Genomic DNA, 144,179 nt, shown 5'->3' on the forward strand with positions numbered 1-144,179 from the left:
AATTTGTCTTTACAAGAAAAAACAGTGGAGCGTGCTTGTCCACAGGAATGGACATCCGTCGTATAGCCCTTGTCTTGTGTGAATTAGGCTTTACACCATCGGCTGTGAGTAAATGGCCCTCATAAGGCATCTGTTGATCTTGAATCTGCATTTTGCTTTCGTTGTATGGTCTTGATTCTGTCAAGGACAAGACAAAAACGTGGATCATTCTTTTGTATAGTAGACCCCAAACGAGGATGTCATCAGCAATGATGTCGCAAGGTTGGCCTGCAAAGAATTGCTCCATGCAATGTGGTTAGTTTTGAGGATTCCTCATCTAGTGGAGATGTACTATAACCCATATTACACACTGGGAATTTCGAACACCTTGGCACTTGGCTTGTCTGCAATTAGCTGTTCTACTGTCTTCATAGGCTTTGTTCGATGCACATCCTGACGATGCCATCTTTCTTTACTGCGGCCACCATTGCTGAAACCCATTCTGTGTCCTCGTCTATATGAGGTATGACACTCAGCACTGTCATCTGATGCAGCTCATCAATGACTTTCTGCTTCATGGCTACTGGTATTCTTCACGGAGCTCAGACCGTTGGTTATTACTGAATCATTTAATCTCATATGTTTACACCTGGTAGCTTACCAATGATGTCACAATTGAAGGGAACTCCATTCGTTGTCATACCTGGGGCTTGGAGTTGTAGAGCATGCACTTCTGGACCAGGTTGAATGAGGCTCAATGGGATGCTGTCCTGAAGTTCTGGTAGAAGCTGTACATTCTGGTCAATTATATGGAACTTGAGATTTCCCAGTGTGCAGTGAAGGGTTGCTACATCCTTTGTGTGGATAGTCTGTCCGCCGTACGCCACAAGGTGCACCTAAGTTCTGGAATTTTGTGCTGATTATGGGTCCACTTCCCGTAACTTTTGGCTGGATAGTATATTGTCCTTTGCTCCAGTGTCAATCCTGATGTTAAACTTAGCGATATTGTTAATTATGTTGAGAATGGTGAAGATATCACTTTTCGCTGTGCCGTTGTCAACACTCCCGCAATACAATGTTTTTGGAGGCTCGATAGCTTCACTGTTTTGGTTAAACTTGAAACCATTCACTTTACCGACGCTCCTATTGCTGGAGCATCAAACTGTGGTTTGCTGTGGTTTGGATCTGCAACATTTAGCAAAGTGATTCAATTTCCTGCATTTGTTGCATTTTTCCCATATGCAAAACAAGCTGTTCTGTTTGGTGGGTGCTGGCCGCTGGAGTTGGAACAGGCTCCACCTCCCCACCACCACCACCATAAAACAGCTTGAATTTTTCAATGTTCTTGGGCACGTGAGGATTAATAGGGTAAAAGCCTGTACCTTCTTTGGTTTGTCCCAGAGTGCAGCACCGCAGTCAATATACTATTCCTTCTGGTAGTTTACAAAACTATCCGCAATATTTTCATCAAAGACAAGTGAGTCAATGCGGCAAAGTCCTTGTGCCATACTGCCAGCACCTGATATCATGGTGAAAGTTGTGGATTCCTTAAGTCAAACTCACAGCTACAAACAGTAATTGTGTGCTCTCTCCGAGATCCTGGGGCAATGGCTTCCCGTGTTCCCCACCGCATTGCCTCTTACGTAGCTGCATCATCACATTTTCACGTGGCCGCTCGGTCTGCATTAACAGTTTTGACAATGAAACCAACAGGAGGAAAGGAGGGAATAATGCAGAAGATAACAGAGTTCGAGAAGGGGTTGGACTGTAAGGGAAGAAAAGAAAACAGGCAGGAAGATAGATGCACTCATTTTATAAGAAGTTATGCATTGTATTACCAATCACAGACGGCTGATAAATATTGAGAGCTGGAAGGGATGGTTATGCTGAACATGGACACCAGATGGAGCAATCACAAAGGAAAGATAGTAACCTGAGCCACAAGTTAACATGCAAGCAGCACTTGGCAACCATCAAGTGATATCTCTCTCACTAACGGAGGGAAATACTGTAGGCCTACAACCACAATCACTACTTTTTGTAATTCATTATTGTGAGTCATTGTTGAATCTTATTGATTTAGCTCAACGGGTGATATTGTTTTGATTATTGATCAATTACATAATCATTAATATTATTAAATGTATACTTGATCCTTTTCCCAAGTAGTTTTCTTTCACATAATATTCACTGCTGCTGTTTTGACTGAACATTGTTTATTTTCTAGCTGCCCCGGTGCAAAACAAAGTTGTTTATCTGTTGTTTAAAAAGAGGAACTGTTCTTATCCTGACGACCCCTGAACTACAAGCCAGGATAATGAATGGCCTTGCCCTCAGGGTGGTCAGTGAGATAAAAATTGTGCAGTTTAAACAGCCGACGGCTGAGAAATCTGCAAAAGTTGAAAAGTCTGTGAGACAGGCTGATAACGACTCATGGGTGTTTATATCTATATTCTGGGAAAGGCTGAACAAGATGTCGAATGACTGGAATGGTGCCAGAAATTTGGCATAAAGGACACAGCTTCCAGGAATCACTGCTGTAGCTAGAGTGAATTAATCAACCATTGAAGACTATGGAGGAACAGACATTGACACAACTGGCCAAAGAGTCCACCTTCCTTGTCTAAGGATAGTCAGACTTTCTATTGTATGCACCAAGGGGGAATTTTAGAAATTTAGAGTCCAGTTTTGCAACAAACTAATTTGGGCTTTTCCATTTCAAGGGGCCTCATACAACTAGATTGCCAATTATTCCTTTCTCAATACCCAGTCTAGGATGGCCTGTTCTGTATTTGGCTCCTGAACGTATTGGCTTAGAACACCATCCTACCCACACTCCAGGAATTCCTCTTCTGTTGTATTGTTACTAATTTGATTTGCCCAATCTATTTGCGGGTTAAAGTCACCCATAATTACAGATATCCCTTTCATGCATGCATCTCTATTTTCCTGTTTAATGCTATCCCCAACATTACAACTACAACTACAATTTGGGGGTCTATACCACACCCACTAATTTGTTTTTGCCCCTTGGTGTTTCTCAGTTCTACCCGTACAGATTTCACGGGGGCGATACTCCGCAAATGCTGAGAGTCGTAAAGGCTGCCGTGAAACCAGCCGTGTTTCACGGCAGCATCCGCGCCCCCTCCCGGGACCCGATTCACCCCCCCCGGTCGGGGCTAGCATCGCGGCCCCGGGAAGAATGGCAGCGCGGGCTTAGCGAACGTTCGCTAAGCCCGGCCGCCAAGACTCACGGCGGCTGACGCGCGCGGATGACGTCATCGCGCATATGCGTCAAACCCGCGCATGCGTGGTCCGTCATGCCCCTCAGCCGCCCCGCGGACTGATCCTGCGGGGCGGCAGAGGGACAAAGAGGGCGCGGGAATCGGACCCGCTGCCCGCGATCGATGCCCACCGATCACGGGCCCATGCCACCCTTGGCACGGCCGTGGTGCGGCCGTGCCAATCGGTGGCATGGTTGTGCAGAACGGCACTTTGTGGCCGTTTTCACGAACTGTGATAGCAGGTGTGTTTAAAATCATGAAAACGGCCGTAAAGGCCTGGGAAATCGGCCCATTGGATCGTAAAAAAACGGCGAGCAGCGATTCGTATCGTGGGGCGGCCGTGGTGGGGGGAGAATAGCGGGAGGTCGGGAAAAATGTCGGGAAGGCCCTCCCGCTATTCTCCGACCCGTCGTGGGGGGCGGAGAATCGCGCCCCACATCTTTGGAGCTAATATCCTTCCTCACTATTGCACTAATTTCCTCTTTAACCATCAATGCAACATCACCACCTTTTCCTTTTTAACTGTCCTTCCTAAATACTGAATACCCCTGGATGTTCAGTTCCCATTCCTGGTCACCCTGAAGCCATGTCTCTGTAATTCCAACTGTGTTATACCCGTTTACATCTATTTGCGCGATTAATTCAACCAATTTATTGCGAATGCGTTGCACATTAAAAGACAACGCCAGCTTAACTTTCTAACATGCCTTGTCCCGTTCCCATTATTTTTTACTATGGCCCAGTTTGATTCTATCCCTTGGTTTCTCTGCCAATGACTTTTCATACCCTCGAGCAAGATGTCTCTTATAAACGTACTAACCTTTTAAAATGTAATTCTATCGCTAATACTATCTCTAACCTTTCCTATGTATTTACGTTGTGTATTTATGTATGTCCCATGTTTATTTTCATGTATGGAGTGATCTGTCTGGACTGTATGCAGAACAATACTCTTCACTGTACCTCGGTACATGTGACAATAAAACAAGTCCAATCCAAGATTCCCCTTTCTGACTTTTGTTACTTATCCTTGTTTCCCACTCTTCTGCCTCCATGCATAGGTTTCCATCCCCCTGCCATTTTAGTTTTAACTCTTCCCAACCACTCTGGCAAATACTCTCTCTAGGACATCAGTCCAGGTCCTGACCAGGTTTAACCCATCCAATTTGTACTGGTTGCACCATGACAAACTGGTCCCAATGTCCCAGGAATCTGAAACTCTCCCCTTTTAACCATCTCTTCTGCTACTTATTCATCTGATATATTCTGCTATCTCTGCTTTGACAATCACGTGGCACTGGTAGTATTCCTGAGATCACTACCTTTGAGGTCCTACTTTTCAACTTAGTTCCTAACTCCTAATATTCTGCTTTTAGGACCCCATCCGTTTTTTAACATATTAAGTTTATAACAATGTGTACCACAACCACTAGCTGTTCACCCTCCCCCTTCAGAGTGCCCTGTAGCCACTCTGAGACATCCTTGAACCTAGAACCAGGGAGGCAATATAACATGCTGGAGTCTTGTTTGTGGCCACAGAAAGCCTATCTATTCTCCATACAATTGAATCCCCTCTGACTATTGCATTCCCACATTTTTTATTCCTCTCCCATGCAGCAGAGCCAACCGTGGTGCAATGAATTTGGCTCTTTCTGCTTTCCCCTGACAGGCTATTGCCCCCGCAAAACAGATATACCACTTTGGATACATTTGAGCTGAATGACTACAGGAGATTCCTGCACTGCTTGCCTTGTCCTGTTGTTCTGCCTGGTGGTCACCCTTTCCATCATGCCTGTGGAGCCTTAGCCTGTGGTGTGACCACCTCTCTATTGCTATCCACAACACTCTCTGCCTCGCGGATGCTCCACAATCTTCCTAGCCCCCACTAGAGCTCCAAAATCCGGGCTTCCTGGCGCTGCAGCCTGAGACTGTTCCTGCACACATGGTGGCCCCGGGCACTGGAAATTTCCCTGGCTTTCCACATAGAGCACACCATAGTTTGAGCTCTCCTGTCATAACTTACCCTTTAAATTAAACCTTTTGGAAGATACTTAAAAACAAACAATATGAATTACCCTGGGACACTTCTTCCCTGAGTTGTGTTGCTACAGAATATAGCCCTTACAAACTATAAATCATAAAATAAAGACCGTACAAACTATATGTGATAAATGTAGTAAATACTTACCCGACTGCATTCACCCAGTCAGCTGCTTCCATTTGCCCCGTATCACTTTTCAATCCTGAAGTCACCTCAGGGTCTCCAAGCTCCAAATGCGCTCTCACACTGTTTTCAATCTCCTCTCACACACTTCTCTAGGTGCTACTGACTGTCTGTCCTGGTTCCTCCTCTTGCACTCTCCTCTAGCTTCTGCTGCCTCAATTACTCTCAGTCTGATCAACAGAATGCAGCCCAAGGCCTATATCCAGGTCTGACTGGATCGACAGAGCAAGTGCAGCAGGTTCAAAGGACCTTTGAGAAAGTTGCGCCTTCTGCACCTGTTTGTGCTTCATCTGACATGGGCAATTGTCTTCAGTCGCCAAGCTATGGCTGTGAGCAGCAACTGTCCTCGACAAACCCACTACAGCCTGGCCATTAAGGAAAACCATTTGCAAATTGGGGTTCTTGGGTTTCCCCTGCCCTGATTGCCTCTCTCTCACCAATCTTCGATAAAGCTGTTCTTCTGATGACTGTTGAAAACCATCTCCTTAGGTCCCAGCTTCCTGCTGCTGCATTCCTACTCCTACTGCTTGACTGGATGTCAGTAAAGAGTTCTTTAATTGAAGACCTGTGCTTTAAAACTAATGATTATCTCGTAGAGCAAGGCATATTAAGGATGGGCTAACCCCTTTAATTAGAAATCCAGATGGGTCATGGAGAATAGTAATTGATTATTATTAATAATTGATTAATCAATTATTTGATTATAATAATAACTGCTCCACATGCAGAATTCTTATTTTTCATGTCAATAAAGTTAATTATTCAGAAAAGTTGAAGTCTCAGTTGATCCTATCTCGCAGTGTAGGGATAGATTAATGTAAACTCTACACTGTAATTACTGCTGCAATAGTAAGAGTTGCTGTTTCGAGTTTGGTCTTTACTATCTAGGTTATCATGTTCTGCGTGAAGTCAGAAAGGGTAGGGAGGATCATACATTCCACATGGAGCCTGCTGTGCTTTGCTTCTATTCATATCAACAGGGAAAACTTGGGGATTCTATTACAGGGAAGAAGATAAATATTTGAGACTGAAGAACACAAAAGGATGTTGTTTTTCTCTATCAGGGAGTTTGCATGTTCTCCCCCTGTCTTCCTCCGGGTGCTCTAGTTTCCTCCCGCAGTCCAAAGATGTACAGGTTAGGTACATTAGCCATGCTAAATTGACCCTTGGTGTTCAAAAATGTGCAGGCTAGGTTACGGGGATAGGGCAGGGGAGTAGGCCTCGGCAGGGTGTGCTTTCGGAGGGTCGGTGCAGACTGAATGGGCTGAATGACCTCCTTCTGCACTGCAGGGATTCTATGATATGGGATAACAAGCTGGGACTAGTTCCTGTTCAACAGCTGTAATCAGCTCAGTCTCCTTCTATTGTACCTCTATGCTGTAACTTCATGTCTCTGTGGCTGTGGCATATAGTGGAGGTGCCATTGTAAATCTCAATCAGCAACTTGAAACATGCAATTAACCACCTCACAGAACTCACCAATTTTTAAACTCAGTAGCTTAACCACTGAAGAATCACATACATACTAAAATAATTATGTGAGTTTTACAGATAAATAATAATCTCCACATTCCCATTTAGTACCTCATACAGAGCATTCCTACTCATCGATCCATGGCTAGCAAGTTAAAACAATGTTTAATGAAAAAGATTCCTGTTTAACCTGTCACATGAAGGCAGATACTTTTAGATGTAATGAAATACATATAATTAAGGTGTAATGAATAAAATGCATTACAAACAGAAATGTAGGTGAAAGTCATATGATGCAATTAATACATTGGAACATGAGAGATTAGCCCCCTGGATCGGTTGCTCTCCTCAATACCCTCAAAAATAGATTGTGTAAGGTAAGGTTCCACCACATTCTACTTTGCATCTGACCGTTTGCTGCAGTGTGTTAGATGGAGAAGAGAGTTAATATTCAGGAGGTAGACCCAGCCACAAGGTAAGTCAAAAAGGAAAATATGATTTGAACACTGATTATTCAATGATTCAAGTATGTACTCTATGCCATGAGGAAGGCCTGGCTTTTAGGTAGTTCCTATATGGCTTATTGAAAAGCTCTTCTGAAAATCAATAAGATTTGTTAAAGCTGTTGTTAAATCTACCGCTTTTACCATTGTCTGCTTTGCACATTGTTTAGATATTTATTCAACTATTCATCTATTTTTTTCTCATTCATTTAAGGGATGTGAGGTTGCTGGCTAGGCCAGCATTGATTGCCCATCCCGAATTGCCCTTAAGAAGGTTGTGAGGAGCTGACTTATTGAACCCCTGCGCCCCATGTGGTGCATGTACATCCAGAGTGCTGTTTGGGAGGGAGTTTAAGGATGTTGACCCAGTGACAGTGAAGGGACGGCAATATATTTTCAAGTCAGGATGGTGAGTGACTTGGAGGGGAAATTGCAGTTTTTGGCGTTCCAATGTGTCTGCTGCCCTTGTTATTCTAGATGGTAGCTGTCGTGGGTTTGAAAGGTGTTGCCTAAGGAGCCTTGATGAGTTCCTGCACTGCATCCTGTAGATGATGCAGTGCTGCTTCGGCGCATCAGCGTTGGAGGGAGTGGATGTTTGTGGAAGGGGTGCCAATTAAGCAGGCTGCTTAGTCTTGGATGGTGTCAAACTTTATGGGTGCTGTTGGAGCTGCACCCATCCAAGCAAGTGGAGGGAATTCCATCACACTCCTGACTCGTGCTTTGTAGATGGTGGGCTGGCTTTGGGGAGTCAGGAGGTGATTTACTCGCCGTAGGATTCCTAGCCTCTGACCCACTCTTGTAACCACAGCATTTGTATGGCTGGTCTAGTTTAGCTTCTGGTCAATGGGAACCCCCAGGATGTTGACAGAAGAATTTAAAATTGTAAATTCTATGCACAATGGTTGAGAACAAAATATGGCAGACTTTAAACAATCAATAAAAGCCAACAAAATCTGGTAGTTCTAATCATGAGGGGCTGGTTTAGCTCACTGGGCTAAATCGCTGGCTTTTAAAACAGACCAAACAGGCCAGCAGCACGGTTCGATTCCCGTACCAGCCTCCCCGGACAGGCGCCGGAATGTGGCGACTAGGGGCTTTCCACAGTAACTTCATTGAAGCCTACTCGTGACAATAAAGCGATTTTCATTTTCATGTTACTACAAGAAAATTAAAAGGGTGAAATGGCAAATATACCTATTTCAAAAATAACAACTTATTTTTGTCAATAAAATTAAGATTTGTTTTGGAATTATAAAAAGGAAGTCAGGAAAATTGAAACCAGTAAGCTTCTTAGGTTGCCTTTTTCGACCATGTCGGGCCACTAAATTCTTTACTTTTATAAGTTTAGAGTACCCAATTATTTTTTCCAATTAAGGGGCAATTTAGCATGGCCAATCCACCGAGCGTGCACGTTTGGGTGCGGGGGTGGAACCCACGCAAACATAGGGAAACACCACATGGACAGTGACCCAGAGCCGGGATCGAACCTGGGACCTCGGCGCCGTGAGGCAGCTGTGCTGACCACTGCGCCACCATGCTCAGGCTACTAAATTCTACACGGTACACTGTTAATCAAAGTCGTCATAGTTATCTGTCATGTAGTCTATCAGTTAAAAATGAGATTGAAATTAGTCAAAGTGATAATCGACTTTTAGAGATTTGCCAGTTCTGGCAGTTCTGAAAGTAAAAGAAAGAAATGAAATATCTGCATTTATATAGCACCTTGCATCACCCTCAGACATCCCAAAGTGCTTTGCAGCCAAAGAAGTATTTTTTGAAGAGTACGCATTGTGGTACCGATTGTCGTTGGATGACTGCTCTGGCGTTACTTTTCACCCTCTCATCACAAGTAAATCTTACATTTCATTGTGATCAAACTAGAACAGTCAATAGAACATTTTACTCTTGCGTGCCAATTTTAAATGTCAGTTTTCTTTCTCTTCTCCTGGCTGTGTATCTCCTTGTTGATCACCCTCAGGTACTTCACCTAAATGGTCATTCTACATTTTGAGAAATTTCATCCCACTCTGCGGGGCAAATCCTATTCTGCAATTGGAGCATCACAATTAAGTCTGACGTCCACAGGTGCGCATTGAACTGTTTAACAATCAGGACCATTTTTACGTTGACGTTCATTTACTTTGATCTGTAGTTGGTGCTGTACGTGAAGTGCCTTTCTGTGGTCGTCACTGTGGAGAAAATGCCACAAGAGTAGATTGTGCCATCAGGATAACTAGGAGTTGGTTCCTCGCTGTGCGGGGAGCTGACCCAAGGATACCTCTGCCACATTCTGAACCTAACATGTTTATACTTATTTAGGAGGGTTACATTGTTCTCATTATTGTCAATTAGGAACCAAAAACTACTGTTTATGTCACTTCTCTCCACAAAAGCTGCACTCTTACCTCCATTTCCATCTCCCATCCTGGGTGAATGTTCAAGCTGAACTTAACCACGTTTAACTGCTAAGATCCAACTCTTAAGAAACTAGCCAATTCAAAATGTTGAATTGTTGATTACAGAGAAGTACTTACTAACATACTACAGCCTACTATTGTAAACTATAAGGTAGGTCACACTAAATGAGGGTGTTATGTATCTGGGAATACATTCTTGCTGGTCATGCATCAGTCACGTGATGTGTAGTGACATCAGCAGAGTGTTTGCACAGGCTTTGAGCAGATCACCATTTTGATTGTATGCGCAACACTCTTCATAAACCTCTCATCATGTTTTACAAGAATTCAGATTGTGGGCACTTCCACTTTCCTCTTTGCTGCAACAACGAAATATAACAGGAGAGAAAACCAGCTATCAGGATCTGGGCCCGGAAACTGGTGGCATGGATTGGAGCCTGAAAGAAGAAAACTTGTGACGAGCATGAGGGGGGGGGGGGGGGGGGGTTCCAGAGATGATACCTCTTAAAACTGAATAGTTAGCATGCCACTAGAGTAGTTTTACATAAATTATTTTATGAAGGATTGAGATGAATTATAGGACTGAGTCATCATTATTAACATTAAACATGTATTTTTAGGACATAGTAGTAATAAGTAATCAAATGGGATTTAGGATAGCTAACTTGACCAAAAGGACATTACTTCTGACAGTTTGGGCAGGATTCTCCGACCCCCCGCCGAGTCGAAGAATCGGCGAGGGCCGGCGTGAATCCCGCCCCCACCGTCTCACGAAGTCTCCGGCACCAGAGATTTGGTGGGGGCGGGAACCGCACCGTGCCTGTCAGCGGGCCCCCCCCCGCCGATTCTCCGCCCCGCGATGGGCCGAAGTCCCGCCGCTGTCATGCAGGTCCTGCCGGCGTGAATCAAACCACCTACCTTACCGGTGGGACCAGGCAGCGCGGGCGGGCTCCGGGGGGGGCGTGGGGTGATCTGGCCCGGGGGGTGCCTCACGGTGACCTGGCCCGCGATCGGGGCCCACCGATTGGCGGGCGGGCCTGTGACTTTCACTATGGCGGAGGCGGAAGTGACCCCCTCCCCTGTGCATGCACGGACGTCCGCCGGCCGGTGAAGACCCTTCGGCCCCGGCTGGCATGGTGCCAAAGGCCGTTCCCGCTGGCCGGCGGGGTGCCAACCACTCCGGTGCAGGCCTAGACCCTCAATGTTAGGGCTTGGCCCCTAAAGGTTCACACCACTCCATCCCGCCGGGACCCTTGCCTCGCCGGGTAGGGGAGAATCCCGCCCTTGTCTTTGTGAAACAATTCAGGGCGCTGGTTCTGTTGTTCTGTTTCTCACAAACAGTCAGCACAGGCTGCTGGGATTGTACACAGCTGTCAGGGTGAAGATCAATAATGCGCTGCTTGCAATTCTATTGGGTGAAGTTTAAACACTGCTTGCAATTCTATTGGATAAGTTTAAAAGTAGCAGCTTCAGGGATTGGATCACGTCCAACTGGGGTGGGCTATTGATTTTTGAACGTTGTATAAGTACTGTGTTCTGGTCTTTGTTCGGCAGAACAGGTCTTGGCAGATATCCTGTCTGTTCTCCGTGTACACGTATCAAGCTTGATTAAATAAGCCATCTTGTCCGGGTTGTCGTGCTTGTTCCTCTCTGTACTGAGCTGAGCCACAGGGAATAACCCCACGTGGAAGCTGATTCAATAAACAGGTCTGGAAACCGTTCCTACATCAGAGCATTGAGGCAGAAAAATCACTGGAAACAATATTTCTGTCAACTAATTTTGGGATGGCATTGGGAGCAATGGTAGATTTTTGGGACCAGACTCGCACACAGACATATATGTCAGTCAGGCAAAGCACTGCTGCCGATGTGAAGATTAAAAAAAAGAAGTTTCTACAACAACTGAGTAAGCCGACCGACAGTCAGGAAAAGACTTGCTTGCGTTGAAGTGAATGGGGTCTGGGCAGCAGGGACCGCACACGTGACAAAGTACACCAAAGCGGTCATACCATTAAAAAGATGCATTATGGTGAAAATAGAAGCAAATGGGCAGCCGGCTAAGTGTCCTGGTCACATTATCCGTGGAAATTTTCATGCTCTATTTGGCAGAACAAGGTTGGCTAAGATTAGACTGAATTGGGAAACAGTCAATCAACGAGTGGATTCAAAGGCCAACATACAACAACTTTTGAAGAAGTGGGAGAAGGTGTTCAAAGATTCACTAGGCTCTATGACTACAGTTCAGCTACGCCTAAAAATCAAGCCAGACAACACACCCAAAAGACTCAATTGTAGAACTGTAACATACGCCATCAGAACTAGACAGATTGGTAAGGACAAGAGTCATTGAACCTGTGGTACAAAGGATTAGTTGACACCAATTGTTTTTGTATTGAAGTGGAATTGCTCAGTGAGAATCAGTGGCAATTTAAAAATTACTATTAGCCCAGTTTTGTGCGCAGATAGTTATCCACTGTTGCTGATTGAAGACTTGTTTGCTGGACTTTTTGGGGGACATAAATTCAGTAAAATTGATCTTTCACAGGCATATCTGCAGATGAATATGACTGCCATTTCACAGCCAATACTCACCATCGTAATGCACAAAGGTCTGTTTCGTTACAGAGACTTCCTTTTGGAATAACATCTGCACCTGTTCTTTTTCAAAGATCCATGGATCAATCGCTAAGTGGGCTGAATGGAAAGCCATATTATTTAGCTGACAGCCTCATCACTGGTTTGAGTGAACAGGAGCCCTTGGAGAATTTGGAAGCTACATTGAAGCTGTTACAGAGCCACAACCTTAAGAGTTTGGATGGAAAGGCGTGACTTTTTCAAGTCATCCATAAATTATCTTGGTCATATCAACAACAAAAGTGGTTTACACAAAGAACCAAATAAAATGTCAGCAATCTGAGAAGCACCACATCCTAACAATGTGACACAATTATTGTCGTTTTTAGGATTGATCAATTATTCTGGTAAATTCTCACTAAATTTAGCAACATGATTGAAGCATTTACACACATTGCTATGTGTCAAACAGGCAAGGCACAGGTCAGAAAATGCAAAAATTATAACAACGAAGTGTAAGAAGCTTTACTGACGTCAGAACTGTTGGTTCATTATCATCCAAAAATGATGTTGTAATTAACTTGCGATGCCTCTCCCTATGGGACTGGTGCAGTCCTCTCGCAATTATGTCTCCAGAAGAGGAACAATCAATACCATTTGCTTCACGTATGCTTACTAGCGCAGAAACAAATTACTCTCAGCTAGAAAAAGAAGCTTTGAGCATCATTTTTGGTGAAGGAAGGTTCCACCATTACGTTTATGGGTGTAATTTTACCCTTTTGCCGGATCATCGACCCTTGACTGCAATCTTTGGGCCGTATAAAGGTATATCTTCTTTGGCAGCTAGTATGTTGCAAAGATGGACATTGATATTGTCGGCACACACTTGCGATATCCAGTTTCACAAGTCAGATCAGCATGTAAATGCTGTGCTTTATCACGATTGCCGTTCCAAGTCAAGCATGACCCAGAAGAAAATGTTGACAATATTGTATATTTCTCGCTCGTGGATCATGCACCTGCGACTTCATCTCTGGTTAAAAGATATAGAAGAACTGACCCAGCGATAGAAAGGTGATGGACTTGATCCAAAAAGGAATGTTGTCAGACATTCATTAGAAAAATCCAGACCGCAGGCCCTCCATCACACAAACACTTGAGTTGACAGTACAGAATGCAAGTTCGGGTGTGGGGGTTTATTTAATAAAATTTTACAGGAAAAAAATTCAGAACTTTGGACAGATGGAGACTCCATACTTTCCGACACCGGAAGGCTTCACCTTCATCCAACAGGTTCCATTGGAGGAGTGTGTACGAGGGCCAACGGGACCCAAAACCATTTCCTCTATTTTTGTCAGCAGCAAACAAGTTAAGAGAAAATGGTGTGGTCGCGCAGGTCGGCCGGCGTGGGTCACGCAGGTCGGCTGGCGTGGGTCGCGAAGGTCGGCCGTCGTGTGTCGCGAAGGTCGGCCGGGTTGGGTCCCGAAGGTTGGCCAGTTGGTAAAAATGGGTCCCCGGAAAAGAAGTTTGAAGAACACTGATCTAGGAGTTACACGACCAACCTGCTACGATCCTGATGAAGAGAGGCCCAATATACAGATGGATGATGAATGAGTTTGGTGATGTCATGCCGATCAGTTACTTGTTGCACAAAGTGAGTTTGCAGAAACTTCTCAAGCGGTTCTACCTTTAGAAGATCTCGAAAGCTACACTTTGGAATGGAGACCAGAGACAGTAACGAGTTGAGAATCTGTATCTGAGGACTTTACAATGCCCTTAGTGACAGACACCAAAGTGACTATTCAAAAGTATCATCTGCAGAAAAGAATGAGGACACTTCTGAGATTACAAGTAGCCGAGTTTATCGAATTCCACCAAAAAGCTCAGAGACTGTCTTATTGAATTGTATATGTGTATAGAGATAACATATTATATAAGTGCTAATGAAGCAAAAATGGAGGAATGTTATGCATCTAGAAATACATTTGTGCTGGTTAGCGTTACGTGACGTGTAGTGACGTCAGCAGAGTGTTTGTATGGGCTCTGATCAGATCACCATCTTGATTGTATGAGCAATTCTTAATAAACCTCTCATCATGTTTTACAAGAATCCAGAGTGTGGATACTTACATAGCTTTTATTTTTGCAGCAACAAAGAAATTTAACAGAGGATAATTAAAACTTTTAATCTTGGTCGTATTGGTTCAGCTGTCCATTATACATAGATACATACATAGAAGATAGGAGCAGGAGGAGACCTTTTGACCTTATGAGCCTGCTCCGCCATTCATCATGATCATGGCTGGTCATCCAACTTAATAACCTAATCCTGTTTTATCCCCATAGCCTTTGATCCCATTTTCCCCAAGTGCTATATCCAGCCGCCTCTTGAGTATATTCAAAGTTTGAGCATCAACTACTCCCTGTGGCAATGAATTCCACAGGCTCACTACTCTTTGTGTGAAGAAGTGTCTCCTTATCTCTGTCCGAAATGGTTTACCCTGAATCCTCAGGCTGTGACCCCTGGTTCTGGACACACCTATCATTGGTAACATTCTCCCTGCATCTACCCTGTCTAGTCATAGAATCATATCATAGAATTTACAGTGCAGAAGGAGGCCATTCAGCCCATCGAGTCTGCACCGTCTCTTGGAAAGAGCACCCTACCCAAGCCCACAGTTACACCATATCCCCATAAACCAGTAGCCCCACCCAACACTAAGGGCAATTTTCGACACTAAGGGGCAACTTATCATGGCCAATCCGCCTAACCTGCACATCTTTGGACTGTGGGAGGAAACCGGAGCACCCGGAGGAAACCCACGCACACACGGGGCGAACGTGCAGACTCCGCACAGACAGTGACCCAAGCCGGGAATCGAACCTGGGTCCCTGGAGCTGTGAAGCAATTGTGCTAACTACTATGCTACCGTGCTGCCCAAAAGTCCTGTTAGAATTTTATAAGTCTCTATGGTAGCCTCACGGTAGCATGGTGGTTAGCATCAATGCTTCACAGCTCCAGTGTCCCAGGTTCGATTCCCGGCTTGGGTCACTGTCTGTGTGGAGTCTGCACGTCCTCCCCGTGTGTGCGTGGGTTTCCTCCGGGTGCTCCGGTTTCCTCCCACAGTCCAAAGATGTGCAGGTTAGGTGGATTGGCCATGCTAAATTGCCCGTAGTGTAAGGTTAATGGGGGGATTGTTGGGATACGTGGGTTTGAGTGGGGTGATCATTGCTCGGCACAACATCGAGGGCCGGAGGGCCTGTTCTGTGCTGTACTGTTCTAAATCCCTCCTCATTCTTCTGAACTCCAGCGAGAACAATCCCAACCTAGTCAATCTCTCATCATATGACAGTCCCGCCATCCTTGGAATCAGTCTGGTAAATCTTCGCTGAACTCCCTCGAGAGCAAGAACATCCTTCCTCAGAGAAGGAGATCAAAACTGCACACAAAGAACAAAGAACAAAGAAACTTACAGCACAGGAACAGGCCCTTCGGCCCTCCCAGCCTGCGCCGATCCAGATCCTTTATCTAAACCTGTCGCCTATTTTCCAAGGATCTACTTCCCTCTGTTTCCCGCCCATTCATATATCTGTCCAGATGCATCTTAAGTGATGCTATCGTGCCCGCCTTTACCACCTCTGCTGGTAAAGCGTTCCAGGCACCCACCACCCTCTGCGTAAAAAACTTTCCGCGCACATCTCCCTTAAACTTTCCCCCTCTCACCTTGAAATCGTGACCCCTTGTAATTGACACCCCCACTCTTGGAAAAAGCTTGTTGCTATCCACCCTGTCCATACATCTCATAATTTTGTAGACCTCAATCAGGTCCCCCCTCAACCTCCATCTTTCCAACGGAAACAATCCTAATCTATTCAACCTTTCTTCATAGCTAGCACCCTCCATACCAGGCAACATCCTGGTGAACCTCCTCTGCACCCTCTCTAAAGCATCCACATCCTTCTGGTAATGTGGCGACCAGAACTGCACGCAGTATTCCAGATTTGGCCTAACCAAAGTCCTATACAACTATAACATGACCTGGCGACTCTTGTACTCAATACCCCGTCCGATGAAGGCAAGCATGCTGTATGCCTTCTTGACCACTCTATCGGCCTTCGTTGCCACCTTCAGGGTACAGTGGACCCAGGACTCTTCCATTGACCGTATAATCCGCTCTTGAATTAGATCTTCCAAAATGCATCACCTTGCATTTGCCTGGATTGAACTCCATCTGCCATTTCTTTGCCCAACTCTCCAATCTATCTATATTTTGCTGTATTCTCTGACAGTCCTCCTCGCTATCTGCAACTCCACCAATCTTAGTATCACAATACTCCAAGTGTGGTCTCACCAAGGCACTGTACAATTGCAGCAACACATCCCTGCTTCTATACTCAAAACCTCTTGTAATGAAGGCCAACATACCATTAGCCTTCTTTACCGCCTGCTGCACCTGCATGCTTACCTTCAGCGAATGGTGCACAAGGACACCCAGGTCCCGTTGCACACTCCCCTCTCCCAATTTACAACCATTCAGGTATAATCTGCCTTCCTGTTTTTGCTTCCAAAATGAATAACCTCACACTTATTCAAATTATACTGCATCTGCCATTGGTTTGCCCATTTGCCCAACCTGTCCAGATTTTGCTGTAGGATCTCTGCATCCTCGTCACAATTCACCCGCCCACCTAATTTGGTGTCATCTGCAAACTTTGAAATGTTACATTTGTTCCCTCATCATTAATATATATTGTGAATAGCTGGGGTCCCAGCACCCATCCCTGTGGTACCCCACAGGTTACTGCCTGCCAATTTGAAAAGGACCCATGAATCCCTACTCTTTGTTTCCTCTCTGCCAACCAGTTTTCTATCCACCTCAATGCATTTCTCCCAATCCCATGTGCTTTAATCTTGCAAAATAATCTCTTATGAGGGACTTTGTCAAACGACATTCATGTGACAATGTTGTTGATCCCAGTTGAAGTTGTAACTGGATGGGAAGATTCTAGAATGGAATTATGGCTCTGAAGACTGTAACTTTCACATTTTAAAAATAAAATGTGGAGGAACAGAGTAAATTTTTTTTTGTTTTTTTTATAGATTTAGATTACCCAATTCATTTTTTCCAATTAAGGGGCAATTTAGTGTGGTCAATCCACCTAGCCTGCACATCTTAGGGTTGTGGGGGGAAACCCACGCAAACACGGAGAGAATGTGCAAACTCCACACAGCCAGTGACCCAGAGCCGAGATCGAACCTGGGACCTCGGCACCGTGAGGCAGCAGTGCTACTCACTGCGCTACCATGCTGCCGGAACAGAGTAATATGACCGCTAATTATTTTAACAACAAGAAATTTTTTTAAAATTAAACATGAAAAAATTGGATAACAATACAGTATGCCTTTACCCCCCCCCCCCCCCCCCCCCCCCCCCACCTTGGCTTAATAAATACACACAGATTTAAATATTAACATAATCAAAAATTACGTCTTAAGCTACAATGCTTAAAAGTCCTAGTTAATCACTGAAGGTGAGTCTAGGAAAATACACAGTCCCCTCTGAACCCAAATTAGAGTCTGTTTGTTTTTCCTCGGAAACCCCCCCAGATGATGATCACATGCGAGTTTCAAAACTTCACTGCCAAAAACACATTTTAAAATTTTCTCTCTTAATAATACTTTTCCTCAGCGATTTGCATTCAGAAATCCAGTCCAGGTTTTACCCAAGCTTTCGTTCCACTTTTAACAGTGAATTCAATCCAGTATTTTACACCACCCCCTTTTAGGTTTCCTTTTTTCTTAACTGTTTTTACACAAACTCCGAGATCCAGCCACCGATTTCCATAGTTATTTCAACTCACGTTCCACAGGCTGTAGTAGAATCTCACAAGCCTGTAAATCACTTCATATATACTGAAGCATCTCGGCCTTCTTCTCGGCTCTGTCTGTCTTTTTGTTCTATTACCTTTAACATCAGACTCCTTGGAAACATCTCCTCATTTCTCTAGTTTCTTCAGATCTTTGCACTTGTTTTCGTAACCAATAAAAAAATGACATGGCTTTTCTTCTAGCAAAGTTCAGTGAGTTCCCTCTCTGGCCTTCTAAAGCAACTGCTTCTAGCGGAGCTGTGAGAGCTTTCTTCTCTCTAACTACCTATCTCCAGCTGCTCTCACATTTAGCTAAAACTAGAACTTAAAAGCTTCTCTCTCTTACAAGGCCTCAGTTTCTAAGCAATGCCTGCATACCTCTGCTGGCATATTAATTCTTCATGCCGTAGCCCTCTCTAAGCAAAATAGAAACATAGTTGGAACTTAACCAACCCCCACACATACAAACACCTTTATCCAGCATGAATCTAACTATAGGTTTTATGCTTCCAGGCACAAAAACTTTAACTTAAACCCACTTATAAATATACCTTATTTCTAATGTTTACCAATAGAAGCATAGATCCCTTAAAACTACCTTTATTTTCCTAACAATGCTAAATGTATCCGACATTCAGATTGGCTGGCACAATGGCCAATTGCCTTTGAAATGTTCTTCCTTTCCCGCTACTTATTTTAGGATTCGTAAGCTGCTCATGAATTCTTAAAATATATTTTATCATAAATTATACAACTTCCAATACAATAAGAAAGGAGATGAGGAGGATTTTATTTCTCTCAGAGGGTAGTCAATGTTTAGAATTTTCTTCCCCAGAGAGCAGTGGAGGCTGGGTCATTGAACATCTTCAAGCCTGAATAAAGGGGTCAAGGATTATGAATGATGTGGAGATGCCGGTGTTGGACTGGGGTGAGCACAGTAAGCAGTCTTACAACACCAGGTTAAAGGCTAACAGGTTTGTTTCAAACACGAGCTTTCGGAGTGCAGCTCCTTCCTCAGGTGAATGGAGAGGTATGTTCCAGAAACATTTATATAGACAAAGTCAGAGATGCTGGACAATGCTTGGAATGCAAGCATTTGCAGGTAATCAAATCATTACAGATCCAGGGAGAGGGATAATGACAGGTTAAAGAGGTGTGAATTGTCTCAAGCCAGAACAGTTGGTAGGATTTTGCAAGTCCAGGCCAGATGGTGGGGGTTGGATGTAATGCGACATGAATCCAAGATCCCAGTTGAGGCCGAATGCTCGCATTCTAAGCATCCTTACAAGGATTATGAAGGAGGACAAGAAAGTGGAGTCATAAGGCCACAATCAAATCAGCCATGATCTTATTGAATGGCGGAGTAGGATCGAAGGACCAAGTGGCCTACTCCTGCTCCTGTTTCTCATCATTTTCTGTTCTTATTATCCACAGTGTCAAGAGTGCAACCTCTTATTATGAAGTGCAAAGGTTCCAGTGTGATTTTCCTGCAGTGCAAATTAGAATTTTTAGTTTTCAGTGCAACTTCCTCTTTGTTGGAAAAAAATAATAATATGGCAACTTATATGTCTCTGACAATTATGCATTACTTTTTCTTGTACCAGATCTGTAGCTGAAAAGATGGCAAAGCTGAGGATCCGGTTGAATAAGGTAAGGAGCCGTGTATCTGCAACTCTTATATCAACACCTATATTATCAATTAGGGGAGCCACAAATACTAAAATATTATGCTTTTGAATTTCACTGTGTCAGGCACACAAGATGGTTGGCATTGACAAACACAACAATGGGTCAGGATTTGGTGTCACCTTGCACTAAACAGGTTATAAAATGCATCAAGTGAACAGAATGTAATCATTTTTATTTTTGTGTATTTAAAACAGATTTCACTTCAAACAAAGAAAAACAATGATGTCACCACAGAATTCCAGAAAGGAACAATAAAGATCATTGCTCATTTCACTAGCAAGGAATATAGCAAAATCTTCATGGATTATAACACTCTGGAGGTATGGACTGGTGATTGCTGTGTGTGTGGAGGTAGATGTGCAAGTCTTAGTCATAACAGTAATTCGAATCTGCAAATATCCTTCTGTTTCTATTTTAAATAATATTCCTCGACACACAGGTTGATCGCCTATGATATTATGCATTAAGTCACTTGCCACTGAATGTTTGCTTAAGTACACCGACATGGAATGTGATAGCAAATGGAAAGGGCAGACATTTTTATTTTCAACACGCTATTTGACTACTTCTGGCTGAGAAATAAATAATATTCCCCGACACACAGGTTGATCGCCTGTGATATTATGCATTAAGTCACTTGGCACTGAATGTTTGCTTAAGTACAACGATATGAAATGTGATAGCAAATGGTAAGGGCAGGCGTTTTTATTTTCAACACGCTATTTGACTACTTCTGGCTCAGGACTGGAGCTAAGAACTGCAGGACCTGTAAACAGATGATGAAGATGAAGTATTTCAGATAATTGCTAAGTAGGTAGGTTACAGCCTCATCACTGGCCAGTTTGCAAGCCTGGGAAATTCCACATCTGGTCTTCCCAATGCCCTCAACCCATCTTCACATTTACAGGGGATGCTGAGGCCCAGGGTGGCCCTTAAGTGGCCAATTAGTGACAACTTAAGGGCTGGTTTGGACGCAGGGCTGGATTCTCCGGTCCCCCAGCTGCGTGGTTCTCGGTGGCGCACAGTTCGCTGGCGGCGGGATTTTGGCAATTCTTGCCACTTGTCAAAAGGACTTTAGGAGTGTGCTGCTGGTGGACACAGAGAATCCCAATGGAGGGAGAATTCAGCCTAAGTCTGGGGGGGGGGGGGGGGCTGGAATGGGGTGAGGGGGTTGGGGGAAGCCCAGCCGTAACCCTGCTCAGGCCTCAGACAGGAAAAGTGGGGCAGGCAACTCCTTCAATGGCCCCCTTTCCACATCCGGCGTGCCTCCCGAGATCTTCCTCCCAGCCTCCCCCACCCTCAAGACTCCCATTCTACCTCCCTCCTCCCCCCACTTCGCACCTGCCTTTCACCTCTTACCCTCCCCCCCATCTCTCCGCACCTCCCCTCCTCAGCAAAGTTTTCCCTCATAACCAGCTGTGAAAACCCCGCATTTACCTCCATTCTAGTACTGGAATATACAAACTTGAGGGCAGCTAATAGTTCTAACAGTGGCCATCACTCCCAATAGCGCAGCGGGGTCTACAGAGCTGCCATTCAATCCAGCGGTTTTCCAAGGAGGGACCTCCTCCTGAGTGACAGGCGGAAATCTCGCCTACACCCAACTCATGCTCTTCGGAGCCTAAAATGGCTGAAGGGCAGCCAGCGCCAGTGGGGAGGCGTAAATGTCAGGGGTGAGCCTGCCTCTACTTGGCTAGCTATGTGCACAGCCATTTAGAAGCCGTTGAGGGCAGCCAGTCTTGAAGAAAGCGTGCTGGAATTGAGCCCAGGCTTTATAATAATAATCTTTACGAGTGTCACAAGTAGGCTTACATTAACACTGCAATGAAGTTACTATGAAAAGCCGCTAGTCGCCACACTCAGGCACCTGTTTGGGTACACTGAGGGAGAATTCAGAATGTCCAATTCACCTAACAAGCACATCTTTCGGGACTTGTTGGAGGAAACTGGATCACCTGGAGGAAACTCACGCAGACACGGGGAGAACATGCAGACTCCGCACAGTGACCCAAGCCGGCAATCTGTCATGTGAGAGTATCTTTAAGAATTGGGTGTTTATCAAATATCTGTAGTGGCTGTACCTTTAAGAAATGGGTGTTTATCAAATAGTTGCAGTGATGTCAGAGTGTGGGTGGAGCTGGGCTGGCTGTCTTTCAATTTCGTTTTTGAGCAGGCAGCTACAGTGTGTTTTAGTTTCGTTTTCAGAGCTAGATAGCTGCAGGAAAAGCAAGCAGCTATATAATGATCTCTCACTACAAGCTACAGACTGCCTTCAGCTCATTTGAGGATTTCAAAGTAATACCGGTTTCTGTAGAGAATGTAAACCTGCTGTCTTTCTGTAAAAAGTGTCTTTAGAACTTATGGATGTTGTTAGGAAAGTTATGAAGGGTTACTTATGGAGATATTGATGTTGATAGTTGTTAAGTTGTTTACTGTGGGTTTATAAAGTGTTAACTGGATTCATAAATAAACATGGCTTTGTTTTAAAAGTACTTTAGATTTCTGTTGCATCACACCTATAAAGTAGGCTCTTGTGTTCCCCATGACCAAAATCTATGAAAAGTGGTGGGTCAGGTGAACTCCATGATACACTTTGGCGTTCTCTAAACCCTGGCCCATAGCAAATCGAACCTGGGTCCCTGGCGCTGTGAAGCAACAGTGCTAACCACTGTGCTACCATGCGTAAGTTAAATCCAAGTCTTATTGTGTCTTTCAGCCCCCTGTGAGGGGCATAAGGGCGGGGGCTGGTGATGGGGGAAGTAGTGGAGGACTAGGGTGGACATTGCTGGAGGTTGAGGGAAGGAACAGGGGAGTAGGGTGACTATGATGGAACCTTCATTAGGCAACCAGATTTGTAAAGGAGGGATTCCCCACCCCATTACTGCTACGAACCTGATCAGTGAAACCTGCCAAACTGGGCATGGCATCAGCCTCCTGATACCATGGGTAGAATCCTAGCGATAGTAGAAAGAGACCTGGAAGTGGCTTGGCCACTTAAGGACCTTCAAGGCTCATAGGTGACTGAGCTTCTCAATACCTCTACCTTCGACAGGTAAAATTACATTGAAGGCAGGCAACAGCAGGGCAAGTGCGCTGGCTCAAGTATTTAAATTACTCACATGAACCAATCAAATACTAAGTTCATATGTTGTACAGGTAGGGGAACTACCAATCAGCAAGCAGCTTTCATCACAAAACCAAGATACTCAATTTGATTTGCAATGGTAACATTAATGAACCAACAAGTACCACAAAAGTAAACAATCAGAATGCTTAAAATACAGCTTTCGAAACTGGATAAGTCTAAATATTAAAGTTCTAAAATAAATACTTCTTAAAGAAAGTACAGAATTTAGGCACAAATCTGCTTGAATCCATGTAACAGCTCATCTTTGGCCAAGCCTGCCCTTTTTTCTAGGGCCTGCGTTAGGGACATCATTACGTTCACTGTTTCAATGTTCACCTGATTTTTTCCATTGACATCTCACATGCTCTGGGCAATTAAGAGACTATTCTTTTTATCCTAAGCAAAACATTGTTCCAGTGGAATGCAGAATTCTGCTACTACAGTCCACAGATAGGTACATCAGTCGTGAATTTGTGTTGTCCAGCTTGTCTTCGTGGCTACCACAATACAGTTTGACTGCTTGGCTGTGCTTGAGTGAGAGGTTTCCCCAACTTAGTGATAGGCAAGGACAACAGATTCCTTTCTAATATCTTGAAAACCACTACAGCAGATCAACTGCATCTTATGCTGTATTTTCTATTACATGGTATTAAACTCCTGTTATTATTAAACAGTCTGCCCTTCGATCTATTGTGGGCGATACCATATAGATTTACATAGAATTTACAGTGCAGAAGGAGGCCATTCGGCACATCGAGTCTGCACCGGCTCTTGGAAAGAGCACCCTACCCAAGATCATCACCTCCACCCTATCCCCATAACCCAGTATCCCCACCCAACACTAAGAGCAATTTTGGACACTAAGGGCAATTTAGCATGGCCAATCCACCTAACCTGCACATCTTTGGACTGTGGGAAGAAACCGGAGTACCCGGAGGAAACCCACGCACACACGGGGGAGGATGTGCAGACTCCGCACAGACAGTGACCCAAGCCGGAATCGAACCTGGGACCCTGGAGCTGTGAAGCGATTGTGCTATCCACAATGCTACTGTGCTGCCCTATACCATAGGATATAGAGGTACCATACTGAATATAAAGATACAGAGAACAAGGCTGTATTTTAACATCAGAGTGAATGACATTGATAAACTAGTGAAATTTGTAGTGGGACCAAAAAGTCATGTAAAATCTCTCAGATCGCCATGCTTACATACAATAAAATAAAACAGTATTTCCATCAAATGTGAAGAATTCATTTCAAAAGTTGATGAAATTTGTAACCATCACTTAATCGTAGGATTGAAAAGGTAGCTGTATTCACAATTGTTGAATATTTCAATTATAAAAAATTAAGTTCACCTTAAGAGAGGTGGAATTCTCCACTAGCTGGAGGCTGTTCATCAACTTCTTTAAGGACATTCATACGTCTAGTGGGGGTGGGGGAAGGATTTGTGTTTAGTTTGGTGTTAAACGACGAGGTGAGGGGGCATCATGTTAATTGCGTATGGTTCACTGTTGCTGATGTTTGCTCATTTCTGTATACTTTCTGTATACTTGAAAATAAAATATTTTTAAAAAGAATATTTCAACCATCAGCCATAAGAGGGCACCATCACCATTGGTTAAGGAATATTTCAGCACTATTTTAGGGTTTTAAATACTGTCAGAAATGGATTGCTTTGATTCACCCCCAATGATTTATCAGCCATTTTAAAGGATGTCCTGGGATAATAATGAAATGTGACCACAGCTGGAAAGAAGGTCATGTTCCTTGTTTTGTGTTCAGGATGTCTACAGCTGGCTGTTTCGAGAAATTTGTGAAGCTGGACACTTGCCTAGTAACTTACTGCTGAAACATGGCTCAAAAGAGTTCCCTCTTAAAGGTAATATAATGGTTGCAAAAAAATTAGAACTGTACTACTTTTAAAACTAGACCCGTGTAGTATATTGGGAGACGTATTGCAATTCAGTCTTAAATCAGGCAAGGATTTTTATTCCATCTCTCCCCAAGGAGAAAGCATATTTAACAAGCTGATAAGCATTTACTTTTTTGTAGTGAGGTTGCATTGACCTGTTTGGCCTAGATTTCCTTACAGATGCTGCCAGGCCTGTTCATCGCTATATGGTATCCTCTGCTCCTGTTTCAGATTCCAGGACCACAGCTTTTGCCAAGAGGAAGATACATACAATGGCAAAGTCCATTGACCTCGGGCGGGATTCTCCAGTTGCCGGGCGAACGTGGCCGGAGAATCCCACCCAATATCTCTCAAAACATGGGCTGGATTCTCCGAGTCTGGGGCTATGTCCCCACGCCGGCGTGGGAACGATGGCGTTTTACGCCAGAAGAACTGACGCAAAATGGCCACCGATTCCCCATTTTGCTGGGGGCTAGCAGGATGGCAGCGTGGAGGACCTGGCTCTAGCTGCCGATACACCCCAGAGATTTGGTCAGTCCGTGGCTGCACATGTGCACAGCAGCGCTCGAGGACCCAGCCCGCGAAATAGTCCCCCCCCTCGGCTGGACCACCCCCCCCCACAGTGCCCCCAGCCCCGAGGAATGTCCCCCCCCTGCCCACGGATCGACACCACAGCCGCCAGGCCGAGTACCTGATGAGTACACGTGTCCCACCCCATCAGGAACTCAGCCGGTCGAGGGCAGAGCATCGGGGGAGGCGGGGGGGGGGGGGGGGGGGGGGGGTGCTCAGGCAAAGACCTCAGGCCGTCGATAAGTGGCACGGAGTATGCCGCTTTGGAGGGGGCGGAGTATCGCGAAAGCGGCACCGCCCCCGATTTGGTCGGAAACTTGGACTCTTCGGCCCTTCGCCAAATGCGATTCCGGCATTGCCGACCAGATAATCCAGCCCCACATCTTTTAAAATTGGACTTTTATCCAGTAGGGGGCATGTTAATTCATTCAATTTGATTCAGATTCGGGTTTTATTTCCTCCAGTCCCTGAACTTTATCCTTACTTCTGAAAAAAAAAATCTAACCCAAACTCTATGAAGTGGCAACGTTTCAGGAGAAAACTAATCCGGGATGAAGAAGCAGACGTAAACTGCTCACAGGGGCCGAATACCTTAGAACTCATTTGTAGTACAACATGTTTAATCAGGCTTGTCCATTAATTAATTGATGGCCTTCATGCTGAAAGGGTCTGGGTGTGCTGAAACATTACCTGTGGAATGGGTTGAAAGTCACTGGCAAGATGTTTGACACCAAGGATTTCCACCTTTCACCGTCCAATTTTCCATGGAGATGACATTCATCTGAACAGAAATTGTGGGGATGTTTAAAACTCAGATGGATGCATCATAACGGCAGCTAAAATATTTTCTTAAGAAATTCATCAGTGAGATTAAATGTTGATCTTTTCCAAGATGTCTGTGCCGTGCTTAAAAAAAGGTGCCATCTGAATTCTCTCTTACTTTCGCTGAGAATCAAGAAAACAGTTCTGATATTCAGCCGTGCGTTATTCAGCGTGCATTTCATTTACAGATGTTATACAGCAAGATCGGATTGAACACACAATACATGGAATCTTTATTTTATGTAGCGCCCTCTTTACTCTTGCAGCTAGACCTACGTCTGCTGAATTCATGCCCTCTTCGATTGCCGTGCCATATGGAATTGAATAGCCTGGAGCAAAATCTCTTAACATATAAATGGAAAATTTAAAAACATATTGCATAATTTTTTTCTTTGTATGGCTCATTGATGAAAGAAAATTTGAAAGTGGTAAAGTCTTCAATTTTAATATTCCAGAGATAGCAGTGTTGATGAGGGGCCACATAAATCATTGGGTGAGGTATATTAAAGTGATGTTTATGCAGCAATTATTTATGTTAAAATGAAGTAATAAATATCTATTGTTTTTTTTTAAACTCAGTTTTCCCTATTGCTCTTACCAGATTATACAGTGGAAGAGAGTAACATTAGCAGAATATTCTACATATCAGGAAAACTCTGTATTTAACACCTGACTTTGCACATCAGCTTCGAGATTTTCTACAGGAATGGAATAATTCAGCTTCCTCTGTTTCTCCTGGTGCTCCACCAATGAATCTGCATAATGTGCCTTTTTATCTGACTCCTTAGCAAACACCAAGGACATGCCAGTCACAGACATTACCAGTCCGTTGGAAGTGGAAGAACTAAAAAGGGTAAAATAATTTTTTTCTTCTAAAAAAAATACTGGCTTGCTGCTAACCTTATAAACTTATAAATCATGCATATTCAGAATGAAGAATAACTAGGCGGAAATGGGTGATACATCCAGACTGACGCACAGTCCATTCAAACCTACTGTGGAACCCCTATGATTGCCCACATTAAAACCACTGGTGGCACAGTGGGTAGTACTACTGTCTCACAGCGCCATGGACGTGGGTTCAATTCCGGCCTTGGGTGACTGTCTGTGTGAAGCTTTCATTTTCTCTCCGTGTCTGCGGAGGTTTCCTCCCGGTGCTCCGGTTTCCTCCTACAATCCAAAGACAGGTTAGGTGGGTTGGCCATGTTAAATTGTTCCATAGTGCACAAAGATGTGTAGGTTAAGTAGTTATTGGGATAGGGCGAGGGAGCGGGCTTGGGTGGAATGCTCTTTCAGAGGGTTGGTGCAGACTCGATGGGCCGAATGGCATCCTTTTGCACTTCAGGAATTCTACAATACAAAACATTGTGTCTTGTTTGTTTGTTAATAATTCCCACTCATGGGCGGCATGGTGGAGCAGTGGTTAGCACTGCTGCCTCACAGCGCCGAGGACCTGGGTTCAATCCCAGTCCCGGGTCACTGCCTGTGTGGAGTTTTCACATTATCCCCATGTCCGCGTGGGTCTCACCCTCACAATCCAAAGATGTGCAAGTTAGGTGGATTGGCTACGCTAAATTGCCCCTTAATTGGAAAAAAGAATTGGGTACTCTAAATTTAAAATAAATAAATACATGATTCCTACTCGTGCTCAGCGTACTGGTTAGCTCAGTTGGCGGGATGTAGAGCGATGCCAACAGCGTGGATTCAATACCTGTACGGGCTGTGGTTATCCGTGAGGGCCCCACCTTCTCAACCTTGCCCCTCGCCTGAAGTGTGGTGACCCGCGGGTTAAATCATCACCAGTCTCTCACATAATGGGCTGAATGGCCTCCTTCTGCATTGTAAAATGTCTAGCTCTACCAATTTTGATCATCAACTCCTCAATCCTTTTCATATGGTGGACAATACAGGTCCTACAATCGGTTCCAGTTTGGGTTCTTTAGATTCTGAACCGGCATTTTGTGGGAGTGTGGCTCTTGTTTACACTGTAGCTTGATCAGTTGTTTGCATACCACATTCTGTTAGCCAGCAAGATGGTTGCCCTTTATTTTTCTCTGGCCCCACAAACTGATTCCCATGATATCTCTACCCACGAGAAATTCCTCCTGGTGCATTTATCCTATGAATACGTGTGGTGATTTTATAAGTAGAAGCACAGTGGTAGGAATTTCTAACAATGGATGAAAATCTCTATTCCTCGGCAGAGGGAGACAGTGTACCGTTGCCCATCATGTCTCTACCGACTCACCAATTGAGCACATTGTTTCTATTCATATAATCGTCTGATGCTCTCTTCAATGCCTTGATTGCACCTGCCTTCCACCACACTTTCAGGCAGTGCATTGCAGTCCCGAACAATTGTCAGTGTGAGAATCACACGGCACATGCTTCTTTTGCAGATCCCTAAATCTGTGCCTTCTTGTTTTTGATCGTGTTAGAGCGGGAACAATTTCGCCCCATCAATTCTGCCCAGCGCCCTTTTGATTTTAATCTTCTCCGATTAGCCTTCTTCTCTCCAAGGAGAACAGTCCCAACCTCTCCAGTCAAACTTCATCCCTGTAACCACTCTTGTAAACCACTTCTGCACCCTCTGCAATGCATTCACATTCTTCCAATGGTGTGGCACCCAGAACTGTACACAATACTCCAGCTGAGGTCTGACTCATAATCTCCTTGCTCTTGTACACTATGTTCCTATTAATAAAGCTCAGGATACCAAATGCTTTATAACTGCTCTCTCCACATGTCCTTCTACCTTCAATGATCTATGCACATATTCACTCAAGGTCCTCTACTTCTGCACCCCCTCAAGAATTTTACCCTTTATTTTATTTTGCCTCTAAATGTTCATCCTACCAAAATGCATCACCTCACACTTTTCTGCATTGAATTTCATCTACCACCTATCTTACCACTCCACCATCTTGCCATGCCCGTTTGAGGTTCTACACTGTTCTCCTCACAGTTCACACTATTTCTAAGATTTGTGTCATCTGCAAATTTGGAAATTGTCCCTTGCGCACCAAGATCTAGATCATTAATATATAGCAAGAAAAGAAAGGATCCTAATAGGGCAGCATGGTAACATGGTGGTTAGCATAAATGCTTCACAGCTCCAGGGTCCCAGGTTCAGTTCCCGGCTGGGTCACTGTCTGTGCGGAGTCTGCACGTCCTCCCCGTGTGTGCGTGGGTTTCCTCCGGGTGCTCCCGTTTCCTCCCACAGTCCAAAGATGTGCGGGTTAGGTAGATTGGCCGTGCTAAATTGCCCGTAGTGTCCTAAAAAATAAGGTTAAGGGGGGTGGGGTTGTTGGGTTACGGGTATAGGGTGGATACGTGGGTTTGAGTAGGGTGATCATTGCTCGGCATAACATCGAGGGCCGAAGGGCCTGTTCTGTGCTGTACTGTTCTATGTTCTATGTTCTAATACCGACCCTAGGGATCTCCACTACAAACCTTCCTCCAGCCCGAAAAATATCCATTGACTCTAACTCTCTGCTTCCTCTTACTCAGCCAATTTTGTATCCACGTTGCTACTGTCCCTTTGTTCCATAAGCTATATGGGCAGCACAGTGGCACAATGGTTTTCAGATGACACGAAACTTGGAAATAGTGCAAACTGTGAGGAGGACAGTGTAGAATCTCAAACGGGCCTGGCAAGATGGTGGAGAGGTAAGGATAGGTGGTGGATGAAAATCAATGCAGAAACGAGTGAGGTGATGCATTTAAGTAGGATGAACGCCTCACAGTTAGGGACCTGTGTTCAATTCCGGCCTCGTGTCTGTGTGGAGTATGTCGTTTCTCCTATTGTCTGCGTGGGTTTTCTCTGAATACTTCGGTTCCTTCCCACAGTCCAAAGATGTGCGGGCTAGGTCAGTTGGCCATGCTAAATTACCCCTTAGTATCCAAAGATCTGCTGGTTAGGTGCGATTACCCGGATAGGGTGGGGGAGTGAGGCTAGGTAGAGTGCTCTTTCAGAGGGTCGGTGCAGACTCAATGGGTTGAATGGCCTCCTTTGTAATGTAGGAATTCAATAGAACATAGAACAGTACAGCACAGAACAGGCCCTTCGGCCCTCGATGTTGTGCCGAGCAATGATCACCCTACCCAAACCCACGTATCCACCCTATACCCGTAACCCAACAACCCCCCCCCCCCCCCCCTTAACCTTACTGTTTAGGACACTACGGGCAATTTAGCATGGCTAATCCACCTAACCCACACATCTTTGGACTGTGGGAGGAAACCGGAGCACCCGGAGGAAACCCACGCACACACGGGGAGGACGTGCAGACTCCGTACAGACAGTGACCCAGCCGGGAATCGAACCTGGGACCCCGGAGCTGTGAAGCATTTATGCTAACCACCATGCTACCGTGCTGCCCCTATGGTTCTAGAACTTGTGTCACAAGTCTGTTGTGTTAAATGTCTTTTGAAAATCTGTTCACACCACATCAACAGTATCATCCTCATCGACCCTTTCTGTTAACTCTTCAAAAGACTCCAGCATGTTAGTAAAACACAATTTCCTCTTAGAAATCCATGCTGGCTCGTCTTAGTAAACCCACATATTTGTACGTGGATACTAATTCTATTACAAAAAATTATTTCTAGTAAGCCTTCCTAACCCTAAAGTTAAACTAACTGGTCTGTAATTGCTGGGCTTATCAAAATACTTTAATGGGATCTTTTATGTCCACTTGAAAAGGCAGAAGAGGCACATCCGAAACACAGCACCTATGACAGTGCACCAATCCCTTAGTATTACACTGAGCGTTGACAATCAGCTCTAAAAATCATTCAAAGGTTCTTATGGGGCTTTTCACAGTAACTTCATCGCAGTGTTAATGTAAGCCTACGTGTGAAAATAATATTATTATAATTTGACATAGCAAAAATCTTGTGATGCTCTACTGTCGACGGATACAAGGGCAAAGTGGATATGTTACTGTAAAGTGATCCAGAACTCTGGGCTAATGATTTGTAGGCATCAACTTCCCGCTATAGCAGCTGGCCAATTTAAATTCAGTTAAATAAACTTGGAATAAAAAAGCCAATGTTAGAAATAATGATAATACAACTGCCAATTTGGTGTCAAAACACTTCTAATTTCCTAATGTTATTTTGTAAAGAAAGTTCAGCCCTCCTTACCCAATCTAGGTTATATGTGACTCCAGACCCACAGCAATATGGTTGACTTTAGCGGCCCTACGAAATGGCCTTGCAAATTAATCAATTGCCATTCGATGGTGCGGCTCACCACCACCTCCCCATGAACAAGTAGGGATGGACGGTAAATGCTGGCCTTTAGTCCATATCACATGAATGAATTTTAACAAAAAGAGAGAGATGAATACGCCCAGGAACAGAATTACCACGAACTCAGAATCTCAGACTTAAATCTTCACACTATAAAGAAGTCAGCATTGTTCTCCCTTGACTGCAGCTAAGTGTCTTACAGTGTCATAGGGTTAAGCTTCTTGTTACAAAACTAAAACCATGTCAATTAATAAAATCCATTGCAAGGGCAGCACGGTAGCACAAGTGGATAGCACTGTGGCTTCACAGCGCCAGGGTCCCAGGTTCGATTCCCCACTGGTTCATGTCTGTGCGGAGTTGGCACGTTCTCCCCGTGTCTGCGTGGGTTTCCTCCGGGTGCTATGGTTTCCTCCCACAGTCCAAAGACATGCAGGTTAGGTCATGCTAAATTGCCCTTAGTATCCAAAAAGGTTCGGTGGGTGTAGGATTTCGACTGTGTCAGTTGAGGGATTTTGAAACCATCCAATTCAAGGTTACCAGCTGCACTTGCGATTACTGGAACTATGTAGAAATTTAAGTTAAAACTTGTCAGGTGCAAATAAGAATTGTTTTTTTTGTCTTAGAACATAGAACATAGAACAGTACAGCACAGAACAGGCCCTTCGGCCCTCGATGTTGTGCCGAGCAAAGATCACCCTACTCAAACCCACGTATCCACCCTATTCCCGTAACCCAACAACCCCCCCTTAACCTTACTTTTTAGGACACTACGGGCAATTTAGCATGGCCAATCCATCTAACCCGCACATCTTTGGACTGTGGGAGGAAACCGGAGCACCCGGAGGAAACACACGCACACACGGGGAGGACGTGCAGACTCCACACAGACAGTGACCCAGCCGGGAACTGAACCTGGGACCCTGGAGCTGATTATATTGATTACAACTTGAAAGTCATTTAAAAAGCAATTTGTAGACAATTTGAAGCTTTCAAAGAATCCTAGCAATTATCTTCTTCGGCAAACAGCTCGAAACATAACTTTTAAACGTCAAAGTCCGAAGTCAAAATCTGAAAATGAAATATGAATACAGAGAGACAGTGAATAGTTTAGATCAAAGTATAGATGCTTCCAACCTACCAACAAAACCTACCAAAGACTAACTAAAGCTACCTACCCCACTATCCCAAAAATTATCCGAAAACTAACCTAAAAACTAATCTCTCTCTCTCCCTCTCTTTCTTTCTCTCTCTCCAAAATGGCGGCAAAGTCTTCTTCTGTTATACTGTTTCATATCTGTCTTAAGTCACCTTATCACACCCCAATATAATTCTAATTGGTTTGGGTTAGACTCAAACACATTTGATTTGATGGCAAGCTGTCCATCTTCAATATGTAACATTACTTCTAATTGTTGCCTAGCTGCATACTTGTGCATGTTAAAGAATGCGATATTGTGCTTTATCAAAGCCAGCAAAAACTGGTTTTATGCTGACCTGACTACTGCAACAATGGAGACCTCATGCTCATCATGCCATGCTGGACAATGACTTGAAAAATATAAATCAAACTGTCTATTTCAATCTAGTAAAGTGAATTATACTGCTTTTATAAAATTGTTGTTTTGAGAATGTTGGAATCAAATATATTTGATTCGATGTTCTAACTGTCCATTTATTAAAAACAAGGCAACATAGTCTAAAATGTTTCAGCTTGTATAAGTTATGGAATGTGATTCACCCTAATCTCGAATGGCGTGAGAACAGTAGAACCTTCACTCCTGCCACCTCGTTGCCATGGATTCAGCCCTTGTCCTTGGAGAAATGTAATGAAAAGTGTTTGTTATCAGACTTCTGTGTTACTTTAAAACTATGTCAATGAATTTGCAGAATATGTGTTTTTTTAATCCTTAATTTTAAAACTGGGGCTTAATATTTACGCTTAAACAGCTATCTTTTACCTATATTAGGTGTATTAGAAATACCTGGCTTCTACAGAGGGGTTATTGGGTTACGGGGATAGGGTGGAAGTGTGGGCTTAAGTGGGTTGGTGCAGACTCGATGGGCTGTATGTTCTATGTAATCTATGTAAAGTATTTACAATCTATATAAATGACTTAGAATCTTAGATGAAGGGACCGAATGTATGGTCGCTACATTTGTCAACTACACCAGGATAGGTAGGAAATTAGATTGTCAAGAGGTAGAGAATCTTCAAAGGGATATAGACAGGTTAAAATGAGTGGGAAAAAAAAATTGGTAGATGGATATTAATGTCGGAAAATGTGAACTTGTCCACTTTGGCAGGAAGAATAAAAAATCAATATATTATTTAAATGGAGAGAAATTACAGAATTCAGTAGGTACAGAGGGATCCATGTTTTCCAGGTACATTAATCGTATAAAGTTAGCATGCAGGTATAGTAAGGGATTAAGAAGGCAAATGGAATGTTGGTATTTATTGCAAGGGGAATGGAATTTAAAGGTAGGGAAGTTTTACTGAAACTGTACAGGATCTTGGTGAGACCACGGCTGGTATTCTTCGTTGCGAGTTCGCCTTGCTACTGTTGTTAGCGAGGATGGAGAATTTAGCACTCAGCCAAATCTCCTACTCAGCTGGAGAATCCTGCTGCCGGAAACAGATGAAGAATTCCACATCTGGAGCATTGTGTACAGTTTTAGTCTCCCTGTTTAAAAATGGATATAGTTGCATTGTAAGCAGTTCAGAGAAAATTTACTCAACTTATCTTATGAAGAAAAATTGAACAGGTTAGGCCATTGGAGTTTTCAAAGAATGATAGGTGATCTCGCTCTCGATGTTAGATCCTTGAGGGGACTTGATAGGGTGGATATTGGGAGAATTTATCTTCTAATGGGAAGACTGGGGGCGGGATCCTCCGTCCTGCCGGCTGGCCAATGGGGTTTCCCATTGTGGGCACCCCCACGCCGTCAGGAGATTCGGCGGCGAAGCGGAGGATCCCGCTGACGAAGAATCCAGCCCAAGAACTATAGGGCGCACAGTTTAAGAACAAGAGGTTCCCTTTTTAAGCCAGGGATTAGAAGAATTGTTTTCTCTTCGAGGGTTGTTTGTATGTGGAATTCTCTTGCCCAGAGGGTGGGACCTTCGTCATTGAATTTATTCAAGGCAAAATTGCATAGATTTCTGATAGAAAGGGAATAGTTAAAGGAGGCGGAGGGGAAAGTGGAGTTGAGGCCAAAACCAGATCAGCCATGATCTTATTAAATGACAGAGCAAGCTCGAAGGGCCGAATGGCCTACTCTTGCTCCAAAGTACGATATGTTCCTTCCTTGTGTTCCTATTCATTTCTGTCTTGTAAAAGATCACGTAATAATAAAAGGAATCACAGGTGTTTGAAGCTCTAGCACATATTTAATTTTGTCTGTGAAGTATGACCAATCAAACTCATTCGGGGACTGTAAAAAACAAAGTTAGCAAGTGTTAATTGAGATGGGTTAATTGAGGACGATCAGCGAAGATGATATTAACATTGTCATACTGCGGTAAACAGCCATTTGAAAACAAATCATAGAGGAGGGTTTAGAAAAACCACAAAGAATTAATATGCCAAAATCTTTAGCATTTTAATGTTGCCCTGTAGGCGCATTATGGCAGTGAATCACATTTAATGATCATAACTTCAGAACGGTCTAACCTCGTCAGTACTGATGGCAGCCACTGAAGATGTTGATGGAATGCACGTTTTGAAGGGTTTCAGAAATTCCACCGTCATAAACTTTCTTTTATACTCCAAAATCTGCTACAAAAAAGATTTGCTATTATGCTATAATGATCGCTTCTTGTCAAACTGAGGGCAGACTGACAAAGCTGGCCTCTGCTCTCAAACTTCAATTATCCTCCAGGCTATCCTTGTTGGCCAGACATTAATAAATGATCAGCTTGTATTCACTACACTTATAAGTTATGCTTCCTTGTTAGCTTATGAAGTAAAAATCACTGTCACATCACTAATCACGCCTAATTTGTTTTATTGAGAAGCATTATCAACTGATACAGTAATTAGAGTTTTATAATTGAACAAATCATCTGTTTTATTAATGCGATGCTTCATTAAAAGAAGAAATATACAGGACCAGAACACGCGGCTAATAGCATTAGCACATCTTGGGTCGGATATTCCACTGGGAATTGCTGTCAGAAGTGGGACAGGATGTCTTTTCTCTGCCAGCTTCCCCAGTCCCTTGATCCATTTTTGTGGGCGGTCTGCATTGCATGTATTGGGTGAGCTTCTGACAGTATTTCCATTCTTCCGAGGGAACCAGCCACTGCAAAGCCGGAAGGAGCACGAGTTTTAAACACCAGAGGTTAATTTACAGCGTGTTACCTCTTACGTGGTTGTTCTTCGCTTTCTGCTTCCCGCGCTAGGACTTGTGACTACATTAATATAACAGAGCTTCACTGGAGCTATTAAGAATTAACGAAAATACATAGCATTTCCTCCCTACTACTGAAAGTGAATGTCCACAACAAGTTCATCATGAACAAAGTCAACGAGTCAGATGGTCTGGAGGTCGCCGCTCTCGGAACGGATGAGGGCGAACCTCTGTCGTCTTCTTCACACTGGTGGTAGCCGTTTGCGTTTTCTCTTTACACCAACGTAGTCATTGGCGTTTGGTTTAACCGGCATTGACATAGGACCTAGAGTTTGATTAGAAGGTGAGGTGTTGCTTTCCTCAACAGTGTCTGTTGGTTAAGGGTTGTAGGAAAGATCGAGTTGTAACTGTAGGGTTGAACATGCATTTTCCACAGGCCCAGATTCCATTCTTCCAGCCAGCAACTGCTCTGTATGTCTCCTCCAGGTAAATTAATCTCAGGTCTGGAAATGATAAGAGACAGGCCCGATCCGTGCAAATATTGTGGCAGGAACCCCTTTCTCCCCTGCATTTCCTAGTTTCCGAGTGAAACCCCTTATCCTTGGTGGAAAACTCTATGCTTTGCCTTGCTTTCCCATCATTTCATTTGTACTTGCTGTTGCTATTGCTTTTGTACGATCTCTTTAGTTTTCAGAGGTTCCTTTTCATCGGTAGCAATGCAGGAGAGGTCTTGGTTGTAGATAGTGTGGTATTCCCATACACCAGTAGGAACTTGTTAATACGTTTGATCAGCAAACTTTGTTCCCTGGTTGCTCTCGAGGTATGTTTCATAGTTTGGATGATACATTCTGCTAGTCCATTAGTAGCAGGAGGGTATGGTGCAGGTTGAATGTGTTGAATATCATTCTCTTGAAGGAAACATTCAAATTCTTGTGAGTCAAATTGAGGTCCGTTGCCACTGACCGGCTGTTCAGTGAATTCAGAATGACTAAACACTACTAGTTTCTCAATTATCTTCTCCGATGAGCATCCTCTGGCCACTTGGTGCCAGTATGGACTGTTACCAGGAACATATGTCCTTCAAAAGGTCCTGTAAAATCCGTGTTGCCAAGCCTCTTCAGGCCATTCCCATGGATGCAGTGGTACTAAGGGTGGAAAGTTTCTTACTTTTTCACAGGAAGAACATATTCTAGTTTTCTCTTCATTTTTACACCCAGTTCAGGCCACCAGAAATAACTTCTCGCTCTTCAAGCCTAGGACTCTGCAATGGCCCTCATGTAGCTTCTCTAACCCCCCTTTCCTCAATAGTCCCAGAATAATCACTCGGAGCCCCCATAGAAGAAATTCTGACTGTACCGACAGCTCCAATCTCCTGAAGTAATGGGGTTTCAGGTTAAGTGCTAGTTCTAAAGTCTTCCCTCGAATACCATATCCATGACTTCTGAGAGTATCAGATTACTGTGTGTGATTCCTCACTTGATTCGAAGTGACTAGAGTATTGTCCACTTGTTCAAAGTAGAAGATATTCCCATTTAAACAGTTTGATGAACTACCTGTCAGTGGTAATCTTGAAAGTCCATCTGCATTAACTTTTTATGTTAAATTTAGAGTACCCAATTCTTTTTTTCCCAATTAAGGGGCAATTTAGAGTGGCCAATCCATCTACCCTGCACATCTTTGGATTGTGGAGGTGAGACCCACGCAGCACGGGGAGAATGAGCAAACTCCACACGGACAGTGACCCGGGTCCTCGGCTCTTCCATCTGCATTACCATGTAGACTTGACTGTCGGTACTTAATGGTAGACGTTTGTGCAGACAAAATCAATGCCCATCTTTGCATTCTACTTCTCAATTCCTGTGTGTGGTCCACAAATGGTAGTTAATGGACGGTGGTTTGTCAGAAATGTGAACTTTCTTCTGTACAGGGATTGATGAAATTTATTGACTCCAAAAATTATCCCTGTTGCTTCCCTTTCAATCTGGGCATAGTTACATTCAGCTTTGTTCATGGTTTGAGAAGCAAAAGCAATGGGTCTTCACCCGATGGGATAATGTGAGAGATACCCGCTCCTACACCATAAGGAGATGTATTGCAAGCTAACTGTAATGGTGATGTAAGATCAAAGTAAATGAGAACTTCAGATTTAAGTTACGCTTCTTTGGCTTGCACAAAAGCGTGATCCATCACTTCTGAGAGTATCAGATCACTCAGGGTGTACTTCCTCACTTGTGTAGAAGTGACTGGTGTGTTTACTTGTTCAAAGTAGAAGATATTCTCATTTGAGCAGTCTGACGAACTACTTGGCAGTGGTGATCTTGAAAGTCCATCCACATTACCATGTAGGCTTGACCACTTCCACTTTTGTTCTCGCACAAGGTGCTAATCTAATCGTTTCAGGATGATTGCCAGGTTTGGGGCAAATCTTCCATAATAATTCAACAATCCTCGGAAGGAACGTAACTGTTTTATATTCTGAGGTGTCTCTGTCATGGCCTTAACCTTTGAAGGAGACTTTGAAGGCCAGTGGCGTCAATCACATGTTCCAAATACTCTATGGAGGATTGGAAGAACTCACACTTGTCCTTATAGCCTCTCAGATCATAGTCACCCAATTTCTGAAGAATGGCATCCTGATTGTAAAGATATTCGGCTTCATCTCTTCTAGTGTCATCCAGATAGCACTGGAATTTGCTCAGTCAACTCAAGATCTGATCCATTGCTGCTTGAAACAATTCAGGATATGATGTGATACCAAATGGCAATATACGGTCCTTGAACAATCCTTTATGTATCACAATTGTCAGAAGTTCCTCCTGTGACTTCCTGTGGCCTCCTGCCAATCCCGCAATCAGGTCATCAATGTGAGGCAATGGGTACTGTTCAGCACATACCACTGGATTTATGATGACCTTGAAGTCCCTGCAAACATCCTTACGGATCCATCTTTCTTGATGACTGAAACTATTGGCATGATTCAATCACTGATGCTGACAAGTTCCAAGACTCCAAGTTTCACAAGTCGCTCTAAGTCAGCTTCCACCTTTGGCCGAATAGCATTCAGTCCAAACTTTCCTTCAAGCATTTTGCTTAGCTTCCTTCCTTTATTTTCAGTTTAACTGTAATATCTTCCATGCTCCTTCATTCACCAATGAATGCAACAGTGTGCTTCTTTAATGTTTTTGTGAGGCCGGATTCTTCATTGGCCATCATGTTGACTTAGGCCCAGTTCAGTTGAATCTTCTCCAGCCGTGTTCAACCCATCAACGCTGGATAATCTATCTTTACTACACGTAGAAACAAATCTGCTGTTTGCCATTAAGTTGCACAGTGACTTCAATGCGGCCCTTTAGTGGAACCAATTCTGTGTATGTCTTTAGCACTATCCTTGATGATTTTAAGGGAGTATGTTTAGGTTTCTCCTTGTAGACAGCCTCTGGCATCAATGAGACTGCTATCCCAGCATCATCTTCCATCCTTACTGGCTGTCCATCCAGCAGTGGGGTGACCCAGTATCAGTGTGTAGTACCAACAATAGCTTGCACCTTCAGTGATAATTCATCCTCTGACTGTGAGTAGCTTTGTTTCCCTGACCCGTTTGTACAGCATGGACATTCCTCCTTTTATTTTGTTTAAATACTACCTTGGTTTGTTTTTACTTCTTATTTTCACTTCGAACTTGCTTTTTCTTCCTGTAGACATGCTCTATGTGTCCTTTCTTTCCACACCTTCGACATACCATGGGCAGGATTCTCCATTTCTGAGGCTAAGTGTTGACGCCAACGCAGAATTCGTAGAATTCCAAGACAGCAAAACCAGTGCCACACCTGGACCCTTCCGTTAAGGGGCTAGCACTGGTGCCACATGGAACACAATCTATTCCAATGAGAAACGGTGCGGGATTCGCCTGTTTCACGACTGACACTCAGGAGGGTGACAAGCTGCAGCCGCGTATACACACTGAACTCCCCGCACACACCATCCCAGCCAACAAGATGGCAGCAAGACCCACGGCCTCACATTTCATGGATGTAGAGCTTGAAACCTTCCTGAACACTGTGAAGGAGAAGTGGATGGCTCTGTATCCTGGCCCGGGAAGGAGGCTGCCAGCCACCACTTGCCATGCCTGGGTGGAAGTGGCAGAGGCCTTGTGCGACGTGGGCAACACCGTTCAGATCAGCCAGCAGGGCCGATAAAAATTGTACGAGCTCCTCAGGGTGCCGGGAATAGTAGGCAGCACTGGCACTAACCCCTGTCCCACACACCAGTAACCCAATGCCCACCCCACCCGGAGGGCAGCCGAACCCCCACCTTGCACCACATGCCAGCACCCATACAGGCCACCATGGCTGGATGCCCTGGCCACTGTGATGACCAGCTACCCATCCCCTGGGCTGCATGAGTCGGACTGTCTAACATTGTTGTTTTCTTTATTCCCCCCCACCCCACCAGAAGAAGGTCGCCCACAACCGCCAGGAGCAGGAGAAGATAGGAGAGGGACTGCCGGACCTGTGGCCCCTAACCATGGCAGAGCAGAGGGTCCTGAACATGGTCGGTGGCCCGGAGGAAAGGGGGTTGTTGGGGTGAAGTTTGGCCGCGTGCGAGGAAGTGAGACCCTGCTTACCTGTGCTTACCTGTGGCATGTGTGCACACCGCCACCAATCTCTGCACCCGTGGCCCAATGTGTTAAAATGTCACTGGCTGCCCTTCACTCTCACACAAAAATAAGGTTTGCTAATCATCCTTCTAACCTTACACTCCAGAGCAGTGTTAAGGGTGTACTGGATTCTTTTTTCCCCGGCAACATCTTGTGGTTGAGACATTAAACTTGCACCCAAATAATGTTTCAGATGAACATTAAGGATCCCATTGCATTACTCAAAGAATAAAAGGTTCTCCTGGACCTCTCAACACCTCATTATTCATCTGAATGCTTTTTGTAAAATTTTGCTCTGCTCAAAGTGGCTAACACATTCCCCTGTATAAGCCCAGATTGTTCTTCAAAATAATTCTTACATATGTAGACTGTAGTGTTGCTCGTTCTGGGTGAGTGTGCTTTACACTCAATTTGGCTCTGTTTTATTGCTTAACTCTAGAGTCGCCAGGTATTGTTAAAATACCGCCACAAGATTCAAGTTCAAGTTCAGACCAATAACTCAATACACCAGTTAGTAAGTTCAAACAAGACACGTTTATTATAATACAGTTATCTACTACTTATGCATATAAAACTACAAGACTAGGTTAATCCTACCACTAACAGGCCAATACTTATCTGGAAGAAGGGAACTGTCGGATCAGGGAACAATGGCCTCTTGCTTTGTCCTGGATCCGCAGGCTTCCAGTCGGTGTGGACGAAAGGGGTCAGGAGTGTCTACTCTCGTAGCGTGCATTGTATGACACTTACTTGATGGTGGCTGCTGACCAGGCCTCTCCTTCTCAAAGTTCTTCTACTACAAAGGTGTTCTGCTGGGAGGGCCGGCTGGTCACGAAGAGCGCTGGGAGGCTGGTCAAGAAGAACAAATCAGTCCTGGGACCTGACTTTTATAGGTCCCAGGGGCTTCGCGCCCTTCTGGGCGGACCCTCTATAAACCTGCAATCGATTGGGTCTCTTCCCAATCGATTGATTTGAATTTCCCCAATAACGGGGCTGTTCCTCGATCACCGGGCGGTTCCTTCCACCTTATTGGTGTCCTTTGTCTTAGACTCCACTGGCGCTGGAATGTCTGACCTTCCATAGAATGTAGCGATTGCAGTTAACTGTTGTGTCCATTGTGCCTGGGAATCACCGTGAATCGCTCACTTAATATGCGCAGCTCGTTAGTTACAATTCTGTCTGGTTTCTGTAGCAGCTAGAATACAGGGGATTCTGCGGACTGCTTGTTTCTTTGTCAATGTCCATTTTTCCCTGTAACCTTCGCGTTCTTCCATTTTGTGTGAGGAAGTGGCCAACCCAGGTGGCTACAGTAGAAGTCATTTTTTTTTTATAAATGTTTTTTATTGAGTTTTCATATTTTATATATGACAAATTCCAAATTATTAGAGAGAAAAAAAAAAACACAAAAATTTAACATGTATATTTACAGGTAAGCATCTTTATAACAACAATTGTGGCCGCCCCCTTTAGCAGGCATACATATTTTACATTCCCCAATATGGCCGAGGCACATGTTTATAGGCATTTATTTATTTATAGTTTGGTTTTGGGCCTTAGCTTGCCATCAAACCCCCATAACGAACCCGTAACCACCCCCACCCCCCCCCCCCCCGGCTACCTTCCCCCGATTCCCGTCCATTTTCCCCTGATTCTTGGCCACCCGACTATTTTTCCTCTTGTTCGTTGGCCACAAACAGGTCCCGGAACAATTGCATGAATGGCTCCCACGTTCTATGGAAGCCGTCGTCTGACCCTCGGATGGCGAATTTGATTTTCTCCATTTGGAGAGATTCCGAGAGGTCGGACAGCCAGTCTGCGGCTCTGGGCGGTGCTGCTGACCGCCAGCCAAACAGGATTCTACGGCGGGCGATCAGGGAGGCAAAGGCAAGGGCGTCCGCCCTCCTCCCCAGGAATAGATCTGGCTGGTCTGAAACCCCGAAGACCGCCACTATCGGGCATGGCTCCACCCTCACCCCCACCACTTTGGACATAGCCTCGAAGAAGGCTGTCCAGTAATCCACAAGTCTGGGGCAAGACCAGAACATGTGGGCGTGGTTGGCCGGGCCTCTTTGGCACCGTTCACATCTGTCCTCCACCTCCGGGAAGAACCTACTCATACGGTTTCTCGTTAAGTGGGCTCTATGTACCACTTTTAGTTGCGTCAGGCTGAGCCTTGCGCACGTGGAGATGGAGTTGACCCTATGCAGTGCTTCGCTCCAGAGTCCCCACCCTATCTCCATCCCCAGTCGTCCTCCCATTTCCTTCTTGTTGCGTCCAGTACGGTGTCGTCCCTTTCTACCAGTCGGTCATACATGTCGCTACAGTTCCCTTTCTCTAGGATACTTGCGTCCAGTAGGTCTTCCAGTAGTGTCTGTCGTGGCGGTTGTGGGTACGTCCTTGTCTCCTTTCGTAAGAAGTTTTTGAGCTGGAGGTACCGTAGCTCGTTCCCCCCAGCTAGCTGAAATTTCTCTGTCAGTTCGTCCAGTGTTGCGATCCTGTCGTCCCTGACTGTCAGTGTCCCCCCGTCCTGCCTCCACCTTTTGAAGGTGGCATCAGTCAGTGCTGGTGTGAACCTATGGTTGTTGCAGATGGGAGCCTTGTCCGACATTTTGGTCAGGCCAAATTGCTGCCGCAGTTGGTTCCAGGATTGGAGGGTGGCTGTCACCACTGGGCTGCTGGAGTGTATTTTGGGTGGGGATGGGAGTGCTGCCGTGGCGAGGGCCCGGAGGGAGGTCCCCATGCAGGAGGCCTCCTCCGCACGCACCCACTCGGCTTCTGGCTCCTGGATCCATCCCCTTACTCGCTCGGCTGTTGCCGCCCAGTGGTAGAATTGTAGATTCGGGAGGGCTAGCCCCCCCCTGGATTTTGTTTTTTGTAGGACCTTCTTTGGGATCCTAGCATTTTTACCCCCCCATACGAACGCCATGATTAGTTTGTCCAGCGCTTTGAAAAAGGCCTTGGGGATGTAGATTGGAATGGATCTAAACAGGAAGAGGAACCTGGGCAGTACGTTCATTTTGATCGTCTGGACTCTCCCCGCGAGGGAGAGCGGGAGTGTGTTCCATCTTTGCAAGTCCTTTTTAACTTCCTCCGTCAGGCTGGTGAGGTTCCATTTGTGGATCCCTTTCCAGTCATGGGCTATTTGGATCCCCAGGTAGCGGAATTTGTGTCGGGCTTGTTTGAACGGCAGCCCCTTTAGTGCTGCCCCCCCCCCCCCCCCCCCCCCTTGCGGGTGTACTGGGAAGATCTCACTTTTGCTCATGTTGAGTTTGTAGCCCGAGAAGGCTCCAAACTCTTTCAGGAGTGCGATGATTCCGTCCATGCTGCTTTGTGGGTCCGAGATAAAGAGGAGCAGATCATCCGCATAGAGTGAGACTCTGTGCTCTCTACCTCCCCTTCGGATCCCCCTCCAATTTTTTGCTGCCCTGAGCGCGATTGCTAGCGGTTCAATTGCTAGTGCGAACAGCAGCGGGGACAGTGGGCATCCTTGTCTGGTGCCCCTGTGCAGCTGGAAGTATTGGGAGTTGGTATTGTTGGTCCGTACACTCGCCATGGGAGCATTGTGTAGGAGCTTTACCCAAGTGGTGAACCCTGTTCCAAGCCCGAACCGCTCCAGTACCTCTATGAGGTATTTCCATTCGACTCTGTCGAAGGCCTTTTCTGCGTCCAGGGAGATGATCACCTCTTGTGTTCTCTCCCCGGAGGGGGTCATTATCATGTTCAGCAGGCGTCTGATGTTCGCGGTAAGCTGTCTACCTTTGACGAAGCCCATCTGGTCCTCTGTGACCACCTCAGGTACACAGTCTTCTAGCCTTTTGGCTAGGATTTTGGCCAGTATTTTGGCGTCTGCGTTCAGCAGAGATATGGGTCTGTATGATCCACATTCCGTTGGGTCTTTGTCTTTCTTAGGTATCAGCGAGATTGAGGCCTGTGCTAACGTGGGTGGCAGTGTGCCCCTAGCTAGCGAGTCTGTGAACATCTCCCGCAGGTGCGGAGCCAGCGCTGTCGCGAATTTTTGTAGAAATCCGCCGGGAATCCGTCCGGTTCCAGCGCCTTCCCCGTCTGCATGGAGCTAATGCTGTCCATGATCTCTCCCAGTGCTAGTGGTGCTTCCAGATCCCGTTTTCTTCCCTCTCCCATGACTGGTATGTCCAGTCCATCAAGAAACCGGTTCATCCCAGCCTTCCCCGTTGGGGGTTCTGAGGTGTACAGCTCTTGGTAGAAGGCCTTGAAGGTTTTGTTAATCCTCTCTGGTTCCGTTTCCAACGTGCCTCCGGTACCCCTGATTTGCGCAATTTCTCTGCTGGCTGCCTGCTTTCTCAGCTGGTGTGCCAACAGGCGGCTGGATTTGTCTCCGTGTTCGTACAGGGCCCCGCGTGCCTGGCGGAGTTGGTGTACTGCTTTCCTGGTGGAGAGCAGGTCAAAGTTCTTTTGTAATTCTTTTCTCTCCGCCAGGAGCTCTACGGTCGGGGTCTCGGAGTATTTACGGTCTACCTCCAGTATGGAGTCGACCAGCTTCTGCCTAGCCACCCTTTCCTCCCTATCTCTTTGCGCTTTGAAGGCAATGATTTCCCCTCTTAGTACGGCCTTAAGCGCTTCCCAGAACGTGGAGGATGATACCTCCCCGTTTTGGTTGTTCTCCGTGTACTCTGCTATGGCCCGCGCTATCCTTTCGCTGAAGGCCTTGTCAGCTAGTAAGGCACCGTCCATCCTCCATGTGGGGCGCTGGGCCCTTCCCGTCTCCAGCCGCACGTCCATGTAGTGTGGGGCGTGGTCTGATATCACAATTGCGGAGTATTCCACCTTGTCTATCCCTGGAAGCACCGTTTTCCCCACCACAAAGAAGTCAATTGTGTACTGGGGAGAAGAAGGAGAATTCTTTCTCCCCCGGGTGGGCGAATCTCCAGGGGTCCACTGCTCCCATCTGCTCCATAAAGTGACCGAGTTCCCTTGCCATGTTTGAGGTTTTCCCTGTTTTGGGGTTTGATCTGTCCGTCTTTGGATCCTGTACACAGTTGAAGTCCCCCCGCGTGATTAGTCAGTGCATCGCTATGTCCGGGATTTCTGCCATGGTCTTTTGGATGAAGCTCATGTCGTCCCAGTTGGGCGCGTACACGTTGACTAGAACTACCGGCGCCCCATCCAGGGCCCCACTGACCATGACATACCGCCCCCCTGGGTCTGTAACCGTCTTTGCCGCCCTAAACCTTGTCCTCTTGCCGATCAGGATCGCCACCCCCCTGGCCCTTGTCCCATAACAGGAATGGTAGGTTTGTCCCACCCAACCCTTTCTTACCCGCAGTTGGTCCTCCTCCCTCAGGTGCGTCTCTTGGAGGAAGACTATGTCGGGCCTCATGTTTCTGAGGTGGGTGAGGACTCTAGATCTCTTCACTGGGCCGTTAAGTCCCCTTACGTTACAGGTGATTATCCTGGTGGGGGGCTTCTGCCCCCTCGCTCCTGTGGGATTAACCATATTTGTCCGGTGGACGCGCCCCTGCCCTCTGGGGTTTCCCTTTGTTAGGGGGCCGTCCAGGATGGCCACTATCACTACTCTCCCCATGCGGTCGGGTCTCTGCGCTCCGGGGTTTCCCCTTGTCCTGGGGGCACCCGCCATGGCCGTCCACTGTGTGTCCGCCACGAGGGTAGTCCCCTGCACTCCGGGGGCCCCCTTCGCCCACAGACCGTACTGGGTGGGTGCTTGCAGCGGTTCCCTGTTTCGAGCCCTTGGTTGTGGCACTTTGTGGCCCTGTTCCTTTTCTGGTCTCTTTTGTCCCTTTGTCCCTGCATTTCCCCTCCCTGGTTTCTCGCACCCTGAGTCCCCCCCCCCCGCTCTCTCCCTTTTCCCCCCTCCCCTGTATACCCCTCCTTTGCCCCTCTATCCCCTATTCCTGTCCCCATTTGCTCTCCCGACTTTGATGGGTGATTCCCCCCCCTCCCCTGCCTGGCACCTTCCCCCCTGTTGGGGGTGCGCTGCGGCCCTGCTTTGTTGCGTGCCCCCGTCGCTAGCTTTCTTGTTAGTACAGTGGCTCCCCTCTCGGAGGTTGCTGTCCTGCTTCTCCTCTGCCTGGCCTCTACGGTTTTCTGCCCGTTCCTCCTCCACCTTACCCTGCGCCCCTCTCGCCTGCTCTCCCTTCTCCAATACTCTTGTTCCCTCGTGCTGGGGCCTGGCCTCCCACCTGGAGCGGTCCCTTGAGCAGTGGGTTGTTTTTGTTCTGGGTGTTCCTGCCGGGGGGGAGGGGGCTTGCTTTGCCTCGGCCCTCCCCACCCCCCCCCGTCGGCGTGTCGTTTCTCCTTGCCATGGGCCCCTCGTCCCTAACCCCCCTGGCGTTTTTCCAGCCCGTGCTCCTCGACGAACCTACTCGCCTCAGCAGGGGCTGTAAAGAAATATTCCTTGTTTTGGTATGTGACCCAGAGTTTTGCTGGGTACAGCATACCAAAACGCACTTTGCTCTTGTGGAGAGCTGCTTTCGCTCTGTTGAACTCAGCCCGTCTCTTAGTTATGTCCGCTCCAAGATCCTCGTAGACTCGGATGGCGTGCTCCCCATTTGCAGGCTCTATTTTCCTTGGCCCAGCGCAGGATTGTCTCCCTATCCCGGTACCGGTGCAGTTTGGCTATGGCTGCTCTCGGTTGTTCCCCTGCCTTGGGCTTCGGGCGCAGTGACCGATGAGCTCTGTCCATTTCCGGTGGGGTGGGAAAAGTGTCCCTCCCCACTAAGGTGCCCAGCATCGCAGCCACGTATGCTGTGGGGTTTCTGCCCTCGATCCCCACTGGCAGGCCCACTATTCTAACATTTTGCCTTCTCGAGCTGTTTTCCTGGTCGTCTACCCTGCCCTTCAGGCTCCCCTGTGTTGCACCCAGTGTCGCCACTTCCCTCTCCAGGGCCGTGACCCAGTCGCTCATGTCGGTCGCTGCTTTCTCCAGCTCTTTAATGGTTGCCTCATGGGCTTCCAGTTTCTCCCCTTGGGCATCCACTTTCTCCTCCAATCTGGTCAGAGCCTGCTGCACCCCTGACATGGCCCTGGCCACTGCTGCCTGTGCTGCGGCCTCTGCGTCCACTTTCAACTCTGCCTTGATTGCCTGCAGCTGCTCCCTCACCACCTCGGCAAAGGCTGCCTTCCAATTCCAGGCCCCCTCTAGCTCCAGGGGAGAGGGTACCTGTCTGTCCAGCTCTTTTTGATGCGGCGATACATCCGTCCCGCCGCTTCGTGTGCTGATTCGTTCGCCTGAGCTGGCTTGCACTTTGTCCCGTCCGCTTCTGGTGCCCCCTTTCCCTTGGCTCCCTTCTGGCATTTTTTTCTCCCCCTTCCCTTTCATCTTTTCTTCTCCCCTTGTTTTTCTTTTCCCCCTTTTCCGCACCCTATTTTTATTTTATTTATTATTATTATTATTTATTTATTTATTTTATTTCCCCCTCCCCTCTCCTCCCTTCTTTCCTTTACCTCTTTATTTTATTTATTTATTTATTAATTATTTTCTCTTCTCCTCCCCGCTTTTATGCAACTCCTCTCAGATGGACTTACTTTTGCTGGGAGCGAGTGTAAAAAGAGAGAAAATAGTATATATACCCCTCCCTCTCTCTTTAACAGTTTTCTTTTGAGTTTAAAAAAAAAAGAAATAAAAGTCCTTTTTTGTTTTCTCTCCCCCTTCCTCTCTCCTCACTCCCCCAGGTGAGAGAGAGAGAGAGGCTTTTGCCCAGTCCCTTTGTTCTTGCCACGTGGTGGTCGCTGCCGTTTGGGAGGGGGTTGGGCCGGTCCCCGCTGCCGCACTTCGCACCCCGCGTCCTCCTGGTCGGCTGCCGTCGGCTGGGCCCCCCTTTGGTCCCTGCCGCACCGCTCCTGGCCTGCGTCTGGGGGGGGTTGGTGGGTGGGCCTGCCGCTGCCGCGCCGCTCCTGGCCTGCACTGGGGGAGGGGGGGTTGGACCTGTCGCTGCCGCTGCTGCACCGATCCTGCCGCCGCCGAGCCCCTCTGCTGCCGCCGCTGCCGCCGCTGCCGCCAAGCACCTCTGCTGCTGCCAAGCCCCTCTGTCGCCGCCGCCGCTGCCGCCAAGCCCCTCTGTAGCTGCCGCCGCTGCCGCCAAGCCCCTCTGTCGCCGCCGCCGCCAAGCCCCTCTGTCGCCGCCGCCGCCAAGCCCCTCTGTCGCCGCCGCCGCCAAGCCCCTCTGTCGCCGCTGCCGCCAAGCCCCTCTGTCGCCGCCGCCGCCAAGCCCCTCTGTCGCCGCCGCCGCCAAGCCCCTCTGTCGCCGCTGCCGTCAAGCCCCTCTGTCGCCGCCGCCGCCAAGCCCCTCTGTCGCCGCCGCCGCCAAGCCCCTCTGTCGCCGCTGCCGTCAAGCCCCTCTGTCGCCGCTGCCGGCAAGCCCCTCTGTCGCCGCCGCCGCCAAGCCCCTCTGTCGCCGCAGCCGCCAAGCCCCTCTGTCGCCGCCGCCGCCAAGCCCCTCTGTCGCCGCAGCCGCCAAGCCCCTCTGTCGCCGCTGCCGCCAAGCCCCTCTGTCGCCGCTGCCGCCAAGCCCCTCTGTCGCCGCCGCTTCCGCTGCCGCCGCCGAGGATCCTCCGCCGACAGGCCTGCCCGGGGGGGGTCCCTTCCCTGTTCTCTGCCGCTTGCGGGAGCCCCTCTCCCTGCGACCGCTCCGCTCGCCGACCGGAAGTCGAATTCTAGAAGTCATTTTTAAGAGACACAACAAGATGCAATAAAAATACAAACTTTTTTTTATCACTTTTTAATACATTTTGTTCTCCTTTAAATATATTTGCATAGTGACCCAATCAAAGGCTTGAATGAATATTAATTTTTTTTTGCACTCTGTAAGGACCCTCCTGTCAATCCCTGTCTGTCCCATGTTTTTCCTTTTAATTTCCATTATTCTGCTATTTTAATTTTTGTACATGGGCAAAGATTCACCTATGCCTTTGAGATGGACTTCACCTTTAATTTTAAAAAAGGAACACAGCAGGATGTCCTGACATCAGTGATGCCTCATCTCGATGGACTTGGCTGTTTACTTTGCCGGGCTCTTCGCTGGTATTCTCTGCTGATTGGTGCTGACCATTCTGGAATATTCTGCCAAGGGCTGGGTGGCTTCACCTGGTTTTTAGTATCATTTTAGACTCAGAGCTGAAGGTGGCTTTGAGTTAGCCTCTCCCTGAAGGGGTAAATCTCTCTCAAACACCCCAGTTGGATGCTCTGTTTTCGCCTCAGCTCAGCTGGCAGATGTTCTAATGAATCTGGAAAAACAAATAAGGTTAAAACTCAGACTGAGAGCTGGATTTGAGGGGAGACAAGGAATCTTAAGGGTCCAATCCACTCATTAGTTGAAAGCAAGGTTAGTTGTTAAAAAATACCCTTCTTACAATCTCATGTGGAGAACTCTTCTTTCCTCGGAAAGACTGTTGGTCAATCTGGTGGCGTTGTAAAGAAGACAGAATTAAACAGACTTGAGGTGAATCCTTTGAGTGAAGGCCTAGGTTAATAAGAGTTAAAGTGACTTCCCAGAAGGAATCCTACAGTCTGGGAATTTGGACTGAATGTTCCAACCGGAAGATCCTCATTAGCCATCCAACCTGTGGTTTTCAATCACTCCGCGTCCTGGAAGGACAGTGAGCTGAAAAAACAACTTCAACATCCCAAGCAAGGGCACTCATCTTCCATCCCACATGAATCCTCTTTTATTTTTCCCCTTCCCCTGTGTGTGTGTCTGTGTGTGTGTGTCTTGTGGGTGTTTAGGTAGAGGATTGGATGGTAAAAGGGGGGAGGAGTAGTAGATTAGCTGGCTTTTATTCTATTATCATTATTGGATGCCTAAATAAACCAGTTATTGTGTTTCGCTTGTAAATCTGGTGCCTACAAGTCATTGAAGCAGTCAAGGGCCAAAGATCTCAGAAACATCAGTCAAACAAGTTGTAACAAGCAGTCGGTATCAACTCTTCAACCATTGTTCACAGCCAATGACTTGCATCCAAGTAGCCATGCTAGATTGCAATCTGAAATTAGATTTTCTAAGAGTTCTTATCAAGCTGCATTTCGGTTCCATGCTGAAACAGGTAAAAACAGCTTGTATATTTTTCCTAACAACATTTATACTTTTCAACCAGATACATTAAATTTCTTTCATTCCAGGCCAATCAGCAGGGAGGCAGTGGGAGTTCTTCGGTGGCAGGTTTTTCCAAACATGCAATACGGTTTGACCTACCCACTGACATTCGGTTACTTGAAGGTAGGTGATACGACGTTTGTTCAATTCATTCATCATCTGATTTAGCGGTGAGCACCAAATAAGAATTTCATTGAAAACAAGGGCTTCAGCATAAAGACCAGGGGTGAAATTAGACATGGGTGGACAGAGAAATGACTAACCGTTAAACCACGTATCCAACGTTCAGTACTATTGAAGTCAATGGAACTGAATTTCAGACAGAGAATAACAGATGAATAATAAGCTACATGGTAAGTTTAACCTTGTGTTACTTAAAGCTTTTTTGTGGGTTTTCTTTGCATTAGGATATAAGCAAAAGTATTCATTCAAATTCCCGTTCCATAGTCAAGCACATAAGTCATTTGGTACACAGCAAAGTTCGACCAGTCATTTTATAGGGAAATAGTACTAGTAAATTATTCAACACACAGTAAAATTACACAATGCATACAGACCTGCGGCTTATCTCTCTAAAATCAGCACAGTGGGGGAGAGTTTTCATTGTAAATCAGGCAGGCACTGAGAAGGTTGTGCTACGCTTGTCTGAGGAGCTACGGTGAAATCAATGTTCTTAAAAATCATCATGAAATGTGCAATGCTTCGGCAGCTCACGGATCTTTGGACTGGGGTGGGGTGGGAGGGGAGTGCGGTGTAAGGGTGGATGGTTCGGTGAGGTAGTCGTTGGGGCAGGAAATCTGACTTGGCAGCTGATTTTGACAAACCTACAGCAATGAGGGTGTATGTGTGGGGTGTGAAAGGATGCAACAATGTTGAGACGGATATAACATTTTTTGAAACATCGACTGTGGAAAGGAGGGAATCTCATGGGCAGTGGATAACTCAGTGGCAAATCACCACTTCAGTTTCCCTCCCTATGTATTCAGGTCCCTTTATATGACTCAAATTCGTCTCAGTGTAGCTAAATCCAACATCACTGAGAAACCTCCCTGAGTGGCGACCAGCAAAAATCCGATTGACTGATGCCATGTGCTGTGCATTTTAATGGGACAAGGAGTACTGCTTCAAGGGAAAAGAAACACAGCTCCTTGAAACCAGAGAGGAATTCAGCGTTGACACTTACAATCATAACATCCCTACAGTGCAGAAAGAGGCCATTCGGCCAATCGAACCTTCATCGACCCTCCGAAAGAACACCCTACCTAGACCCACTCGTGCCACGTCACCGTAAACCTGCACATTGATAACGACCAATCCACCTAATCTGCACCCCTTTAGATTGTGGGAGGAAACCGGAGCAACTGGTGTAAACCTACGCAAACATTTAGGCTCCACACAGACAGTCATGAAGACTGGAATAGAACCCGGCTCCCTGGCACTGTGAGGTAGCAGTGTTAAGCACTGTGCCACCGTGCTGCAGAATGGGGTCTGCGGCCATCCGTGTTTCTACTGTTAGATGCACTTAGGGTAGGGCACAAAACAAAACTAAAGCAGCCTTCATCTGTTTTGAATGCAGGCAATAAATTGACATATAAGTGGCTTGATTCTCTACAGCCCCATGCTGAAATCGTGTTCGGCCCGGGGGCGGAGAATCCAATTTCACGTTGAAATCGGGCCCAGCGCCGGTCCGGGGATTATCCGGGACCCAGGAATCGGGGTGATCGCAGAGTACTCAGTGCGGCTGGGCGCCCATTGACAGAGGCCAGGCCAGCGATGCTCCGTTCCCGACCGACCGAGTTCCCGATGGCGTGGAACTAACCTGGTATTGCCGGTCGGTTGCTGGTGTGGCGGCTGCGGACTCAGTCCACGGCCGTCCTGGGAGTGGCGGGGTGAGGGGGGGGGGGGCGGAATTGGACGTGGGGGTTAATATCCGTGCGGTCAGATCCTCAGGCGTGTGGCCGATCGGGGGGGGGGGTCTAATTTTTATGTCTGCCTCCGCGGTCGGAGTCCGCCATGGCGTTTGACGCAGCCATTGGAGACCGCCGTTGTGCGCATGCGCGGACTCAAAACCGGAAGCGCGGGGGCCTGTATCCGCAGCTAAAGCTGCGTAAATTACTCCGGGCCCCTGCTCGGCCCCTGCAGGGCATTGAATTAGCTGATTTCTTTTGCAGAAATCTCCAGAGTAAAACACCAGCGTTTTTAAGCCGGTGTGGGGATATAGCCCCTTTTTGGGAGAATCCAACCCAAGGAACCTTTCTCTCATATTATTGGAGGTTAGTGCAGGACAGAGATGAGAAACAACGATAATTTAACTGAAGTGCAACGTAAAGCCAAAACAAAATTGAACAGAACAATTTGCTTGTTGTAAAATTGGGGTTAAATAACATGTTTCTTGATGCTGGTAAAACAAAACTGGAAGATCTGCCAATTTCTACTTTTGTATTGCAGGCATGTCGCCAACTCAGTATTTAAGTGCCCACTGCCGATGTGATGAAGATTTAACTTTGCTGTATAAAACAGCCTTTATTAAGCAAGATAAGGATAGGGATGGACAAATTAATGTGAAGGTAGGAGATGTGTTTTTTGCAACGTGAAATTGATCTCCATATTATTATGAATAAATCAAATGCCACAATGTCTTGTATCAATGCTTAAATTAAAATGTAGAACATGAAACACTGAACATCATTGGGGTGGCATGGTGGCACAGTGGTTAGTACTGCTGCCTCACTGTGCCAGGGACCCAGCTACAATTCCAGTCTTGGGCGGCTGTCGAGTTTCTACTTTCTCCCATGTCTGCATGGGTTTTCTCCGAGTGCTCCAGCGTCCTCCCATGGTCTAAAGGTGTGCAGGTTAGGTGGATTGGTCAATCTAAATTGCCCCTTCATGTCCAAAGATGTGCAGGTTAGGTGGATTGGTCAATCTAAATTGCCCCTTCATGTCCAAAGATGTGCAGGTTAGGTGGGGGTTACCGGGATAGGGCAGGATAATGGGCCAAGGAATGGTGCTCTTTCAGAGAGTTGGTGCAAACTTGATTGGCCTCCTTCTGCACTGTAGGAAATCATCAAAGGGAATCATCTCCAGATTGTTGCCAGATAGCTACATACGCCATGTCAAAGGGATTAGAGAATTAAATATGCGGTTCAAAAAGTGATGTGGGAGATGTGGTGATATGCATCACTGTAAATACGCAAGGGGTTAATGTAAATACACATAGACTAGATAGACACTAGAGGGAGCACCAGAGACATGACACACAGACATTCAACCAATAGATCACGAAGATAGGACACGACCAATGGGCATTCACGATACACACAGAGGTGACACTACCACAGGGGGGCATTACACCAACCCATATAAAAGGACACAGCACACATGATCTTCCTCTTTCCAGTAGAGACACTCAGTGTGTACACAGGGTTGATTCAACACATCACACCCACCACCTGGATTGTAGCAGACTGGTTCGTCAGTCGGAGTAGCTATAGCAGGATTAACGGGAGAGTCGAATCCAAGTAGGAGAATTGTTAACAGTTTAATAAGCGTGTTAAAGCTATCTCCAAGCCTGAACCTTTGTCAGAGTGCACATCAAGGAAGCAGCTTATGCTACGTCAAGAGCATAACAAAACAGGAGGAAAGGGTTACTATCATTCATGGGGCACAGGCACCAATACTCAAGATCAAGAGGTCTGTTCCATTGGGATGGGGTCAACTTAAACCAGTGAACATTGTGCTGGCCAGCCATATAACTCGGACTGTGGATAGGACTTTAAACTAAGAGTGCAAGGTTGGGAGGGGTCAGGCGAAGGGAGATTTAGAAATCCAGAGACAATAGTTGAGGCAAAAGAACAGCATCGTGATGGGGACAAAGACAAGCAGAGTAGGAGAGGAAGGGATAGAGGTTCAACAGTAATAGTGCATCAGCGAGTAAAGTCTAGGTTAGCGTAGTAAAACAATGAAATAAAAGGCTCTTTATCTGAATGCACAAAGCATCCAATATAAGACAGAATAATAATAGCACAAATGGAGATAAATGGTTCAGATCTAATTGCCATTGCAGAGACATGGGGCGCGATTTTCCCACCCCGTTGCGCCAATCCCGTTGTACTGGGTGAATTGTGGGAAAGGCCAAAATTGAGATTAGTGATGGTCATTTTGCAATTCACCTGGCCCGTTTCCATAGGCAAGATCGAGATTTCACCTAAAAATGGTGAGAAGCTCATTAAGCTTCATTTGCATTCATTTCAATCTCATTAGTAGGATTGAAGTTGAATGTAGTGGCCTCCTGCGAGTCACCCGACTCTCCAATGAGAAATCATGCGGGCGTTGTTTAGTACTCCTCTACAAAACAGGAACCGGGGGCAATGGCTACCGAGGGGAAGTCCAGGTCGGGGGTTGCCTCTGGGCCTTGGGGGATGGGGAGGGACTTTGAGTCTGTGAGCCCTTCAAGCCATGTTTCAATATTGAGGGTAACCATAGGCAACCACAGCTGCAGCCGTTCTGTCCTACCAAACTCTCCCAGGACCGAGCAATGCTGTCGCTTGAGTCATGAAAGTCAATTTCACCACCTTTGCCTGTGAGCAGCCTGTAGCTTCAGAGCTGAAGGTTATCGCAAAGGAGGGATGAGCCTTGTTATTTGTGATAGCACTTGATGGTCCTGAACTCTCAAGTGTCTCCTCGAAGGAACAGGTTTCCTGCCTGAGAGGATGATTAGTGGAATAGATGCTCTGTAACATACTTGAACAGCGTGCCTAACTCTCGGAGAGTTGGTACCATAGAGGCAGCTGCTGACATTCAAACAATAATGAGCAGGGCTTCGCCACGGTGGACCCTCTCGCGCTCAATGGGTAAATGTCTGGATGAGTGGAGTATAATTGACCATGACCTCCCTAATGTGGCTGGCAGAGGTCTGAGGTCTAGGGATTCCTGATCTGGTCAGGAGTGAGTGAGCAGAGCAACATTTGCCAGCACAGCTGGCTCGCTGGATGGTACTCTGAGAGAAGACGGGACAATCATGGTAAGGGTGAGGGAAGCTTTGGAGATATGATGGTCCCAGATGGAAGACCTAACCGATTGTAGGTTTCTCAGCTGCAATTCCTTCCAGAAACAATGATGTTTGCTGCTGTCGAGCCGGCGGAGGCTGCCTTCATTATGCTTGTTACAGGCGAGGCAGGCAGACACCAACGCAGGTTAGAGGAGCCACCACAAAAACAGTGGGCTGCTGCATACCTCAAAACCCAGCCATTCATCAGGCTGAGGAATGGGCCAGAGGCCAATTCAGCGAGCTGGCAGACAGCAAGTGTACATCAGCAAATAAAGTCTAGGTTAGAGTAGTAAAACAATGAAATAAAAGGCTCTTTATCTGAATGCAGAAAGCATCCAATATAAGACAGAATAATAATAGCACAAATGGAAGACATGGATATGCCATGGAGGAGGAAGGCACCTGTCCCCATTGGCTGTGAAGATCTCTGCAGCACTAAATTGCGACACCATCGGATCATTCCGGGGATGGAGGCGGGGAACTGTGTGGCATTTCATAGGTGCATCCGGGAAGTGATGGATGCTCTGTAAGCCCTGATTACATCACCTTTAAACTGGATCAGATCCCCCAATATAGCCAGACAGCACCAGGATTCCCCAGGTCCAGCCAATGGCATCCATGTCGCTGCGCGAGCACTGGGGCATCAGGGAGTGCCCTACATTAACAATATCTCCCTGAATTTTCAGATTGTGTGCGGTCAGTGCCTCTGAATCTTGTAAGTGTGTCCCCGCTATCCTGGGAGCTTGTATGACAGCTACATCCTGGGGCACTCGGAGATCACCGGTGTCTTGAAAATGAAATGAAAATGAAAATTGCTTATTGTCACAAGTAGGCTTCAAATGAAGTTACTGTGAAAATCCCCTAGTCGCCACATTCCGGTGACTGTTCGGGGAGGCTGGTACGGGAATTGAACCATGCTGCTGGCCTGCCTTGGTCTGCTTTCAAAGCCAGCGATTTAGCCCTGTGCTAAACAGCCCCAGCCTCTTCGTGGACCACCCCAGGATGACGGGTTGGCTCGTGGGGGACAAGGGATACCTGCTGAGGTTATGGCTAAGGACGCCGGTGTGGAGGCCTAAGACTGAGGCAGAGACCAATATAATGAGGCCCAGGTTTCCACCCGTGGTGTCATTGAGTGATGCGCTTCCCTGCTGAAAATACGGTTCCTCTGCCTGGACTGCTCTGGCGGGGCTCTACAGTTCCCCCCCCCCCAGTATGGTCACCCGCTTTGTGGTGGCCTGCTGTGCCCGCCACAATTTGGCACAGCAGCGGGGCGACTTGCTGGATGAGGTGGAAGATGCGGCCTCATCTAAGGAGGAAGACCAGGAGGAGCTAGACAACGAGCCCCAGGAGAAGACAGGGGATGGAGGACAGACAACAACAAAGGTCCGACATTCAAGGAGGACCAGGGAGGCCCTCAGCGTCGAGATTCTCATGAGATGGGGCTGTGTCTGTCAGCTCGACACCCGCCATACGCCCCACCCCCATATCACACCACTCCTTCCCCGACCACCCTGTCGTCCCCCACCCCCACTCCAAGGGTCAATGTAACATCACTCCAGGGTGATGGGCCTGTGTTAGCACTGTCAGCGAGTCACGGTACAAGGCGAGGGTGATGACCACTCACTGTCAGGAAAGCTCTGCTGACAGCCATTCTCATGAATGAGTCTGCATCGGGGTATTTTGACCTTGGACCACTGTGGGGGTTCGTTGGGTGAGGTGGGGGGTTGGGGTGCAGGCGGGTCCACTGTGAAGATTAACATGACAGTTTTCATATGTATCAGGTGCGAGAAACTGAATGGTGAACATTTTAATGTGACAGATTTCTAATCCTAGCTATGGACAGTGACCTCACCAGTGCCCAATCAATGCTCCTCATTCTTCCTGATCCTCCATGGTCTTGTGCTATGTCTATGTGTGTCCCCAGGATGCACATCAGACCTGTCATTGAGTGGCCTTTCTGCCTTCCACGTCCTGTGGCCTTTGATGCCCTTGCGACATCCTCTAGAGGGCCTAGAACTGGAATACCCAGCCTGCTTTCTGGTTTCACTGGCATCACAGTTCAACCCTGTTCTGCATTACCCTTGAGATGGTCCAGTGCCAGGAGAGGGGGATTCAGAAGAACTGGAGACCACCTTATTCTCTTTGATGGAAGGCCCCGGGATGGGCACCAGTACTTCTTTCTCCCTGTGAGTGCCCTTAGGGCCTTGTGTGACTCCATAAGATGGATGGGTAGCTGGATCTGGTGAGCTCCAGAGGCCTCTGAGTCATCTGGCAGTGCTAATCCTGGAGGCTCTCCATTGTCTGCACCATGTTGTAAATGGGCCACCCTCTGGAGTGCCACAGTTATGTCCATCTGTGTCTGGGACATGATGTCAAGGCCCTCAGCCATGGTTGTCACAGACTGTGCAAAGTCTTGGACACCACCACTTAAGACGTAGATGTCCTCCTCCAGGTTTCACCAGCTTAGCAGTGTTGCCCTGAAAGCCACACATTGCTGGCACCATTTCCTGTGCCTGATGGTCTTAGGTCTCCTCCAATCAGCCTTGCATTTGCTCCAATGTCACTGACACCCGCTCCTGAATGTCACGGCTGTGTCCTATCATCTGCATCAGCTCTGGGACAACCTTGTCCAGAGGCTCGGCATCTGGCTGGGACCCAGCTATGACTTGGGGTCTAGCAGACCACCGACTGTTGTCTCCCTTGGATGTTCCTACTGCCACCTTATGTGCATCAGCAGCTATGAGGTGCTCACCAGATTGTACACCCAAAGCCTGTCTACTAATGTTGCCCACATAGGTGTGGGTCTCTACGCTGGTGGAAGGTGTAGCTGATAGCTGTGACATTTTGCAGGTATTCTCCTCGGAGATCTACTCCGAGACATTCTTTTGGGTGGCAGGAGGAACTACAGCTGTGGATGACCTGGCCTCAGCAGATGGTGACCCTGCAAGTCAATGGACATGTGGTTAGTGAAAGAGAGCCGCATGTTTGATGGGTCGGGGGGGGGGGGTAAATAATAGATGGCATGTGTGGGCAATGCACCTGCACATTAAGGGGTTTTAATGGTCAGTGCCGGGGAGTTCTGAGGAACAAGCTCAGAGATCGGATGTTGGGAGAGTGCAAAGTGTCAGCCAGTGGGTTGGGGGGGGGGGGGGGGGGGGGGGCGGAGAGGAGGGAATGGTTAGGAAATTGAAGGGTGGCAGGCAGGACTGATACCAGGTGAGAGGTGGTAACTTACCCTTGCAGCTCATAGGAGATTGTTCGTCTTCTTCCGACATTGGATGGTGGTCTTCTTGGTCATGCTGCCCGCACTCCCTGCAGCTGCCACCTCCTCTCAGGTGCCATTGCTGATCCTGCCACTGGTTCTCTGACCCTCTCGGGGGAACAGGATGCCCTCCTCTCATTCACAGTGTCGAGAAGCCTGGCTAGGTTGGCATCCCCAAAGCGAGGAGCAGGTCTCCGCGCTGCCATCCTCATTGGGAGTGAGTACTGAGGGAGCATTTAAAAACAGCTACCCCATATTAGTAGTGATTAAATTGACATTTAGTCATTTTTTGGGTGAATTGCCCCATGGTTACATGGTGACCAAGATCGGTAAGATAATCTTCAAAGTACACAATCGTTAAAAACAAGTAATTGAGCTTTTCAACAAGCCAATTGACCCAAATATTACAGTCCCCATGCCATAATATGGTTGGAGTGGGCAGGTCAATGAGAATGGGCTGCCTGTTTTCCTTTTAAATTCAACTGTTTAGAAAGTGGGAAGGGCATCATGGGATGCCCTGCATGCACCGGGGGCATACCCTAGATCAGGGGTGGGCAAACTTTTCCGTGCAAGGGCCACATTCAGAAATTCACAATTCACAAAGGGCCGCATAGTATATTAAGTAAAATAATTACTTCACTCGGTTATGGTTCTGGGCGCCTCATATAGAACATAGAACAGTACAGCACAGAACAGGCCCTTCGGCCCTCGATGTTGTGCCGAGCAATGATCACCCTACTCAAGTCAACGTATCCACCCTATACCAGTAAGTAACCCAACAGTCCCCCCCCCATTAACCTTAAAAAATTTTTTTAAAAATTTAAAAAAAAAAAAATTTTTTTTTTTTTAATTTTTTTTTTTTTTTAATGACTTGGTGGGCCGCAGAAATACCTTTGGCGGGCCGCATGCGGCCCGCGGGCCGTAGTTTGCCCACCCCTGCCCTAGATAATACCCCCTTTGTACCTTCCCACCTTGTCTTCAAAATCCACCACCACCCCCCCCCCCCCCCCACTCACTCCTTAGGACTGAGGCCCAGGACTTACCTTAGCTTGGCATCTTTTGTGTGAGGATGTTATCTTCTGCTTTTTTGGGGGAATATTGTGATATTCTGTAAAGAATGCTGTGTGTGTGTACGTAAATGATGTAATGAAGTTGGAGATAGTTTAATGGGGAAATCTTGACTGGGAGAATTGAGAGATAAAAGGAGTAGAAGTACTAAATGCTTGCATTTGTCATTAAGCTATGGTCAAGAGCTTTTAAATGTAAATTAGTAAAGTTCAGACTTTGCATTAGGAGATTGGGAGTCACTTGTTTTTTTTAGCTGTTATATTTCAAATGGGAGTACAGCTTTTCAGATTGCAATGGTTTCGTAAGTAAACAAGGGGAGGTCTTTACATTTTATTTGATCCAAAAGTGGGGGGCAATATGGAAAACATGAAAGATGTTTATATTTTGGGAAAGTTGTTTGAAGCGGTGCTGAGGACAATGGAATTAAAGATGAAAGGGAAAAACAATACTTAAGGGGAGATGTTGAGCTGGATTGTGGTTGGGTGTGTGGGGGAAGACGCACTGGAAACAGCTCTGTGGGGGAAGAAGGTGCAAAGTTGGAACCAGTCAGTCAGACAAGCCAGAGAAGTCTTGTGTTTCAGAAAGCAGTCTTGTTTTTGAGTGTTCTTGGATTTCCACGGAGTGGAAGACAGTGAGAAGATGTGTGGTATACCTGTGCCAATGTGACAGCAGTTCTGCAATGGGCAGTATTATTAGATTTTTTAGTTAAACATCTATAAGAGAATGTTGCCTAGAAGGTGCTTACATGTCGTTCTGACCAAATGGAGTTTCTTTTGGGGCTATTTTGTAAGACAATTTTAACTGTGTAATTGTAATCTCATGTACTTGAATCTTATTTGTTCTTGTTAATAAATCTTTTAATATTTAAAATCCCAAAGTGGTATTGTAATTCTATACGACTGAGATCAGGAGGTTTATTTTCATTTTCAGAATGCAGAGAAAGGGACCCTGTAATCTTGAAGTACCAGAAGCACCCACTATTGAGTTCAGATTGGATGGCAGCTCTTGAGGGTGGGACTTCCTCCTGCTGAGGGGCAGAGGTCCCAGGTCACTGGCAGCATGTTATTGCTACAGGGCAAACCTTTTTAAAATTTGGTGGGATCGAAATTGACTTCTATAATGGGAAGAGGCAAGCAGAACGCAGCCTCCACCCCAACTGCACCCTCTGTGAAAAGAAGTAGAAATTAATGGAAATTAGGAACAGCAAGAGTCATAAAATAGGCTCACTAAACAGTAGTTCTACCATCGGACAGAGCATTAAACATGAAATTATTGGAACAAGTAGCAAAGACAATGTAGTAATTATGAGGAATAGACTTCAGATAGACTGCACCAATCAAATTGGCAAGGGTGGTGTGAAGATGAGATTAAAGAGTATTTTTGTGACAGTTACCCGCAGTGATATGTTGTGGAAACAACGGGGTTCAAGCTATTTTAGATCTAGTATGCTGCAATGAGGGAGGGTTAATTAGTAAACTTGTTGTAAAAGATCCACTGGGAACTAATGATCATAATACAATTGAATTCCATGTTAGGTTGAAAAGATATAATCTAATCACAAGGCAGGATTTTAAGTTTAAACAAAGCTAATATGAAGGGAAAGCTGGCTAAAGTTGACTGGAAGGCCTACCTTGGTTTAAAGAGCAATATCACTTCTTATTCCAGAGAGCTCAGTACAGGATAGAGTTGGGTCCACCATCCAACCCTATAAGCATCCTGGGTAGCCACAAGGGCAGGTTAAGTGCTGAGTCAGCCTGGTTAGAAGGCCCAGCATGGTTCTCTGGGACTTTCATCCCATTTGTATTAAAAACAGTAATGCCCTTTGGCCCTCACCCCGTAAACCTCTTCCCCCCACCCCCTTCTCGTTGACCATCCATGGCCTCCATTGCAACTCAATGCCAACTCATGTCCCTCACAGACTCCCTAAGCCTCCATACCCTCTATGCCAACTCATCCAGTATCCACCATGAACAGACCTTGGGGGCCAAGTGGAGATTAAATAAATGAAACTTATAAACATCTCAGAAATCTTTCAATCTACATACTTTGACTGTGCAAAAAATATATTCATATCCCACATCTATAACAGTTGAATAGGTTGTTTAAGCTAACAATCAAACTATGACCTCAGATTTCCTATTGAGATAATTGTACCTTTTGAAACTCAGCCAAGCTTGCATAATGACATAATAACAGCCTTAGGGAAATGTCACCAAACACAACATAAACAGATGCTACATCAGTTGGCCTGTCGATTAAAGTAATCCAACAGAGGCTTTTCCGCCCCACAATCATTGACACCTCCCGCGGTGGCGAGGAGAAGGGGGACTTCCATATCTGGGCCCCGCCTGCCATTTGTAAAGGTCTGCAGAGACTTCCTAACTCTTGTGAAAATTGGGCCTGTTATTTTGGGTTTATTTATGGAAGCTGAGAGTTCTCTGCCACACTTGCTCTATTCAAATGAGTTGCCAAGGATCTGTTGTTATTTAAAACACTAAAAGACCACTGCAGCTTTAAAATTACTACTTTTGTCATAAAATTTGAGGACTTAACTGAATTAGGTGAATGCAAACACCTAAAGACTCGCTTCATTTATTTTAGCAACAAGCAACAAAGATTTCATACAAACTTTGGAACAGTTTAGATTTACTCCGTGCCATCTCCAAGAAAGCAATCAACAAAGGATTTAAAACTAACACCAACCACATCTAAAATTTAAAAACAGAGCTCTGATTTCTCTATTTATTACGTTGAGAACAAGAGATCAGCAAACAACACCGCCCATCGCCAGCGTGTGTACACTTCTAGCATACAGAAAACAAATATCAGGCAAGGGAATCTTTGACTTGTTTTATATGGAGAGTTCAGTAAATCATTTGTACAGAAAATATGAACCATCAGAAAATGTTTTACATGGCTATTCCACGGCTGATACTTCTGATCCAGAAGATAAACTCAGTAAAGACCTGCCAAAATTCTATGAAGAACAGCTTCCTCACTTTATACACTCTCTAAGTAAACCAATATCCTGATTGCATGTGTGAGTGTTCAGTATTTGTTGAGGAAAAATGAGCATGCCATTAATATTACATTCCCCCAGCATCAACTTTAACTATTTTATAAACTGCATATGAAAGTTGACTGTAAAAGGAAAATTTACACACAGTAAACAGCCAATTAAAGTACTGATGTGTGGATACTTTAGTGCTGCACAGATACCTTCAATGGTCATAGATTGGATGAAGCTACTTGATGATAGCATAGTCTCACTTCCTTTCTGTTTTGAAATTAGGGAAGCAATGTGGTATAAATTATTGAGAACAGTCATATCTTTCTCCTTGTGGTGTAATTTCTTTGTGTCTCTGTGATGCTTTCTTCACAACAAGGCTCCCGCCATCAGCTATAATTGAGAAACTTGCCCTCCCTCGTGCACCTGTGGTTAACAAAATATGACAAATGACCACAATACCTCAGGACAGAGTGTCAAATGGCAGTGAGCTCTTAATGTTGTGTATTCTTGGCCATGGGCATCAGGCTTAGTCTGTGGTAACCCAAGACACTGTGGAAGAGTGGAACAATGACCATTGCTAATCGCAAAATAGTAAGCAGGCCAGCAACGCGCATGTAAATTGCCCAGATCAACTTTCCGAATACACTCTTCAAAGTGTTGTAGTCACATTAAAATTACCCTTTCACTCGGCTGTGTTTGGCCGCTGCACCGTTTTGAAGGATTGTCCGCATTCTTGCTGTGGACTGGAGTGACACCATATTCTGACTGACATACTGTGAAGACAGTGAGTTGGGCTGCGGATAACTAAAGACTCTTTCATATCAAATGTAGCTGAAACTAATACAGGAGGAACACATCTCAGCCCTTGTAACACTACAGTGCAGCTGTTCCCCAATGACCAACATGGGAGGTAAAGCTTAATAAGTGCTTTTGGAGGAATGTGTTGTATCGTGGACTAATAATTAGGCAAGTTAAACTCAAGTTGTGACATAATAATGCCCTCGAAAATACATACACATTAGAAGTATAGAATGGCTCAGTGTGTTAATGCACCATGCAGATTGGAGCTGAGCGATATAGACATGAGTCTTGGTGTGTGATATCAAAGGAAAATCTGCCTCACTGTCAATAGTTCTGACCGCTTTGTTTTGAAAGCATGTTTGAAAGTCAGGGTATAAAGTCTACACTGTTGCTATCAGTATTTTGAGGTGCTAGATACTTCTAAATCAGTTTTTCAGGCCATACTCCATACACTGAACACAACTGTACTTGTTTTATTGTTATTTGTACCACATTTTGTTTTTCTTTTTATACATTTAGAGTACCCAGTTATTTTTTTTTCCAATTAAGAGTCAATTTAGCATGGGCAATCCACCTATCCAGCACATCTTTGGGTTGTGGGGGTGAAACCCATGCAGACACGGAGAGAATGTGCAAACTCCACACGGACAGTGATCCAAGGCAGGGATTTGAACCCGGGTCCTCAGCGCAGTAGTCCCAGTGCTAACCACTGCACCATGTGCCACCCCTATTTGTACCATATTGACCAGTGGGGCAGTGGAAGTCTTGGTCTCAACATTCCTGACATGGGTCAGCTTTACCCTTCATATTCATTATTCAGTAATGCCAGTTAGAAAATAGAATTCAAGGACAGAGTTAAACCCTGGGCCCATCTCCACCCACGTCAAACACTTGCTAAATGCACTAACACAAGAAGGTAATTACCCTTCACCCCAACATGAAACACTACCACTAGTGAGAAAGCAACAAAGGAGTGAGGAAATATATTGTGTTATGGGCCAGGGGTTAGAGAATCCCAAAGTGTATCATGAAGTTCACCTGACCCACAACGTTTAATAGATTGTGGTATGGGGAGCACACGGCCCACTTGACATGTGTAGTACAGCAGAAATTGAAATGTATTTTTTAAAGCAAAACAATGTTTATTCTGTGAACTCAAGGTAACCTTTTTAAAACATAGAGTGAACATCTTAGCAACCATTAATTAAAATAAAACCCAAAGAATACGACACTAAGTAATCCTTTAAACTTTTCTTTTAACGTCCATATGACTTAAAACACCTTTTACCAGAAGCACATCAGGTTAAAGTCGCTACTGTTATTAGTTTTAAATCACCAGGATCGATTTACAGTCTTTAGATTAGAGAGAGAGATTCGTACACCTTCTGGCTGTGACTGCAGCTATCCAGCTCTGAAAACGAAACTAAAACATACCCTGCAGCAAACAGCCAAAAATAAAAGTAAAAAGCTGACAGACAGCCCAGCTCCACCCACTCTCTGACATCACTGCAGTAGTAAACACCCATTTCTTAAAGGTACTCTCACTACAGCTATTAAATACACACCCATTTATAAACACCCATTTCTTAAAGGTACTCTCACATGACAATTGTCATATGAACAGTAGAATGTAATGAAACAAAACGTTTATTTTGATCATAGTGGCAAAGTAATGATGCATGGTAACACTTCACTTTCTCAGGAAATGGAACGTGCACTGCTGTTTGTTTACAAACCCCACGAAAACCACATTCAGAAACTGTACAATTTGACAAGCATCAATGAAGATTTCAAAATGGATCTGAAATTATTCATAGCTCTCGCTTGCTTGATGTCCAGGATCTTGTATAAAGAGCCCATGTGAGTACCGTGTCTTATTGCTTACCACCTCATCACTCTTCTCCCACGAGGAATTCACCTCCACAATGTGAAATGTTCTGGGTGTTCAATAAGTGGTTGACATCAGTAGGAAGATGGGACAGTCTCCATATCGCACTTAATGTGTCTGGGAATGAAACATTTGGCAAAAAAGCTTATTCAAGTTGTTTCAACAGAGCATTTCCAGCCGAAAACCCAACCAAGTGCAACAGGAAAATTTACAACCCATTTTTGAAAAGATCATAATCTCCTTGGCCTTTGGTTGCACAAGTGAATTGTTTGAATGCATGGTGTAGCGGTTCCCTAGCTGATTCCCAACACAAATGGCAACACAACAATATAATGTATTTAATACAAAGGGAGCGAGGGAATCTGAATGACATGTTCCGTATAATGGAAAGCTTTGGGGTCAGCACGATGATGCAGTGGTTAGCACTACTGCCTCGCGGCTCCGAGGTCCTAGGTTCGATCCCGCGCTCTGAGTCTCTATCCGTGTGGAGTTTGTACATTCTCCCCCGTGTTTGCGTGGGTTTCATCCCCACAACCCAAAGATGTGCAGCATAGGTGGATAGGCCACACTAAATTGCCCCTTCATTGTAAAAGATGAATTGGGTACTTAAATTTATTTAAAAAAAGATGGAAAGCTTTAGGCCAGTCTTTGTTCCATGTCAAAATGGTCTCCTTGGATTTGAATTTATTGCACTGGAGCTCTATAATAACCCTCACGAGACTCATGTGGATGGCCCGATGGCAGAGTTACAGAGGAGGGAGGCTGAGGAATCCTCAGAGGAAAGATAGGGCGCGATTCTCCGCCCCCCCACGCCGGGTGGGAGAATAGCGGGAGGGCCTCCTGACATTTTTCACGCCCTCCCGCTATTCTCCCCCCCACGCCCAACCCACGCCACGAATCGCCACTCGCCGTTTTTTACGGCGAGCGGAGATTCTCCGAGGCCGATGGACCGAACGGCCGGCCCTTCATGCCCGTTTCACCACGGCAGCAAACACACCTGCTCGCTGCCGTCGTGAAACGGGCGCCAGATGCCCATTTGGGGCATCTAGAGGCCCGATTGGCACGGGAGCACCACAACTGTGCTCGGGAGGGGACAGGCCCGTGATCGGTGCCCACCGATCGTCGGGCCAGCGTCCAAAACGGACGCACTCTTTCCCCTCCGCCGCTCAGCAAGATCAAGTCGCCACGTCTTGCCGGGGGGCTGAGGAGAAAGACGGCAACTGCGCATGCGCGGGTTGGCGTTGCCCAACCTGCGCATGCGCGGCTGACGTCATCGGCCGCGTCAGCTGCCGTGACGCTTGACGTGCGGCCTTGACGACCGTCGTCAAGGCCGCGCCACCATGACGCACGGGGCCGTGCTCCTAGCCCCGCCCGGGGGGGAGAATCGGCTCCGGGAGTGGCCGGGAAGGCTGCCGTGGGTCTCGGCCTGTCCCACGGCAGCCTTTACGATTCTCCGCATTTGCGGAGAATCGCGCCCAATGAATATGTGATCATAGTGCTGTGACGTCTAAGACATTTGTGCTAATGTTCCCCTACATGGATAAGGTTATCTATCACCTGCATGAAGCATCGGATGTGGCAGGCAACCAAATAGATGCTGGCCCACAGCAATAACTGCATACTCAGTCAGTTGGGACGTTTACATATGATACAGGAAATCTGTGCTTGGGTAGCTCCATATCCACTCTCTAGCCCTTGGCTGGCAGGGGAGTGCACATGAGGAATGATTAGAAAGATAGAGAAAGGGCTCATGGTAGTGGGGACTCTTCTCATGGTGCTCCCACCTCTCAACTGTTGTCACCACCTCTTGCCCCTGACAGACCTGAATGCTGCCTCCTGCCCTGGTAACCGAGATTGCCCCTGCACAGGTGCAAGTGGGTTACTCAAATTGCAAAACCCAGAGGACAGTAGCCATGAATATTTCATCTGGCTGAGGAGAGGAATAAGTTGCTTCTGTCCAGTTCTACTGAAAGAGCCATGTAGGAGTAAAAGGATGAGAAAGACTTAATAGCTGCATAAGGGGAATCACTTGAGTATGTGGCAGTGTGAATGGTTTCATGTTTATGTTTATTTCAATAAATCAAACACTTTATTTAAACTCCTCATTCTCCTGGCCTCAAAATTGCATCTTGAATTCCACTTGGAAAGCAGCCTTCCAGAGAATAGTATTACCTGGTTGGCAGTTGAAAGGGTGCGAATGTAACATTTGGATTTTTGTGTGTGGGAATGTTTTGTGTTCGAGATGGAGTTTGATGATTGCACTACTATATGACCTATGGCCTCACACTCTCAGAATACCTGAAACATGCCTGCGTAAGTCAATTCTGTGTTTCCCTGGCAGTCGGATGAACAACTATAGTTACCATGGCCACATCTGGCACCTCCTGCTCCTTGGATGCATATTAGTCTGCATCTTCTTCTTCCTGCTAATCCACTTCCCTCTGTAGTGTGATGTTGTGCAGGCAGCGCTGACCGCAACCATTCTGGATATCCTTGTTAGGAACACTGAAGGGTGCTTCCAGATCTGTCACTGAACCGGAAGCACATCTTCAGCCACCTAATGTTTCGATCTCTGATTGTCCTTGTGGTCAGGTGCTTGTCTTCTCCCTCTCTGCTGTCAGTGAAAGGAATCCTTGCAGGAGTTAGCAGCTGGATCGTCCGAGGGCAGCTCTTATCAACGAGGGGGGACCTGCTAACACTGTGTGGAGGTGCGAAAATCTGTGGAAGATGTGACTGCTGCAGAATGGTTGAATTTTTGCACAGACATGCATGGTAATCTTCTGGTGGTCACAAATGAGCAATATTGAGTAAAAGAAATCCCTTGCAACAGATGAAGGTTTTCAGCTGACCTGAGGGCTCATTGATTGCCGCAAGCATACAGTCGATGATTCCTTACAAAAACAGAAAATACTGGGCAATCTTAGCCGGTCTGACAGCATCTGTGGAGAGAAAAGGGAGCTAATGTTTTGAGTCTGAATGACACTTTGTCAAAGCTGGTCACCTGCTGCGATTTTCCAGTATTTTCTGTTTATGTTTAAGATTCCAGCATCCGTAGTGTGCTCTTATCTTCAATGATTCCTTACAGCTGTGAGAAGCCAACCACCACAGTAAAGCTGACAGCTCTCTGTGTTTGACTGGCCTCATCCATGGCAAAGTCCATCAGCGATGGCCTTGGATAACAAGGCATGAGTAACTGGGGAGACTACTTGCGAGCAGCAGAATGTGAGATCCTGTAGATGCCACAGACAGATCCTAGATCAGAGGCAAAGGAATTCAGGGCTCTATTGACCTTGACAGCCAATGGCAATGCATGCCCACCTGATCCTCTTTGAAGGAGGTCTTGTTCTAGGAGGCTGAAGATACCAGCAAATTATATCACTAGATATATATGTAAGTATATCATATTAACCAGATCAGCCATGATCTTACTGAATGGCAGAGCAAGCTCAAAGGGCTGAATGGCCTACTACTGCACCTGAGTCCTATGCTAGTACGTCCTTATGACCTACTCTGAGGGCCTGACCTGAAACGCTGTTGCTCTATTATGTTCAGGCAGCTGATCTTCCACCTGCATGCCATCTGCGAGGGACATTTGCCTCCTTTAAGTTGGAGTTGTGTGTCTATATCTTCTGTCATGTGGACCAGCATATTGCTACCCCTTCTGCTGCTGGTGCTTTTAGTGTTGGTATGACTATTCCTGTTGTTTCTTGAGGACCGCGCTATAGCTGCCCAAGTTGCTCTCATGCTGGAAAGAAAGGGGACAGCAGGAAAGTCTAAGTGACTGAAGTCAAAGGTCAGCAAAATGACTTCCATAAAGTTGGAAATCACTTGTGTCGGAGTGAAATGGGCTCTCAGAATAAATGCTGTGAGAAGAACTCTTTCACATTGGCAGGACAGCAGCTATGCAGTTTCACTGATCAAAGGCTGTCTAGCCTGTCAGTTTCATTGTTCAATGACTTAACCCTTATTCACTCTGGTCAGTTCCTCACAGATCAGGAAACCCATGCACTGGCTGTTTAAAGTCAGAATGCTGGGTTGAATTCCCAATTAATTTCTGTGCTTTCCATATTGAAATTATTCACCTAACAGAGCCCGTGGGAATTTCCCACTCTCCTGCAAACTCGCTCCAATAAATCCTGGAAGCAGGCAGGGTTATGTTGGGTATTTCAGCCAGTGCCACTTTTGGGGCTTTACACCCAAAGTACATCTAAAGTTATACCCTGGTATCAGCTATGTATGTGCTTCATCTGACGGGTTCCTCAATTTCTAGTTAGAGTGTGGCAGAAAGGCCATGGGTTTTCAGGATCATGGTCGGGAAGTTCAGGGCTGACTTGGATGTCAGTGGCTGTGTGGTGAATGTATTATACCAATAATCCACCAGTGTATTTGTATCTGTGCTGTTGCCCTTGTATTTGTATCTGGGCTATGCTGTTGCCCTTGTGGGCTTCTCCTCTGGGCCATTGTATGGCATTATCCATAGGGGAACATGTTGGGGCATGTATGGGCTCTGTCCATGGCTCCTCCCCTTGAAAAGAGGTATAAAGAGCAGTCGACCTGTAGGCGGTTCTCAGGATTGGTTTAGTCGCAGGCAGGCACTGTTCTAAGTTGATTAAAGCCACGGTTTACATCTACTCATATCTCGAGTGAATTGATGGCCGCATCAGGTTGTTCAATTTGACATCTTTTCTCTGCAGAAATGATGCTATCAAACCAGACACCATCACCAGAAAGGATATACTCGAGAAAGCAGATTTCTACGCTCTGGATTGGAGAGTTTCTGAAGTTATTCTCAGAACTGACCTTCGGATTCTGCTGTCATACCTGCTTTAAGAAAAGAAAATGGAGGTTCCGACCAGAAAACACAAGTGTTACTAATGTTAAGATTAAAAAGAAATTAGCTGCATATCTTTATGATCTCTAGACTTACCAATTCTAAAGCTTGCCTGGCCACCCACTATCTTCCACTGGCTGAAGGTTTTGTGCCTTAACACTGTCTCTATCACCTAGAACGCATCCAAAATTCTGTTGCCTATATCCTAACATTCACCGAGTCTCATTCACCAATCATTCCTGCTCTTGCTGACCTCTCAGTCTGAAAATGTTCAATTCTAAAATTTGCATCCTTGTGTTCGAATCCATTGATGGTCTCACCCCTTCGCTGTATCTGAAAATCAAGATGCGGACGGGCAGAGGGATCTGGGTGTTTTTGTTCATGAATCACAGAAAGTCGGTACGCAAGTACAGCATGTAATTAAAAAGACAAATGGAATGTTGGCAAAAGGACTGGAGTATAAAAGTAGAGAAGTGTTGCAATCGTATAGGGTGTTGGTGGGACCACATCTGGAGTATTGTGTCCAGTTTTGCTCTCCTTATTTGAGGAAGTATGTGGTGGCATTGGAGGCAGTTCAGAGCAGGTTCACCAGATTGATTCCTTGAATGAAAGGGCTGACGTATGAGGAGAGATTAAACAGTTTGGGCTCATACTCACTGGAGTCTAGAAGGATTAGACGCGACCTGATTGAAGTATATAAAATACTAAATAGGATTGATAAGCTAAATGTAGACCAAGTGTTCCCGCTTGTGGGGCAATCTAGAATGAGAGGTCATGGATATAGGCTGAGAGATGGTAGATTTAGAACTGAGATGAGGAGGAACTACTTCTCACAGAGGGTGGTGAATTTGTGGAACTCATTGCTGCAAACTGCAATGGAATCTAAGCCATTAAATGGTTTCAAGAAGGAGATAGATATATTTCTGATTTTTAAAAATGGGATAAAGGGATATTGGGAACAGGTAAGGAGGTGGATTTGAGACCAGGAAGAGATCAGCCATGATCTGATTGAATGGCAGAGCAGGCTCGAAGGGCTGAATTGCCTATTTCTGTTCCTAATTCCTATGCTTCTATGTTCCTACGTTGCTCCTATGTTCCTGTGTTCCTCCTCAAGCCCGATGAGGCTTCACAAACTCTGTGGCCTCTTGGGCATCTGCAATTTTAATTGTTCCACTATTGCCAGCTTTGCCTTCATTTACCAAGGGCATGAGCTCTGAAATTCCCTCTTTAAACATTTCTTGCCTTCTTTAAGGCATTTCTTAAAACCTAACTCTTTGACCAAGCTTTTAGCCATTAGTGTCTAAAATCTCCTTTTGTGGCATGGGTCCATTATTTTTGTGATAACACTTTTACCTTGGGACGTCTTACTGTGTTAAAAGAACTCTGGAGGCGACACTCTAAAGAAGAGAGCATGGGATTACGATGTTGAGGTGGAGATTCTCGTAACAGCCTTCCCGAACAGGCGCTGGAATGTGGCAACTAGGGGCTTTTCACAGTAACTTCATTTGAAGCCTACTTGTGACAATAAGCGATTTTCATTTTTTTCATTTTCATGATCATACTGAATGGCAGAGCAGGCTGCTCCTATTTTCGATATAAATGGACATCATTGTTATTGTTGTATTTTATTTGTAATTTAATAGTTACCATTAAGTTTGTAATATGATTAGAAACTGTTGTTAAATTTACAATGGATTTTTGTGCTTAATTGCTGTGAAATCTATACAAGCGGCTACACAATTCTGCTTAGAGTACTGGAAAAGACCATTTATTGTGCTTATACATTGAATGCCCGGCAACAGTGTGAAATTAAATCAACCTATTTTGGTGAATTGCTAAAAGTATCAAATTCGTGGCCAACATTTCCCAATTACCATGTCAATAAAGCTCAAGTCATCCAGAGAGATAGGAAAAAAAAAGGGACCGGGTAATTGCAAATTTCAGGCCATAAGTTACATTGTTGTATATAATATGCACTCTGCACCTTCACTGCAAAGAAGCCCCAGAAGAACAGTTATGCCAAAACCACTTGCAAGAAACTTAAGAACATTATTGTTGTGTTATGCTTCTTCGTGTAGCATAAGCTGCTTCCTTGATGTATGCTTTGACAAAGGAAGGTCCAGACTTTGTAATGAGTTCAATATGTTTCGTGAACTATTAACACAGTTCTTAAATGAGTTCGACTCTCCTGCTAATCTAACTGGAGTAACTCAGTCTAACTAAACCAGTCTGTTCTAAGCCACATGCTGGGTGTGATGCTGCTGATCAACCTTGATGTACTCTCTGGATGTCTGTCTGTGGAAAGAGGCAGAGCATGTGTGCCCTGTCATTTTTATGGGTTGTGAAGTGACCCTTGTGGTAATGCCACCTCTGGGTGTCCTGATTACCCATTGGTTGTGTCCTGCTGTAATGACCCATTGACTGTATGTCTGAATGTCATGACATCTCTGGTGCTCCTTCCAGTAGTTACTTAGTCGTAGTGTATTTACATGAACCCCTTGTGTATCTACAGTGATGCACATCGCCACAATTATGTGCACTCAGACTTAAACTGTTTAAAGTAAAAGACCTGTATTATGTCTATATAGCTCAAAAAGCATTTGAAAATGAAACGGTAATTGTGAAAAAATAATTATACTTAATAATATTGTAGTTCCAACACATGGCTAACTACTTTTACTGATGATATTGTTTCCTAAAACCACCAGCAATGGAAACGTGTAATAGGAAGGCGATCAGAATGATAGAATTCAAACTGCGCATTCGTACAGGAGGCCATTTGGCCATTCGGGTCTGCGGTGACCCGCTGAAGGAGCATCCCACCTAGGCCCACTCCCCACCCTATCCCCAGAACCCCATTTAACCTGCACATCTTTGGACACAAAAGGGCAATGTAGCATGGCCAATCCACCTAACCTACACATCTTTGGGCTGTGGGAGGAAACCGGAGCACCCGGAGGAAACCCACGCAGGCAAGAGGAGAAGGTGCAAACTCCACATGGTCACCCAAGGCCGGGATTGAACTCGGGTCCCTGGTGCTGCGAGACAGCATTGCTAACCACTGTCACCGCTCCGCTCTACATAATCAAATATTTACAGTAACTACTTTGTGTATGATGCAGCAAACATTTGATCATATTTTCAACTGCCATCATCTGCCAGTTTCATTTAATTGAATCTCTAAAAACTGCATTGGGAGATTTTTTTAATATAGCAGATCCCTCATCAAAAACCCTTCTCCTGAGGTAAAGCTCCTGAATCTATTCGGAGATAACCAGGTGAGTTGATTTGTTTGGAACCTTCGAAGAAATAGGTTATGTCATTTAGCTCTCACTCTTTGAAAGGCTACAGGAGAAAGAGAACATTTTGGGTGTGATTTAACGAAAACGTTTCTAAGTGCCATTTTGGGCGAGTTTGGCAGGGTGTTTCTTGCCGGCTTTTTCGGTGTGATCCACGCCGATGTAGCGGAGTCTACATGTTCTCCCTGTGTCTGCGTGGGTTTCCTCCGGGTGCTCCAGTTTCCTCCCACAAATCCCGAAAGACGTGCTGTTAGGTAATTTGGACATTCTGAATTCTCCCTCTGTGTACCTGAATAGGCGCCGGAAAGTCGTTACTGGGGGCTTTTCACAGTAACTTCATTGCAGTGTTAATGTAAGCCTACTTGTGACAATAATGATTATAAAAAAAAAGATATTTACCCACACTTAAGTTATTTTTGGAGAGTTTCTCCCTGGTCGAGCCCACAATTAGAAATTTTTTAATCAATGGGGAGCTGAACTCGCCAGCAAGACCGACTGCTTCAGACATCGGGCACACATGGGCATTACCCCCCCCCAGCTCCCAAGTGAGGGCACCCCGTTATGGGGTGGCTGAGGGTCCCGATTTTAGGACAGCCTTTGGGGCCCCTCCCCTCTCAGGACCAGCACCCTTCACCCCCCAAACCTTCAGGAGACCCTTTCAAACCTGCCCTTCACCTCCCCCCCACCCATCATTTCCCCCCATAACCCCCTTTCATGGGCATGGGCCCCCTCAGGTCATGGCCCTTGGAAGTACCACACTGGCACACTGGCACACTGGCACCCTGTCACTCCAAGTATCCCTGCCAGCCTGGCAGTGGCACCTGGACACCTTGGCAGTGCCACACTGGCACACTGTCACCCTGTCACTCCCAGTACCCCTGCCAGCCTGGCAGTACCACCTGGACACCTTGGCAGTGCCACGATGGTACTGACAACATGCCAGGGGGAGAGCAGGGTGCCACCCTGCCTTGCCCTCGATCACCTAGGGGTCTCCAATGGCTTGGGTGATTTCCCCCTCAGGTGCCGTTAAGCCTGGTCAACATTTGTGTGGACCAGCACTAAACTGCACAATGCCGACGTCTCCCATGTATGGGCATTCATTCTCAGGCCTCAGTAGAATTGGGTGGCGACATATTTAATGAGCCTAATGGTTAATTTAAATATGCATATCTGGATCTTGCTTAGTGAGGGCAAGATTCAGATCGCGACGTCTTGAGAGATCTTATCAGATCTCGTGAGACATTTTGAACATCGCAAATCTTGGGAGAGGCCTCTCGGGAGATTTAACGGCCTTGTCACATCTCTGGGTTGGGGCACGACAAGGCCGTTTGATCGCGTAGATGTTAATGACAAAACAACATAGGGATTGCAATGATTTAAAGTTTTGTTAGAGTATCTGGTTTACGTGTTCATATAAGCATTATATTACCATCCCATAGTAACAGTTCATTTGTTCAATAAATTTGCTTATTAGCAGAAATGTAAATTGGCATCCATGTACTAATTTCCAAAAGATGGAAGAAAAATCTTGCAGCGCCACAGGATAACTTCAGTAGCGAAAATAATTTTAAAAATATTTTCTGTTCACAGTTTTGTTTTTGTTATCAGAAACTTATCTGGGATACATTCAAAACGAAGGAGGTAAGATTCACAGCTGAAAATAATCTAAATTGTAGAAGCCAAATTATTTAGGTGATCAGTAAAGAATACAAATGTAATAGAGATCAGGACAAGAATAGCCACAATCACAGCTGAGTCAATTAATGCACTGAGTCATCCAAACAGCTTGCACTGTGCCATGTGTGTGCAGATAAGCATTACAAAAGGTACAACTGCTAACTGGGATCAATTTATGTAAGAGTACAGAACCAAATTTAACGGTAGGTAATTTGCAGGCAGCACACATTGCAAGGCAAACATTTTGAGTTTTATGTTATAGGTTTCTCTCCCAATATTTATCCCACCTCAACCACCCCCCCGCCTCCCCACCCCATCCAACCACCCTTCCTCCAATGATTTATCCTGAGGAATGTTTGAGTCAAAGGGGAATAAACACCTTCAGCATACAATTCAACAGTGTAGTGACCACAACCGAGTTCCATCATGCACTTGCTTACCCAAAGCCCACACGCAAACATTTGCTGAATGGCGTCACTGGATAATGGATCAAGATCAAGAGATTTGGCTTCTCCCCCATCCCCTCCTTTATTCAAGTGTGCTGAAGTGAATTGCAGTGTCAAACAAGATTTGAAAATGTCACTTGAGTTCTTCAATATCCAAATTTCATCCCCTTGTGGCTAAATCAGAATTAAGATGCATGCCGATTTCTTCCAGAAAATTCAGCCCTACCATTAAGAGGATCAAGAATTATGTAACAGGAATATTCTTAATCAATTAGAGTGCCTTGTTACATTCCTGCTCCTAGCTATTGGCTCCGCTGCTGTTTGCTCTTGTCTATAAAGCCAGGATCACCAGGTAATCTTTGCACATGAAGCCCTGTTTACTGAGAGTGCAAACTGCAATCCTATACCACATTCTGTGAAGACCAATCATGGAGGAAACATACCTGACAAACGTTGAAGGTATTAAAAAGACAATTCTCCATGGAGGAACCGGCGAGCTGCCAAAATTTCTCACAGGATCCAAAGTAAGTTCAACTGCATTTAAGTATTATTTACTGAAAATACTATGGCTTATAACATTGAATCAAAGGCAGTGTATGTACAGACAACATAAGAAAGGGAGAATATTTGTTGCAGTGTATTGTATTGATTTACCACAATGATAATATTGGTATTTTCATTTCCATATATTATTATTGCTTGATTTAAGATAATTTTGCCATGATCTAGGCAACATATTCCATTACGTTCTAGCAATTCAAATTCATTTTGACTATGGATTTTCATTGATAATACAAAAGGAGTGAATCCGATATTGATTTTGTTTTTAAATAAAAAAGCTTTAGAACGGGAAAAGAGTCAATTCTTCTACACCAAACTACTGCAGAAACATTTTAGTCTAACCTTGATGTAAAAAGTAATGCTATACATTTTAGATAAATGATTACGATATGAAATGCCTGGAAACCAAAATGTAATTATTATGGGACTGAGTTCTTCCTGTAATGTTCAGGTACGTAGGGTCATGTAAGATGTCTTTGAGTTTTTTTCATGGCATGTGGATGCCACTGGTAAGGCCAGCATTTGTTGCCCTTTGCCTAATTGCCCTTGAAATGGCTTGACAAGCTACTTCGGAGGACACCCAAGAGTCAACCACATCCCTACGGGGTCTGGAGTCAGAAGTAGGTCAGCCCAGGTAAGGATGGTAGATTTCCTTCCTTAAAAATGAACCAGATGGGTGGTTAATGACGACAGACATGGACAGCATGGTGGCACAGTGGTTAGCACAGCTGCCTCACAACGTCAGGGCCCATGTTTCTATTCTGGCCTTGGGCGACTGCGTGGAGTTTGCACATTCTCCCCGTGTCCCTGTGGGTTTCCTCTGCGTGTTCCAGTCCAAATTGTCTAAAGACGTGCAGGTTAGGTGGGGGTCACAGGGATAGGATGAGGGGGTTGCCTAGGTGGGGTGCTCTTTCAGAGGGTCGGTGCAGACTCGATGGGCCAAATAACCTCCTTTTGCACTGTCGGGATTCTATGACGATAGTTCCATGGTACTGAGACTAACCTTTAATTCCAGAATTCATTAATTGAACTTAAATTCCACTAGTGGAATGGTGGGGTTTGAACCCATGTCCCCAGGGCATTTGCCTGTGTTTCTGGATCACTAGCCCAGTGACAGTATCACTACGGAAATCGCATTCATCGTCCAGATCTGCTGACTCACTTGAAATAAATTAATTAACAACTGTGTCAAAACGGCACAGGAAGTAACTTGATATGAATTTATCAACCAATGCACTTGCAAGGAGCAAATTAGGAGCAAAGTGGGAGATAAAATATTTACAATCTAATAATCTATCCAAATGTCCTTGACATCAAAGTAAAATATAACTGTCTTTAATCTTTGTTGCACTAGGTCACATTTCATTTTCGGACTATAAGATGCGATGGAGACCGAACGGTCATTGATGACAGCAAGCAAGTTGGCAAGCCAATGGAAATCATTTTCGGCAATATGTTTAAGCTAGAAGTCTGGGAAATTTTACTGTCATCCATGAGGATCGGGGAGGTTGCGGAGTTCTGGTGTGATGTCATTGTAAGTGCAGCCAGCTGAGTAGATTTTGGGTGGGAAAACACTGAATGGATGGCATACTCTCTGAAGGAAATTAAGTCCCTTAGTGTTTTACATTAATCTTCAGATGAATAATGCTGCCTGTCACAATGCTCCGCAATCCATTTTTCTGTTTAGTCATTAATTCGCATCCTTAGGCAGGAGTAAGCAGATTAAGCTAAGCTGCCAACATATGGACACTATACCCGTGGAAGGATGATTTATGGTCACTTAATATAGCGTGGCATTCGAAAAGGTGAATGAGAACATTTTAAAAAATGCTTAAAAACCCGTACACAGATTCTCTCCCCACCCACCCCCGAAGGGATAAACAACATTTCAATGATTTAAGGTTAGGAAAGTAAATCATTGCTAGTTCCTTTGTACTGAAAATAAATCTGGGATTCCAGCCAAATATCCTTTACACAGGCTGCGTAACTTTAAGACAGCGAGGTAACAGTTTCCAGGAAAGAATTGTTTTAATTAAACTACGTGCGGTCTGAGCTCATGCTAATTTATTTTATTTTGTTAAGCAGAAGTAACAAATCAGAATTTTTAACACGGTGCCGGCAAGCTAGTGACTTGGGCAGACTATTCTTGCAGAAGGAGCAGTGCTTGAGAAGCCTGCCAGTACTAATATGTCAAAGCCCACACATGAAGAATGGGTGAGGAAACAACGTTCGTACATTATATTTCAGCAAAGAGTCAACATTGTGAAGGGAAGGAGAAACTTGCTGAGAAAGGAAGAGATATTCTTTGTAAAAAATCAAGGGCTGTAAAGAATAGTACGAATATACTCCAAAGATGAGCAGACTATGAAAGTTTTCTCCCTGGCCTATTTTTAAGTTCAGTCAACCCTTCCCCTCAGTCACTGAGGCCATGGGGGCACTTTTCAGCCTGTGTTAGCCGTCAGCGAAAACAGCGACTCGGGCACAAAATAACAACCAGAATCTAGAAACGGGATTCTCGCCGGCGGAGCTGGAAGAGTGCCACATATCCCCGGATGAGGAGGATATCGAGGGGGGCGGCAAGGGGCAACCGACAGAGGAGGTGGGGGATGGATCTCAGGCAATGGCCATGATCCATCTGGGGTGGAGGGCTCGGGATGGCCTCATAGCCTCTCAGTTTGGGGATGACCACGACCCGGGTTTGAAGACCTATTCCACCATGTTCTTACATCTTCTCACTACTCTGGTGCCTGCAGGATGTCATCGGGATGGTGGTTACATTCATTGGCAGGGCACTAAAGTGATTGGCTGGATGCTGCAGGAGAATGATGATGAATTGCAGTGAGGACGGAGACATGCTCCTCTCATCCTATGAAAAATATTTGACTTCTGCCTGAGAGCGAGCAGAACACGACCCGCCACTGAATGGGGTGATCTAGGAGCTCAGAGAGGCTGAATTAAACTTCTCAGCTGCTGCTGTCTCCTCTGAGGGCCCCTGGTCTGCCTGCAGTGCTCATCCTCGGCCTGCTGATGGACGCCCACCTCTGCATCGGAAAACTTGAGATCAACTGGAAAATGTCAGTCAGCGTCCTTTCAATGCCCTTAACAAGGCTCTGAAATGGTCGGTGCTGGGAATAGTGACGGGAAAATACCACACTGGCCAGCTCCATTATTTTTGTGCTGGTTCCACCTCTGTTCCCACCCTTAGCAGGGCCTGAAAATTCAGTCCATGAAAGCTTTAACAATACACAGGCCACTTAAAAGCCATACTTGGCTGGATTGCTACACCATATTGCAGAATTTTCCCCTTTCCTTGAATTCTGGAGTGCTGGAGGAAGCAGTTAAAACAGCAACAATGGTTTCAACCAGTTGCCTGTTATTATTGCCAAATAGGTGTACAGCAAAAGAGGAAAATAACATTTTAAAATGGAGCAACATTAAATGTAACCACAGTGGATGGTCTGCCCTTTGAGAGCTGACTGGTGGTGATTTAACCTAAGGATCACCACACCTCAGACGAGCAGCAAAACGGAGAAAATGGGCCTTTCATGAATAACCTCAGCTGGCACAGGAATTAAGCCCACGTTATTGGCGCTGCTCTGCATCACGAGCCACCTGAGCTAACTGACCTCAAGCAATATTAGGTGGTATGCCACGGTGAAGAGGTGAGAGAGGAATAGAATACTTATATAGTCGAATAGTTCTTCCAGAGCCATTCCCAACAGCACATTACAGTTTCTCCTTTCCCGAATTAGGACTTTCTGACTTCTGTTGAATGTCTCTTTTATTGTATTTTACTACCTGTGAAAGTGCATCAATTGGCTATTGTTAAAAATATTAAAACTGGGACAATTGTTTTTCCCAATGGCAGCACACCGGTTTGTATCCAACTGTAGCGAAGAGCCTGCGTTTGATCGTAGAAGGAAAGGACCCAACAAGCTGGCACGTTCATACCTGTGGTCTTGCCAATATGTTTGCCTATCACAGCCTGGGATATGACGATCTGGATGAATTGCAGAAAGAACCTCAGCCACTCATCTTTGTTCTTGAGCTGTTGAAGGTTAAGCCTGTTCTATTGATTTCTACCTCTAACGTGGCAATTGAACACAAGTAGTAAAGTTAGTCCTTTCAGTAGATTATTTGATCTTTCTTCCTCTTTTCCATTGAGGGCCTTTCTTATTTCCGTTGTCAGGGATCGGGCGGCATGGTGGCACAGTGGTTAGCACTGCTGACTCACGGCACTGAGGACCCGGGTTTGATCTCGACCCCAGGTCACTGTCCGTGTGGAGTTTGCAGATTCTCTGTATGGTTCTCACCCCCACTACCCAAAGATGTGCCGGGTAGGTGGATTGGCCATGCTAATTTGCCCCTTAATTGCAAAAATTTAAAAAACAGGGCTCTATGTTATGATGTAGTTACTCCTTCCAGATAAAAAAAAGATGGGTAAATGTCTTTGCTTCCTGAGTAATGTCAACTCATTCTCAGACACCCTTCAGAAAGATGTTGCCAAGAGCAATTCTTATCATGATATCTTAGAAAGCTTGAACTGATATAGAGAGCGAGAGTCACTCTCACCTCCTCTCTGGTCTCGATGTTCCTTAAAAATTAAAGAAAGTTAATATGCTATCTAATCCTTCAATATATCCATGATCTTCATCTTACGAAACATCTTGAGAAACAAATCACAGGACAATATTGTCACAATTAACATTTGTAACAATCTTAATTTCATTGGGTCATCAAATTTCTCTGTGGCCAGTTGAAACTGGCAGACAGTAAGAACATATCTTGTTTAGTTCGTTTTTCAATTTGGAAAAACCTAAATCTCAGAATGTCACAGAAAAGCCACCAAGAAAGTAACGGCACATTATGACTGGGACATCACCCGGATTTGAATGTATACTCACCACCAGACATTCAGGGAGTCCTACCCGACATTAGGATCAAAAACACACCTCCTGATTTGAGTACATGCGTCAATAGTTCAGATACCTCCTGTGCCACCAGACCGCCAAGGATCAGTGACTTTTTAAAGAGACCAATACCAGATGTATTTGTCACCATTATGCTTCCAGAGATTGGGCCCATACTACTAACCATGAACCTGCTGCATTCTCCAACACAAGATGATTAACATAGTTAAGATATGCAAGCATTACCACTTGATCACCAATGGTTTTAGAAGACATCACATAATGCAATCATGCTGCCATGGATCAAACACTATATATAAAATGGCTGGAATTCTCCCACCGTTCTGTGGTGGAGGGATTCTCTGGTCCTGCCGACAGCGCAGCCCCGCTCGCAGGTTTCCCAGCGGTGTGAGCAGGCTTCAACGGGAGTTCCTGTTGACAGCGGCGGGAAACAGAGAATCCTACCACCAGTGAATGGGCTCTCCTCCCAGTGCCAGGAAACACCTGGCTGGGGGCTGGAGAAGCCTGCAACACATTTATACACATCGGCAGGTAGCAAACAAAGATGTCAAAAACTTGAATTTGAGCGGGTGGGCGGGGGATGCCAGGGACCCTCCCCTCGGGCGCTCGGGTTGGGTGGGGGATGCCGGGGACCCTCCGCTAGTGCACTCAGGTTGGGTGGGGGATGCCGGGGACCCTCCGCTAGTTCGCTCGGGTTGGGTGGGGGATGCCAGGGACCCTCCCCTCGGGCGCTCGGGTTGGGTGGGGGATGCCGGGGACCCTCCGCTAGTGCGCTTGGGTTGGGGGGATCCAGGGGTCAATTTCAGGGCTCGGTGATCGGGATGCCATTTAAAAATTAAATCCCGATCTCTCAGTACACTGGGGATATCCAGCGAGCGCAGCTCCTCAGTGTGCAAAACAGGGCTATGTGGGGCCTCGGCCGTGGGCTCTCTGCTGAGGCCACTTATACAATGTGAGTCATGATATATAGCCATGTGTTTCTTGGCACTGCGAGCGCCAGAAAACACACAGCTAAACACGCTCGCTGTGGGACTTTGATCCAATTAGTTGAATTTCGCCCCGTACCAGCCTCCCCGGACAGGCGCCGGAATGTGGCGACTAAGGGCTTTTCACAGTAACTTCATTGAAGCCTACTCGTGACAATAAGCGATTTTCATTTCATTTTCATTTCATTTATGTTTTGGCCTCAACTAATTTCTGTGGTTGAATTCCATAAGCTCTCTTGATGAAAACATTTCTCCTCATCTCAGTCCTAAATGGTCTACCCCGTAACCTCAGACTGTGACCCTTGGTTCTGGACACCTCTACTATTGGAAACTACTTCCCTGCATCTTTACTTTCAAGAGTTTCATAGAATCCCTACAGTGCAGAAGGAGGCCATTCGACCCATTGAGTCTGTACCGATCTGTGGAAAGAGCACCATACTAGGCTCACGCTCCAACTTTATCCCCGTTTCCCAGTAACCCCACCTAATCTTTGGACACTAAGGGGTAATTTATCATGACTAATCCACCTAACCTGCACACCTTTGGACTGTGGGAGGTAACCGGTGTCCCCAAAGGAAAACCACGCAGACATGGGGAGTAAGTGCAAACTCCACACAGCCAGTCACCCGAGTCCAGAATTGAACCCGGGTCCCTGGCGCTGTGAGGCAACAATGCCAACCACAGTGCCACTTTGCTTCCCTGTCTAGACCTACCTGTCTAGTCCTGTTAGAGTTTATAGGTTTCTATGAGATCCAGGTGTGACCCAAAGTGCACCAAAATTGAGACATGAAATGCGTGCAATTTTTTTTAAAGGTGAAAACTATATCTTATAGTTCACTATTCAAATAAATTACAAAAATGTTTTCAGTTTGCTTGCTTTGCAAATAACCATGGACACATAACTTTTATTGTGGAAATAGAATGTATTTTTAAATTTTAGATCGAGTCGCCAAGTGATTACAAACGAGAAACATGGGCCATGAATGATGACGAGAAATTGAAGGCTGTGCCGCTTCTTCACGGAATAGGAAACAAACTGTTTAAACTCGGCAAGTACCCAGAGGCATTAGCAAAATATCGGGAGGCCGTTATCTGCTTAAAGAATCTACAAGTAAAGGTATCTAATATTTACAAACTGAAAACCCATTCAGGGTGACACTAAAGCAACTAATTTAGCCGCAATGAATTGCAGTTAACATGTTACTTTGTCCATTTCTATCGATTCCCATATATTTGTTAAATCACGAGTGCTGATGGCATAATTTGCTATTGGCTTGCAGTTATTGATATCAACAAGGTTAACAAGCTGAACTGAATGGAACTGAATTCTCAAACAGCCTAAGTGCAGTGCTCCTCTGATTTATGTTGTGAGATCTCTCCCCGTGACACAAACTCTCCTGGTACGTCTGCTAGAGATTAATTTGGGTATTGATATCTGCTACCATGACATAGTTGTATGGCGTGTCATTAGAAACTTGGGAAGGTGGAGCTACTATCGATGCAACATCAGTTCTGTGTATCCACTTGCTATTATGGAACAGTTTGGCTCCCTGACACATGTATGCAGGTGACCAAAACTGGATCCACATGATTTACACACCAGAACAGGAGACGCTACAGGTTGCAAGTCTCGTGAATTTTAAAGTATATGGCCTGGGTTCACGGTGATCCGCACCTGATGCAGCGGAGGATGAAAAAAATTAGGATTGGTGCCAGGTGTTGACGGGTTCCAATCTGAATGCAATGCTCCGACCCCACCCACCACCCAGCGGGAAAATATAAATGAACGCAATGGGTCTTAATGACTTATTTGCATCCATTTAACTGGCCCGGCACGATATTCTCCAGTCGGGAATCACTAGGTGGGGGTGGAATTATTACAGGCCTCACCAAACATGAGCCTGATATGGTGGACCTTCCGGTATGCCAAGGGGATGACTCCTGAAGGGGGCTGCCCTGCCCCCAAAGTCCTTCTGAGGGCTGCCCCCAAAGTCCTTCTGAGGGCCACCCTCCCGCAGCCCCCCCCCCCCCCATAATGCACACTACCTGCCCACCGCTCTTCTACCAGACACACACCCCCAAAAACCCACCAAATCAAAGTATTCCGCCAGGGACTGCCTTAATAGGGAGACCCCCACCAGGGACCCCCTTAGTAGTGAGAACCCCCCACCCCCTCTGGGACCCCCCCCCCCCCCAGCTAAAGGAACCTGCTACAGACACCCTCTAACTACGGGGAACCCCACAGAAATCCCAACTAAAGGAACCCCTGGAAAGAGACCCACTAACTAAAGGAATCCCCACAAAGACCCCCGACTAAAGGGATACCCCCATAGACCCCACCCTCTCCCAGAAAAGAGACTCCTGTATGTAAGATGGAGAGCAGTCCAGGCAGGGACAGCTATAACACTTACTCAAAGCTCCAGGTGTCCCTTCCTGGAAGGATAACAGCTGTGACCTGTGGTTAAACCCCTCAGATCCTTAGCTAAAAGCCATTCATTCATTTCTAAGAGTGGGCTGTGATTGACAGCTTCCACAAAACAGCCTTGATTCATTCATCTCCCTTCATGGATGAGCGACTCTAAGCACTGAAACCCCAATGTTTACAAACACCTACCACATCAAAGAGAGGTAAGTGCATTGCAATCACATGCTTGAGTGATTGGAATGCACTTAGTGATTTGAATAGACTTACCTCTTGTGGTGAATAGACTCTTGCAATGCTTTTTTAAAAATTCAGTTATGGGATGTGGGCATTGCTGATTAAGCTAGAATGTATTGCCCATCTCTAGTTGCACTTTAGAAGGTAGCAGTGAGCTGCCTTCTTGAATTGCTGCAGTCCCTGTGGTGAAGAAGCAACCACAATGTATTTTGAGTGCTTCATTGAAAGTGAAGTGGCAGCCCAAACAGCTGTTCTTTCCTCTCAAACAAAGAGGCAGACTCATGAAAAGAATAAACAGCTGCTATCCTGACTTAATGGATTCCTGCAGAGCTGTAAAAATAAACAATCTGACTTTACGTTTTGAAGGTCCAGTGAGCTGTCAATCACAATACTTTTCGCAGGCAGTGGAGTTTGAATTTCAATGTAAAAAATCCAGTTCAAAGCATTCAGACTCCTAGCCATACAGAGTTACTTCAATAGGCAATGAAATTGACTGTATGAAAACCACTTTAAAAGATTTCCGCCACTTTAAAGGGATTACGATAACCTTCACCTCACAGACTTTTAAACTTTGCATGCTGACAAACTTTGTAAAAGGTTTAGGATACAGTTGGGGAACACTTACACTTTATATGAGAAAACGTTATCTCTTACTAACTGACTTATTGTTTAAAGGGCTTAGGGGTGCAGATAAGAACACTTTCACTTTTAGGAATTAGGAATGCGTATTTATGAGACAAAGAGTGACTGTTCAAATGGTACAGGGGTACAAATGAGCACATTTCCACTTTATTATGGGAACATTTAACCTTTTACTCACTGACTGACTGTTTAAATGGTTTATGGCTACAGATAAGAACACTTTCGCTGAATTATGGGTACTTGATTTTTTTTACATACTGAGGGACTGTTTAATGGGTTTTATAGGCTGCAGATGGGAACAGCAGCCAAAGGAGCTCCCATCCCAGGGAAGACCTCCTGCCTGAGCCCCTCCGGCCCAGCGCAAGGTCCCACTGACCCCCACCTCTCAGGAAGGACTCCCCTCGGCATCATGCTGGCAATTGTTGGGAGGGTACTTATCATTTTGCCTCCCGTCAGACTGCAAGCCATCAGGTCCACACTCCTCAGGACTTGTACCAATTCACACCAGCGGGACCCTTGGCCTGGGGGGAGGGGGGGGGGGGCAGGAGCATCTCAGCTGGCAGGTGAATGGTGAATGGTGCATCCTGCCTGGCAATCACATGTAAAATAGTTCGAATGGCTATTTGGATGGTCCTGGCGATTCGAGGCGGGAGGCCTGACTGGGCTGTTGGGAAGCCCGCTATGGCCCCTGCTATGGCTGACGAGGAGGGCACGGAGGCTCGCGACCAGTTTGCTGCCTGGTGTGAATCCCGACTTTGCCCTGCCGTGGGATTCTCCGCCCGATTGCGATTCCTGATCTTAGCTGTGGGAAACGGAGAATCCGGGCCTATATCTTTTTGTAGCCTCCTTACATCCTCTTCCCAACTTATTTTCCTATTTATCTTTGTGTCATCAGTAAATTTGGCGATCACCCCTTCCGCCAAGTAACTTATATAAATTGGAAACAGCTGAGGCCCCAGCACTGATTCCTATGGTACACCACTCATTAAATCCTGCTGCTCAAACTTCAAACACTTACCGCAGATGTGTTTGCCCTGGATTAATGTGGCATCCAGGAGCTCGCACATGCTGCAGCTGTGTGACATATCAGCTATCTTTAATGTGTTCTAATTTATTATTTAATTAATTATGTATTTTACTTCTGTTTGTATATATTTTATTAACCCTGCCATCAGTTGCTTGACTATTTTGAACCTTCAGGATAGAATAAACCTTAAATCACATACCAGACATCACCAATTAAATAGTTCCTTCGCCAGTAGCGGAGTAAAACCACTTTGTGAAGGCTGAGAAGGTTAGAATGCAAAAGAGCACCTCTTTCCCTTCCTTCACTAACTTCCGTAATTACCCAACTCCCAGAACTCTATTCGAACTCGCATTTCTTGCAGGGAACCTTACCTAAAGCACCTCTTTTACCCAAGCACTGAATTCACACTCTGAAACTATTTTCAAAATATACTAATTCGGCTGCTGTCTTGCTCAGGATGAAGTTTCCCCTCGCTGACTGTGTGCCTCTTACTGACCGTGTATGTTAAAAGTCTTTCTTATTTAGTGCAGTGAAGAGTCACTCTCTAGCTTAGCTTCCTGCTGCAGTAATGAACATCTATTCAGATCCTATTCAATTCTTTTAGGTTAACCAAATATATGAAAAGAAACAAACTTACGGACAAAGCAAAAGAGGCACTGGCTGAACCAAACAGAGATCAACAGAAACTTATGAACATCAAATTAAAGTGCAATTAATGGAGTCAATAAAGCACTCCATCCCCTGCGGCACCCACGGACACCGAAGGCCTCTATGGTGCCCGTGGACATCGCATGTTCTCTTTCCAGGGACACCCAGCCGCAAACATGGCCATGGAAGAGGGGCAGACAGTCCGGTCAGATTACCCCCTCGGTTAGCTGCTGCCCCAGGTCCTATTCAGGCAAGGGCATTCACTGCCACTAAGGCAGTTTAACTGGGTTGTTTATTTAGGCTATTTAACTTACTTAAATGTTGTTAGTGCCAGGTTGTTAGTTCTAGCCCATCTGAATCTGAATCTCACTCTAAAATTCAACTTGAAAAAGATTTACCAATCCTATTTTGAACCAAATTCCCATATATACTCGGTCTCTGTCTCACTCAGGCCGAAGTCTCCCTTCACTAACCATACACCTCTCACGAGTATGGTAATGGACGGGTGTGTAATATAGTGAGAATAACAATTGTCGGGCCTGCGGTAATATAGTAGGTATAGTTAGGTGATGGGTATGGTAATATGGTGGGTGTGTTACTATAACCCAGAGATTGCTTATTTGAATTCCACCATGGCATATTGTGAAATTTAATTCAATATTTGATGATTTGTGGGCTAACACTGGAAAAATGCATGATAAAGATTGGCATCCTCACTCCACACCCCCACTTACTCTGACATATATGTGACTAGAGTCGAAATAGGATGGTTGATTTATAAAGTACTCTGAAGCCATCTAGAAAGCCACTCAGTTTCACAAACAATCACAAAGGCCCATCCCTTATCAGGAAAGCTAGAGATGGGCATGAAATGCGAATATTTTGGAGGGTCCTGTTCCGAGGATCCCTTTGTTGAAGATTAAGGTGCTCTTTGGCGGAAGTTAAAACTGACATGAAGGTGCATGAAAAGTGCATTTGCCATTAACTGTCAAACTCAGTGGAACTCTCGACAGACCTGCCAAACTGAAGTGTCAAAAGTACATGTCAAGAGGACCTGTCAAAAGTGACAGTGTTTATGTCAATGTGCCAAAAGCAGCTTTGAAAGGGAGCTGACAAGGCATTTAAAAGTCTACTTTTCACACCTTTAATAAAAGCTCTGGAGTGTAAAAAAAATCATTTATTTCTATCTCACTCTGTCAGTCGACATAAGGGTGAGGGTTTTAATTACTTGATTAGTGCTGCATGACTCATTTGACAATGATCCATTATCACAGGACAGTGCCTGCCATTTCAGTTTGACTGGCAGCTACAAGTTCTAGACTCTTTGACATGGGATTATGAGTTCCAGTGCTTGTTGTTATGAGGGATTGGGACCTTGAATTAAACATTTGTTGTTATAAGGCTTTATGTAGTTGAAGGAATGTTAATGTAGTAACTGGGTTTTTCCAATATAGTGAAGACTGCAATAGGCAGTTAGGCTTAATTGTTCCACCCTCCGTGGTAATTGTTGTGGGTCATGGGGTGGCATGGAGGGCACAAGGAAATAGTATGTGGGTACAAGGAATGAGGTAGCATGGGTTGGCTTAGGAAGTGTGTGGATGGTTGGAATGGGGGTTAGGGTTGGAGGGAGGTTTTATATTTTATTTACTTTTAAAATTTTTGGAAATAGTGCTGGAACCACAAGGCATGTGCTCACCCAACATGCCTCTGCATCTGATATCCTTCTCACTACTTCCAGCGACGCCAGCCCTGACTTCTAATCTAGTCCAACCCCAGTCCAAGTATAAGTGGCATGGTGACACCATGGTTAGCACTACTGCATCACAGCGCCAGGGACCTGGGTTCAATTCTGACTTTGGGTGTTAGCACATTCTTTCGTATCCACGTAGGTTTCCTCCGGGTGCTCCGGTTTCCTCCCACAGTCCAACGATGTGCAGGTTAGGTGGAGTGGCCACGCTAAATTGCCCCTTAATATGCAAAAGGTTAGGTGGAGTTAAGGGGTTAGGATGGGGCTGTGGGCCTAGGTAGGGTGCTCTATTGGAGGCTTTGTTGGAGATTTGATGGGCTGAATGGTCTCCTTCTGCACTATAGGGATTCTATGATTTCAAAGGCTGGATCCGCAGGGCCGAGAATTCTGCTGATGAAAATCCAGGCCTGTATTAGTAAGCTTTATTAAATAACTTAAATTTAAATAATGTTCTTCTGATATTAAAATTGCTTATCTGATACCACGGAGGGAACAGGTGAAATTTCCGCTCTTACATATTTCTTCCTGGCTACAATGTAAATGCTACATTAGGTACATTTAAATAGACACCTACATGCCATAAATCTGCCATATTTTGCTCTGTTTATCCCATTAGTGTTATATTACAATATTCATATGTTAGCATTCTGCATTAAAAATACTATGCGCTTCTAAAGCCTTAACCACTGACCAATGTTGAATTGTAAACTGCATTGTGCACATCAACTGCTGTGTTACATATTTTGAGGATCAATAAGTAATCTGCCATTTGAAGAAGAGAACATTTTACTTTTAGTTTATATGGTTACTGAGGCTGCAAGGGGCTTGTTTCGGGGCTAACCTTGCCTCTGGTAACCTTTTCTGTCTGTATTTTCTTTGATTAGCCCTAGATCAGACCACTAGAGGGAGTGCCAAATGAAAATGAGACACTTATGGGTCAAGAAAAGATGGTTAACTCCTGTCAACCTGCATCATGCTTCCTGTAGCTAAATATGTCATCATATTGTTAGTGCCCAATGAAAGGCCCACAGCCAAAGTAGTGGGTCTGACTCCGAATCCCCACTTCACCACCACCTCCTCCTGTCTCCTTGGTGTTTTGATAACTATAAGCTGCATCATGATGTATGTACAATTAGTTTACAGCGTAATTATACATCTAAATGTATTCATGAATTGAAAATGGTGAAGAATAAATAATAAGCACTGCATTTTGCACTCCCAGTCAATAGAGGCCCCCAAAATATAAAGAAATGTTACTCTAAACAAGATGTTGGAGAATCACGCCTATTTTTAATTTTAGCACAAGCCCTGGGAGATTCAATGGCTCAAGTTGGAGAAGATGATTGTCACATTAGTCTTGAACTACTGCCAGTGTCTTTTAAAGATGGAAGAATACTATGAAGTGCTGGAGCAAACAACCGATATCCTCAACAAACATCCAGGTATGGGCAAATCACTGAGGTAAGACACGGAAACTCATTGCTCAAACTTTGCAGCAAACATGGCAGCATAACAATGAGGATATTGAACACTGTCATGATAAAATTCATTAAAACTGCACTGAATATTTCTCACATCGAATGACGTTAGCCCTTAATTTGATGCTCATGTGCCTGGTGTTTCACGGAAGTTCACGGAGGGTTTGGTACTGAGGGTAGAATTGGGATTGGAACTTCTATTACCAAGAACCAAAGTTTACAATGCCTAAAGCCTCAACTTCGTTCCAAAGAGACACCATTCTTATAATTTTACGTCATTATACATAGAACAGTACAGCACAGAACAGGCCCTTCGGCCCTCGATGTTGTGCCGAGCCATGATCACCCTACTCAAACCCATGTATCCACCCTATACCCGTAACCCAATAACCCCCCCCCCCCCTTAACCTTACTTTATTAGGACACTACGGGCAATTTAGCATGGCCAGTCCACCTAACCCGCACATCTTTGGACTGTGGGAGGAAACCGGAGCACCCGGAGGAAACCCACGCACACACGGGGAGGATGTGCAGACTCCGCACAGACAGTGACCCAGCCGGGAATCGAACCTGGGACCCTGGAGCTGTGAAGCATTTATGCTAACCACCATGCTACCGTGCTGCCCAACTCATTGGCCAGGACACTTCCTGATCTCTGTTTCGAGAGAGCAGAGCAGCCCTTGGTTTAAATGTCTCATTTGAAAGACTGCAACTCCCACAGTGTCTCATTTCCTCTGAAATGCCACCCTAGATTTCTGTGCTCAAGTTTCTGGAGTGGGACCCGAACTCGCTCCTTGTGACTCAGGCGAGAGCTGTGTTCACTACCTAAATGTCTTCGAAGGGAGAGATGGTGTCCAAGTAATGTACTATCCCAATCGCCCTCAAGAAGGCTATACATGTCGGCTGAATGTAAGAACACAGGAATATAGACCGCTTAGCTCCTTGAACCTGTTCCACCACTCAGCTTGATCTTTACTTCACCTACCATCTTGGTTGCATCAACCTCATGATCATTGTCGAACAAAAATTGATCAAATCTCAATTTTGAAATGCTCGGTTGACCTAATCTGAACAGTGCAGCGCTGCAGAGTGCCACTGCCCTTTGTGTGATCAATGCTTTCTGATCTCATCACTCTGATTTTCATCCCACATGTTTATTTATGATATCAGGAATTTTTCACAGAATGTATAGGAAAGCATCAATTGATATCATTTATGATTTTACAAAGGTAGGATTATATGAGATGAATGATGTAGTGTCCCTTGGGCCAAACAGATTTCAGGGCTCATTGCAATTTTAAGCAATCAAATCTCACAACTTTGACCAGTGAGATCCTGGTGACCACTGTCCCTCGGCCTATCAGATCCCAGATGTTTATCGTAATCCTGATTTGACAGATCACCAAAGCAGTTACTCAGGTTCCGTCACAAACCAATTTCCATGGCGTGAAACTGTCGGCACCGTCCCTTCCTGGCCCTGAATCGACATCAACGAGAAGCGCAACAGCAGTGAGGTCATAGGAACATCATGGCTTCCAAGAACTCCACCACGTCACACACCCGGCATGATTCAGAGACCGCGATGCGCCTGGTTCAGATTCGGGCATGCCAGGTGAATAGCGGGAGAGGGCAAAACCGAGATTCCCGCCGGGTGCTAACCAATTTGCGTTCCACCCGGCCCAATCCCGATGGCGTGTTCCAGATTGCACCGGATATGGCGAGAATGTCATTAACCTTAATTTGCATTTATTTCAATCTCATTAAGGAGATTGGAGTTGAATGCAGCAGCCTCACAGGAATTACTCGACTCCCCAGCGGGAAGTCATACGAGTGTCATTTTGCACTCTTTTTTTAAAAACGTGCAGCTGGCGCAATGGCTGCTGAGGGGAAGGGAGGAGGTGAGTAGCCGTTTCCATGTTCCGTTCTGCAGCGCAAGGGCACCGGGCCTTCGGGGGGGTTGGGCTTGGTCAGGTGCTGAAACGTTCCAGGTCGGAGTTCGCCCCTGGGCCAGGGGGTTGAGGGGCTTTGTATCTGTGAGGCCTTCAAGCCATGTTAAATATTGTGGAGACCCATAACAGGGGCAACCACAACAGTAGTCTGTCTGTCCTACCAAACTCTCCCAGCACAGGGCCCTGCTGCTGCTTCCCTCCTGAAAGTTAATTTCACTCCCTTTGACTGTGAACAGCCTCTAACTTCACAGCGGAAGGATATTTCCAATGACAAATCACCTTGTTAGTTGTGGGAACACTTCACACTCCTGGGCTGGAATTCTCCAGTGCCGATTCAATTTTTGCGCCGACAGCTCAGCCCCGCCAGCAGGTGGCGTGGGGTTGTCACAATGGGAAATCCCATTGACAAGTCGCGGGAAGATAGAATCTCGCTGCCAGCAAACGGCCAAGAAACACACGGCTAGGGGACTGGAGGATCCAGCCTTTTAATTTTCAAGTGTCTCCTCAAAAGCATAGGCTGCAATGTCTCAGAGGATGATACTGCATGTCCAGCAATCTTTGATGCCTAAACAGTGTGTCTGAACTCTAGGAATGTCAGCACCATAGAGGCAGCTGCCAACAATCAAACAGTAAAGAGCAGGGCTTCAGCATTGGGAATTCTCTTGCGGCCAAAGGGTAAGTGTGTGGGTAAGCGAACAACATCTGAGCACCGCCTCACTAATGTTCCTGGCAGAGGCCTGGGCTCTAGGGGTTCCTGATGTGGCCAGGGGTGAGTGTGCAGAGCAAGGTTTGTCAGCGCAACTGGCTTGATGGATGGCATCTGAGAGAAGGCGGGACAATCATAGTAAGGGTGGGGGAAGCTTGATGGTCCAGCGATGCAAGTCCGGTCTGATAGTCAGTCTTTCTCCACCTCCAATTCATTCCAGATAAAACAATGTTTACTGGTGTGGATCCCACAGACGCTACCCTTGCTGAGCTTGTGGCAGCTGAAGCGGGCAGATGCCGTAGACGGCAGCAATGCCCACAGAGGCTGGAGGTGGCACTTCATGTTCAGATACACCCTGAAGACCCAGCTGCCCATCAGACTGAGAAGTGACTCAGAAGGGGACGCCAGTGACTGTCCAATGTGGACAGGCATCATTGGTCATTCTATGAGCTGAAGGACAGTATATGCTACAGAAGACTCCGTCTCAGCAGAGAGAGACAATGCGGCGCCTGTGCATGACCTAGCGGACATGGTGCTCTGCAGAGGAACAAAACAGCCGCTACCAGTGGCCACGAAGGTCACTGCAGCTCTAAACCTCTCCGTCACCAGGTCATTCCAGGGCTTGAGCGGGAATATCCAAATATTCCGCCCAAGGGTGCATCCAGGAGGTGAAGGATGCTCTGTATGCCCCGTATGGGCATCAGACTATATCACCTTCAAGCTGGACCAGGCCCACCAAGGTGCCCGGATTGTAGGATCATCCGCCATCATTGGAATGCCCCAGGTCCATGGGGTGATCGATGGCACGCGTGTCACCCTGTGAGCACCAGGGCATCAGGGAGAGTCCTACATTAACAGGATGAGGTTCTGCACCCTGACTGTTTTGTGTGCGGTCACTGCCTCTGAATCATGCATTGTGTGCTTGCTACCCTAGAAGTTACATGACAGCTACATGCTGGGGCAATTGGAGATCCCTAGTGTCTTTGAGGAACATCCCAAGATGTTTGGGTTGGCTTGTGGGGGGTGGTCAAGGGCTAGGCGCTCAGGAAATGGTTGATGACACCAGTGAAGAGGCCTGAAACCGTGGAGGAGACTCGATGCAATGAGGCACACACTACCACCTGTGCTGTCATTGAGCGGTGCAGTGGCTGAAAACATGGTTCTGATGCCTGGACCAGTTTGGCAGTGCCATGCGGTATACCCCACAGAGGGTCTTCCGCTTTGTGGTGGTCTGTTGTGCCCTCTACAATCTGGCACAGTGGGGCGACATACTGGAGGAGGAGGAGGCAAAGGGACATGTGACCTCGTCTGAGGAGATGGAAAAGGATGTGGATCAGGGGGAACTGTGGGATGAGCCCGAGGAGGAGCTGGGAGATGGAGGACCGGCTCTGACATGCGGGGATGACCAGCAAGGTACTCATTGTCTCCAGATTCCCCTCGGAGGAGTGTGTATCCGTCAGCCCAACCCCCCCCCCCCATTTCCTTCCCATCTCCCCTATTCCCTTCCCTTCATTTCATTCCCCACCCACTCCTCCCCCTCCCTGATTACCCTGTCCCCCCCCCCCCCCCCCCCCCCCCCCAATGGTGATCACTCCAGGATGATGGGCTGCTGTTGGCACTGTCAGTGGGCCACTATACAAGGTAGGAGAGTGACGATAACTCTCTGTGAGGAAAGCTATGGTGCTCCTCAGGATCTGATAAAGTCTGACTCCTGTCTTTCCGCTGACAGCGTGCTCACACCCACCCTCTGAACAGGGTATGCATTGGGAGATTTTGATCTTGGACCACTGTACCGGGGGTGGGTTGGTGCAGGGGCTGGGGTGCAGGCAGGCCAGCTGTGAAGATTAACATGACAGAGGCTTCACATGTATCAGGTGTGACATAGAAGCATAGAATTCCTATAGCGCAGAAAGAGGCTATTTGGCCCATCGACTCTGCACCGATCCTCTGAAAGAGTCCCCTACCTAGGCCCACTTCCTCGCCCTAGCCCAATAACCCCACCTGACCTGCACATCCTTGGACATTAGGGGTGATTTAGATGGCCAATCCACCTAACCTGCACATCTTTGGGCTGTGGAAGGAAACTGGAGCACCCGGAGGAAACCCACACAGACACGGGAAGGAAATGCAGGCTCCACAAAGACAGTTACCCAAATCCAGAATTGAACCCAGGTCCCTGGTGCTGTGAGGCAACAGTGCTAACCACTGTGTCACCGTGCTTTAACACATGTTTTAATAGTGAACATTTTACTGTGACAGAGCTCCATTCCCCCAGCTACAGAGAGTGACCTCGTCAGTGTCCACTCAGTACTCCTCTTCTTGATCTTTCATGCTCTACTGCTATGTCAAAGTGTATTCCCAGGATGCACATCAGTGTTGGAGGCAGCCTTCTGTCTGCTGTGCCATGTGGCCTTTGGAGGGTGCGTAGCCAAATTACTGGTGTCACTGGCATCTCCATGCCACCCTGTTCTTCCTGCTAACATTGAGATGAGCCAGTGTCAGGAGGGGGGAATCGGAAGAACTGGAGTCCGCCGTGGCAGGCCCCGGGTTGGGCAGCGCATCCTCCTCAATGAAGATGCCAAAAGGACTCTGGGGGACTCCATGGAATGGAGAGGCAGCTGGAGTGAGCTCCAGATGCCTCTGAGTCATCTGGCAAAGCCAGTCCTGGAGAATCCCCATTGTCTGCACCATGGCGTCCTTGCACTCAGTGATGCTCCTCAGTGACTGGGCCATACTCTAGAGAGCTTGGTAATGTCTACCTGTGTCGGGACACATCCCCCATAGACTGGGACATGATGTTGAGGCCCTCAGCCATGGTCATCACAGACTGAGCCATGCCTTGGACACCACCACTCAAGGGCCAGATGTCGCGCTCCAGGGTTTCCACTGCGGTTGTCATCATAGCAGTGTTAGCCTCGGTGCCACGCATTGTCGGCACCGTCTCCTGTGCCTGAAACCTTTGAGACTCCACCAATCAGCCTTGTAGTCACTGGAATGTCACGGACACCCCCTCCTGAATGTCATGGCTGTGCCCTACCACCTGCATCAGCTCTGGGAGAACCTTGTCCAGAGGCTCGACATCTGTCTGGCACCCAGCTTGTCCTGGGATCCAGCAGACTACCGACTGCTGACTCCCTTATATGTTCCTGCCTCCACCTGATGTGCATCAGCAGCTAAGTGGTGCTCACCAGTCTGTGTTGCTATTGTCCACTATTGTCGCTCACCAAGTTATGGCTCTTTGCGCTGGTGGAAGGTGCGGGTGATAGTTCTGATGCATTGCCGGTGGTCTCCTCAGAGCTCTCTTCCAATGTGGCAAAGGGGCGTGATTCCGGATGGCCCAGCCTCCTCAGGTGATGATCCTGTAAGACAATGGACACGTGGTCAGTAAAAGGGAAGGATAACTTTGTCAGACATAAACAATTCACTTGTGACAGGTTATCTGGGTGAAGGGGCAGCCCGCTGTCTGTGACCGTTCTCTCCTTGGGCATCCTCGCGACTTCCAGGGTCCGTTCCTCACAGGGGGTGAGGACTCGAATCTCTGGTACTCCTCCTTCCGTCTTGGCTCTTTCCCGCTTACTATGGTCTAACTTCTTCTGCGGGGACAAAGAGAGGGCATTGTGAGCCACACGCTTGATGGGCCAGGCTGTCTATAGCAGGTGGCATGTGTGGGCACCACACCTGGGCATGAAGGGGTTGTGCTGGTGGGTGCCAGGGCGTCGTGAGGAACATGCTTGAAGATCGGATGTTGGGAGGGTACGAAGTGCCAGATAGTGGATTGGGGGAGAGGAGGGGGGTTTGGGAATTTTAGTGGTTACAGGCAGAACTGATGCCAGGTTAGAGGTGGGAACTTACCCTTGCAACGCGTTGGACGTCATTTATCTTCTTCCAACATTGGACGGCGGTCCCCCTGGTCATGTTGTCTGCACTGACAGCAGCTGTCACTGCCTCCCAGGCAGCATTGCTGACGCTGTCGCTGCTCCTCCAACCTCCTCGGGGGAACAGGGTGACCTGACTCTCATTCATAGTGTTGTGAAGCCAGGCCAGGTCGGCGCGCTGCCATACTGGTGTGTTGACTTTCAACGAGTGGTAAGGGAGCGCTCAAAAGTGGCTCCCCCTTGTTAGCGGCGAGCAGCTGAGGCACAAGTCTGGCGAATCAGACGGTAAAGGAGCCACTAATGTGTAGATTCTCATGGGGCTCATTTTTCAGCCGTTCAAAACTGGCTGAGATCTGACCAACGAGGTCGATGCGAAATTTCCCGTCAGCGACAGGTGGAGATTCTTCCATCGATTTGTTTTCCCCTCACAATTGCCCCCCCCCCCCCCCCCCCCCCCCCACTCCACTTTGGCCTAGTTGCCCTTTGACACACTGCTCACCTTTGTTCTTGTGGTGAATCACAATCCTAGTAATTCACACCGTTATATTGTGTGTGTTGTGTCTCTGTAAGCCCGGTATACGAGCAGGTGCGCGGCTCTGCCCATAGGGGGAGATGAGGAGTTTGTACTGGGCTCCACCCTTGGCTCCGCCCATGGTACCGCCCATGGCTCCTCGGACTAACCGGAAGTATGAAATTCTGCAGTTGTGAGCCTGCTGCCAGTTCATCTCGTCGCAGGCAGGCTCAGTTGTAAGACTATTAAAACCACTGTTCACTTCCAACCACGTGTCTTGTGAATTGATGGTCGCATCAATTTAATAGTCTTCGGAAACTTGAAGGAAACGACTATAGAATCAGCCCTCAAACCTGACTGACTAGAACTCGACCCTCAGGCTGCAGAGGCGAAATAAATCTTTCTACACTGGCTCAGATGTTTCAAGGCCTACCTGGCTGAATCAAGCACTACAGAAACTACGGAGGAGCAGAAACTCAGCCTACTGCATGCAAGGGTGAGCCACCGTATCTCCACTCAACTTAACAGTACTACCTCGTTTACGGTGGCCCTAGCCATGCTAGATCGAATGTACGTGAGGCCCATCAACGAGGTCTATGCGGCCACATTTTTACGACCCGCTGCCAGCGCCCCGCGGAGTCGTTGGATGAATTCCTGCGGGATTTAAAAGCTTTCACTCGGTACTGTAATTATCAAGCTGTATCAGCTGAACAGCATATGGAGTTCGCTGTCCGAGATGTGTACGTGGCAGGGCTCAGGTTGAACTATGTGCGTCAGTGGTTACTCGAAAAAGGGGCCCAGAATTTAGAGGACACGGTAGAATTGGCTACCACCATGGAGGTCTCGTTCCGCAGCGTCACCTCGTTCCCCGCGGACCAAGTGACCCCATCCTGGGCCCCCGACCAGCGACTGCACCAGGCCTGCACCGCGCGGCCACCCACCCACTACGCAGCCCCAGTGTGCCGTTTTTGCGGACAGCCCCAGCACCTACGGCTGCACTGCCCGGCCCGCAACGCAACCTGCAGCAGCTGCGGTCGCAAAGGACACTATGCCCGGGTCTGCCTGCCGAAGAAATCCCCCTTTCCAAACTCTCCCGCAGCCCAGAGCACTCGTTCCCAAAACTCACAGGCCCGCAGGCCCCGAAATGCTGCGACCTGTACTCCGACTTCGCCCCCACCCGACACGTGCGACTCATGGTGGCCGCCATCTTGGCAACCCCCCTCCACGCGGCCGGCCACGTGCGACTCATGGGGGCCGCCATCTTGTGCGCCATCTTCCTCGCCGCCCGCCACGTACGATCCACGGGGTCGGCTATCTTGGGATCCATCCTCTTCAAACTCTGAAACTCACCTCGAAGACTACAAACTCAGCGGACAGTCATCACGGGGCCATTCCAGCACAGCTGATCGAGCCGCCGACTACCCGCAACTCAGCGCGGTCATGTTGGACCAGTCGCGTCCGAAACACCTCCGCAACTCGATGATGACTGTTAAAATTAACGGGTACAGTACACAGTGCCTCTTCGACTCCAGGAGCACCGAGAGCTTCGTACACCCAGATCTGGTAAGACACTGTTCGCTCCCTATCTTCCCTGCACGGCAAACTATCTCCCTCGCTTCGGGCTCACACTCTGTTCACCTCCAAGGGCGCACCGTCGCGACTCTAACGATTCAGGGCACTAGCTACTCGAACGTCCAGCTATATGTACTCCCCGAACTCTGCGCCCCACTCTTACTGGGACTCGACTTCCAGTGCAACCTTAAAAGCCTCACACTCAGCTTCGGCGGGCCCCTGTCCCCACTCACTATCTGCAGTCTAGCGACGCTAAAAATCGACCCCCCTCCACTCTTTGCCAATCTCACGCCGGACTGCACACCCGTAGCCACTCGCAGCAGGCGGTACAGCCTGCAGGACAGGGTGTTTATCAGAACCGAGGTCCATTGGCTTCTATGTGAGGGGATCATAGAGGCCAGTAATAGCCCCTGGAGAGCTCAGGTGGTGGTCGTGAAGACCGGGGAACAATTCCAAATGATAGTGGACTATAGCCAGACCATTAATCGGTTCACGCTCCTCGATGCGTACCCCCTCCCCAGGATTGCAGACATGGTGAATCAGATCGGCCAATATCGCATTTTCTCCACGGTGGATCTGAAGTCTGCATACCACCAGCTCCCAATTCGCCCAGAGGACCGCCACTACACACCGTTCGAGGCCGACGGCCGCCTCTTCCACTTCCTCCGGGTTCCCTTTGGCATCACGAATGGGGTCTCGGTGTTCCAACGAGCAATGGACCGAATGGTGGACCAGTACGGGCTGCGGGCCACGTTTCCGTACTTGGACAATGTCACCATCTGCGGCCATGATCAGCAGGACCACGATGCTAACCTCCGTCGATTTCTCCAGACAGCCCAGAAACTCAACCTCACGTATAACACGGAGAAATGCGTTTTCCGCACGACCAGGCCAGCCATCCTCGGCTATGTCGTGGAAAACGGAGTCCTGGGCCCCGACCCGGACCGTATGCACCCCCTCTTACAACTCCCTCTCCCTCATTTTCCCAGGGCCCTCAAAAGGTGCCTGGGATTTTTCTCATATTATGCCCAGTGGGCCCCTCAGTGTGCGGACAAAGCAGGCCCACTATTTAAGGCCACTCTGTTTCCTCTATCAGATGAGGCTCGCCAGGCCTTCACCTGCATCAAGTAGGACATCGCCAAAGCGGCCATGTGGGCGGTGGATGAATCCGTCCCTTTTCAGGTAGAGAGCGATGCCTCAGAGGTAGCTCTCGCAGCCACACTAAATCAGGCAGGGAGACCAGTCGCCTTTTGCTCCCGAACCCTCTCCGCTTCGGAACTTCGACACTCCTCGGTCGAAAAGGAAGCACAATCCATTGTGGAAGCCATACGTCACTGGAGGCACTACCTCGCAGATCCTACGGTGGAGGATCGAACTCTCCACCTACAAGTACGATATCATGTACCGACCGGGGAAGCTCAACGAGCCTCCAGATGCCCTGTCCCGCGGCATGTGCGCCAGCGCGCAAGACGACCACCTGAAAGCTATCCACAATGACCTCTGCCACCCGGGGGTCACCCGGCTCGCCCACTACGTCAAAGCCCAAAATCTGCCTTTCTCCACCGAGGAGGTAAAAGCCATCACCAGCGATTGCCCGATCTGTGCGGAGTGCAAACCGCACTTCTGTGGACCAGACAGGGCCCACCTGGTAAAGGCCTCCTGGCCCTTTGAATGCCAGAACATCGATTTCAAAGGGCCACTCCCCTCGACCAATCGGAATGTGTACTTCCTAGACGTCATAGATGAATTCTCCCACTTCCCCTTTGCTATCCCATGCCCCGATATGACCTCCCACACAGTCATTAGGGCCCTGCACAGCATCTTCACCCTGTTTGGTTTCCCCAGCTACGTACACAGCGACAGGGTTCGTCCTTTATGAGCGACAAGCTGCGTCAGTACCTGCTCGACAAGGGCTTCGCCTCGAGCAGGACTATCAGCTACAACCCCAGGGGGAACGAGCAGGTGGAGAGGGAGAACGCGACGATCTGGAAGACCGTCCTACTGACCCTCTGGTCGAGGAAGCTCCCGACCTCCCATTGGCAGGAGGTCCTCCCCGATGCGCTCCATGCTATTAGGCCCCTCCTATGTACAGCCACCAACCAGACCCCTCACGAGCGGCTATTTGTTTTTTCCACGGGCACTACCACGGGGCTTGCTCCCAGCATGGTTGAAGACACCGGGCCCGGTTCTCCTCCGGAAGCACGTCCGGGCAGACAAAACTGACCCAAAAGTTGAGATAGTGCTCCTACTCCACTCGAACCCCCAATACGCGTTCATCAAATACCCTGACGACCGCAGGACACTGTTTCCCTCCGGGACCTGGTGCCTGCAGGATCCAACTCCAACACTACTACCGCTGAGGTACCCCTCACACTACACCCACCCAACCCCCCGTGCCCGGCGCCCCCATGCCTGCATGTTCACTGCCCGTGCTCCGCGCCCCCGCGCCTATGGGTTTCCGGCGCTCCCCGTCACCAGTCGAAGCAGCCGGATACGAAGCTCAGACTGAATCACCCCCGGAGTCCGCCATCGTACCCTCGCCGACCGCCACCACCCAGCCACCAGAAGAGGCTGCAACCCCGGTGCTTCGTAGATCGCAGAGGACGACCCGACTGCCGGACCGACTCAATTTGTAGACCCTTCACCCCCGCCGGACTTGATTTTTTTACAGGGGGTGAATGTGGTGAATCACAATCCTAGTAATTCACACTGTGTTATATTGTATGTGTTGTGTCTCTGTAAGCTCGGTATACGAGCAGTTGCGCGGCTCTGCCCATAGGGGGATATGAGGAGTTTGTACTGGGCTCCACCCTTGGCTCGGCCCATGGTTCCACCCATGGCTCCTCCCACTAACCGGAAGTATAAAGATCTGCAGTTGTGAGCCTGCTGCCAGTTCATCTCGTTGCAGGCAGGCTCAGTTGTAAGACTATTAAAACCACTGTTCACTTCCAACCACGTGTCTTGTGAATTGATGGTCACATCAGTTCTGCCATTTGCACATCTTTATGTGCTGCCATCAGCACCCTTCTTAGCCATAATCACCCCCATTTACATTCCTTTTGTCTTTCTGTCCACAACATCTTTGTCAATATCCTGCTATTGCTGGCCCCCTATTCAGCCCCACTACTCCACGCCCCCCTGCCCCACAATAGTATAAATCTGACCCTATTTCCAGTTCTCTCCAGGTTTGACAAGGAGTCATCCAGACTCAAAACGTTAGCTCCCTTCTCTCTCCATGGATACTGTCAGACATGCTGAGATTGTCCTGTGTTTTCTGTTTTTGTTTCAGATTTCAGCACCCACAGTAATTTGCTTTAAAGAAAAACATAGAATTTGTGAGTGCGGAAATGAAAGAATGCAGGCACTGTTGTCTTGTTGTTACCTCTGAGCACTGCTGCTGCAGATCAACTGGCATCACCTACTCTTTTATGATTCCCTGCTTGATTTGTTGAGGATAATGTACAAGTGTAGCTGAACCTCCACACATCAATACCAAGTCTACAATGTAATTTTACTCCCGCCTTTCATAATCTTGTGAATTTCTATCTTCCTTTTAACAGGCAGTGTGAAAGCCTACTTTCTGAGGGGCAAAGCCCATGCAGAGGTGTGGAATAGAGAAGAGGCCAAAGCAGACTTTGACAAAGTTCTCGAGTACGATAGTGGAATGACCAAGCAAGTGAAAAAGCAACTACTGATCCTTGATTCCAGAATGAGGGATAAGGAAGAGGAAGAGAAGCTACAATTTAAACGGATGTTTCACAAATGAATTTGTCGTGTCATTTATATTGCATCGTTGGAATCAGTGAAGCACTACAGATCGTTGTGAACATCTTTTTGGGGGTAGGCTTTCCTTAAAGTGGGCTGTTTCATCTTCTATTAAAGAAATCTTGTTACACGATAAAGCTATTTTAAACATGTGACAATAAATTTGACATGAAGTAACTTTTATAAAATATTTCTGGGCAAGTGAGTGTGCCTGCCAGGTTCGGCTCATGTTAATGGGACACCATAATAATCTCCATAAGAGACTTCTCTTTCTCATGATTGTCGCATATGAGGTAGTCAAAGCTTCCACTTCTGACTGTTTCCGTAGCCATATTTTCCTGGAAGAGACTGCCAGAGGCTATGGCTGGAGGGGCATGGTGGAGACCTTCCCGCTCCTATTGCCTGCCACAGGCACATTGGAACGATTTACAGGCCCATAATTGATTTGGCCATATTATGAACGCACCTTCCATTGCCATCAAATCCTGGAGTGCGTCTCACTCCAGAGCTTCTGGCTCCGGGACAGGGAAGCTACCCACTGCACCATAAGACCTCCTCCGTGTAAGCAATGCCACCTGGGGCAGGATTCTCCGACCTTCTAGCTGCTTGCTTATTGACAGCAGGAGGCGACGCACCGTTCGCTGGCGGTGGGATTCCCTGCTCCCGCCTCTGTCAATGGGAATTCTCACTGCAGCCATCACACACTGCTGATACACCCACGGATGGGGCTGCGCTGCCGGTGGGAACCAGAGAATCTCGCCACCAACGAACGGCCGGAGAATTCCTGCTCTGGGGCGAAATTCTTCGACCCCCCGCAGGGTCGGAGAATCGCCCGGGGCCGGCGAAAATCCCGCCCCCGCCGTGGCAGAAATTCTCCGCCACCCGGGAATTGGCGGGGGTGGGAAACACGCCCCACCGATCGGCGTGCCCTCCGCGCCGATCGGCGAGCCCCCTGCGGCGATTCTCCAGCTCTCGATGGGCCGTAGTCCCGCTGCTGAGAGGCCTCTCCCGCCGCCGTGGTTTCAACCACCTCTGGGGGCGGCGAGATTGGCGGCGCGAGCGGGTCCCTGGGGTCCTGGGAGTGGTGTGGGGCGATCGGACACTGGGGGGGTGCCCCCATGGTGGCCAGGCCCGCGATTGGGGCCCACCGATCGGCGGGCGGGCCAGTGCCGTGGGGGCACTCTTTTTCTTCCTACGCCGCCACGGCCTCCACCATGGCGGAGGCGGAAGAGAATCCCCCAGCGCGCATGCGCCGGTGGTGACGTCAGCGGCAGCTGACGCACCGGCGCATGTGCGAACCGGCGAAGGCCTTTCGGCCAGCCCCGGCGGCGGGCGGCAGGTGTCAAAGGCCACTGGCGCCGGTTTTGGCGCCAGTCAGCGTGGCGCCAACCACTCCGGCGCGGGCCTAGCCCCCAAAGGTACGGTTGGCGCCACTCCGCTATGCCGGGACCCCCCGCCCCGCCGGGTAGGGGAGAATCCCGGTCCTGATCTTTTGGTCGTGCTTGAAAAACTCCTTAAAGTCACAGTCTTTGAGAAAGTAACTGAAATATGCGGTGGATTGAAGATCCTCACAAAAAAAACATCTGATCAGTGTAGTAAAAGAAATGATAAATATCAACAAGTCTCAAGCTCAGTTAATCAGTCTTGACCCATGACTTCCTGATATGAGGTTGGGAGAATTGCAACGAATCATAAGGAAGGGAAATGGATGATTAAAATGTACCAACTTGTAACCTGATGCGTAGAATGTATTCAGAAGCCGGTTCAATTGAGGATTGAGAGAAACTGCTTTGTTTTGTGTTAACACTCAGAATAAATATCCCCTTCTCATTATCCATTGTTTCATCCTGTGTGATCTTAAACCAATTATTCCTAGAATACAGAGGGCAAGATACACCAGATTTCAACTCAAATATTCAATAATAATAATCTTTATTAGTGTCAGAAGTAGGCATACATTAACACTGAAGTTACTGTGAAAATCTCCTAGTCGCCACACTCCTGTTCGGGTACATTGTGGGAGAATTCTGAATGTCCAAATTACCTTACAGCACGTCTTTCGGGACTTGTGGAAGGAAACCGGAACACCCAAAGGAAACCCACGCAGACACGTGGAGAACGCGCAGACTCCGCACAGACAGTCACCCAAGACGGGAATCGAACCTGGGATCCTGGAGCTGTGAAGCAACAGCACTAACCACTGTGCTACCATGCCACCCTTGTTTCTAAGCCCACTGTATAAATGACAGTGATATATAATATTGCTGATACGGTCACTTGACAGATGTATTAACGGAACCTGCATGTTTGTGGAGTAACACTTGCGGGTGACCGCAGGTTACTTCATGGGTTTTCTAGGAAATTTCAATGTTTCACAAAAAGTTAAGGAAGAGTTTAAATATGAAAATTGGCTGGGCATTTTGCCTACCTTGTAGCAGTAAATACACTCAAAAATAAAAGTACTTGAATCAACTGTAAAGAGCTTGTTCTGAGTTTGCGGAAGTCACAATATGAATACATAACACATAGAACATACAGCGCAGAAGGCCATTCAGCTCATCGAGTCTGCACCGACCCACTTAAGCCCTCACCTCCACCCTATCCCCATAAACCCAATAACCCCTCATAACCTTTTTTTAGATACTAAGGGCAGTTTATCATGGCCAATCCACCTAACCTGCACATCTTTGGACTGTGGGAGGAAACCGGAGCGCCCGGAGGAAACCCACGCAGACACAGGGAGAATGTGCAGACTTTGCACAGACAGTGACCCAGCGGGGAATCGAACCTGGGACCCTGGCGCTGTGAAGCCACAGTGCTAGTCACTTATGCTACCGTGCTGTTATATAATTTTTTTTATAAACCCAAATCAGAAATAGGTCCGAGAATCACATTCCACGGCACACTCACAGGGCAAACACACTGGGTGAGATCCCCCCCCCCCCGGCGTGTTTCTTGGCAGCAGGAGGAGGCAGCTCCCCACTGGTTGGCAACAGGATCTTCTGGTCCCGCCGTTATCAATGGGAGTTCCCATTGAATCCACCCCATGCCGCCGGGAAACCCGTAGCAATGGTGCGCCATTGCAGGACTAGAAGGCTGCGCTGAAGTGAACGGCCGGAACATCTATTTCACTACAAAACTGAAAAGATAAGGGAGCACTGTAATGTCTTCACTAAAATTTTGAATGAAATTGATCAGGCTATGCTGGCTCAGACAACCCTGGGACTCAATCTTGGAACAATCCTTTTCTAAACACTGGACCTCCGCTGCTGGGATTTTAGACAATGCCAATCAGAAAACGACAATGCCCATGAGCAATTCCACGGGGGGACCATTTAGTATTTCATCATTGTTCCTGGTTCAACTGTCTGCATTGGGTTGAGAAAGATAGTGCTATAATTGAGCCATTAGCTGCCAACTACTGCATGTGAATGAATCCTGCTCTTATTTTAGATTTGTGTGTTTTTAAAAAGAGGCCTATGCTTTCCTCTCTGTGCTGTAAAAGTGTCCACTTTATTTATTTAACTTTGAGTATTACGGCGGCATGTGGCGCAATGGGTAGCACTGGGACTGCGGGGCTGAGGACCCGGGTTTGAATCCCGGCCCTGGGTCACTGTCCGTGTGGAGTTTGCCCATTCTTCCCATGTCTGCGTGGGTCTCACAACCACAACCCAAAGATGTGCAGGTTAGGTGGCTTGGCCATGCCTAAATTGCCCCTTAATTGGAGAAGAAAAATAATTGGCTACTCTAAATTTATTTTTAAAAACTTTGAGTATTACAATAGAGCTATTTCAGCTCAGGAAAGTAACAAGGAGGTATTCTCTTGACCTGTCAGAATTATGCATTTACCCTGTTAAATTTATATCTACGTGGCAAAGTAATGTGAGATGCTCTTCATTTATACTCACGGTAATAACTACATAATAAATGTATCTGTTGGTGAGCTGTATCAAGAAATAATCTCATTTCATGATTAGGATCAATGGTGTGCAGCAAAACAATTAAAACAAATGTGACAGGTGGCTCTTCGGAAATGGGTTGAATTATAGTGAAGCAAAGAATGAGATAGAAAGATGCAGCTTCTACAACGAAAAGTTAATGTGAAATCTGGGGCTGAGAGCATTTTTCTTTTTGTCTAATGACCGATGCACCGTCCAACACATTTCATTTTAAAATTAGAAATTTATCCAGAGATGTACTTTTACGGTGCATTCGTCCAAACTGCAGGCTGCGATCAGATCCTCGCTTCCACCCCCCCGTCCCCGCAACGTTTAACTTGCCCTTGTGACATGATCACAAAGTCACACGACAGATACGGATGATGAGCGCAGTTCAGCTCATTCTTAGCCCATCCATCTAGAACAGATCTAAGGTCCCCACATCGCCCCAAACTGTTCTGTGAACACTAGGGGCTGGATTCTCCGTTCTGAAGACTAGTCCCTACGCCAGTATGAAAGCGGTGGCGTTTTACGCCAGGAAAGCTAGCGCAAAGCGGCCACCGATTCCCTGTTCTGGGGTGGGGGCTAGTAGCTAGGCAGCATAGAGCTCCCAGCTCTAGCTGCCGATATGGCCTGGAGAGTTACCAGGTCCATGGCTGTGCATGGACACGGTGGCAGCCTGCAGCGATCGCTGCGTGCTTCATGGCAGATACCGCACGCGGACCCGGCCCGCAAAATAGTACCCCCCTGCGGCCGGCCTGCGCGCCCTGGACCACCCAACCACAGTGCCCCCAACCCCGAATATGCCAACATTTAACAGCCCTCCCCCGACTGTGGTGGGCCTAGTCTGAGACCGCAGCTGCCATGCTGAGTTCCGATGGGTGAGACCACACATGTCCCACGCCGTCGGGAACTCGGCTGGTTGGGGGTGGTGTAGAATCCCTACACTGCAGAAGGAGGCCATTCAGCCCATCGAGTCTGTACCAACCCTCTGAAGAGCACCCTATCTAGCCCCTGCCCGCTCCCGTAACTCAGTAATCCCACCTAAACCTTTGGACACTAAGGGACATTTTATCATGGCCAATCTACCTAACCTGTACATCTTTGGACTGCGGGAGGAAACCGGAGCACCCAGAAGAAAACAATGCAGATACGGGGAGAACGTGCAGACTCCACACAGTTACCCAAGGCTGGAATTGAACCCCTGTCCCTGGAGCTGTGAGGCAGCAGTGCTAACCACTGTGCCACCCCAATGAACATAATCAGAACTCATTAAGATATGACAGTATGAAGTCACTTTTTCCAAACTGAATGAGTCGGGTTGTCCTGTTACATGCGCAACGCTAACTTCTTTAGGCAGCAGTCAAATGATGACTGCACAATTGGCTGATGATTTAGTGTTAACTCTAACTATCCTTGCAGGGTTACCCGACTCACCTGTTTCAAATGCTTTTCTAGTAAATATTAGCCCACCAGAGTCTGATTCATAATCATTTTCTTTATTGTTTTTTTTTGTTAAATAGATCTATCATACTGGTAGCACGTTGGGGGTCCAAGGTTTATACACTGAACCACTTGGCTGTATTGTTACTGCAGGAAAAGGGAATATCAAATAGCTGTAATTGACTATAATCACAAGGGAGAATGAAACAAAAAGAAATCTGAACTTTCTTTTGTGTTGTGTTACGAAGTTTTAACCTGGTAAGTGCATGACAATCAGGAATTTGCCCACTCTCCCCCTCTGCGTGCTGGGCGTCAATGGTACTGGGAAGTGAATTGTTACCTTCAACATCTATGCCTATCCAGCATCACTGGAGGTGGAACCATACAGCTGGAGGAAGTAAAGGAGGCATCAGAGACATGCCTGCACACCTTTGAATAGGGAGTCACAGCAGAGATGAGAGAGAGAGCTCTCTGAATGCAAGTATAGTATAAAAGGAAAAGGAGGGTATAAAATTAAAATTTAGCAAGGATAAAAGTAAGGTAAATTTGTCATAGTCCCAGATGACCATAGGCTGCTTTCCCCTTTGAAGGGGATGTGCAGAATCTTTTTTTATTTTGAACAAGTGCTTGATATTTCTCAGTGTCTATTTGCTTCATTAAACACTCAATCTAGCACACACTTCGACCCTGCTATAAATATAATTGTGAACCAAAACTAGATTTATAACATGGAAGAGTTGAAGAGGTTCTATAATGTAAACTATCCACTGATATCTTATTCCAAAAATTATGCATAGCTATGTAACAGCTGTCGTATGCTTGCAACCACTTTATCATAGGATTTTAAGTCACAGGAAAAGAGGCTTAAACAAGGCTCTGTCACTAAGTGTTTGCGTCAGTGTAAATCTTCAAGGGCAATTTAAGCAAAGTAAACTCATCACTTTAAATCTTTCTTTAAACGATCTTCCTGCTTTCAATGTGCCACACCTGCACCATTCATATATTGGGGAGTTGCTGGTGCATTGCAAGCTGGAGATGAGGTACTGGTATTGTTGCTATTACAGGGTGAACTTCTGAAAGCAAACTTTCTGCTGTAAGGTAGTTAGGAGGGTGAGCAAGGTGACTTACCTAATAGATACTCCAGACTGTTGGAAGAGGGACTGATTATACCACATAAATATGTTGAAAATATATCATCGTAGAGAAGAAAGTAGGAAGGAACAAGTGTATCACGTGGTAGAAGTAGTGGAGGAGGACAGAGGCGGTAGGCATGAGGTAGGGGAAGCGATCGATAGTTCACAGAGTAACTTGCCTGAGATACGAGTAGCAAATACGGTAACACTAGAACAGCTATATGCTGAGTTTGCCTATTTAAAAGAACAACAAAAACATCTTATAAGGATACTGCAAAAGCATAAGCAGAATTGTAAGGACCCACCAGGGTGCAGTACATTAACTGAACATGATGGAGATGTAGGTGTTCTAAACCTCAGGAAACTAAGGAAATTCAGCATGTCCACACTGACTCTTATCAACTTTTACAGATGCACCATAGAAAGCATCCTATCTGATTGCATCACAGCCTGGTATGGCAACTGCTTGGCCCAAGACCTCAAGAAACTTCAGAGAGTCGTGAATACCGCCCAGTCCATCACACAAACCTGCCTCCCATCCACTGACTCCATCTACACCTCCCGCTGCCTGGGGAAAGCGGGCAGCATAATCAAAGACCCCTCCCACCCGGCTTACTCACTCTTCAAACTTCTTCCATCGGGCAGGAGATACAAAAGTCTGAGAACACGCATTAACAGATTCAAAAACAGCTTCTTCCCCGTTATTACCAGACTTCTAAACGACTGTCTTATGGACTGACCTGATTAATATACACTCGATAATGCTTCAACCGATACCGGTGTCTAGATATTTACATTGTGTTGCGCTATTATGTATTTTCTTTTCTTTTCATGAACTAAATGATCTGTTTTCACTGTACCACGGTACACGTGACAATAAACAAATCCAAACCCAAATCCAACCTGATAAAACAGCATACGTATTGATTGAGAAACAGAACAACAGAACCAGCACCTTGAATTATTTCACAAAGACAAGGGGCGGGATTCTCCGAACCCCCACCAGGTCGGAGAATCCCCGGGGGTGGGAGCGGCGTGAATCCTGCCCGCCGCTCTAACGCTGGCCGCCATATTCTGTGGCCGGCGAAAAATCCAGCCGACGGGAATCACGCCGCACGCCTCGCAGAATCGTGAGAATCAGCGCAATGCGATGGGCGCCGGGGATGCTTCAAATCTCCGGCCATCATGGGCCGAAGTCCGGTCATGCTGCCGTAAATTAAACATGCTTTTTAACATGCGAGTGAGGAGGTAGGGGTCGGCTGCCGGAGAGGAGACGGCACAGCCGCAGCTGGGGGGGGGGGGGATTGTGGGTGCCGGTGGAGGGTGCTCCGCAGGGCCGAGGGTGTGTGCCAGTGATCGGGGTCGGTGCCGGGGCCGGGGGGTGGGGTTGGGGTTGGGTGGGGAGGGGAAGGAGGGTGCCATGGATGGGAGTGCCGTGGCTCGGGGATGCCGGGGTTGGGAGTGCCGGGAATGGGAGTGCCATGACTCGGGGATGCCGTGGCTCGGGGGTGCTGGGGATGGGAGTGCCGGGTTGGGAGTGCCGTAGCCCGGGGGTGCCGCTGGTGGGAGTGCCGTGGCTTGGGGGTGCCGGCGATGGGAGTGCCGTGGCTCGGGGGTGCCGGCGATGGGAGTGCCGTGGCTTGGGGGTGCCGCTGGTGGGAGTGCCGTGGCTCGGGGGTGCCGGCGATGGGAGTGCCGTGGCTCGGGGGTGCTGGGGATGGGAGTGCCGGGTTGGGAGTGCCGGGTTGGGAGTGCCGTGGCTCGGGGGTGCCGCTGGTGGGAGTGCCGTGGCTCGGGGGTGCTGGGGATGGGAGTGCCGGGTTGGGAGTACCGGGTTGGGAGTGCCGTGGCTCGGGGGTGCTGCAGGTGGGAGTGCCGTGGCTCGGGGGTGCTGGGGATGGGAGTGCCGGGTTGGGAGTGCCGGGCTGGGAGTGCCGTGGCTCGGGGGTGCCGCAGGTGGGAGTGCCGTGGCTCGGGGGTGCTGGGGATGGGAGTGCCGGGTTGGGAGTGCCGGGTTGGGAGTGCCGTGGCTCGGGGGTGCCGCTGGTGGGAGTGCCGTGGCTCAGGGGTGCCGGCGATGGGAGTGCCGTGGCTCGGGGGTGCTGGGGATGGGAGTGCCGGGTTGGGAGTGCCGGGTTGGGAGTGCCGTGGCTCGGGGGTGCCGCTGGTGGGAGTGCCGTGGCTCGGGGGTGCTGGGGATGGGAGTGCCGGGTTGGGAGTGCCGTGGCTCGGGGGTGCCGGGGATGGGAGTGCCGGGAATGGGAGTCCTGGGGTTGGGAGTGCCGGGAATGGGAGTGCTGGGGTTGGGAGTGCCGGGAATGGGAGTGCCGGCGATGGGAGTGCCGTGGCTCGGGGGTGCTGCTGGTGGGAGTGCCGTGGCTCGGGGGTGCTGGGGATGGGAGTGCCGGGTTGGGAGTGCCGTGGCTCGGGGGTGCTGGGGATGGGAGTGCCGGGAATGGGGGTGCCGGGTTGGGAGTGCCGTGGCTCGGGGGTGCCAGCGATGGGAGTTCCGGGAATGGGGGTGCCGGGTTGGGCGTGCCGTGGCTCGGGGGTGCCAGCGATGGGAGTGCCGGGAATGGGGGTGCCGGGTTGGGCGTGCCGTGGCTCGGGGGTGCTGGGGATAGGAGTGCCGTGGCTCGGGGTGCTGAGGATGGGTGTTGCCGGGGCTGAGGGGGTTGTTTGCCTGGCCTGGTGCCAGCTGGCAACAATGGTGACCATGCAGCTCCTGGCACCTGGCTGCAGAGGGGGGGGGTATGGGCAATGATGACATGTCGTCTGCCCCCAGCCCCCCAAACCCTGCAGACCGTTATGTTTGGGCAACACCCAGCGATGTTGGCCGCCGTGGTGGGAGCCGCCCTTCTACATGTTGCCCGATGGGAGCTGGAGCAGGAGCGTGCCAGGGAATCGGCGCAGGCTGCCGCAGAGGAGGGTGCCGCAGGGAGGCAGGTGGCAGCCGCCCAGGCTGGAGAGCCGTCCGCCCGACAGGATGAGGAGGAGGTGGTGGTGGTGCCACGGCGACGGAGGCGTCCAATGAGGCCCCGTGTGTACTGGCGGCGCTCGTAGTATCAGGACCTCATGCATATCTGCCATCTTCTGGAACACCAGATGTAGGTATTCTAAACCTCAGGAAACTAAGGAAATTCAGCATGTCCACACTGACTCTTATCAACTTTTACAGATGCACCATAGAAAGCATCCTATCTGACTGCATCACAGCCTGGTATGGCAACTGCTTGGCCCAAGACCTCAAGAAACTTCAGAGAGTCGTGAATACCGCCCAGTCCATCACACAAACCTACCTCCCATCCACTGACTCCATCTACACCTCCCGCTGCTGGGGAAAGCGGGCAGCATAATCAAAGACCCCTCCAACCCGGCTTACTCACTCTTCAAACTTCTTCCATCGGGCAGGAGATACAAAAGTCTGAGAACACGCATTAACAGATTCAAAAACAGCTTCTTCCCCGTTATTACCAGACTTCTAAACGACTGTCTTATGGACTGACCTGATTAATATACACTCGATAATGCTTCAACCGATACCGGTTTCTAGATATTTACATTGTGTTGCGCTATTATGTATTTTCTTTTCTTTTCATGTACTAAATGATCTGTTTTCACTGTACCACGGTACACGTGACAATAAACAAATCCAAATCCAAATCCAACCTGATAAAACAGCATACGTATTGATTGAGAAACAGAACAACAGAACCAGCACACTGAATTGTTTCACAAAGACAAGGGGCGGGATTCTCCGAACCCCCACCAGGTCGGAGAATCCCCGGGGGTGGGAGCGGCGTGAATCCTGCCCGCCGCTCTAACGCTGGCCGCCATATTCTGTGGCCGGCGAAAAATCCAGCCGACGGGAATCACGCCGCACGCCTCGCAGAATCGTGAGAATCAGCGCAATGCGATGGGCGCCGGGGATGCTTCAAATCTCCGCCATCATGGGCCGAAGTCCGGTCATGCTGGCGTAAATTAAACATGCTTTTTAACATGCGAGTGAGGAGGTAGGGGTCGGCTGCCGGAGAGGAGACGGCACAGCCGCAGCTGGGGGGGGGGGGGATTGTGGGTGCCGGTGGAGGGTGCTCCGCAGGGCCGAGGGTGTGTGCCAGTGATCGGGGTCGGTGCCGGGGGCATGCGCAGGGGAGGGGGTCTCTTCCGCCCCCGCCATGGTGAAGGCCATGGCGGGGGCAGAAGAAAAAGAGTGCCCCCATGGCACAGGCCCGCCCGCCGATTGGTGGGTCCCGATCGCGGGCCAGGTCACTGTGGGGCCACCCCCCGGGGTCAGATTGTCCCGCGCCCCCCCCCCCCCCCAAGACCCCGGAGCCCGCCCCCGCCGCCAATCCCGCCGGTACCAGAGGTGGTTTAAACCACGCTGGCGGGAAAGGCCTGCCAGTGGCGGGACTTCGGCCCATTGCGGGCCGGAGAATCGCCGCGGGGGGCCTGCTGACTGGCGCGGCGCGATTCCCGCCCCACCGAATCTCAGGGGGCCGGACAATTCCACCCCATATCATCACTGTTATCGGTAGATGAGAACTTGGTCAAACTTTCAAAAAGCACAGTCTTCACCCAACTTGCCGCTGACAGAGAATTCTGGAAGTACCATTGGGTCAGGCTTTAAAACTCGTAACTCCTTTCATTACATCCTTTGGACGGTACTGCTTTAACCGTCTGACATTTGGCATTATTTGACCCTGAAATATTCCAAAAGGCAATGTCCAACATACTGCAGGGCACGGAGAGCATCATGTGCCACTTGGGAGACGTCTTGAACCATGCGTCGCTGAAGCAGGGACTGGCTCAATCACAAATGAGTTTTCTAGATACGCAATAAAGTTCCTGAGGCTCATCTTACAAGAAATTGGGATGACCACAGACCCACATAAAATAAAAGCAATAAATAAATTCCCAGAATCTAGAAATGTAACAGAGCTACAAAGGTTTATGGGCATCCAAATAGTTAAATTTCTGCCTCACATAGCGCAGATAAATTTAGCCCTCAGACATCTTTTACAACAGGACCAGGTGTGATGCTGGACTGAGCATCGGCAGCAATCATTTGAACAAATCAAATCAATGCTAACACCCTCAGAGATCCTAGCCTATTACAACCCTGAACTTCCATTAGCTGATACATCTGCAACGGGACTGGGAGCACTGCTAATCCATGTCCAAAATGATAACAAAAGATAACCTGCTTACTGTGTCCAGATTGCCACAAAGCATGCTGATGTTATATGTGAGGATATCCAAACAAGCAACACTGGTTCGTAGGGGTGTATAGTTTTGTTTTGTTGTGATGAGACAAGTAAAACCCCAGTGACAACAAGTTAACTGACTCTCTGCCTTCTGATCGTTGGGCCAATGATACCTTTGTTCCTCTTTGATTTTGCCTTCTGTATACTCGGCTGTCTGCCCCTATCAACTTCCTTTACTACAGTATACAATTACATATGTATAGTTCATTGACCTCCCCAATCGTCTTTAAGCTGTTTCCTCATAAGCTATTCACACCTGATTACTATCCAAATGGCCTTCCAATATCATTATTAGGAGAGACACCTATCATTGGGACCTTTGTGGAAAATCCTGCCCTCAGACACAATTCATTAATAATGCAATACCATTGTTCAGGGATTTTGTAGCCATTGCCTCTACGGCAATGTCAGCTTTTTCCCAACTTGAAAAAATGTTCAGTAACTGAATTTGAAATAACCTATGTTGGAAGAACAACTTTACATTCAGTGGGACTTTCATGTACTTTTATTAATGTCCTGCCTCCCCTCAAAATGGAAAATACTGACTGGCAAATTGAACAAAAGATATGTGCCCATCTTCTATTTTATTGTAAGTATGGAAAATGCTTTTGAAGCATAGCAGAAAAGATGCTTGTTTGACAATGCCATTATCACGTTACACCAAATCTTGCACATGTTCTGTCAAATGACATTCAGTCAGCATTGTAGCTATGGCAACTGCAGTAATGCCACACCATCTATATTACAGCCAATATTGGTAGCAATAGAAATATCTTGGACATTTCTCTCTAATGTATGCATAATTAATATTTAGACATTTAACAGGAACCTTTCTCCAAGGTGACATCCATCGTATTCTCTGCGATGTATCTCACATAAGACACATTAGACAAATTAATAGGCATTAATATGTGATTTGGTCCATGGTATACACTACTGTGAACTATTTTATTGTTGAAAAGTGGGCTAAATATGTATTCTTACCAGAATCTTACCATAAGACTCCAGCTCAGAACCAAAGTTAATGGGCGGCACAGTGACACAGTGGTTAACACCACTGCCTCACAGTGCCAGGGACCTGGGTTCAATTCCAACCTCGGGTGACTGTGTGGAGTTTGTACACTCTGCCTGTGTCCACGTGGGTTTCCTCTGGGGGTTCCGGTTTCCTCCCACAGTTCAAAAATGTGCAGTTTGGGTGGATTTGCCTTGCTAAATTGCCCCTGAGGGTACCTAGGCATTATTTCTTTGAGAGCCTGATAGTTTGAAGTGACTCAGTATTAATCATTTCTGAGAATCTAGCGTTAGGGTTGCTGTCCAATTCATTTTCATTTCACCTCTTTGAAACTATGTGACCTTTATGAGGTGCGATAGGCTCTTGCGTTTGTATGGAATGGATTTGAACGTAACTGGGGAAAATGTTTCTTTTACAATATCACTGTTTTGGTGATGATTTTCCGCTATACCTTAGGCAGTAGCTAACTAAATCAGCAGCAGCATTATCTGTCTGCTGGATAGATCCTCCAATCTCCTAGACACCCTATTGAGTTTTGCGATATTGTAACATTATAATATAAAAGTGCTTGGCAGAGCAAAGGTTAATGTGGGACTGGAGAATAGCACCGCCCATGATTCACGTAGCAATTGACTCAGAGAGAACAGTCTTGAAGCTGCCTAGCTGCATGAAAGAAGTACCATGCATGATAGTAACTAGGATCTGAAAATAGTTAAAGTCTACCACTAAATGTTTGAATGTACAAGTCTCAAGATTTCTTCAGTGAGACAGTCAAAGAATCTATTTTGCATCATTGAAGTCTTCTATAAATTAGAGTGACATTAAATTATTGACCTTACTAAACTGGCGACATTGACCACCTTACTGCCAATGTGTTCAGTCATTTCTTACTTTGCTTTTTTGTCATTGTCTATTTACTAGCAGGAAGAGAGATATCCTTTTCGGATCCAGCTTTTTATTGTCTTCTTGAAATCCTTTGCAAAGTAGGATCTCACTAATCTACAAACAATTATTTACCTGCACATAGTTTAAATGCAAGAGGCAATGTACTGGTCATTTTATTCCATCCATAATCAAATTGAGCAAAAACTAGTTCCATTTATTTTCTGGAACACCAGCACCAACTGTTGGCAAGTGGCTCGATACAAATGACCTTTAGGGTATTAAAGGATAAAGAGTAGTTAAATACATGCTATAATATGTCAGAACCTGCCATTTGGACAGTCATGTGTATTTGATCACTTCAGGGTCTGAAAAGCCTCTGTAAACAAACATTGAAGTCTGCCACTTACCCCAGCCAAAATCATGCCCTCAGATATAATGCATTTCAAAGCTGCACATTGTTCTATAACAATCCACAACTCATGTACAGGATATGGAAAAAAAAATCTGCTTTCTGCTTATTGATTTATTTACTTGTATGGTCCAATGATTATAAAAATGGTTACAAAAGCAAAATACTCCAGACACTGGAATCTCTGGAATAAAAACAGAAAACGCTGGAAATATTCATCAGATCAAGCAGCGTCTGCAGAGAGAGAGAGAACCAGATTTAACGTTTTAGGGTGGTGACCTTCCATCAGCACCCATGGTTAACTTACACATCATAGAATCATAGAATCCCTACAATGCAGAAGGATGGCCCTTCTGTCCATTGAGTCTGCACCAACCTTTTGAAAGACCACCCTACCTAGGCCCAATTCTCAGTCCAATTCCTGGAACTACACCCTCAGGGGCAATTTAGCAAGGCAAATCCACCCAAACTGCACATTTTTGAACTGTGGGAGGAAACCGGAACCCCCAGAGGAAACCCACGCGGACACAGGCAGAGTGTACAAACTCCACACAGTCACCCGAGGTTGGAATTGAACCCAGGTCCCTGGCACTGTGAGGCAGTGGTGTTAACCACTGTGTCACTGTGCCGCCCATTAACTTTGGTTCTGAGCTGGAGTCTTATGGTAAGATTCTGGTAAGAATACATATTTAGCCCACTTTTCAACAATAAAATAGTTCACAGTAGTGTATACCATGGACCAAATCACATATAAAGGACATTCTAATAATTGATGTAGAGTCAATGTTGTGTGTTTGTGTTTCGTTTTCATTCATACAACTGGATAATGGTGTACTCCTGACTGTAGAGAACATGAGGTGCATTTGCAAGAAGGGCCACTGAGGTTAAACCATATCTGGCATTAAAAAGCAAAGAGGTGACAGGGAAATTATACTATTTTGTTACAAGAGACATTTCAGACAATTGTCTTCCCTCAATGCAATAAATGCTCCACTTACTCACTAGAGGGCAGTGCACACCCCGTAACAAGGTATGCTATTTCATTAATTAATTATACTGAATGTTTTCATTGACCATATTGTGGCGGAGGGATAAAATCAAACTTTCAGGAGGCAGATCTTGTTACATGTAGAGAATGAGATTTTCGTGTCTATCAGATGATGGCAGTTTAATTTCCTCATAGGAAGCATTAAGCACAGGACACATAAGCATAGTAACAGAAGCTGCTCCATCAAGTATGTGATTGTTTCAATGCTTTCGTGCTCTCATGTAAATTATTCATGGTTCCATAAAAATAAGGTCTAACTCTGCATTAAAGAGGAGGCCAACAAGAGCATGTAAGTAGCGCTAAGGAAGGACTTGCATTTGTGTAGCATCTTTCACATTTTCAGGGCAAGATGGCCACACACTCAAAGACATCTTTTGAAGTGTAGTCGTGCTGTAGAATCTGCACACTTAAAGAAAAAGAAATAGCAGTGGGAGACTGCTCCAGAGTGTCCAGAATTTTGGAAGGTGACAACCAACGCATCCACTATTTCCAAGGTCACCTCCTTATGTGCCCTGGTGTGTGGATTATGAAGCTCTGGGTGTCTATCGCCATTCAGTCCCGTTAACTTCCCCAGCACTTTTTCTTTAGTACTGCTGATTTCCTGCAATTCCTTCTGCACATTGGACTCTTGGTTCCCTCGAATTTTTGCTAAGTTATTTGTGTCTTCCTCTTTGAAGACAGAAATAAAGTAGTTGCGTAATTGCTCTGCTATTTCCTTGTACTCAATTATAAATTCTCTGGTTTTGGGCAGTAAGGGGCCTAACTTTGTCTTCACTAATCTGTTTCTTTTTACATACCTATAGAAGCTTTTACAGTCCACTTTTATGTGACTTGCATGCTTACTCTCATACTTTTCTCCTCTTAAATATCAATAAAAACAACCATAGGCTGCTTTCCCTTTTGAGGGGGAGAGCTGACTGGTGGTGATTTAACCTGAGGATCACCATATCGCAGGCGAGTCTTTTCTCCTCTTTTTCCTCCTTTGCTGAATCCTGAACTTCCCCCAACTCTCAGGCTGGTTACTTTTACTGGCAACTTCATATGACTCCTCTTTGGATCTAAAATTATCCTTAATTTCTTTTGTTTGCCGTGGTAGGGCTAATTTATTTTGTCACGTTTATGTACCATAAAGGAATATATAACTGTTACAATTCTTACATTAATTCCTTAAATATTATTAGCCATTGCCTAACTTTTAATGAAGTTCCACAATCTTTGCCAACTCATGTCTTATGCCTTCGCAGTTCCCTTTAGAACCCTGGTTTCAGGTTGGACTCCCTCACTTCACACCCTAACAAAGAATTTTATCATGTTACGGTCACTCTTCCCTGAAGGACCTGCACAACAAGATTATTAATTAACTCTTTCTCATTGTATAATACCAAATCCAGGATCAGATGTTCCCTTGTTGGTTCCTCGACATGCTGGTCTAAAGAAAAATCCACTCCAGGAATTCATCCGCCGTAATATTGTTACTAATTTGGTTTGTCCATTCAAATGTAGATTTCAGTCACCCGTGATAACTGTGGCACTCTTGATACATGCATTTTTAATTTCCTGTTTAATTCCATCCCCTAGTCTACCACGACTGTTTAGAGGCCTATAGACAACTCCCACTAATGTTTTCCACCCCTTGTTTCTTCTTAGGTCCACCCAGACTGATTCTATATCTAGATTTTCTGAGCCAATATCTTCTCTCACTATTGCACTGATTTCTCTGCCTTCCCCTTTTTCTTCCTACTTTTCTGTGTTTCATTTCTATCTTTGTTTCCCTTTCTTGTATCTCCCCGCTCTGGTTCCAATTCCACTGCCACTCCTGTTTAAAAGCTCCCCAAAAGTACTGGTGAAGATTCCTGCGAGAATATTGGTCCCAGTCTGGCTGGGGTGTAACGTGTCTAGCCTGCACAGTTCCCATCTTCCCAGAATTGGGCCTAATGCCTCAGGTCTAAATCCTTCCCACCTACACCATCTCTCCAGCCATGCATTCATCAGGTCTACTCTCCTATTCCCGATCTTGCTAGAACATGGCATTCGGAGCAATCCTGTGATTGCTACCTTTGAGCTCCTGCTTTTTAATTTGTTTCCCAGCTCCCTATTTTCTGTTTTCAGGACCTTTTATCCTCATCAACGTTGTTGGTACCGATATGGACCACAACCTGTGGCTTTTCAGCCTCCCCTTCAGAAAGTTCTGCAGCCATTCAGTGACATCCTTGACCCTGACACCAGGAAGGCAATATGCCATTCTGGTGTCACATTTGCAGCTGCAGAAAGGTCTACTTTTTCCCCGCAGAATACAATCTCCTATTGCTATTGCTCTTGCACTCTTTCTTTTCCACCCTCTGTAGCTGAGCCACTCGCCGTGCCATGGACCTGGCTCTTGCTGCATTCCCCTGGGAAACCACTTCTCCCAACAGAATCCAAAATGGAAAACCTGTTAAAGAGGCAGATGGACCCAGGGGTCTCTTACATTACCTGACCAGTGCTTTTGCAAGTCTGGATGTCACTCATTCCCTTTTTGTCTGTGCACTCTTTACCTGCGGTGTGACCACCTCATTGAATGTGCCATCCATGAAGATCTCATCCTTGCGGATGCTCCTCAGTGACTCCAGTCACTGCTCCAGCTCCAACTGGAGACATTTGGTCACTCTGGACACTGGAAGTGTCCGTGACTTCCTTTGTCGCAAAGGAGGAGCATTCCACGTGGTTGAGCTGCCTTGCCATGACTTAGCCTGAAATCACTCCCTTTACTTTTGCTTCCCCTGGTTAAGGACAGCAGAAATACTCAACAGGTCCTACTTACAAAGGCTGCCACTCTTCTTTCTGAGAAAAGGTAGAAAAAGGAAAGGATCAACTTGTTCTCCCCTCACCAAACTCCCTCAGTCACCAAACATCAACTTTAGCACTCTCTTTCTGTTCAAAGCCACACTCTAATGCAGACTAAACATATATTTCCATTCTATCACTGTCGCTGGGTCAAAATCCTGGAACCCCTTCCCTAACAGCACTGCGGATGTATCTACACCACACAGACTGCAACAGTTCAAGAATTATATCTTCCCGCCACCTTCTCAAGTGTAATTATAGATGAGCAATAAACACTGGCCTAGCCAGCGATGGCCACATCCCATGAGTTAATAAAAAACTATATGGAGCTCTCCCCTGTGAAAAGATGTTGAGGCCAGGGGTGGGGTCCATTGACAATCTCAAAATGATAAATGTTTGTTAGGCAAGGGTATTCAGAGTTGTAGGGACAATACAGGTTATGGGTAGAGTTAAGGCTGGGGTCAGCACTGATTATTCCAGAGTGGAATGGGCTTGAGTGGGTATGGCTTACTCCTGCTTTCGAAGATCCACTTTATGATGCTCCTGGTTATATTTTACACCCTTGTTAATTAGAGGTCGATCTTTTAAAAGCTAATAAGACCAATTTTATTCATGCTGTTATATAAAACAAAGCTGTTATATTTAGGCAGAAACAAAGCAGTATAGGTGCAAAAACGAGGATGCAATTTGGATGTTGGATTACAATCTAACTCCTGGCAAATGTTGCGTGACCTCCTTGAATAGACAGCCTCACAAAATTTAGACTTCACACTGTAACTGCAGTCTGGTGTGGAAGTCACTTTTGAAAAAATACTCACTTGTTCTGCCAAGAACTTTATAAACTCACTCAATTCTCTTCTTAATGTAATGCCAGAAGTGATGCTCATAACATTAGAAGTCAATCAACCGTACGACGAGCACAGGCATCCTTCGTCCCTGAGCTCAATACAAACCACAGCTGGCAATGTTACTATCTGGCCGTGTGCCCGATTCTACTGATTCTTCCTTCTGTGTTATATATTCTTGGGATGCAACATTATAGACAAGGTCAACATTTATTGTCCATCCCTCTCATAAAATTGATTGTTATTTTCTTATTCTTTCACGTGGGGGTTCCACTGGCTGGGCCACTATTTGTTGCCCATCCCTAATTGCCCTTGAACTGAGTGGATTGCTAGGCCACTGCAGAGTGCAGTTAAGAGTCGACGACTGCCATGCTGTGGGTCCAGAGTCATATGTAGGTCAAAACGGGTAAGGATGGCAGGTCTCCCTCCCTAAAGGACTCTAGTGAACCAGATGGGTTTTGACAACAATCGATGAGAGTTACTGAAACGAGTTTTATATTCCAGATTTATTCATTGAATTTAAAATTTTACCAGTTACCAGGGTGATATTTGAACCCAAGTCCTCAGAGCAAGGCCTCTGGCCTACTAGTCCAGCGACATTATCACCACGCCACCATCTGATAGATCACCTCAGAATGTTGTTCAGAGTGCAGGATTGTAGTCACACATAGGCCGATGAAAGTCACGATAGTCCCAGAGGACTATTAGCTGCTGGCCCCTTTGAGAGAGAGAGAGAGAGCTGACTCATGGTGATTTAACCTGAGGGTCACTACACCTCAGGCGAGGGACAAGGCTGAGAAGGTTACATGGTAACCTCAGCCAGTAGGGGAATTGAACCCACGCTGTTGGCATTGCTCTATATCAAAAATCAGCCATCCAGCCAACTGAGCAAACCGACCTCCCATAGGACGTTAGCGAACTAGCTGGATGTTTATAACAATCTAACAGCTTTCATGGTCAATTTCACAGATATCAGCTCTTTATTTCCAAACTCATTCAGCTGAATTGAAATTCTCGAACGACCATGTTGGGATTTGAACTCTCATTATCTGGTTTATCAATCCAAGCCGCCACGGAGCCAATTCAGTGATAGAACCTTTTGTGAAGGCCACGAAGAGTCCAACACGAGTTTGGGAGTCAAACCAAACTTAACTTTATTTTCACTAATATTTACACAACACCAGTACTTTGCTACTGGCCTTCACTTTAGCTGGTACCCAACTGGTCGGCTCCAGTTACAGAATAGAAAAGGTTAACAATTGCTCTGTTGCTGTATTGAGGAACTCATATTCCCCGAGATCCATGGGGTAACCAATTGTCCCTTCCAATAAGATCTGTGCAGGTTACAGCATAACCTTTGTACCCCTGAATCTAAAACCAGTTGACCAGAAAAGGATGAGAAATCATTTTGTGTAAACCAACAGTATAAGGGCAGCATGGTGGAGCAGTGGTTAGCACTGCTGCCTCACGGCGCCGAGGACCTGGGTTCGATCCCGGCCTCTGGTCACTGTCCGTGTGGCGTTTGCACATTCTCTCCATGTCTGCAAAGATGTGCAGGGTAGGTGGATTGGGTACGCTAAATTGCCCCTGAATTGGAAAAAAATAAATGGGTGTTGATGTGACCATCAATTCACACGACACGTGGTTGGAAGCGAACAGTGGTTTTAATAGTCTTACAACTGAGCCTGCCTGCGACGAGATGAACTGGCAGCAGGCTCACAACTGCAGATCTTTATACTTCCAGTTAGTGGGAGGAGCCATGGGCGGAACCATGGGCGGAGCCAAGGGTGGAGCCCAGTACAAACTCCTCATCTCCCCCTATGGCAGAGCCGCGCAACTGCTCGTATACCGAGCTTACAGAGACACAACACATACAATATAACACAGTGTGAATTACTAGGATTGTGATACACCACATTCACCCCCTGTAAAAAAATCAAGTACAGCGGGGGTGATGGGTCTACAAATTGAGTCGGTCCGGCAGTCGGGTCGTCCTCTGAGATCGACGAAGCGCCGGGGTTGCAGCCTCTTCCGGTGGCTGGGTGGTGGCGGTCGGCGAGGGTACCATGGAAGACTCCAGGGGTGATTCGGTCCGAGCTTTGTACCCGACTGGTTCAACTGGTGACGGGGAGCAGCGGAAACCCATAGGCACGAGGGCGCGGAGCACGGGCAGTGAACCTGCAGGCGTGGGGGCGCCAGGCGCGGGGGGTTGGGTGGGGTGTAGTGTGAGGGGCGCCTCGGCGGTAGTGGTGTCGGAGTTGGATCCTGCAGGCGCCAGGTCCCAGAGGGAAACAGTGTCCTGACGGCTGTCAGGGTATTCGATGAACGCGTATTGGGGGTTCAAGTGGAGTAGGAGCACTCTCTCCACGAGTGGGTCAGTTTTGTGCGTCTGGACGTGCTTCCAGAGGAGAACCGGGCCTGGTGTCTTCAACCATGCTGGGAGCGAAACCCCCGTGATAGTGCCCCTGGAAAAAACAAAGAGCCGCTCGTGAGGGATCTGGTTGGTGGCAGTACATAGGAGGGACCTAATAGCATGGAGCGCATCGGGGAGGACCTCCTGCCAATGGGAGGTCGGGAGCTTCCTGGACCAGAGGGTCAGTAGGACGGTCTTCCAGACCGTCGCTTTCTCCCTCTCCACCTGCCCGTTCCCCCTGGGGTTGTAGCTGGTAGTGCTGCTCGAGGCAATGCCCTTGTCGAGCAGGTACTGACGCAGCTCGTCGCTCATAAGGACGAATCCCTGTCGCTGTGTACATAGCTGGGGAAACCAATAGGGTGAAGATGCTGTGCAGGGCCCTAATGACTGTGTGGGAGGTCATATCGGGGCACGGGATAGCAAAGGGGAAACGGGAGAACTCGTCTATGACGTTTAAGAAGTAACATTCCGATTGGTCGAGGGGAGTGGCCCTTTGAAATCGATGCTCAGGCGTTCAAAGGGCCAGGAGGCCTTTACCAGGTGGGCCCTGTCTGGTCTACAGAAGTGCGGTTTGCACTCCGCACAGATCAGGCAATTGCTGGTGATGGCTTTTACCTCCTCGGTGGAGAAAGGCAGATTTCGGGCTTTGACGTAGTGGGCGAGCCGGGTGACCCCCGGGTGGCAGAGGTCATTGTGGATAGCTTTCAGGCAGTCGTCTTGCGCGCTGTCGCACGTCCCGCGGGACAGGGCATCTGGGGGCTCGTTGAGCTTCCCCGGTCGGTACATGATATCGTAATTGTAGGTGGAGAGTTCGATCCTCCACTGTAGGATCTTATCGTTTTAATTTTGCCACTTTGTGAGTTGTCAAACATAAAGGCAACCGATCTTTGGTCGGTGATGAGGGTGAACCTCCTACCTGCGAGGTAGTGCCTCCAGTGACGTATAGCTTCCACGATGGCTTGTGCTTCCTTTTCAACCGAGGAGTGTCGAAGTTCCGAAGCGGAGAGGGTTCGGGAGCAAAAGGCGACTGGTCTCCCTGCCTGATTTAGTGTGGCTGCGAGAGCAACCTCTGAGGCATCGCTCTCTACCTGAAAAGGGCCAGATTCATCCACCGCCCACATGGCCGCTTTGGTGATGTCCTCCTTGATGCAGGTGAAGGCCTGACGAGCCTCATCTGATAGAGGAAAGAGTGTGGCCTTAAATAGTGGGCGGGCTTTGTCCGCATACTGAGGGACCCACTGGGCATAATATGAGAAAAATCCCAGGCACCCTTTGAGGGCCCTGGGAGAATGTAGGAGAGGGAGTTGTAAGCATACGGTCTGGGTCGGGGCCCAGGACTCCGTTTTCCACGACATAGCCGAGGATGGCTAGCCTGGTCGTGCGGAAAACGTATTTCTCCGTGTTATACGTGAGGTTGAGTTTCTGGGCAATCTGAAGAAATCGATGGAGGTTAGCGTCGTGGTCCTGCTGATCATGGCCGCAGATGGTGACGTTGTCTAAGTACGAAAACGTAGTCCGCAGCCCGTACTGGTCCACCATTCGGTCCATTGCTTGTTGGAACACCGAGACCCCATTCGTGACGCCAAAGGGAACCCAGAGGAAGTGGAAGAGGCGGCCGTCGGCCTCGAACGCTGTGTAGTGGCGGTCCTCCAGGCGGATTGGGAGCTGGTGGTATGCAGACTTCCGATCCACCATGGAGAAGACTTTATAATGGTCGATCTGATTCACCATGTCTGCAATCCTGAGGAGGGGGTACGCATCGAGGAGCGTGAACGGATTAATGGTTTGGCTATAGTCCACTACCATTCGGAATTTTTCCCTGGTCTTGACGACCACCACCTGAGCTCGTATACCGAGCTTACAGAGACACAACACATACAATATAACACAGTGTGAATTACTAGGATTGTGATTCACCGCAGGTATTCTAAATTTAAAAAACACCAACCGAATAGCCCAGGAATTTAGGCAAAATACTGCCAATTGTTGGAATCCGAAACAAACAAAGAACGCTGAAAAAACTCAACAGTTCTGGCAGCCTCTGTGGGGAGAGAAACAGAATTAAAGTTTCTAGTCCGTTTGGCTCTTCATCAGATCTGAAGAGGGGTAAAATCTGTTCGATAGTATACTGTAGCTGGAAGAGACTGCAACAAAAGTATAGCAATCTTAAGAACAAGAAAGAGATGGCCAGGTGCAGTGGACGGGGGAGGGGAAGGAGTGTTTTTACATTGAGACAAAAATGCATGAGGTATAAAAAGTGAAGTGGGTAAGATGGAGGAGAAAGATCACAGTCTAAAGTTGTTGATCTCAATGTTGAGTCCTGAGGGCTGTAAGATGACTAAACGGAAGACAATATAGTCCAGGGTGTGTGGATATTCAGTTTTTATATTGTACTCTGCACAATCGATGTGCATAGAAATAAAATGAATTTCAAGTATGAAGGCATCAAGTGTTTGCAACTCAACAAGGTACTAAACTGCCTGATAAACAAAACAGTTACATACACATTGAGCTCTTGGAACCTTCCAATGTTAATGCTGAATAAGTTTCAATACATGGCCCCAACAAGCATCAATAGAAATGGGGACACAAGACCCCTGACAATACTCTCCGCCCAGTTAAGCTGCTCATTCATTAAACTTTCACATCGGTCCCAACTGAGCATTGTGTATCAAGTCATCCCTGGCCAACAGAATGCAGTCAGAGACGATAAATCATTCATGTCACTTGTGTCTGACAGAGGTAGTGTAGTATCCGCTTTATTGGCTTTTTCTTTTTATTAAGGATGTAATCAATAATTCATTCCTAACTCCGTCATTGCATTAGTGTACCTAGTGACAATGCACTCGGCAAAGGAAATTACATTAGTATTAAAGTTTATTCAGCTGTTGGGAACAGGAGAACACAGTACAAAAATATATATGGTGAGGCTCAGGGTAAGGTTGGCGATGGAATCATTCATCTGAGAGTGAGCAGATTGTCAATTTAAATCTCAGCTGGCAAAAGTTGGAACTGACTCTGAACATGTTAGACTGTGGCTTCAGTGCCTCATCTGTTGGAGATTTTCTGCCAGATAATCCCTTAAGCAGGTAAAAGTTGTTTGCCTTCATCTGAGAGCACAGCAGATGGTTAAAACCACATTCAATCTTGCTGGAAAATACACGGTCAGAAAGTAGTATCATGTAGAATCGAGCAGCCTCCTCATACATATTCAGTAATTTTATGTGCTAGCTTTGTTACTATCCATGATGTACAGGGATGTCTGTTTGGTGTATATTGCCTCTTTTTTTTAAGCGTTCCACAGTGCAGTTTTGGCATTCAACTTTCCCTCTTTGTCTTGCAAGCTGCCGCCACATGTGATGATTGTCCAAATATATATTCTAATGTGGTAGACATGGGATTGTAACATTTGCTAATGGTGCAAACTGTGCTTCACTGGAGTAGAATCACTTTGAGAGCTACATTGAGAGAATGTTATGCAGTTCAAAGTAGCCGACAGTATAATAGTGAGGAGACCTCTTTTATTTTATAAATTAAGTGCACCCAATTCATTTTTCCAATTAAGGGGCAATTTAGTGTGGCCAATCCACCTACCCTGCACATCTTTGGGTTGTGGGAACGAAACCCACGCAAACACGTGAAGAATGTGCAAACTCCACACGGACAGTAACCCAGAGCCGGGATCGAACCTGGGACCTTGGCGCCGTGAGGCAGCAATGCTAACCACTGCGCCGCCGTGCTGCATGTAAGGAGACCTCTTGAGGCAATTCAAAGAGTTAATGGTGTCAGGGGAGTACATTTGGTCAGAACTACTGAGAGTCAATTGGCGACCTCTTATCACTGGCTCCCCCAAAGGTACCGAGTGTCTCTTTTCATTCCGTCCAAACATTTTTAGAACTTTAAAAAACAGCCTTTAAATCTCCTTTCTACATTTATACTTTAGTGGAACTAGCTCTAGTGGACTGGATTCTCTGTTGTGAAGACCAAGCGTTGCCCTGGAGTAGAATCGTGGGAACTGCGTGCTCCTGCTAGCAGCGCCGGCCAGGGGAAATTCAGGTCACGCAAATGCGGCAGCATGCTGCCCACTTGCAGCCCACCCATTTCCTGGTCCCTCTGGAGTCTGATTCACTGGGGTCAGGATTTGCGTTCAGAACCCGACAAGCTGGAACAACTTTTAAGGGCTCTGCTCACCACAGATTGTCATTCTAGCCAAGGAGACGGCAGCTCCAGCCAGGGAGATGGGAGATCGACAGAATGCTGGGCGCCATTGAGGAGAGATGGGACACTCTCTTGCCCAGGGTGGGGCGGAGACCCAAACCCCTCATTCTGAACAAGGCCTGGGACGAGGCTGGTTGAGGCTGTGAGTGCTGCCAATCTCACCGGGAGGAACGGCGCACAATGCCGAAAGAAGATGAACAACATCCTTAGAGCAGCGCGGGTAAGGCCCCTGGCAGCACTCTCGTCCTTCACTCCTCACATTAGCCCCAATCCCCAAGATGCCAAAACACCCCACCTGCCTGCATCTCTCTTATAGCCCATCTTCCACGAAACCCCAACCCCATGTATTGTCCTCTTTGGCCAGGAGCATTTGCGGCGCCAGATAAGCCACCATTTAGCAAAGGTGGCGCACGGCCTCCTTGGTAAGTTGCAATCATCGGCAGCACACGCAGTCTGGCATCTCCTGAAAAGGCATCGGTCTCCTTCTCACCACCTCCGCAGCCTATTGGGCGACCAGCACTTGAACCTCACCGCTGGCCCCTGCTCTCCTGGGGCAGGTTCCTCTTGGCTGCAGTTCGAAATCCATGTCTCTGCCAGGGGATGGGGAGAGACAGAGAATGTCAGCAAGATCAAGATTCCCTTGACCATCCAATGCCACCAGGTTTAATGGTCACCCTGAGTTGTACTGCTGCGCCACCCTCAACATGTTCCCCTCCCACCCCTAACCTTTCCACCAGCCCCTTCGTAGTCCGCACTGCACCCCTGCCCCCATCAGTGACTAGCACCCGGCCTGTGATGTGCGGAGCAGGGGATTAGTAGAGTGCACCCCAAACAAAGGACACACACTGCTGCTGAAACCCTCCCTGGCACACAGACCCTCTCTGAGCGAAAGCCTCACCAGTAATGTCCTTTAGTGGAACAAACGGCCCTTAGGCCTAATCCATACTTTGTATAAATTCCCCACTACTCCTGTGATCCACTCCATGTCCCTAACTAAAAACATGTCGCGAGCTTTTTATCAGCTTGCACATCCACTTTCACCAAATTATGTTTGTGAACCCCTGGGTTTCTTTATTCATTATGTCACCCTCTATGTCATCCTCAAGTGTCTTTCCATTGAGTGTATGCTCCCATTTCTCACATTTCTCCCAAAATGTACCTCACACGTGTCCACATTGAATCGCACCCACCAATCATTTACATGTTCTGTTAACCCGTCTTTGTTCAATTCCCGGCCTCCTGTCCAAGATCACAGAACGAGCCACTGAGCTCTCTGGCTTTGTGCAGATCAGGCCTGAGCCCAATGTCTGGCAAACCTCAGGCCTCCACCGTCGGGTGAATGGTCCCTCCCTGTTGCCCATTTTACATTGGTTTCTCCAGTAGTTCCGGAAAGGACAGTCAAAAACGGTTTATTTTCAACCCTTGGTTTCGGAAAAGTATGTACAAGCAACCGTCCAAATCCCAGTCGGGACTATTCTGTATCCCAGCTCCTACCTGGGCCGGGTCTGTCCTGTGGAATTAACGAGCCTGCAGATTGGCCTCCGCCCCTCAGCATGCAGCTCAGGCTCCACAAGGAGATTAGTTAGTTCGACCCGTGGGTCTCGTGGGGGTGATAACAGTTTCTAGTTCCGCACAGATTACATGGAGACCGAAATGATCCAGACACAATGATGCGTACCTAAAGATCAAAAACACCAATTCCAATATTAATAGATCTGTTAGATGGGGAGGGGGTGGGGTTGAGGCCAATTCTAGGGACACGCAGCACCATACTTTAAAACTCCAATAGCCTCACTCCAATCCCATCTAATCCTCGGACCATCATGTGACTTAGCTTGCGACTGCTATTGGCCCGCCTAACCTCATTGATTCCCCTCAGCACTGCTAAACATCAGTGACCTCCAACCGACTACCTTGGAATGGCAAGGGATTAAAAAAAAACATAAATCAAGGAATATATATCATGCAAGTATATCACATGATAAAATGATAAGGTGACTCAATTGCAATTTTCCCAGGATCATGGAAGGAGTTGCAAAATTCAATCCCCAAAGCAGCCACAAGAATCTCAGGATCCATTAGGGAAATGGGATTTAACTTATTCAGCCACTGTGAACCAATCACCCTGGTGTTTTCCCTGACATGGCATAAACACCCCTGTTATACAACATTAAACTCATTGACTCACTGTGAGCACCATCTGGTAGCTTTTATGGAAACATCAAAGCACAATTCTGCTTTGGCTGTTATTTTGCTTTCGAAAAGGTATGAGGACTCTGAACGTTCTGAACTTTCCCTCTTCAACCCAGACTCACAAACTACCCTATTATGTTATTCCCGAAAAGTCATGCTGGCCACATTTTATTAGGGTAAGATGGGCAAATGTTTTTTGAAACTTGGTAGTGTTTTGGAAATATTATTTGGTGGTTCTGTGTAAATTTTCAGTGCGAAGTAAAACTCATGTCCTTCAGCGAAAGAAAGAAACATTCAGCGAGTCAGGTATAATTTCCAGGACTTGCTTTAATTTCAGATTTCCACTATCTGCGGCATTTTGCTTCTGAAAACCCTCGTGGCTTTGCCTGCGGGAAATGGAACTCCTGTTTTCTATAATGACCACCACTCCTCGCCGGTGAATGCAGAAATCACAGACTGGCAGAAATTACTACATGGACAGGGGCCATTCAGTGAATCATATTCCTCTTGGACCTTCATCTTCAACTGGAGTTCCCTCCTCAAATCTCGACATCCAATCCCTTCCCTCTTATTGTTTTACACTCTTTTTGAAAGACGGATACAATTCCAACAAAAGTGGTGCTGTGGTCTATGCTGGACTTGTGTTAAATCTTGCAAAAGCAAAATATTGCAGATGATGGAAATCTGAAATAAAAACAGGTGCTGGAAATGCTCAGGCAGACTGAATCTAGGGAGAGAGAAACTGGCCTGTAACGTTGGAGATCCGGGGTGTTATATTTGGGGGTGTACACCAAAGGTGCGCTGGACGATGTTAGGGGAAATACTGAGGAATGGTGAGGGATGTGCTGGGGAATGGTAGTGGATATACTTGGGAAGGGTATGGGATGTACAGGGGAATGGGTGGGGGCTGTGCTGTGGAATGGTAGGGGATGTGCTTGGGAATGATAGGGGATGTGCTTGGGAATGATAGGGGATGTGCTTGGGAATGATAGGGGATGTGCTGGGGAATGATAGGGGGTGTGCTTGGGAATGATAGGGGATGTGCTGGGGAATGGTAGGGGATGTGCTGGGGAATGGTAGTGGACGTGCTGGGGAATGGTAGGGGACGTGCTGGGGAATGGTAGGGGATGTGCTGCGGAATGATAGGGGATGTACTGGGGAATGATAGGGGATGTGCTGGGGAATGGTAGGGGATGTGCTGGGGAATGGTAGGGGATGTGCTGGGGAATGATAGGGGATGTGCTGGGGAATGGTAGGGAATATGCTGGGAAATTATAGGGGATATACTGGGGAATGGTAAGGGATATGCTGGGGAACGGTAGGTGATGTACTGGGGAATGGTGAGGGATATACTAGGGAATGTTGAGGGATGTGCTAGAGAATTGTAGGGGATGTGCTGGGGAATGGTAGGGGATGTGCTGGGGGATGATAGGGGATGTGCTGGGGAATGGTAGGGGACGTGCTGGGGAATGGTAGGGGACGTGCTGGGGGATGATAGGGGACGTGCTGGGGAATGGTAGGGGATGTGCTGGGGAATGGTAGGGGACGTGCTGGGGAATGTGCTGGGGAATGGTAGGGGACGTGCTGGGGAATGGTAGGGGACGTGCTGGGGAATGGTAGGGGATGTGCTGGGGAATGGTAGGGGACGTACTGGGGAATGGTAGGGGGCGTGCTGGGGAATGGTAGGGGACGTGCTGGGGAATGGTAGGGGACGTGCTGGGGGATGGTAGGGGATGTACTGGGGGATGGTAGGGGACATGCTGGGGAATGGTAGGGGATGTGCTGGGGAATGGTAGGGGCTGTGCTGTGGAATGATAGGGGATGTACTGGGGAATGGTAGGGGGTGTACTGGGGAATGGTAGTGGATGTACTGGGGAATGATAGGGGATGTACTGGGGGATGGTAGGGGATATGCTGGGGGATGGTAGGGGTGTACTGAGGATTGTAGGGGATGTACTGGGGAATGGTAGGGGATGTACTGGGGAATGGGAGGGGATGTGCTGGAGATGGTTCTGACTGCCTTACATCAATATTTTTCCAAAGGAAGTTAGGAATAAAACCACATCTAACTTCTGGGTAACTATTGTATAGATTCTGACTGAACCATTCACCCTCACCCCTGAACCTCCAGCAAACAGCGTCCAATCACCAACTACCTACCACCCCCTCCTCAAGACCTGACTCCTGACTCTAATGCCCCCCCTTCCCGACAGAGCCTGACCCGACGACTCTCACCTTCAATCTGACTTCTGATCCAACCAGACCCCACTCTGCCGAAGCCTGAACTGACCCAAGACTCACCGAGCCTTGGCCCCTCCCACTCCCATTCCCGAGATGCAACGTATTACCCAACCCCACCCTGACCTTCCTCCCCCTTAGGCCTGACCTGACCCACCATAAACATCTGCTCCCCCCCCCGCAAACCCTACATAGAACAGTACAGCACAGAACAGGCCCTTCGGCCCTCAATGTTGTGCCGAGCCATGATCATCCTACTCAAACCCACGTATCCACCCTATACCCGTAACCCAACAACCCCCCCCTTAACTTTACTTTTATTAGGACACTACGGGCAATTTAGCATGGCCAATCCACCTAACCCGCACATCTTTGGACTGTGGGAGGAAACCGGAGCACCCGGAGGAAACCCACGCACACAGGGGGAGGACGTGCAGACTCCACACAGACAGTGACCCAGCCGGGAATCGAACCTGGGACCCTGGAGCTGTGAAGCATTTATGCTAACCACCATGCTACCCTGCTGCCCTCTCCCACAAGTTGCAACCTCTGCCTCCTCAATGCCCGACCTCACCTGACTCTTTCCCTGAGACCTGACCCCATCCCGCTGCCCCCCCCCCCCCCCCCCCCCGCGCAAGCCCAACATAGGGGCAGCACGGTAGCATGGTTGGGTTACGGGTATAGGGTGGATACGTGGGTTTGAGTAGGGTGATCATTGCTCGGCACAACATCGAGGGCCGAAGGGCCTGTTCTGTGCTGTACTGTTCTATCTATCTATCTATGGTGCAACACCCCCTTCCACCAAAATCCCACCCTTCCTTTCAAATGCCACTTGTCCCTGGCCCGAGAAAAACCTTTAAGCTTGGCTGAACCTCTGATTTACTTGGTATTCCAGCATCTACTGCCATAAAAAGCAACGTGGCCTCCTCACATCCAATCCTGCAAACTTCAGAAGCACACCGCCCGGCACAGATCTTACACAGTCTGAGTCAGAAGGTCAGTATGACACTCTGGTGCTTGGCCGGACGGAATTAGTGTACTAGAGAACGTCTAGTTGGTGACTGGTTGAATGTTTATTGTTAAACAATAACATGGGTCAGATAACAATAAGAAAAACAATCAAAATCTACTAACTATTATATTAGTGCTGTAATTACCTAAGAACAATTACAAATGCGACTGTCCACTACGACGATTATCTCCAGATGCCCCGAGGTAACAGTGTCATGTGGTTGTTCTTTACTTCCACCTGTTGGTTGGAGGTCGTATCTGTTAATACTTACATGATTGCTTATGCATATCATTACGTCCCCTTTCCTTTGGAAATGACCAATATTTACATATATATTCAAATTCAATTCACAATACATACGGGGCTGGATTCTCTGGTCGCTGACGCCAAAATCATGTTCGGCGAATAGCCGGACAATCCAAATTCCCACCGAAATCGGGAGCTGCGTCACTTTCACGATGCTCAGCCCCCTCCAACGTGGCGTACTCGACTGAGGCCTGCCCTCTGATGCTCCGCCCCTGACCAGCCGAGTTTCCGATGGCGTGGGTCTCTCTCTCATGGTTTCACCCATCGGCAACTCAGCGTGGCAGCTGTGGACTCAGTCCAGCACCGCCACCGTCAGGGGAGGGCCAATCCGCAGGCATGGGGGGGGGACATTGTTCGGGCTGGAGGCACTGTGGTTCGGGGTGCGCGAGGCGGCCGAAGGGGGGGGGGGGGACTATTTCGCTGGTCGGGTCTGCAAGCGGCCTCCACCATGAAGCACAGCGTGGCCACTGCAGGTCGCCGCCGTGCGCATGCGCGGCCACGGAGCTGCCAATTCTCCGGGTGTATCGGCAGCTAGAGCCGGGTGCACAACGCTGTCGTCCTGTTAGACGCCAGAAAAATGGGGAATCGGTGGCCGTTTTGTTCCAGTTTTCCTGGCCGTTCCCACGCCGGGGTGGGGACAATGCCCCAGAATTGGAGAATCCAGCCCATGATATGCAGAATATTTCAATTATTTACTTGTTCAATGTCCATCACAAATTCAATCTGTCTGGCTTTCATCTGTGTCTTGTCAACTTTCTAAGCACTGGTTGAACCTGTGTGTTTGATTTGCTTGCAACTGTTTCTGAAGATGACTCCTGTTGTGTTTTTGTGCTTTGCACATTTTCAGCTTGTTCTGTTTGTGTGTGCTGAGGTCGCGTTTGTTCAGGTGTCCTGAGATTGCTTTCTGCATCATGTTTTGTTATGCTCTTGACGTAGCATAAGCTGCTTCCTTGATGTGCACTCTGACAAAGGAAGGTTCAGACTTGGAGATAGCTTTAACACATTTATTAAATAACGATTCTCCTACTTGGATTCGACTCTCCTGTTAATCCTGCTATAGCTACTCAGACTGACTAACCTGTCTGCTACAATCCATGTGGTGGGTGTGATGTGTTCAATCAACCCTGTGTACTCAAAGTGTCTCCATTGGAAAGAGGAAGATCATGTGTGCTGTGTCCTTATATATGGGTTGGTGTAATACCCCCCTGTGGTAGTGTCACCTCTGTGTGTATCTTGAATGCCCATTGATCGTGTCCTATCTTACTGGCCTATTGGTTGAATGTCTGTGTGTCATGTCTCTGGTCCTCTCTCTAGTCTATGTGTATTTACATTAACCCCTTGTGTACTTAGTGATGCATATCACCACATCCCCCTTTTTTCATGTTACATATTTCCTGTACAGTGTTACAGAAAATTGAACAAACTATGTAGGTAAGTGATGTTATGTACAAGATACGATGACCGTGATGACTATTCAATAGTGTACAAGACCAAATAATATGTGATAACTTTGAGGATAAGACAATACAAAATAAAAGTTATGAGTCCAAAGTTCATGAATTTATACGGTCTGTTATAGAAGTGTCAATGGTGACGTTGTCATTCCACTGTGAACGCCGTCAGTGTCCTGGTGTTTGGTCATCAGGCGGTTTCAAATGTTCAAATCACTTAATTGACTGATTGGAGTCTGTTTCTTTTTTTTTCCGATGCTTATGGTAGCAATTCTTGATGGCATCTGTCCTGAAAGCTGGGTTGCCTGTTGGTAGTGCAGTAAACATGAATTGGTAAGATGCATCGTCCTGCCATGGTATGTCATTGTACTGAGCTGAGCAGTAACAGTGTCCCTCATTGGCAGAGTTGTACCATGTCGTACCAGTCGTGGTTCCATTGGTGTTGTTTTTTGTCATGCTTGTTGTCGACGTTGTTGCCTTTGGTATGCTTCTCGTTATTGTCTTTGAAGTTGTTGTTGTGTTGGTTGGTTTTGTTGTCGTGTTTGCTGCGCTCAAGGACCACACTCTGTGGATAATACGAGTCCTTCACACAGTTACTCGTGTCAGCGTCCTTGGTGGCACCTGCTGTTTCCTTGAGCGTGACGTCACTGAGTTTGCGGCGCTCCCCGTCTGGAGTCATGTCCGGCTTACTTGAATCAGCTTTGGCTTGTCGATGCTCCCAGTCTGGAGCCCTTTCTGGTTTACCTGAATCAGCTTTGGCTTGTCGATGCTCCCAGTCTGGAGCCCTTTCTGGTTTACCTGAATCAGCTTTGGTTCCTTGCCGCTCCCCGTCCGGAGTCATTGCAGGTTCACTCGAGTCACCTGAGGTTTCTTGATGCTCCACGTCCGGAGTCAAAACGTTCAGGAATTCATTTGCTTGTGGACAGACCCGTGCAGATGAGGTTTGAATTAACGTGGTGTCACTGGAGTCACCAGTAGTCTCACTGTGATTGTCGAGTGCCTCTGTACACAGTAGCTGAGGTCTGTCATATTTCACATCCTGTATGGGAAGTGGGATGCCGTCGGCACTTGTCGCACATACAGTGGGTAGAGCCTCAGTGTCTTCTTGTCATTCACTTGAGCTGGGTAGACTGTCAGAGTCTTCTTGCTGTGCACTTGAACATGGCAGACTGTCATAGTCTTTCTGTTGTTCACTTGAGCATGGCAGGCCTGCATCGTCTGCTGCTGGTTGCTCAGAGGAGGTTGCTAGACCCTCATGGTCTTGTTCATGCAAGGACTGCACTTTGGAGTCTTGCGTTCCTCCCATCGTGGAGTCTGTCCATGAGCTCGGTGTGGTGGATTGTGTCACTCCCTCTGTGGAGCCTTGCAGCGTTCCCTGTGTGGAATCGTGCATTGGTCTCGCTGTGGAGTCTTTCATCGCTGTCTGTGTGGAGGCTGGGACCCTTCGTGGTGCGTGGACCACTCATTGTGGCAGCAGGCCGCTCTCTGCGGGCTTGTAACGCTCTCTGTCTCATGGTGTCAGGCCGCAGCATAGTCCTGCACTCACAAGTCGGGATGTCATATATGCTGGGGCTGAGGATTATCCAATCCTAAGAACTTGTCGTCGGGGTCTTCAATGTACAACACGTCTAGTTGTGGTTTGGATTTGGTACTGGGGTAACCACCTCCCAAGATGAAATCTTCATCTGAGTTGTTGTCTTCAAAGACCATGTCATCTTCTAGGGTGGTGCTTACTGCTTGTTGCAGGGTTCTGCGGAGGTTACTTTCAGCTACAGTTAGAATTTCAGGCATTGTGCTGTCGTTCCAGGTGAAAGAATTGGGTTTTATGGCTTTAAAACTTTTTTTAGTGTTTTGGGACATTTCCCCTTTAAGTGGGCCTGATCCGGAGCCTCTGACATCATGAAGCATGTGACGTAGAGCGTACAAAGCGATTGTGCATGCGCAGATTGCTGTTCCTTTACTTGGGGCCTTTTTCGCAATTGCGCATGCGCAAACGGACCTTCCCATTCTGTGCGCTCTTCGTGCAACTGCGCATGTGCAGCTCCTTTTTCAAGATGGCTGAAAATCAAAACTGCCGTTTGTTTCTGCAAGCCTACCTCGTGGTTAGTTTTGGCGCCTCTTTTACCGTTTTTTCTTGTATGTTCCTCGCAGAATTCTTGCAATTTGTCCAGGACTGCCTGGAAGTCGCTCTTTTTTGCCCCTTTTGAGTATTTGAAGGTCTCAAAAATTTCAGCTGCTCTTGGACCCGTGATGGTAAGTAGAAGCTTTATTTTTCCGTCAAGCCATGTAGGTCGGACGCTACCAGGTAGATCTCGAATCTCTGCCTGAACGCGCGCCAGTTTTCACTGAGATTGCCTTGGTACCTGAGCTGCTGTGGAACCGGAATCTCGAACATCATCTTGCCTGGGTGCTGTCGCTGGTTGTCACTGTCTGCTGAGTGGTAACTATATGGATTTAAACAGTTCACTCACTGGTACCATGTTTTGTTATGCTCTTGACGTACCATAAGCTGCTTCCTTGATGTGCACTCTGACAAAGGAAGGTTCAGACTTGGAGATAGCTTTACACATTTATTAAACTGTTAACGATTCTCCTCCTTGGATTCGACTCTCCTGTTAATCCTGCTATAGCTACTCAGACTGACTAACCTGTCTGCTACAATCCACGTGGTGGGTGTGATGTGTTCAATCAACCCTGTGTACTCACAAAGTGTCTCCACTGGAAAGAGGAAGATCATGTGTGCTGTGTCCTTATATATGGGTTGGTGTAATACCCCCTTGTGGTAGTGTCACCTCTGTGTGTATCTTGAATACCCATTGGTTTTGGCCTATTGGTTGAATGTCTGTGTGTCATGTCTCTGGTGCTCCCTCTAGTGTCTATCTAGTCTAAGTGTATTTGCATTAACCCCTTGTGTATTTACAGTGATGCATATCACCACAGAGCATTCGGTGGTTCTGAAACAGCGGGTTGCTGAACCTTCAGCAAGGCTGTCCTGTTTCTTCTTAGAACCTGCCCTTCATCGGTGACTGCGGACCAGATGGTTGTACTCCCTTTGCACACGTCAACCATCCACATCCATTAGGATCTTCTACCCTGACTGTGTCAACCCTGACTGTGTCATTCTTTGCCAACGGTTTCAGACATCTTGTGGATCTATCATAAAGCCTCTTCTGCTTCCTTTTTTGAAATGTGAGCTTCTTCACAAGTTTCCGATTGGTTGATTCCTGTGAAATATAGGGTAAGGTAGTTCTTAGTTATCGATTCATCAACAAATGTGAAGGTGATAACCCATGAATCAACGGTAATGCTCGATAGCTAAGTAACCCAAGATATGGATCTTCCCAGCTGTCCATAGCTTTTTATGAGCAGCCGCTTCACAATGTGAACAGCTTTTTCAGCCTTCCAATTGGATAAGTGTGCTGAAAATCATAGCCCTGTGCCATCTCTGGTCCATTCATGACTGCTAAAACATGGGCCATTGTCGCTCATGCCAACTTATGGTAGTCTATGACGAGCAAATATGTCCTTGGTATGTTTGATGACACGCCTTGCTGACGAGTTGACCAGTTGTATTACCTCCGGAAAGTTAGAGAAATAGTCGGTCACTAACGGGCGTTCTTTTCCTGCCAGAAGGAAAAGATCCATTCCCACTTTCTGCCATGGAATCGTTATTGTTTCGCCCACTTGCATTGGCTCCTTTCGTTGTTTGTACTGAAATTTCTGACCAGTGGCACAGTTTTCCATGATCCTCTGAATGTCTTGCCATGAGATCGCCCCTCGTCCCTCTAAACTCCCGGGAATAGTGAGCCAGTATTCTATTTACCTTCCTAATTGCTGCACCGACATGCTAACTTTCCGTGTCCCTCGCCTCTCTGGATATCAATGTTTACAAGTTGCAGACCTTTTAAAATGTTTTGCTTTCTATTTTTAAGCAACCAAAGTGAATAAGCAGCAGAAGAGCTCCAAGTGAATGGCAGGCTCAGTTATTTTTAAAAAACCATTCAGGAAACACACAGCAGTCAACCGGGAGAACACACCTCTTCTTGTCAGGGGCAAAGGGTTATACCCAATGCATTTTCTTTGCAGACGCTGACAGATCTTCTGCCAGTTTTCAGCATTTCCTGTTTGCCTCTTCGAATTTACAGCGTTTGCAGTGTTTCTATAAATTAATTCTTCCGATTTTTTTTTTAAACTGTTCTTCACACAAGTATAACCTCAAGATCCTGTTTTTAACAGATTAGATTCTCGGGTACATCTGCCGTTCTTTTGTTCTCATTCTCCTCACCTCTCCATGAGGACATGTGGCCAGTGACCTTGGTGATGATACAAGAGGCTTTTTTGTTTTGGCAGTGTTGTCAAAAGCACTCCCGTGCCCGAGAAAGCTGAATAATTCTGTATCATACATCTGCCCAGAGCGTAGACATTTTAGTAACATAAATGTTTTATAAATCAGCCAATTAAGACTTTCAGCTTTAACGCGTCTTCTCACTTGAAAATGCTAATTAAAGTCGCTGTGGCTTGTGCTCCGCAGAAAATGTGCGCTGACAGGAAGGCCCTGCTTATGGCTTCAACGGCTGATGGGCTTGTTAATGACATTATCCTAATTAATACCATGGAGCTTCATTATTGAATAGTCTTGCACATCAAACTTCCCTCTGACCCGCTGTCGTCAGAGAAGGAACTGAAATCGGGGCTGGACGTTTCCTACTCGAAGTGTGCAGCTTCTGTCCAATGCCATCCTCAGGACCCTCGCTGCTGGAGGCCAGAGCTGGGGGAGGAGTGGAAGCTCCCCATGTCAGATCAAGCCGATCGGAGCCAGGTCCTGGGCCAGTAGAGACCCTGAAGGTCATACATTCGTATTGGCATAGAAAAAGACCTTTCTGCCCTTTGAATCCATGCCAGCTCTCTGCAGCGCGATCCAGTCAGTCCTCCCCCCGCCAACTCAATCCCCGTGCGCACCAATTTCCTTTTTAAATCATTCACTGACTCTGATTCCACCGCCCCTCTAGGTAACGAGTTCCAAGTGATTCTCACTTGCTATGTCAAAAAAAAAAGTTCTTCATCACATTTTCCCTTGACCTCCTGCTCTAAACCTTAAATCTATGTCATCTAGCCCTTTGTACAATCAGCTAATGGAAACAGCTTTTTCTACTTCACATTTTCCCGTGGACCAGTGGGGTTCCTCCGGGCCTCAAAAGATGAAACCTGGAGCCTCGCTTGCCAACCCTTTCCTGACTTTTTCCAGAGTTTTAACCGTTTCCTATTGTTCCTAAAGCTTTGACCCCTTATGCACCGAGTCTCTCAGCCCCAATCTTGTAAGGTTTGTCACCCACCAGCAGGCTCCCATTCCCCTTTAAATAAATGTCGTGACATTTAAACTTTTCTCTCTGCTTCAAAGATTGTGGGGATAACCTTATTTACAGGGTGGGGGAGGCAGAAGCTTAGTCACTAAAATATCTAAAGGAGCCTGCACAACCTCATTTTTACTAATCTTTCGTTTTTGAACTTTGGCAGGGCAGTCTTCCCAGAATTCAGGAGATCCTGAAAGATGAAAAGAGATGAGAAGGACCAGATCGATGAGCCAAGAGCCTTTATTGCACTGCTTGTGGGCTAGGAGGAGCAGATGTGCCTTCCCGCCGCATCCCCCAACCAATCACCAGCAATACGTCCCTTGAAGGGTGACTCCGAACCCTTGCCAATATTTTCACCCCCCCCCCCCCCCCCCCCCCCCCCGCAATTTGTAGTAAATTAGGCAGGGAGCACATCTTCTGGCCGATAGAGAAACCAAAAATCAAATATTCAAGTTTGCCTTTTGGGTGTCTCCTGGTTTATAATCTGGCTCGCAGCGGATTTGACCTGACAGAGAAGCTTTTACTCCATTTCCTTGCTGAGTCCTTCAACAGCAAATACAGATCAGGGCCTAATGAAAGCACTGTGCCGGGTCTGGACATTTAAAGGGGAAACCCCCTCCCTTCCTTTTCAACAAAGCTCCGCGCAAGAGATTAACGTAAAATCAGAGCACATGGGATTAGGGGTAATGCATTGCGATGGATAGAAAACTGGTTGGCAGTCAGGAATCAAAGAGTAGGAATTAATACGTCTTTTTCCAGTTGGCAGACGGTGAATCGCAGGAATCGGTGTTGGGTCTCTCGCTATTCACAATATATATATTAATGATTTAGATGAGGAAACAAAAAGTAATATTTCCAGATTTGCAAATGACACAAAATTGAAAATGAAATGAAAATGAAAATCGCTTATTGTCACGAGTAGGCTTCAATGAAGTTACTGTGAAAAGCCCCTAGTCGCCACATTCCGGCGCCTGTTCGGGGAGGCTGGTACGGGAATCGAACCGTGCTGCTGGCCTGCTTGGTCTGCTTTAAAAGCCAGCGATTTAGCTCAGTGAGCTAAACCAGCCCCTGGGGGGCAAGAGTGAGCTGTGAGGAGGATGCAGAGATCCTGCTGTGTGATTTCGACAAGTTAAGTGAGCGGGCAAATGAATGGCAGATGCAGTATAATTTGGATAAATGCAAGGTTATCCACTTAGGTAGCAAAACCGTGAAGGCAGATTATTATCTGAGTGTCCATAAATTAGGATAGGAGAACGTGCAATGAGACATGTCCTCTCGTAAACCAGTCGCTGAAGGCAATCATGCAGGTGCAGCAGGCGCTAAAGAAGGCAAATGGTATGCTGGCCTTCACTGCGAGAGGATTCGAGTACAGGAGCAGGGATGTCTTGCTGCAATTATACAGGGACGAGGTGAGGTCACACCTTGAATATTGTGTGTAGTTTTGGTCTCCTTATCTGACGAAGAATGTTCTTGCTCCAGAGGGAATGCAGCAAAGATTTACCAGACTGATTCCTGGGATGGCAGAACGGACATATGAGGAGAGATTTAGTTGTTTGGGATTGTATTTGCGGCGTTCAGGTGAATAAGGGAGGATCTCATAGAAACCTACAAAATTGTAACAGGACTGGACAGGGTAGATGCAAGAAGGATATTCCCGATCTTGGGGGTGTCCAGAACCAGGGTTCACAGTCTGAGGATACGAGGTAGACTATTTAGGACTGAGCTGAGGAGAAATGTCTTCATCCAAAGAGAGGTGAGCCTGTGGAATTCATTACCACAGGAAGAAGATCGAAATATATGGGGGAAGGTGGGATTAGGCTATTGAGTTGGATGATCAGCCATGATCATGGTGGAGCATGCTCGAAGTGTTGAATGGCCTCCTTAAGCTCCTATTTTGCTATGGTTCTATATCTATTTGGCTAGCTGCCAAAAGAAAAGAATAATTATACTGACCATGGGATTATTTTTCTCTTGTCACCATGGAGCAAAGTGATGGCTATGCCACTCTCGAAGGCTTCAAAAAACAGCAGCTGCTTCGGCGTTCATGACCTCAACCTGCAGACTGTGGTGGGGAACATTTATGGATGACGGAGAGTTGAACGAGCCAATTTTTCTTCTGCTGGCAAACACCTAAATATACTTCCTCAAACAAAAATTGGATGTGGCATACCTTTCTCCCCACGCACTGGCTCCCCCCAACAACACCCCTCCCTGACCCCTCCCTGCCCCCTCCCCCTCACCCTCCCCGCCCCCTCACCCTCCCCAACCTGTTTCATTGTGCCCTTCATAAACCAAAGTCATTTTTGCCATTCACCTCAGTGAAACATCAGCAGTATTTTTCAGGCCACACTCTGCTAATGTGATTTATTGTTGGTGAAACTGTAGCGCTTGATAAAAAAAAGAGTATTTTCTGCTTCTCCCAGGCACTGTTTGACAGTTGTAGACGGTTGGCTATTTTTCATGTGATTTTTAACTCCTGGGCTGTCAATGACTCGAGAAAGGCTTCGGAGAGATGCAGGTAGACCTCTGAAGCTGATATGAAAGACCTGAATATCTTTCACTGTCACAAGAAGGGGAATATGGGTCCCAAGGAATAAAGATCGTCATACCGAAACTTCATTAATCTCAGCGTGCTTGTGCGATACTGAGCAGCTGAGTTCATTACATTCGCAGAAGGATTAGATTTTTATCAAGCTGTGCAACACATGAATATCTCAGAAAGAAATAATTAATAAATACTTGACTGAGAGTGATATTTTTATAGCAGAAATAGCAGTAATATAAAGATTAGGACAATAATTCCAATTTTAAATGTCAGTTTCTGTGAAATAAGACACGGATTGTGTTCTGAGATTCTTGTGGGCTTAGAGATAACTTGCAATGAATAGAATCGTGTGCAGCTAGAGTCACAGAATTAAATGTTATACTGCAGTCAGATATTGTGATTGAAAATGACCTTGTACATTGGATCTGCGCAGCTTTCCGCCACATTGATGGATTTTAGCAATATTCTT

General features: G+C 47.0%; 2 protein-coding genes across 2 annotated transcripts; both read left to right on the plus strand.

The window, feature by feature from the left end:
• Positions 1-13,080: 13,080 nt before the first annotated feature.
• LOC119974331 lies at positions 13,081-71,133 on the plus strand. The gene is made up of 9 exons (XM_038813102.1): positions 13,081-13,279; positions 19,757-19,814; positions 19,927-19,972; positions 24,892-25,024; positions 27,238-27,302; positions 50,824-50,920; positions 53,246-53,364; positions 65,688-65,845; positions 70,568-71,133. Exons 1-9 carry the CDS (start codon positions 13,081-13,083, stop codon positions 70,701-70,703), a joined length of 1,011 nt encoding a protein of 336 aa, XP_038669030.1. The 3' UTR covers positions 70,704-71,133.
• Positions 71,134-76,472: 5,339 nt separating this feature from the next.
• On the plus strand, positions 76,473-103,366 carry aipl1 (aryl hydrocarbon receptor interacting protein-like 1). Its single transcript, XM_038814223.1, has 6 exons — positions 76,473-76,650; positions 78,042-78,221; positions 80,556-80,744; positions 83,545-83,721; positions 90,628-90,769; positions 102,979-103,366. Exons 1-6 carry the CDS (start codon positions 76,555-76,557, stop codon positions 103,182-103,184), a joined length of 990 nt encoding a protein of 329 aa, XP_038670151.1. The 5' UTR covers positions 76,473-76,554; the 3' UTR covers positions 103,185-103,366.
• The last annotated feature ends 40,813 nt before the right edge of the window (positions 103,367-144,179 follow it).

This window comes from Scyliorhinus canicula, chromosome 12 (assembly GCF_902713615.1).
Source record: "Scyliorhinus canicula chromosome 12, sScyCan1.1, whole genome shotgun sequence".
NCBI classification, from domain to species: Eukaryota; Metazoa; Chordata; class Chondrichthyes; order Carcharhiniformes; family Scyliorhinidae; genus Scyliorhinus; species Scyliorhinus canicula.

Coding starts and splice junctions, on each gene's coding strand:
- LOC119974331 (XM_038813102.1), top strand. CDS start 13,081: ATGTCTCCAGAAGAGGAACAATCAATACCATTTGCTTCACGTATGCTT. Junction 27,303..50,823: donor AAGTGGAAGAACTAAAAAGG/GTAAAATAATTT, acceptor CTTTCATTCCAG/GCCAATCAGCAGGGAGGCAG. Junction 53,365..65,687: donor ATGGACAAATTAATGTGAAG/GTAGGAGATGTG, acceptor TCACTTTCTCAG/GAAATGGAACGTGCACTGCT.
- aipl1 (XM_038814223.1), top strand. CDS start 76,555: ATGGAGGAAACATACCTGACAAACGTTGAAGGTATTAAAAAGACAATT. Junction 76,651..78,041: donor AATTTCTCACAGGATCCAAA/GTAAGTTCAACT, acceptor TTGTTGCACTAG/GTCACATTTCATTTTCGGAC. Junction 83,722..90,627: donor TAAAGAATCTACAAGTAAAG/GTATCTAATATT, acceptor TTTTAATTTTAG/CACAAGCCCTGGGAGATTCA.